The 133775-nt window shown below is 38.2% G+C and overlaps 3 protein-coding genes across 3 annotated transcripts; 1 reads left to right on the top strand and 2 right to left on the bottom strand.

Annotated features, from left to right (window-relative positions):
• Positions 1 to 36978: 36978 nt before the first annotated feature.
• efr3a (EFR3 homolog A (S. cerevisiae)) lies at positions 36979 to 100680 on the top strand. The gene is made up of 24 exons (XM_060872319.1): positions 36979 to 37032; positions 37386 to 37467; positions 57441 to 57517; positions 60027 to 60154; positions 60279 to 60429; positions 63163 to 63284; positions 66340 to 66489; positions 72092 to 72199; positions 80315 to 80393; positions 80721 to 80856; positions 84379 to 84546; positions 84794 to 84908; positions 85226 to 85277; positions 86232 to 86404; positions 86542 to 86617; positions 89066 to 89227; positions 89330 to 89461; positions 90221 to 90288; positions 90932 to 91059; positions 92590 to 92675; positions 94195 to 94243; positions 94360 to 94463; positions 94724 to 94773; positions 96188 to 100680. The coding sequence occupies exons 2-24, from the start codon at positions 37458 to 37460 to the stop codon at positions 96291 to 96293; spliced, it is 2430 nt and encodes an 809-aa protein (XP_060728302.1). The 5' UTR covers positions 36979 to 37032; positions 37386 to 37457; the 3' UTR covers positions 96294 to 100680.
• Positions 100681 to 101355: 675 nt separating this feature from the next.
• oc90 (otoconin 90) lies at positions 101356 to 112612 on the bottom strand. Its single transcript, XM_060866544.1, is given in 13 exon segments — positions 101356 to 101717; positions 104473 to 104579; positions 104734 to 104905; positions 106260 to 106356; positions 106824 to 106918; positions 107411 to 108046; positions 109844 to 109960; positions 110121 to 110171; positions 110955 to 111002; positions 111616 to 111732; positions 111807 to 111919; positions 112049 to 112241; positions 112510 to 112612. Coding segments are annotated over 13 exon segments (2211 nt in total).
• Positions 112613 to 120899: 8287 nt separating this feature from the next.
• LOC132864045 (HERV-H LTR-associating protein 1) lies at positions 120900 to 130884 on the bottom strand. Its single transcript, XM_060897299.1, is given in 12 exon segments — positions 120900 to 120937; positions 123089 to 123171; positions 123378 to 123575; positions 125745 to 126099; positions 126884 to 126958; positions 127153 to 127209; positions 128054 to 128137; positions 128285 to 128368; positions 128522 to 128605; positions 130067 to 130147; positions 130305 to 130349; positions 130803 to 130884. Coding segments are annotated over 12 exon segments (1266 nt in total).
• Positions 130885 to 133775: the final 2891 nt, after the last annotated feature.

Here is a 133775-nt window from a genome sequence, read left to right as displayed (position 1 = left end):
ATGTGTGTGTGTGTCCCGGCTAGAGGAGGCATGGGGCGAGCCGTGTGTCAGCTGAGTAAATATGACGTCACACAGCCCTAGTCCTAGCCCTTGTCCGCCCTCCCCGCCCTACACGCTCCTTTTGTCTCTCCGCTTTATGCACCGGCAGACAGCAAGCGCGTGCGCAAGTGTGTGCTCGCGCGCGCGTGTCAGTAATATTTATTGCCCTGCGAGTCCTGTAGCTATTCAACCACATCACATGAGTTATATCCCAGGATCACAACAAAACAAAAATTCTGGTCAAACCGTACATTTATTGGTCAACAGCAATTTATTATAATGACTAAAGAGCGATATGACCATGATTACGCTGCTGTGTGTGAAGACAGACCGGTGTGCGCTTGTGTTGGACAGCAGGAGTGGGTGTTTAAGTCAGTCGGAACTTTGAAGGTGCACTGACTCACCGACTTTTCGTCTTTTTTTAGATATTTTATACCGCGAGACTCAGACTGCGGCAGATCAGAGCTAATGGACGCCTCTCTGGTGACTCATCGCGTCCTCCGCACGCGTTGCGCTTCTTGCTTAGCCTATTTATTAATTTGTGTGTCTACCTGTCTCCTTGTCTTTCCCTGCTTGCTTTTTTTTTTTTTTTTTTTTTTTTTTACAGTGAACGAGTTTTGTCCAGTGTCGGTGTAGTACTTCATGCCATGGTGTGGAAAATAAAACGGAACTAAACCGACAGACATCTTGTGCCCTAATATGTGTATCACCTTGTCTCATTAATACTGCAGTAAACACACACACACACACACACACAGACAGACGCTTTGTTGGGCTAAATAATTTACAACTAGCCCATACTGACCATAACCTCAGTGATCAAATGGAGGGTGAACCTGTTAGACATATTCATAAAAATCGAATATATTTAGACATAAATAGATTATCATTAATATCTGCCGCAAATATTACATCATATTATATCTAATTGTACTGGATGCGTCATTTTATGGTTCTGCAATACCATGTATCTTCACAGTGAAAGTAAGTTTCTGTTCTGCTGGAGTTGCCTAAGGTTATATTTGTCCTTCCTGTACATCCCGGAGAAAAACCGAATCAGAACTGTTACACTTAATCAGGGTGTTTAGGCGCTTCACCAGATTCCTTTCATTGATTGGGCTTGATATTAAAGTATTCTTACTATCTGGAGATCTCAATATCTGGAGATGAAAATCCATTCTCTAGAGATTCACTTAACTAGTGGTTAGTTTATAGCCACATGAACTGACTGGCTTGTCTTTGAACACTGCCTAGACGTCATAGACTGTGTGAAGGGTTTTAATGTTGTGACTTGTGAGTTTTAAACAATACATGTCAGAAATAATAAAAAGTATATTTTTACTAATACACATATCTGGGATTCAATGTGTATACTAAGAATTCAGTATTTGAAAAATAACACATTGGCCAAACAAGCCATACACAAAGAAGACTATTGGAATGTTTTAGGAGGAAGACTTGTTTATTGTATTATAGCAACTTTTTTCACAGTCAGTAGCAACCACAACAATATGCATGATCTGAATCCAATAAATAAGTCAGGTTTACATGGGGGGCACGGTGGCTTAGTGGTTAGCACGTTCACCTCACACCTCCAGGGTTGGGGGTTCGATTCCCACCTCCACCTTGTGTGTGTGGAGTTTGCATGTTTTCCCCGTGCCTCGGGGGTTTCCTCCGGGTACTTCGGTTTCCTCCCCCAGTCCAAAGACATGCATGGTAGGTTGATTGGCATCTCTGGAAAAATTGTCCGTAGTGTGTGATTGCGTGAGTGAATGAGAGTGTGTGAGTCCTGTGATGGGTTGGCACTCCATCCAGGGTGTATCCTGCCTTGATGCCCGATGACACCTGAGATAGGCACAGGCTCCCCGTGACCCGAGGTAGTTCGGATAAGCGGTAGAAAATGAGTGAGTGAGTGAGAGTGATATCGTACAAAATTTGTATGTCCCTTGTGCAGAATTTAGAATTTTGTTTGTATGTATACTATACTATACTATACGATACTATACTATACTATACTATACTATACTATACTATACTATTCACATGAATTGTGTGTGTGTTTGTGTGTGTGTATGTCTGTGTGTGTGTTCATGTGCATCTTGGCTGTATTCCAAGGCACTGAGTGAAGTGTATTGGGAAGTGGGTTTAGAGGTAAGAGGATAATAGAGAAGGCTTGATGATCTGATCTCTCCAGGCTTAAAATGAAACACATACATGAAACCCTTGAGCAGCAAATAGAGGAGAGAGAGAGAGAGAGAGAGAGAGAGAGAGAGAGAGAGAGAGAGAGAGAGAGAGAGAGAACACAAAAGAATGGAGATTTGACACTTGTTCTTCTATGGTTCCATCTCAGATGTCAATTTAATTGGAAGCCCTGCCCATGCACACAATCAGTGCAGCTGGTTCAAGCCAGTTTATAAAAACAATCTGTATAGTGGAATCCACAATATAATGGAATACACAGAGATACAGACAGAGAGAGAGAGAGAGAGAGAGATATCAGCCATTGTACTAAAATAGCTCTTGAGACATTTGAAGTACGTGAAGACATTAGGTTAGATCACTACTTGCATATGTGCACACACGTGCGCACACACACACACACACACACACACACACACACACACACACACACACACACACACACACACACACACACACATGAATGGTTGTTGTACTTGTGAGAACCTTCTATTAGCATTATTAATACAGCCTTATGAAGTGTTTTGAAAGGCCCATCATGGTACACATCAAGACCCCGCTGCCCCCTCAATGGACCTCCTGCAGCTTCAGTATCATCCCAACAAATGACATCATAGCCACACACAGCCATTTTGTTCTCACCCAACTCGACCAGGTCTGTTCATAGACTTCAGTTCAACATTTAACTCACTCATTCTTCAGCACCCAGCTGGAAAGCTGGAACTGTCTTTGATCACATGACACTGCAGCGGATAGCAAGGACAGCTGAGAAGATCATCGGTGTCTCTCTTCCCTCATCACAGATACTTAAACCACACTGCTGCCTCCACAACACCAACAGGATTGTGGAAGACCCCCCTCACAACCCTGACACAAAAAGCCAACAGGTTCATGGCGGACCACTGGCAATAAAACCACTTATAATTAACTTCTAAATCTGCCCTTAAAATGTAATTTAATAACCAAAAGGAATCATTTTGGATTGCTTTAGTGTAAAGCATTTACAGGGGATGCCGTAGAATGGTGGTTAAGGTGTTGGACTACCAATTGGTTGTGAGTTTGAATCTCAGATCCACCAAGCTGCCACTGCTGGGACCCTGAGCATAGCCCTCAACCATCAGTTGGATTAAATGTGAATGAATAAATAAATAAATAAATAAATAAATAAATAAATAAATAATTGTGTGAGTGAATGAGAGTGTGTGTCTGCCCTGCGATGGGTTGGCACTCCATCCAGGATGTATCCTGCCTTGATGCCCGATGATGCCTGAGATAGGCACAGGTAGTTGTTCGGATAAGCGGTAGAAAATGAATGAATGGATGAATGAATGAATGAATAAATAAATAAATAAAAGAAAGCTATCATGGGTGTTGGCCGTGAACTCCACTTCCCAACAACTCAGCCTACATACATGGCTTCCCATACAATGTTCACAATCACCACACTGTTAAATGAGCACACCTATTCCATATCTCTCTCACACACTTTAAAACAGACATGCACATGCCACCAGTTTGAAAAGTACCTGTTCATTTTTGACTTTGTACACCAATCCTGCTTCATGTTTGCTGTCCTACTTTTGTCCTTGCTACATCTCTTTATTCACATTTGTTGTCTTTGCTCAGTTAACCCTGTTTGTCGATCGCCTGTCCTCTGCCTGTTATGTGACCTTGATTATGCCTCACACTTTGGTTTTCTTACACTGTTTCTCACTACAGCCAAATTACCTGCAATTGTATTCCTTTCAGCCTCTTTATATGACAGTGGGGACCAGCTGTTCAGGTCCACAAGGTCAAAACTGTCAGCTATTTCAAGGATGCTGGAAGTCTGGGTGCCTTCTAGATTCATTCATCTGTGAATGCAGCTGCTACATTACTAATACTATATAAATAAAGAAATAAACCAGCTTTTTGAGTATTTTAAACAAATTTGAGTTGTTAAAGATTGTGTGTATTTTCTATTTTAGTTTTTTTTTTTGTCGTTTTGGTGTAACAACATAGTGCATGTCACATGTATGCTACTTATAAGTTCCAGCAATCCCAGTGTAACACAAAGTGAGGAGAAAAAAATAAATCTTATCTTGAATATACAGTAGTCACGTTTATCTAGTATCTCCTATGATAATACTACAACAAGTGGCATGGTGAGTTAAAGGTTTGTCTCATGCCTTTGTGGCTGGAGGTTTGATTCCTGCTTCTGCTCTGGTGTTTGAATCTTCTCCCATTGCTTTTGGGCATTTCATCCCCCAGTGCAAATACATGCATTGTAGGCATCTCTAGTGTCATTAGCTTTGTGATATTTGAAATGATCTTGTTCTATTGGAAGGTCAAGATTTTACTCAATTTGTTTCTAGAAAGTTATACACCAGTACAATAAGAACTATTGAACTATTGAAAACTATTGTATTATGTAGTACATGGACTAGTTTAGGGGAACATGGTGGCTTAGTGGTTAGCACGTTTGCCTCACACCTCCAGGGTTGGGGGTTCGATTCCTGTCTCCGCCTTGTGTGTGTGGAGTTTGCATGTTCTCCCCATGCCTTGGGGGTTTCCTCCGGGTACTCCGGTTTCCTCCCCCGGTCCAAAGACATGCATGGTAGGTTGATTGGTATCTCTGGAAAATTGTCCGTAGTGTGTGAGTGCGTGATTGAATGAGAGTGTGTGTGTGTGCCCTGCGATGGGTTGGCACTCCGTCCAGGGTGTATCCTGCCTTGATGCCCGATGACGCCTGAGATAGGCACAGGGACCCCGTGACCCGAGGTAGTTCGGATAAGCGGTAGAAGATGAGTGAGTGAGTGAGTGGACTAGTTTACAACAATCATAGTGACAAATTCTTATCTGTGTATTATTAAAGATAAAAAATAGCCTTGTGAATCACTGCAGAGTGTAAAATGCTTCCCTCTGGAAAGGAGTGTTCTCTAGATGAATTATTTTTAAACAATATTATTAGCTTTTATCAACACTTGCATGACTTTAAATGTGTAAGCAAACTGATCAGATTTCTGTATCAACAGATTTTAAACTGGTATCCAAAGGAAGTTTTTCAGTAGTTTACAAAGCCCTAATACACAAGCTTGAGTCAAATAAGTGTAACTGCATCTATGGCATCAATTAACATGTCTTAGGAAATTCATCATGTTGTTCATCATGTTTTCAGTCTCCTTCATTTTACATCATTGTCTAGAATAAATGACTTGTGTTTAATGAAGAGTGTCATGGTGAGGGTTACTGGTTTTGTTCCTGAGCTGTGTTTGCTGTCTGTGTGGAGTGTCTGTGTACTGTCTTCTTCCTGTGCTTGTCTGGACTTCCTTTTACCTTCACAAAACACACATATACAGTGGTGTGTAAAAGTATTTGCTCCCTTCCTGATTTTTTTTTTTTTTTTGCATGTTTGTCACACTTTAATGTTTCAGATCATCAAACAAATTTAAATATTAGTGAAAGCTAACACAAGTAAACATGCAGTTTTTAAATGAAGGTTTTTACTATTAAAGGAAAACAAAATCCAAACCAACAAGGCCCTGTGTGAAAAAGTGTTTGCCCCCTAAACCTACTGTAATAACTGGTTGGGTCACCCTTAGCAGTAAGAACTACAATCAAGTGTTTTTGCGACAACTTGCAATGAGTCTGTTACAGACTGTGGAGGAATTTTGGCCAGTCATCTTTGCAGAATTGTTGTAATTCAGCCACATTGGAGGGTTTTCGAGCATGAATCACCTTTTTAAGGTCATGCCACAGCATCTCAATAGGATTCAGGTCAGGACTTTGGCTAGGCCACTCCAAAGTCTTCATTTTGTTTTTCTTCAGCCATTCAGAGGTGGACTTGCTGGTGTGTTTTGGATCATTGTCCTGCTGCAGAACCCAAGTTACCTTCAGCTTGAGGTCACGAACAGAACACATTGTCCTTCAGGATTTTTTGGTAGACAACAGAATTCATGGTTCCATTTATCACAGCAAGTCTTCCAGGTCCTGAAGAAGCAGAACAGCCACAGACCATCACACTACCACCACCATATTTTACTGTTGGTATAGTCCACAGAGTAGTTTCCCAAAAGTTTTGGGGATCATCAAGATGGTTTCTGGGCAAACACTTTTTCACACAGGACCATGTAGGTTTGGATTTTGTTTTCCCATAATAATAAAAAACTTCATTTAAAAACTGCATATTGTGTTTACTTCTGTTATCTTAGATAATATTTAAATTTGTTTGTTGATCTGAAACATTAAAGTGTGACAAATGTGTAAAAAAAAAATAAAAAATCAGGAAGGGGCAAACACTTTTTCACACCACTGTAGATGGATTGGCTACACTAAATTGCCTTTGTGTGTGCCTTGCAATGATGTTCAAAGGATATACTCTGGAACTATCACAAACATTATTAAAACAACACAGTTATTGAAGATAAAATATGAATGTATTCAAGGGCTCCATATTCTACTGCAGACATATAGTCTATTGATTTGATGGACCATCTGCCCAGAAACAACGGCTGCTCACTGCTTAAATTGGCAACACTGAATTATACCGAAGGGAAGTCATGACTATCGCAGATACGGTACTGCAGTAACCCATGTGGGTTATATGACTGGTTTATGTAATATGAGATATTCTTATAAAGGTCAACTCCTCTGGGAGAGCTTGAACACTGATAGCAAAACATTCTCAGCACTCTTCCTCTGAGAGTGTGTTCATTTTTGCTTTTGTGGTGAATGTTGAGCATCCTCCTGGTTCATGGGATGTATTTCAATAGACTCTTAAGACTTGTGTCTTTGATATTCTGGCTGTTTTATGACTGCAGAACATATTTTGCAGCTGCTTGTTACCAACTCACCGATCCAGGGATCCTGATTCAACTCCGAGCTCATTTTACTGTCTTCAGGTGATTCATACAGTATAGGTTCTCCAGGTTTGTTCCCACCTCCCAAAAACATATTGGCATGTAGATTGTTGACTCCATATTGAGTGTAATTATAAATAAGTGAACTTGTATGATGCTCTGAGATGGACTGGTGTCATTTATTTTATATTCCTTCTTAGACCTAGGTTTTCTTGAAAAGGCTTCTTAGTAGTTAATAATAATAAATGGAGAAGTAATGTTTTATTTATTTTTCTCAGCGCTTACTCAACCCTCTTATATTTTTTTTTGTAGAGCTATTTGTAGAGAATGTGCAACACACACATACATACACAAACACAATAAATAAAACAGCTGCAGGAATAGAAACGAAAGACTACTAGAAATATGTCCTATGTACATCTACATGTGCAAATATAGAATATGATTTATGTGCATAGTAGTACAGTAACATGTGCAAATTGAGTGCAACTGCATGCTGATAGTCATAGTATCATTAGCAGAGTGATTAGAAATAGGCAATGATAATGATAGCATCAGTAACATTAACAAGTTGAAGCTCTTAATCTCTTGAGCTTTTAAAATCTGCTCCAATTAATCTCTTTTCCTAAGAAAAAACTTCAAGAGGTTTCGATCAGACAGAAGAGACAAAGAGAGAAAATAAAGGACAGATGGAGAGAGACAGACAGGCAGATGGAAGAGATTGCTTGTTTTTTGGACAGATGCCTTTTAGGTTATTTCTCCAAATTTGTCCCACTCTCCTTCTGTTGTGTGTGTTTGTGTGTGTTGTGACATTCCTTCATTCTATAAGTTTTAAGCTCATTTTACTGTTGATGAGTTGAGAATCCACAAGGGTACACACACACACACACACACACACACACACACACACACACACACACACACACACACACACACACACACACACACACTGTTATCTACATGGCACTAAATAATCACTCCAAGGTCGTCAATGTCTTTTCAGTTACTCTACATCCAGTGTCCAATGAACTTTGCAACAATTTTATTAAGCTGGTTGCTGAAATTTGCTCATGTGTCTGCAGCTTGTGTATACTTTAGAAGGAAAAAAGCAGTAGAATTTTGCATAATGCCAAGTTTTAGGATTGTATGCATAGAGGAACACTAACATGTACAAAACAAATTGACAGGGGTCATTCAAATCACTACAGACTGACCACAAACATTCTTCTACCGCATATTTCTTTTACTTGTGCTGACATGTGTTTCAATTGCAATCTCATATGTGAAGTCCAAATGTCTGAAACTACTCATGAAAATGTATCAAATTTGATGACAATTTCTTTTATTGACAATTTGACAGCAAATCCTACCTGATGGCCATCCAAACATGACGGGAGCACGTGGCGAGGGAATGACAAGGAAGGAGATCCACTCCGTATGTTCATTGGCAATGGACACCAACAGGTGCTTAGTGTGGTGATGAGCCCGGTGGAGAACATGATCATTCAGGGCCCGTACCTGGAGAATGGTCGGTAGCGGTTTAGTCTCAGCCCCAGTTGACGCACTAATTGTTCATCGAGGAATTCCGGGTCGGCTCCAGAGTCTAGGAAGACAGCAAGTTTGTGGTCCTGGTCCTTAATATGAAATCGGGCCTTGAGAAGTGGCTTGGGGAAAGTGGCTTCCTCCTTCAATGGCGAGGTAGCCAGACAAATCAGGTCATCAAGCTCGTAGGGAAGTTCACGTGCGGCAAATTCATCCTTCATCTGGGGAGCTAGGCCTCAATAGAAGGCATCATAGAGGGCCATGGAGTTCCACACATTGTCCCTGGTGCCCATGCAGACGTCCACGGCATACTCAGTCACCAAGCAAAGCCCCTGGGAGGACTCAGACAAGGCTCGGGTGGCATCCATCTTTGGTAGAGTGGAGTTCTCATTCTGCTGTAGCCCAGATCTTGGCCTTTCTGGATAACAAGGAGATCACGTATGCTACCTTAGACCAATCCGAAGGGTTGGACCTCGAAAATCACTGAGCACTGCATAAGAAAAGCACAGCAAAGACCAGCCTCTCTGGAGAAATGCTCAGGGTGCGGTAGATGTGGCTCTGAATGGTGTTTTGGGTCTGCTCAACCATAGGTAGGGGAGGCTGAGCCAGTGGCATTGGTAATGGCAAGGAGTCCTGTGTCATGGTGAGCATGCCGAATTAGTTCGTTTGTGGCTGAGGCAATGTCCTTGAGTTGGCACTCATGCGCTGAAGAGGATTTGGGCAGAGAGTCAAGGCAGGACTGTAGCTCCTGTGGTCCTGCTGGGCTCATTGTTGGCCAGATGATACTGTAAGTGAGCAGTGTGGAGGTGCTAGGGAGGAACCCAAACGCAGGACCAAATGCAGTGAAGAGAGTTTAATAATAACAATAATAATAATAATAATAATAATAATAATAATAATAATAATAATAATAATCCGACCTAGGACACAGTTCAGGTGCGAATCCACATAGGATGCAAAAGAAACAAAGAGACAGAGGTATAAGCAGGGCAAAGACACAGCACAAACCTCATAACAGAAACACGTTAGCAACAGGTAGCCAAAGTACGATAATAGACCACAGGCTCAGGTCTTTAATACACGATGGTTACAATCCATAAACAGGAAAAATCCTCACACAGGCAATAATCCAAGCGAAAAAATGGGAGAGCAAAAATAGCGACAAGCCCAAAACCCCAAAAACATAATCCACACGGAAGAAAAAGCACCGGAGCAGTAAACCAAAAAAAGGCACAGGCCAAGGCAAAAAAAGAACTCAACCGAAGTACTCAAAAACAGGTGAAACAAACAGGGAAAAGTTAATCCAACCTGGCGAAAAGTCCACCTGGGCCAACAGCATCAAGTCTTGGAGTCTGGTTCCTCTAAAGACTTGTTCCTCATGATGTCTCAGGGAGTTTTTCCTTGATCTTGTCTTATTCTCCTGGCTTATTTATTAGAATCCTAAAACTACATTTGTATACAAATGTATACAATTTGTCTGGAGAAAGCTAACACATCACCATTGCATAATGTCAAACATAATTAAAAACCACATTCATTGCAATAAATCTTAAACAAATAAGTGGATTCCCTGTAGAGAGTTACGTATATACAAAGAATATCAAATGAGCAAAGTTCTCTAAACTTTTATAATTTACTTAAGTCCATGTCTCTTTAGTGTAAATGTTCATTCTGTAAATAATACATTGTTTGCATACTTTCTCCATCTGAAGCTTGTTATTAAATAATTCATAATCTGTATACATTTTTATGCATACTGTAGATGTCATGTTAATGTATTGCAGATGTAAACTCTGAAACTCAGAGATTACCTTGACCAGACTTGCTCTATTTTAAATAAACTAATTATGAAATCTCACATTGAATACTTTCATCTGGCTGAAGATGGTTACTGAAAAGATTAATTGTGTGACTTCTATATGTAATGGAAACACAAACACAAACAAAACCAGATAAATCATTGATGCTCAACACACACTCACACAATGTTTATGTGACAAGTGAAAGTTTTAAGTTTGAAAGGAGTGCGTGTTCATTCCACTTTTAATAAAAAAAATAAAGCATTAAATATCTACGATGTGAAAGTGGTATTAAATCTATTCTACTAAATCTTATATGTGTGTAGGGAGGTGACGCAATGACACTAATCGGCCATTTTTTTCCTCCGTGACAATAACCTAGCAGTTAGCAAGGATGAGTTAGCGGTACGGGGATAAAAACAGACCCAAATGCAAGATAGCGTAAAAATAAACTGGTTTATTAAATAAAAGACACAAAAAAGGAACGAGAGAGAGAGAGAGAGAGAGAGAGAGAGAGAGAGAGAGAGAGAGAGAGAGAGAGAGAGAGAGAGAGATTGCCAACATTTCTATAATCAGTTCTACAAATATAACTGTGACATCCCTGTCCTAGTTCATATCTTGACTCTATTATTTGGCAACTCTTGCTTATTTAACTGATTTGTTTTACACCACCTGATATTTTACACTTATCAGCTTTCCTATAACTCCGGTTTCCTCCCCCGGTCCAAAGACATGCATGGTAGGTTGATTGGCATCTCTGGAAAATTGTACGTAGTGTGTGATTGCGTGAGTGAATGAGAGTGTGTGTGTGCCCTGCGATGGGTTGGCACTCCGTCCAGGGTGTATCCTGCCTTGATGCCCGATGACGCCTGAGATAGGCACAGGCTCCCCGTGACCCGAGGTAGTTCAGATAAGCGGTAGAAAATAAGTGAGTGAGTGAGTGAGTTTTCCTATACTAAGTACTACGTTTGCTATGAGATTTCATGAGGTTCTCTGATTTGCTGAACATTCTTTAGTGATTTTTGCATCGTTTTCTATTTCAATTGTGACTTGTGGTCTGTTTTCAGCCAGAAAAATACAGATTGTATCCTGAAAATCTACATTTTGTAACAATTGGTTTGGGAACTTCTATGTGAGACCATGACCACAGAACCCAACACACAGTATTTCCAGCTTGATATGTGTGGTGCTCTGTAGTTGCAAACTAATCAAGGAGCATTGCAAAAGTGTGGCCTGGTCTGATAAATCACATTTTCCTTTATGTCAGTGGGGTGAATAAAACTTAATACAGAACAAGTACACACCTTCATGGCTATGGTATTCCTGAATAGTGGTGCGCACTTTCAGCAAGATAATGTGACCTGAAACACTGTTAACATTGTTCAGGAGTGCAAGCATTTGTGAGATTTGTTGGACAAACAAGTCCAATCAATGGCATAATCCATGGCTTCATACCTGTACATCTCAAAGCCAGTCCTGCATGTGTTTCAGACAATTGTGGTGTAAATAGTCACCATAATCTAAAGTCTTGAGAATTCCAAAGCAAATTGTGTGCATTCTTTTTTTTCCCTCTTATCTTGACAAGGATCTTAGAATCTCCTGCTGAAAATCATGACCACAGCTTGAAGCTACCGTCAAAAAGTTTCACAGCCGGCATGGAGCTGGCCAGGTGATGAGTGGTGCCTGGTTTCCTCTGGATTTCATACATTTCATTTAGTATAAAGAGTTTAATCTTGGCTTTGTCATCCCAAAGTTCACATGAGCCCTACAGTATGTCATGATGGTGAGTGGCTTCTCTCTGGCCACTTTACAGTAAAGGCCTTATTAGTGGAGTACAGTAAAGATTTTTTTTCTCCCCACATTGGACCTCTGGAATTCAATCAATGTGATGTTTGTGTTCTTGGATAGGTCTTAGATTGGCAGGTGGCCTGATTGCTTCTTCTGTTTAAGATTGATGGATGCCACCGTAATCATGTCCAATAATCTAAATTTACCACAAGTGAACTTTAATTAAAGAGTAGCAACATCTGACCACTGACATGATCCGCTGAACGGAATACAAATGAGCCCAATTATGAGTGTTAAATGTTATATTTCCCTGTTTTTTAAAAATAGATTAAAAACATTGTTTATACTATTAATAAGGCAATATTAAATACTATAATTGATTTTGAGTTTAGTATTTGGTATTGTTTGCTACTTGTAAAACTGCCATCCCTGCATTTGCATCTGTCTCATCATGTTACATTAATAAAATTACAACCTGTGAGATGTAGCGGAAATCATGACTGAAAACGTAACTACTGACAAATTATATAAAATTGCCATTCATTAAAAAAAAAAAAAAAAGTAAATCTGTGATTAAATATTAAATTAATACCATAATTTCAGCCTTCATTATCCCTGACAATAAAGAGGATTAAGAGTTCCTCAAGGCCTTCTTGATTAAGAGCTCTTGGGTGGTGTAGTGGTAATTCATTAGCTTTTAATCAATTGACCAGGGTTTGAATCCTGCCCAAACCATGAGGGGGGGGAACTACTTATCAGAATGTCAGAATGTCATTAGATCAAGTCTCAGCCCTGACACTGTTGGGCTCCTGGGCATGGCACTAAACCCTCTCTGCTCTACAGGTGCTGTACAGTATAATGGCTGACCCCACACTCTGACCTCAGCTTTCCTTTAAGCCTGAAAATCCAAAGAAAATAAATGAACTGTGCTTGTGTATTTATATATGTAGTTTTTTATTATTTTAAAAATTAAAAACAATTTTCTGTTTCAGTTTTAGAATTCTGAAATATTTAAAAGATATTTTATATATTGTTTAATACCTTAAATATTTTATATACCTCATGCCTAATCTCTTTTACTGAACTGTGTTTAGACAACACTATGAAGGATTTGGGGGGCACGGTGGCTTAGTGGTTAGCACGTTCGCCTCACACCTCCATGGTTGGGGGTTCGATTGGGGGTTGGTATGTCTCTTCTTGCTGTAATGGCAGTGCACAGTGTGTAGTAAAGATATACAATCAAGACAAGCGCATGAAAAATCAAATCTTACTTTATTAAAAGAAACAGCATTTATTTTGCATGCAGAAAATTATGGGAAAAGACAGATATCTACGATCATAAGGGATCATGTTCAAAAATATTACACAGATACACTGGCTACCAAACTGCTAGCACTCCGGTTTCCTCCCCCGGTCCAAAGACATGCATGGTAGGTTGATTGGCATCTCTGGAAAAATTGTCCCTAGTGTGTGATTGCGTGAGTGAATGAGTGTGTGTGTGTGTGTGTGTGCCCTGCGATGGGTTGGCACTCCGTCCAGGGTGTATCCTGCCTTGATGCCCGATGACGCCTGAGATAGGCACAGGCTCCCCGTGACCCGAGGTAGTTCGGATAAGCGATGAGAAGATGAATGAATGAATGAATCTTGTATTCATATAACTAAGCCACTTTGGTTTAACAATTGCATACCAGCAAACCACATGCCAGCAAAGCAGGTTTAACATTAGATAGATAGATAGATAGATAGATAGATAGATAGATAGATAGATAGATAGATAGATAGATAGATAGATAGATAGATAGATAGAATATTATTAACATTAACATATTAACATTAACAAACAAGTTGACTATAACATACATGGTTTCTTACTTTACCACTTAACAAAATGGAACAAATGGATACTACAGATAACATGTCTCACAGTGCATGTTAATGACTTTTTCTGCTGAATCAAGATGTGATGAATTTCTTTGCACCTGCACAGAAATGTGTCAGATTGTGTGACTTCCTGATTTTTTATTTTTTTGCATGTTTGTCACACTTTAATGTTTCAGATCATCAAACAAATTTAAATATTAGTGAAAGCTAACACAAGTAAACATGCAGTTTTTAAATGAAGGTTTTTACTATTAAGGGAAAACAAAATCCAAACCAACATGGCCCTGTGTGAAAGTGTTTCCCCCCTAAACCTAATAACTGGTTGTTCCACCCTTAGCAGTAAGAACTGCAATCAAGCGTTTGCGCTGTGGAGGAATTTTGGTCCACTCATCTTTGCAGAATTGTTGTAATTCAGCCACATTGGAGGGTTTTCGAGCATGAACCACCTTTTTAAGGTCATGCCACAGCATCTCAATAGGATTCAGGTCAGGACTTTGACTAGGCCACTCCAAAGTCTTCATTTTGTTTTTCTTCAGCCATTCAGAGGTGGATTTGTGGTGTGTTTTGGATCATTGTCCTGCTGCAGAACCCAAGTTACCTTCAGCTTGGAGTCATGAACAAATGGCTGCACATTGTCCTTCAGGATTTTTTGGTAGACAACAGAATTCATGGTTCCATTTATCACAGCAAGTCTTCCAGGTCCTGACGAAGCAGAACAGCTCCAGACCATCACACTACCACCACCACCATATGTTACTGTTGGTATGATGCTCTTTTTCTGAAATGCAGTGTTACTTTTACACCAGATGTAATGAGACACACACCTTCCAAAAATGTCTCTTCAGTCCACAGAGTAGTTTTCCAAAAGTCTTGGGCATCATGAGGATGTTTTTTGGCAAAACTGAGACGTGCTTTTACAGTACAGTATGTTCTTTTTGCTCAGCAGCGGTTTTCGCCTCGGAACTCTGAACTCAGGTGTGATAAACCACAGTTAAGTTTAAGTTAACGTTTTACACGGGTGGGCAAACACTTTTTCACACAGGGAAATGTGTGTATTTTGTTTTCCCTTAATAATAAAAACCTTCATTTAAATCTGCATGATGTGTTTACTTGTGTTATCTTTGACTAATATTTAAATTTGTTTGATGATCTGAAACCTTAAAGTGTGACAAACATGTACAAAAATAAAAAATCAGGAAGGGAGCAAACACTTTTTCACACCACTGTATATAATACATAATTGTGTATAATATTTAGTGAAATATAAAAGTTAAATATGTTTTATAACTGCTTCCTATAATGTCATTATAAAGCCATTCCTTCAATGGTTAGACTTGAGGCACCACTCTTCACCTGGCCAGCTCCATGCCAACAGTAACGCATGATGGTGGGAGCATCAAGCTGTGGTAATTCTTTTCAGCAGGAGGAATGGGAAGCTTGCCTAGATAAGAGAGAAAGATGAATACATAAAATTTGCTTATGATAAAGGTTAAGATGCCTTGAAGACTAATGAGCTCATGAGCTGATTTCTGGGTAATTGATGTAAAAAAAAAGTGACATACGCTCTGATTATTTCAACAATTGGTCCCTAGCAGCTATAACCATGGCTCTTTGCAACAAGGTATGTCTATGTGGGAAGTATTCCCAACATGGGGAGTATTTTTCTCATTTACAGTTGAAAGAACTGAAAAACAATCTGTGTGTGTTTAAAAAGACACAAAGCCAAAGCAGAAGCATGTATAAAAAGCAAGCAGTGCACAAAATACAAGCTTTTATGTAATAAATAAACTGCAGTATTTGGTTGTTAGGGTCAGGTTTTTTATGTTTTCAAGGATGACTAATGTCTTTTAAAAATGAATAGTTTGTAGTAGGTTTTTTTATGGACTATGAATTTGTTTTATGTTATGTTTACTTTAAATATTAACTTTAATTGGGAATAGAAAAGTGAATCACAACAGCTTCTCTTCACTACTCAACCCCCCGGCTCTACCTGCTTCATCCTCCCTGACTGCTGAAGACCTTCCTTATTTTTACACTGAGAAGATCTGCCAGACCTTCACTTCTGCCTCAAATGCACCTACATTTCACAGCCAGGATTCCCCATGTATGTATTTATGAATGCATTCATCAATAGAGACTTAAAAGCACTTTTGTCGTTGCACTGAATAAGGGCGTCTGCATATCCTGTAAATGTAAATGTAAGGAGTTTATTTTCTCACCTGTCAGTATTTTCTATATTTAGCCAAGAGGATGTATGCACTTTTTGTTGCCTCGTCGTCCTTTAAATTTGATATAATAGCAGTGACTTGATATCATCTGTCCTCCATAACAACACTTGAAATCACATTACTGTAGACCTGGCAAATTAAATGTATGGCTTAACATAGTCACAGGCCTTATAACACCAAGTAGCGTTTACCCTTTTACAAGGCATTGAGCTAGTCAGCTAATGTTATCCAGTTACCACAGTGCACTGATGGATCATAACAGAAAGATGTCTTTCCTTTCCAAAAACAGCCTTGTGTTTTAACTAGCTAGTTAGTGTTAATAAGTTAGCTCTGATATTTATTATGTGTTAGAATGAATAAATAAATACAGCACAAACAATTCGTAGCCAGTTAATTAGCTAACAATAATTTGCTAAATAAAAGACGTCTTTTAGAAGGAGAGAAAGTCTGTTTGTTCACCTAGTTTTGACACTCACTAATACACTAATGTGCTCAATATATTATTTTTGTTCTTATAAAAATTAATGTAATACAGAGGATGAGACTATTAAGGCAGAAGAAGGCAGAAGAAGGAAGAAGACAGTTAAAGCCTTTGACTTGGGCTGTGTCTCAAACACTACACTGCCATGTTAAATAGTATACCAATACATTAATTGTCATTTAAGTATCCTATTTACTGTTTAGATTGTGAATTGGGATACAACCCTGAATTCTGATATAATATGTATTACTTGCCAGTGGAGAACGATGCAACAATATAAAGTGTTCCCCTGCAAGATTGTGCAAAACACAATCATACATAGAAATACTGTCAGTCTTGCAATGGATCATTGTTTCTTCTGAATATCAAATGATCTGGGATTCATTCACAGTGAAATGCAAAGTAAGCATTCAGCTTCACTCTTCCTAACTACCAGGGTTATTAACATTCACCTGGGCAACATGACAAACTGAACAATCTGAGAAAGAGGAACAGCTTTGTAGAACCAGGAGAAGTTGCGCAGTGATGCCCAGACTGCAGTTGTGAATTTTTAAAGAGGCACACCTGTAATAAATGGAGAAGAGTGGTGTTCTACACTAAGCCATGTATAGACCATGTTTTTGACGGCATTCACCCAGTGTATGCTCGTCATACAGCTCCAAATATTCAGTTGGCCTTATTGAGACTAACTGTGGATAATCTGATCTGAGAGAGACGCATGTCATCCTGATGGCTGGGATAGTCCCCTCAAAGCTGTCTGAATCAACACACATTGATGTCACGGATAGACTCCCCTCAATTGAAATTGATTGATGCATGTTGATTTACAACAAGAGGCCACAGTCCCTGTGGCACTAAACCCTTGTTTGAACTTTGGGGTCTGCCTTTTCAAATGCATCTCTATCTAAGAGAAAACAAACTTCTTGTGTCAGAGCAAGAACCCTGTTAGAATACAGACGACAACCTGACATACTGTAGTCACTGCCTAATCACAGCCCCGAGCCACTTAGACATACAATAGCCCAGCTTATGTGAAAGGTAGAAGAACCTTTGTGGATATTTCACCATGGAAATTATTGTGATGGCATGAGGACACTTTATGTGAAATCTGCAATGTCCTCTCTTGGGCTTCCTTTGTTGCTGGCCAAAAGTGCAACTCTAGCACACAGAGCAGGTTTGATTTTCAAACATTCAGCAGTATGGATTGTGCTAAGCACACTTGTGCTGTGCAGGTTGGCACATAATTGCTTTATATTCTGCCCTAGATGCCCCACCAACTACCAACAAACGGATTAACTACCATAGCTTGGGTTGCCTTTTACAGTGCTAGCAATCACATGAAATGCAATTTTTTATGTTCTCAATAGAACATCATTAGTATGTTTGCATTTACTGATTGGACAGTTTGCATCTTAGGACTTTAATATTAAATAGAGATATTCTGTGCTCCTTTAATAAGCTAAAAAAAAGTGCTGTGTGAAAAAGTGCATACTGTACAGTGATATGAGCTGTGTAGCATTATCTATTTTAAGGGTACCTGCCCTGACTAATTTAGTAGGAAATGCTGAGACAGAGGCTCCTAGGTCATTAAATAATAATCTCTCAAATGTTGCGTAAACATATTTGTTGTGCTTCTCAGACATTGTTGTCCTACAAACAGCCTCTTTTGATGGACATGGGCATCCAAGATGCAGGGTCTCAGTGGTCCTTATTATTTTACCTAGAATATAACTTAGCCCTTGTCAAATATGAGTTTTTCTGTCTAGTGAGCTGCTTAGGCTGTGGTTTTTGGGTCAAATTCTATTCTGTATTAAGGACTAATTGTTCCAACCAGGCATGTCTTGTTAACATCAGACTCACTGTACAGTCACTGCAGGGAACATACAAAATCATACATTCCAGAAGAATGCTGGTGTGAGAAAGGTTTCTAAATTCTTTTGAATTAATTATTTTCAGGACTGTAAATCAACTCACACGGGGCACGGTGGCTTAGTGGTTAGCATGTTCACCTCACACCTCCAGGGTTGGGGGTTCGATTCCCGCCTCCACCTTGTGTGTGTGGAGTTTGCATGTTCTCCCCGTGCCTCGGGGGTTTCCTCCGGGTACTCCGGTTTCCTCCCCCGGTCCAAAGACATGCATGATAGGTTGATTGGCATCTCTAGAAAATTGTCCGTAGTGTGTGATTGCGTGAGTGAATGAGAGTGTGTGTGTGCCCTGCGATGGGTTGGCACTCCGTCCAGGGTGTATCCTGCCTTGATGCCCGATGACGCCTGAGATAGGCACAGGCTCCCCGTGACCCGAGGTAGTTCGGATAAGCGGTAGAAAATGAGTGAGTGAGTGAGTAAATCAACTCCTAATAACAGTAAATCTTACATCTCTTCACATGGACCTTTGGAATTAGGTTCAGTCAGAAGATCAGTCCTTTAGTCAATTGATTTAAACTGAGTTCACCAGAATAGAATGTCTTTGTCTTGAATTAATCATTAGAAAAAGGCAGTTTAAAAACACCTGTTTCATTTTGTCTCATGCCTGCCAATTTGATGCAACAAGTTTATGAAGCCCCTAGGACAGGGTTCGGCAACCTTAAAAACTCAAAGAGCCATTTGGACCCGTTTCCCTCAGAAAAAAAAAACACAGGGATCCACAAAACCCATTTGACATCTAAAATGAAGATAACACTGCATATATCATTTTTTTCCTTTATGGAAAGTATAGAAAAAACTGTAGTGTGTTGCATTTATGAAATCAATGAACTGCTACCGAGTAAACGAAACTTTATTTCTGCAGGCAAACAACAATATTTTGAACAGTTTGAACTAACCTTAAGAAAAAGACGCTGGGTTGAAGGTTACTTTCAAATAAAAGGTTCAATGTCTAATTGAGTCCTCTTCGTATTCATGACATCAAAATTTTCTGTGTATCGGATTTCGTAAGTGGGCAGTTATGACGCAGTTTTTGAGCGACAAAAAAAATTAAACACTGTTTATTTTAATGTTACAAGAGCATCATAATTTTAGAATTTAGAATTACATTTTTTTTTAAAAAAACTAACTAACTAAAAAATAAATTTAAATTAAATATTTATTTTCCAAATCTACAGGGAGCCGCAGCAGAGGGATGAAAGAGCCACTTGCGGCTCTGGAGCCGCGGGTTGCCGACCCCTGCCCTAGGAGATGGTGCTGTGATGTGGTGCGATCACACATATACACCTTTCTGCTCTCCACAAGTCCCTGAAGGAGAATTTATATTTAGGGGAGCAAGAAATGAACAAGATTTACAGTAGTAAAAGAGGTGCATACTATCCACTTCAAGAGCTTCCACCTATGAGTAGTTATATATAAAGAGTCTGCAGAGTGAAACCACAGGGAGTTTGTGTCTCAAATGCTCTGCCCCTCAGAGATTGTTCCAATTATTTATATTTGAATAATAATTATAATTGTAGGGGGCACGGTGGCTTAGTGGTTAGCACATTCGCCTCACACCTCCAGGGTCGGGGTTCGATTCCCGCCTCCACCTTGTGTGTGTGGAGTTTGCATGTTCTCCCCGTGCCTCGGGGGTTTCCTCCGGGTACTCCGGTTTCCTCCCCCGGTCCAAGGACATGCATGGTAGGTTGATTGGCATCTCTGGAAAAATTGTCCCTAGTGTGTGATTGCGTGAGTGAATGAGTGTGTGTGTGCCCTGCGATGGGTTGGCACTCCGTCCAGGGTGTATCCTGCCTTGATGCCCGATGACGCCTGAGATAGGCACAGGCTCCCCGTGACCCGAGGTAGTTCGGATAAGCGGTAGAAGATGAATGAATGAATGAATGAATTATAATTGTTATCATGCAATGTTATAGCAACAGTTCTCATTAGCGTATCATCACCAGCGGCCAACTCAGATCCATTTTCATATGCTTGATGGTTCCAATCATTGTCAACCTGGACAAGCCTCTTAGAGGTGGCTGCAGACACAACATTCTTGCACTGCTTGGATGAGGAATGGGAAAGAAGGTCTGTCAATCAGCTGTCTCCAGCTTCCAGAGTGACCCGACACTGGCTACACAAGTGTGAGGCTTGTGACTAAACCATTAAAGAAAGAACAGTGCATTTTATGGTGGAGAAAAGCCACTCAAACGCACTAGTAATTTGTAGCCACAGCCTGTGAAATGGTGGGGGATGTGAAAAAAATGTAAAGGAAGAAGCTGACTGGTAAAGAAAATTAGGGTTGAAGGGATCCAAACAAAAATGGAGTACACTAATCTATTTTAGAGGTACTGATTACAACTAATTTTGATGTAGCAGCTAAAATATAGTCACAGTGCCTCAATCAGAATCTCAGACCATTATCTCATTTCATTTAAATTGAGCTTCGGACACGATATTTGCAATTTGCCGCGTCACCGTGTTAAAAATACGTAAACAACAGTCGCCCAGAATTATTATCCATGATTGGATTGCCATCTGACCCCACAGAACTTGATCAGATGACTGACTATTTAGTCCTACACCCTAGATATTGTATCTCCACTGAAAAGGAAAGTAAGTACAGAGAAAAAACTTGCACCCTGGTACAATGACAACACACAAACTTTAAAACAATCAGCTAAGAAATTAAAACCTAAATGGCGTCAAACTAAATTATCAGTATTTCGATTAGCATAGAAGGAAAGCCATCATAGCTACAAAAAATCTCTTAGTGCTGCTAGATTGGTGTACTTCTCCAGCCTAATTGAAGATAACATAAATAATCCTACATTTTTATTTAATGTGGTAGCAAAATTAACTAGGAATAAAAAAAGTGCACACCCTCTATTTGTAGCAGTAATGACTTCATGAATTAGTTAAATGAAAAAAACTGATAAAATCAGGCAGAAAATCCAGACCATTAATTTAATACCAAATAAATTGATGGATAATGCCATAGATAATATTTGTGTTTTTGATCAGTGTTTAGACTGTTTTATTCCCCTCCAAGGGACTGACTTATTTCTACTGATTTTTTCTTCAAAATGATCAATCTACATTCTGGATCACCTATCAACGTGTTTCTTTAAACAGATACCACCAGTAGCTATCCAACCAATTCTAAAGATAATAAATTCTGTCCTTAGCACTGGCTATGTGCCAAAATCTTTTATGCTAGCGGTTATCAAATCTTTAACCCTAAAGGGACAGTTCGTAGATCTAAATGGTAACTACTCTAAAAAAGCTAAGGTAATGTTTAGTGTTCTGCAAGGTTCTGTTTTAGGCCCAATGCTTTTCTCCCTATATATACTACCCCTTGGTGCAATTATTTGTAAACATGGTATTAGCTTCCTTGTTATAATGATGACATGCAGCTACTGTATATGTTTCAGCTAAGTCAGATGTGAGTCACCAGCTTAATAAGATTGAAGAATGTGTGAAAGACATAAGATAGTGGATGCTTACTAACTTCCTCCTGCTTAACTCTGACAAGACAAAAGTGCTTTTACTAGGACCACAGGCAGCCAGAAACAAGCTTTCTAATTACAGAGTAACTCTGGATAGTCTTTATATTACATTAGGTGCAGCAGAAAAAGACCTACCGGTCTCTCATTTGAAGCTCAAATAAATACATTTACATTTACATTTACAGCATTTGGCAGACGCCCTTATCCAGAGCGACGTACATAAGTAAATAATATCGAGGCTAATAAGGGTAGCCCTCTTTCATCTATTGCTAAGATAATAAATATGATGTCATTTCAAGATGCAGAAACACTAGTTCCTGCATTTGTTACCTCTAGGTTGGATTATAGTAATGCTTTACTGTCTGCATGTTTCAGTAGGAGCATAAACAAGCGCCAGTTAGACCAGAACGCAGCAGCTAACTAGAACCAGAAGACATGAACATATCACCCCTATCACAGTACCTGAGTGATCTTTTTGTTTTTTTTATCATCCATCACATCTACTTTGATCAAAAGGTGCAGGCTATTTGGTAGTACCTCCAGTACAAATGGCTACAGCAGGGGGCAGAGCTTTTTCTTAGAGACCCCAGTTATGGAACAGACTTCCAGTGTGTTTGGGACTCAGATACAGTCTCGGTGTTTAAGTCCAGCCTAAAAACACCTTTGTTCACTCTAGATTTTTATGAATAGCTTTTCTTAGGTAAAGGAGCAGATCTGGAGGGTTCGTGGGCATAGAGTGTTTGGTGAACTGGGATGTCTGGATGCTGTCGGCTTACCACACTCGCAAGTCGCTCAGGTTTGCAGACACAGACGCTTTACATCCCAGGAAGCCCTCAGGGCTGTCTCTCCCTCTCTCTCTGTCGAGATATATATGTCACTCCTGAGCTCCCAGTGTTCAGAGTTCCTATTCTGATCATCTCTTCTTACAGAGATACTTCGTCAATCCTGATGTTCTACCCCTGGTTTGAGCCTTGTCGCCCGGTGGTCACCCTGCCAGGGATTGATCTGCATGGTCAGCCAGTGTCTCATGGGATTGTTGTGTATGAAGCCGCCCGGAGACTGTCATGCCTTCATTGAACCAATGTTGTGTCAGTCAGCTGAACTCAGAGTTTATGATGACCCATTAGTTCCTCAGGAGCTCTATTATAATCTGTTACATTTTTATAAACTGTTGTAGAAAGGACATTATTTACATTTACATTATTTAATGTCCAATGTCATCCAAATGAGGATGGGTTCCCTTCTGAGTCTGGTTCCTTTCAAGATTACTTCCTTATATGATATATGAGGGAGTTTTTCTTTGCTGCCGTCGCCTCTGGCTTGCTCAATAGGGATAAGTATTTTACATTTAAAATAAATATTTTTAAATTAATTTTAAACTTTAATTGTATGTATTTGTTTAATTATTTTTATTCTTATTTTTTCTTCTTCTTATTATATATATTTATTTCTTTTCTGTCTCTCTTTTGTTTCAATAGTTCTGTAAAGCTGCTTTGAGACATTGGGAATTGTTAGAAGCACTATACAAATAAATAGAATTTTGATTTTTATTGGAAAATATAATTACATAATGAAGAAAGAACTAATTATTAATGTTCTAATAAGTATTTTTGTAACTCTAGTGCATAGAATAATGAAAAACAACAAGCAGGATAGGACTACAAAGACCACTGGCTCTTGGACAGACTTCCAATTAGTGTTTACATTTATGCTTAAAGTCCAAGACATAATTTCCAATGAAACAGGTAGTCAGGGAAAGAAATACTGAGTACCCCCCCACACACACACACACACCCCACCCATAAATTAAAAGTGTTTTCCTTACCTCACAACCCAAGCTAAGACATACTATACAGTTAGTACACAAGTCAGAGCAATACCAATGGGTTGGATTTGTTGAGGAACTTACTCCAGAAAATATTGGGAAAATGTCTGTCTCAATCTGTGAGTTTTAAATACATTCTTCTACAAGAAATGTAATTTCAAGACATCTCCTTCTAAGACAACTTGCATTTTAAACAGCCAAAGAAACATTTATAACCCATGCTTGCTACTGTTATTTCTCTCTCTCAACAACAACAACTTCAGCAAGATGATTTTTGGTATGGTTAGCCTGCACTCTCAACCATTTATATATAGCATTTATATATGGCATTTGGTAGATTCCCTTATTCAAAACGACTTACAGAAGTTTGTTCAGCTTCGCAACAATAAGTAATATCACTATTACTGTGATGTATGTGACAAACAAAACCTTTCTTCTTTTTACAGTTGCTAATAATTAATTGAATTGATTTGAAGTCAGTCAGACAGCAGCAGACACTAGTGTTGCTAACTTACAGCTCCATTCAGCTCCCATTAACATGCCATTATGTAGATTGGCTATGCTAAATTGCCTCTAGGTGTGAAAGTGTGTGGATGTGTGTATTCATGAAGGTTCTAAGATAACCTAGTGTATCATCCAGGGTTTGTTTCTGCCTCATGCTAGAGTTATCGGGATTGGCTCCAGATCGCCTGTAAAATTGACCAGGATAAAGCAGTTGCTATCAATGAATGACTGACTGAATGGATGAATGTTAAAGCAATATCTGTGTTAGAGAAAAATGAGGACATGTAAATGTTTTGTGGAGGTACATATGTGTCCACCTTACATCACACCCACATGTGCTTGCTGAACATCCCATTCTAAAACAATGCACTTTGTTTTGAGTTGCCCCTTTTCCTTTGATATTACAGCATCATTTTGGAACACAGATGGTGGATTTGTGATTGTTCAGCTAGAAAAAGCATCAGAATGTTTGTACAGTAATGTCAGTTTAGAAGGTTTGGTAAGTATGTGTTTATTACAGAGGTGTTCAGTTGGGTGAAGTTCAGGGCTGTGTGCAGGCCACATGTATTCTTACTAATCAACTTTGGCAAACCATGTCTTTTTATGGACCTTGTGTTTGAAGGCATTGCCATGCAGGTACAGGGTTGGGATTCAGCCCCTTAGTTTCAGCGATAAGATTGGACAATGCTCTTGCATACAACTTGCTTCCAACTTTTTTACAGCAGTTTGGGGAAGGCAACATATGAGTTTAATGGCCAGGTGTTCACATAATCTAGCCCTTTTAGTGTAATTTGTGAACCGGCGCTGTGGCTACATGGATTTGTGGGCTTTGAGAATTAGTTCAATTGTATTATATTGTACAAGTATTGTTGTTTCTATCACTGCAATACTTTTATTTGTCAGTCCGTCAGGTGTGATCTGAGATATATTTTGATATACAGTACTTCTTCATGGTGTAGATCTGGGAGACTTAAAGGGTTACCAGAATCTGGGAGTTATCCAACCCACCCCTTATGAAAATCTGAAACACTCCTATCTAGGACACCTTTTGCAGGAGATCCAAGAATGCATACAATCAGATGGAGAGGATTACATCACCACACTCGACAAACCCAGTCACAGGCCAACCAAGTTTGGTCACTATCTAACCTGGGAATGTACAACCAGCAAGCTCTTAATACTGAGAGACATTAATGTGGATTTTGGGAGCAAATGTTAATTAAATGGACCTGCGTGTAGATAATTAAGAGCTTTGAATTACCATTCTATATATTGCGGAACTCATTACTCAAGCTGGATATGGACCAATACTATATTTATGTAGAATATACTATAATTTATACTATAATATTTTTGAGAGTACCTGAGTACATGTGAATGTATGTACATTTATTAATATAAACTGAATAATTGGCAAAGAGTACAATCACATATCTAAATTTATTAGATTTATTTATCAATAACAACCAGACAGTGAACAGTTTAGATTAGGACAATGACAGCAGCTGACAACAAACATTGTGAGAGCTGTGAAGAAAAACCTAAAAACAGTCAATTACCAACAACCTCAACATCCAAATAGACATTAAGAGCAGAAACCTAGATGTCATACCACTAGACCCAATCCATTTATCAGTAGTGAGAATCAGAATAGAAAGTTCTACGTATAAGATTAAACTCCGAAGAAAAAAGGTATCTGCTCATGATCGTAAACAAGTCATTGGTCATGTGAGATCGTGGCTTGGGCTTCACGGGGGTTCAACCATGCATCCGATCATGACGAACTTCCTCATGCAGTGAACAATGACCCAAAACACACTGCAGACACAACAAAAGACTTCATTAGGGGAAGTGTAAGGTTTCACTTTGGTGACTTCACTAAACCTTTTATGCCTGACCAATCACCAGACCAGAGCCTAACCCCTGATCCCTGACCCCACAACAAACAACAACAAAATATATTGTAATAAAATCCTGGAAAAGTATCATCAAAGGAGAAACAACAGTTTGGATATATCAGTAGGTCACTGGTATATACATATAATACATATAAAGTATTAAGTGTAAGAATATCTATTCCATTACTTCTGATCATGCATACAGTAGCTTTTACTGTTACGTTGATGACACACAGATTAATCTTTCAGCAAAACCAGATGCATGCTTAATAAAGTTGAGAACTTTATTAAAGACATAAGATGCTTAGTAACTTCTTTCTACTTAAACTTGACTTAAAACTAAACCTATGGCAGAGTTACTGTAGCTCCACAAAGAACACAGGCAGTTAGCCGGAAGTTCTGTATGGCCTTTTAGTTACAACTAATACATCAGTACAGTACTGTGTTTATTGATTCTACGCTCATGTGAAGTCAATAAATATGTCACTACATGATGCAGAAAAAAACAGTTCATGTCTTTTTTATCTCTAGGTTGGATTACAGTAATGCCTTGTTGTCTGGATATTCTAGTAAATGCATATTGAAGCACCTACTGTATAAGTCCAGAATGGACCAGACCACATCACCACTATCTTATAAACACTGCATTGGCTCCCAGCAAAATTTTACACTGATTATAAAATACTACTTATGGTGTATAAAGCATGAATGGTATCCTGCCTCGATACTGATTGAACATTTAGTCTTTTAAGATCCACAATGCTTGCTCAGGTCAAATAGTGCAGACATTATTTTGGTTACAGCAAGTGGCAGAACTTTCTCTTACATAGTCTCAGAGTTATAGAACATACTTCCAATTCATTTTTGGGACTCAGACTGAAGGGCTATGAAGTCCACTTTCTAGAACACACAGCAGCAGATCCATGTGCACCTGTTCACAATTACACCTGCACCTACATAAACATTTAACCAGTTGCGAGGTAACCCTGAATGTGTTTTCACTCTGAAGCCTTTTTGCAGGGGATTATGCCTAGTGTTTCCTGTTTGCTTATTGCATGATGCTTGCTCGTGTTTTGACTTCGCCTTTGCTTAGTGGTTTGGATACCTCTGCGTTGATCTTCATTAAAATTGTTGAACAGCATTTGCATCTGTCTCGACAGACACGGTCCTGAGTCTTCAAGTCTACAGAAGGTGGAATGTGCTGCACTGCAATATCAAGTCAATATAAACTTGTGTCAGAATAAATGCATCATAATTAAGATAATCAATTATAACAAATAAAACAATAGATAGTAAACAATAAATAAAACAGGAAAAAAGTCTAACAGATAAAAAAAAAAAAAAATGCTGTAATGTACAGTGGTGTGAAAAAGTGTTGGCCCCTTTCCTGATTTTTTATTTTTTTCATTTGTCACACTAATGTTTCAGATCATCAAACAAATTTAAATATCAATCAAAAATAACACAAGTAAACACAACATGCAGTTTTTAAATGCCTTTTTTATTAAGGGAAAACAAAATCCAAACCTACATGGCCCTGTGTAAAAAAATGTTTCCCCCTAAACCTAATAACTGGTTGTTCCACCCTTAGCAACAAGAACTACAATCAAGAGTTTGCGATAACTTGCAATGAGTCTGTTACAGACTGTGGAGGAATTTTGGCCAGTCATCTTTGCAGAATTGTTGTAATTCAGCCACATTGGAGGGTTTTCAAGCATGAACCGCCTTTTTAAGGTCATGCCACAGCATCTCAATAGGATTCAGGTCAGGACTTTGACTAGGCCACTCCAAAGTCTTCATTCTGTTTTTCTTCAGCCATTCAGAGGTGGATTTGTGGTGTGTTTTGGATCATTGTCCTGCTGCAGAACCCAAGTTACCTTCAGCTTGGAGTCATGAACAAATGGCTGCACATTGTCCTTCAGGATTTTTTGGTAGACAACAGAATTCATGGTTCCATTTATCACAGCAAGTCTTCCAGGTCCTGAAGAAGCAGAACAGCCACAGACCATCACACTACCACCACTACCATATGTTACTGTTGGTATGTTGATCTTTTTCTGAAATGCAGTGTTACTTTTACGCCAGATGTAATGACACACACACTTTCCAAAAAGTTCAACTTTTGTCTCGTCAGTCCACAGAGTAGTTTTCCAAAAGTTTTGGGGATCATCAAGATGGTTTCTGGGCAAACACTTTTTCACACAGGGCCATGTAGGTTTGGATTTTGTTTTCCTATAATAATAAAAAAAAAACCATTTAAAAACTGAATGTTGTGTTTTCTTCTGTTATCTTAGACTAATATTTAAATTTGTTTGTTGATCTGAAACTTTTTCACACCACTTTTTCACACCACTGTAGATGTTCTGAAAATAAAGGCTTCCATGCCCCTATTCATTATATTGGAGAAGAATTGGAAAAGATTGTGGAATAGATGATTAGAAGTTCTGGAAATGGAAATGTGTCAAAAGAGTTCAGACATGCTGCTTGGTGCTATACCATGTGTGGAAATGGAATAAACCTGAATAGAAATGTTCTTCCTGGTTACAAATTAAGAAAGCTGAGAGAAAATAATTTTCCTTACCTACATAAAACTAGTTTAAAAATAGTTTAGAGGATAGTCTAAATTTGTTAATAACTGAAGGAATCCAGAGCAGGCTTTTTTTTTTTGAGAGGTTGTGGATGTTTAAAACAGGACAGAACACTGCCACTGGCTAAGCAGCTGTTTGTAATGGAAAAATATTAGGTCTGACAGTACACAAGACATTTTAAGACATGTAACCATGTAGTAGACCTCATACGCAGGATTAAATCTGTCAAGTAGGACAGTGACACTGGTTTACACTGGGTTAAAAGGAAAGAACATGCTGCTAGTGTCCTCTGGAATAGATGTGAGAGCAGAAATCATTACTGCATGTGTGTTATTAAATGCATTTTTTGTCATTTATATTTAAATGTCTGAAATATTTTGTCCTGGCTAATGTGTCTTTCTTGCATTTTTGATCTGTTCTCTTTAGAATTTAAATTAGTATTAAAAAAGTATTAGAAGTTGAGTGTAGCTGTTTAGCCATGGCTAAGCTGTAATTGTGGACAACAGATTCAAGGATATCAGTGCAAGATGCATTAAATAACACAACAAGCCAATCAAACTGACGCACAGAGGTAAGCTCTTTATGAAGCTAGCAAAAAGATTGGCTGCAAAAATATCTGAGAATAAAAGAGTCGTGTAATAATAACACCAGGTCAAACATTCCAGGTCAGGGACATCGTAATTCAGTGGTTAAAGTGTTAGATTACTGATTGGCAGGTCATGAGTTTGAATCCCAGGAACATCAAGCTGCCATTCCTGGGCCCCTGTGCAAGGCCTTTAATCTTTAATTTTAAAAGTTTTTTAAAGTTATTTTTTATTTTATTTTATTGTAAAAGTGCATTTCCATGTTTATGTGTTGGGCTGATAACAGACTGGGAGATATTGACAGAATAATGGATCTGTTGAACGCAAAGTCTTCTGAAAATCTGCTGCAATTTTAAAAAAAATTGCAAGCTCCTTTGAATATCAGAGTTTCATTCATTTCTGTAATTACAAAATTGCAGGCTGATTGATCCTGACTGCTACGTTTATAGGCTACACAGCCAAATAACACCATATTAACCAAAAAACACTTAAAATCACAACTGCAAAAAACACCAGCATTGCTGGGACAACAAGGGCCTTGTGTTAGACTGGTGCTGAAGTACTACAGGTAAATGAACTGGTAAGTTAAATTATTCCAGAGAATTATCACAGTTTTGAGTCCAATTTTCTTTGTTCATCTAGAATTTGATACTTTAGTCAGAAATAAAAAAAAACCCACAAGCACTGGAGAGCAGCAGCAGACAAACATAACCGCTTTGGAGGACAGAATCACACCACTGCAGCATCTGAGAGGATGATTTATCACACGTCATGCTGAGAGGTTCTTCTACCAACAGGCATTCTTGGCCAAAATAATCATAAAACGTTTTCACAGAGCATGATTTAATCCTTCTATTATGCCCCTGCTGTGCCTCAAACTTGGTCTGGTTAAAGGAAATTGAGAAATGAAAGTCCTTTGTACCCCACACTTCTCTCTACATCCCAGTCCCTTCAGATCACATGTTTTGGGATGAAGTCGGCCTTCTTCACATATGATGATGGCACCTATGAGTTCAGTCTTTTTTACATCATTTCATCATATTCAACAAAGCCTGAGAAATATTTGCCATCTCAAATAATATAGACATTTACCAGTGGACATAAATACACAAACAGACCTTTGTAATAAAGTGTATTGTTTAATCTATTTTTAGTTCATGAGAAAAGTGTATCTCTCTCAAACTAGAGTCAACAGTTACATTCCCGCTGTTTGTATGATTGTTGCTGGAATCTTTTCAGGGTTTCTATAATTCCCTTAACATTACCTTAACACAAGAGACTTATAATATTATGATTCCTTTGACATATCTGCTCCTGGCCAGACAGTTGCTGGTCTTGTTAAAGTGAGTCACAGGGGGCCAGACTTGATGCTGACTGCTAGTTTTCCCGATAACACAAAGCAAAGCTGGATGTGTGACTGATTATTTGTGTTGCTGTATGTCTATACATTGATTCCGTCTCGACACTGTAAGTTGAGCGGTGACTCAAATACCACCAGGCTGTTAAAAATGTCAAACACCCCAAGACAGCAATCAAACAGCACACCTAATGTGTCGGCTACACATGGACCCCTCCCTGTGTTCCCACACACACACACACACACAGTGTGAAGGGACAAAATTGATCTGAAACTTAGCTGGAAGCTTGAAGAAAATATGAAAACAGTCAAAGTTAAATGAGAGGGATCTCAGTAGGCTCGGGATAGATTTGAAGATCCCTGTTTAGAACAGAAGCTTTCAAAACACCAGCTTTAACAAGAAACAGAGAATAGATTTGCCCCATTACTTAAAATAAGTATCTGTTTTGGTAAATCATAAATCACCAGAAGAAAAGTAAAGATCAATAAATACAGTTCTTTAAATGCTCTGTCTGTAAAATTCTGAAGTTTATCCAATATGGAGTTCAAGTTCATCTTCCATTCCGTGGGTGGCTCGCCATCTGTCCCTCTCATTCCATGACTCAGTGGTCTCCCATCAAAAGACTGACATCCAGACTGAAAACTTCAATAACAAATAACCTGGCGTGCACATAACAAGACAGTAAACTTAATTTTCTCACAATGAATTGTCACAAGCTCAAAATTACTTAGCTCTATTCAACATTGCTTAAATAAATCCTTATTCTAGCACAAGGGTACAGGGTCGAAAATACATCGCCTTTTGATTAAAAAAACGGCTCAAACACCAAACACAAATCATTACTCAATCTGAGCAGTGAACTCACTAATCCTCTTTGGAAACATACAGTATATGCTTCCAAAGAGAATATATATATTCTTCATATGTTGATTTGTGGGGGCACGGTGGCTTAGTGGTTAGCACGTTTGCTTCACACCTCCAGGGTTGGGGGTTCGATTCCCGCCTCCACCTTGTGTGTGTGGAGTTTGCATGTTCTACCCCGTTTCCTCCCCCGGTCCAAAGACATGCATGGTTGGTTGATTGGCATCTCTGGAAAATTGTCCGTAGTGTGTGATTGCGTGAGTGAATGAGAGTGTGTGTGCCCTGCGATGGGTTGGCACTCCGTCCAGGGTTTATCCTGCCTTGATGCCCGATGACGCCTGAGCCACAGGCTCCCCGTGGTAGAAAGCGGTAGAAAATGAATGAATGAATGTTGATTTGTTTCATGATGCAGTTGATGAAGTTAATCAGTCCGATTTCTCACCAGTTTCTAACTTAAGGTTAAAGGTTTGAAAGTCACTCAGAAACCTCATTATGTTATTAGTTTATAGTTTATATGTTTTCTGTCTATTTCTCTGTTACATTTTTCTCTTCCATGCTGCTCATGTGATTATTAAGCAAGCACTCTTCCCCACTCTGAGGACCTTGGGTTCAAAATATTTTTGGTGAATAAAATAAATATTGATTAAATTATACAACCTTGGCTCTTAATTGTATCTTAATTCAGGCATGGTCCACACCATTAAACGTCAAACACTTAAAATATAACAAAAAAAGAAAAATAAATATTAAAAGTACACCCCCCCAAACAAACAAACAAACAAACAAACAAACAAACAAACAAACAAACAAACAAACAAACAAATAAATAACAGGCAGGCAAAGAACAGTCAAGAATAAAATTAGCAAGGGGTATTAAAGTCACCTCAGGCTTACTCATTGAGGATAAATACAAACACATTTAAATATGTCTAATATTAATTTAGAATATTTCTATTATATTAATCTTTGAATAATATTACATTTTTTGCGTTATGTTCTGTAAAGCTGCTTTGAGACAGTGTCCATTGTTAAAAGTGCTATAAAATAAATTCGAATTTGAAGTTATTTGGCAAATAGAGGTGCTTCACATTATGGGCTGTTATCTTGTGGTTTCGAATGGGGGGTTGTTGCAGAATAAAAAGAACATACAGTACACCCATTTTAAATCATTTGTAAGATAATTTGTTCAATTTGGAATTAGGTGGGGTCTCCATGGACCATTCTTGCTTATCCACTACATCCAAAATAAGCTCAATCCTATAATGCGTTTAAATGTCATTTTTCTCAAATCATTCCTGAGCAATTTTTGTAGCGTGGCATGGCATATTATCCTGCTGTAAGAGGCCACTAGCTCTAGGGAATACTGTTTCCATGAACAATGTGTAGGTAAGTGGTTCTTTGCAATGTACCATTCACATGAATGCCAGGACCCAAGATTTCCCAGGATAACATTACCCAGAGCATCACACTGGCTTACCTTCTCTTCATAGTGTATCCAGGTGCCACCTCTTCCCAAGTTAAGCAACACACGGTGTCCGCATGACAGAAAAGACAATGTGATTCATTAGACCAGCACACTTCCTTCCACTTCTCCATGGTCCAGATCTGATCTTCACATGCCCATTGTGGTACTCCTGCCAGTCTACAGGAATCAATATGAGCACTCAGGCTTTGCAGCTATACTTTGCCCACACACAGCAAGCAGCAATGCAGTGACATATTTCTATAATAGAACTTTTTGAATATTTCTTTAACTGCAATTTTTGCTAAAATCGCTCTCATGTGGAAATGAGTATGGCCCTCTGGCCCTTGTCACTCAGATCCTTCAGTTTATACATTTTCTCTGCTTCCAACACATCAACTTAGAGAACTGATTGTTCACTCACTGTCCAATATATCCACCACTTGACAGGTCCCATTGTAACAAAATATCCATGTTATTCACTTCACCTTTAAGTTGTTTTAATGTTACAGCTGATAAATATATATTCGGTCTACTTTGCTAGTCTACAGTGAACTCTCCACAATGGTAAATCACAGTGAGCACATTAAACATGAAGTTGTGGCTGCGGTGCAATGACAAATTTCATGAACTGTAAACAAACCAAAAAAAAAATAGAGTATTTTGTTTAGATCAAAATGTTTATTAAACAAATTTAGAATGACTTGAAATTACCAACACATGTGTAAATGGGTCAATTTAGATTTCTCACATTTGATACAAAGATATGATTATTATTCACATTATTCACACTCATTATTCCTTCTCTCCCTCTCTCTCAGACACACACACACACAGAGAGAGAGAGAGAGAGAGAGAGAGAGAGAGAGAGAGAGAGAGAGAGAGAGCATTAGCTAAATCAGATGCCTCAAATGTCCACAGTGGATTATTCAGAAAGTGAGACATAATTCATGCAGCTTTGTAAAAGATTATTTAAGGGAATAGGATTACAGTTTAGTCGGACAGTTTAGTGCTCATTGTGTCAGGTCAGAGTGCATATTTTTTCTAGCGGGGGGTAAAAGCTTATACTTCTGCTTGAACTGCAAGCTGTTAAACAAGCTCACTTGATCACATACAGTATAATTCTACTGAGCTTCAATAGCCAAAGCTTAACACTGCACCTCCTTCTATCCCACCATAAATCTCCAGACGTTCTGCAGGAAACTTATTTTATTAAGAATCTTAAATATCTAAACTAAATTATTTATGATTATTATTAATAAGTCGATTAATGATGGTGAAGGTAAGAAAGTTAATCCAGGGTGAACTGTGCCCTGTCTCTTGTCTTGCGCCCAGTGTGATGGGGCTGTGACTGAATGGATGGATGAACAAACGAACATTCATTCATTCATTCATTCATCTTCTACCGCTTATCCGAACTACCTCGGGTCACGGGGAGCCTGTGCCTATCTCAGGCGTCATCGGGCATCAAGGCAGGATACACCCTGGACGGAGTGCCAACCCATCGCAGGGCACACACACACACTCATTCACTCACGCAATCACACACTAGGGACAATTTTTCCAGAGATGCCAATCAACCTACCATGCATGTCTTTGGACCGGGGGAGGAAACCGGAGTACCCGGAGGAAACCCCCAAGTCACGGGGAGAACATGCAAACTCCACACACACAAGGTGGAGGCGGGAATCGAACCCCGACCCTGGAGGTGTGAGGCGAACGTGCTAACCACTAAGTCACCGTGCCCCCCGAACAAACGAACAAATATTTTAAAATTAAAATAAAAATTTATTAATTATTTTATTATTAATAAAATAATAATTAAAAATTTCAATGGATGAAAATAAATAATAAGAGTATAATTTTAATTGGCTCTGCCTTACAAATATAAAGATACACTAATAACATTTTACATTTTAGTTTTGCAATGATCAGACATTAGAGCTTGGAGCAAGACTATTTCATTGATACTGGGAGTTATCGTCAAAGATTTGCTTAATAATGTTATATTGTATATATGTATCATAACCGAATTATATTATTAAATATAGTAACATTTACATATAGATTTCAATTCAATTTAATGTGATGTGATCGAGAGTTAAATTACTGGGAAATGTAATCTGATACTTAAAGCATGATGCAGCATGATATGGATTTCAGTACATAAATTACTATTATTATTATTATTATTATTATTATAAATTACTATTTTAATTTGCATGTTTGGGGCTTTGATTATTTATTAGATTTTATTGATAATCTATTTAATTATTAGTGTTTTTTTGAATTTCCTGAGGTTTTTTGTTTGTGACGATTATGTTTTATATGCTTTAAACTATGAACAGCATTTTAGACAAATCTCATGTTTCCCATCTTGTTTAAAATCTACTTATTTACTTACCTAATCCATACATTGGTATTATCTTTAGACTACTTCTGATTGAATTGTCTTCCTGATTGAATTCATATACTTTTGTGTATGATGCTAATTTTCTATTGTTAAAATAAACATTACAACTCAAAGAGAAATATATACTACATTGATTTGTTTTATTCTAAAAAACAGGTCAGCTGGTTAAACCACCAATTCAAGACTTTGCACAGCTGAAGGACTTCTGTCTTGTTTATATACCTGTAGCATACAACACCTTAGTATACAATTACTGACTGTAACCTATTTTTTTTGTTATGCCTTGTCAGTGTCCTCTACCAAAACCTTATATACCCTGTCAGTGTTATCAAGTCTTCTCTACTGGGACTTGTTCACTACCTGTTCATGCGGCAGGCCACTGATGGATGCTGAAGAGCAGCCTGGACAAATCCTTCCTAGCAACAGCTGGGCAAGCACAGGGGGAAAGGATGCTGCCTCATCACGCCAGGGTCTTTGGTTTGATTCTGAGTACAGGTTTATGCCAGTGTGGAGGTTTGCATGTTCTGTAAATATATTTGTATATATATGGATTTCCTTGGGGGCACGGTGGCTTAGTGGTTAGCACATTCGCCTCACACCTCCAGGGTTGGGGGTTCGATTCCCGCCTCCGCCTTGTGTGTGTGGAGTTTGCATGTTCTCCCCGTGCCTCAGGGTTTCCTCCGAGTACTCCGGTTTCCTCCCCCGGTCCAAAGACATGCATGGTAGGTTGATTGGCATCTCTGGAAAATTGTCCGTAGTGTGTGATTGCGTGAGTGAATGAGTGTGTGTGTGTGTGTGTGCCCTGCAATGGGTTGGCACTCCGTCCAGGGTGTATCCTGCCTTGATGCCCGATGACGCCTGAGATAGGCACAGGCTCCCCGTGACCCGAGGTAGTTCGGATAAGCGGTAGAAAATGAGTGAGTGAGTGGATTTCCTTCTCACTCAAAAGCATGTGAATGGATTGGTGTTTAATGGACTAGTGTTGTGTACTGTGTTCACAACTTACAGTACAAAGACCATGTTGTTGTGTACTTTTTAAACAAGAAACCTGGTGAATTAAAACGAGACGTCACTGAAGGATATTAAGTCCAGAATTGGGCCTTTTAAGAGGCGCCATATCGTCAATGTTTAATACTATAATCATAGCTAGTCGCGATTTCCTGTTCCCTTACTCTATTTCATATGAACCGCACACGTGTAGTAAACAACAGTTTGGGGGAAAAACTTCTGTTTTACTCACAGAGCCACACCCACATCCGCGTTGTTCAGTGACGTCACGCCAGTGTAAAACAGGAAGCGCTAATCTCAAGGGGCTCTGCGCTCGTCCACAGGTATTTATTTATTCTCAACTTCTCAGGCTGTACCGTATCTTTGTTATGTGTGTGGTCTGTCTATGAAACTCTGCAGCGATACACAGTTATGTTTAAAGCATGTATCACAAACCCTACTGTGCTGTTATTGTTATGCTAAGCTAGTTAGCTAGCAGCGGAGTGTCAGAATGCAGGTGATACGGATGATGACACGTCTATGATCTGTCGCAGTGTGTGTGTGTGTGTGTGTGTGTGTGTGTGTGTGTGTGTGTGTGTGTGTGTGTGTGTGTGTGTGTGTGTGTGTGTGTGTGTGTGTGTGTGTAATCAGTATGGATTATTGTTCTCTGTTCATTATTAAACGTTGTCCTTTGTAGTGTCCCAGGCGATAAAGACGTGGAGAAACGAATCGCAGCGACTCAGAAGATCCGCGCTGTTTTAGCACCAGAATGCCTGCAGGTAAGCAGTGTGCGATTTATTTTAGTTATTTACTTATTTATTACAGTCAGTCAGGAACAAAGCACGATCACACACTGATCTGAACAACTGTTAGTGACAGGTAACTAGTTTTACTTTTATAGTCTCTGATATGTTATAATAACAGCAGCCGCCTTGTGGTTTGAAACACACACATATACACATACAGTACACATATACACACATACACAGGCACACATACATACATACATACATACACACATACCTGTACACACACACACACATATATACACACATATACACACACACACATACACACACCCTAAGGAAGTGTGACCAATATGTGTAAAGTGTTCTCCAGAAATACAAGTCATTGGTAGATCCACAAGTTTTCAGAAAGATCCAGAACATCTATATTCACTTTGTAAGGTTTTCGATGCAACCAGGACGTTTTTGATAACACAAAGGGTGGAGGTGAAAATTGCAATAATAACAATTATAAATAAGATAACATTCAAAAATGTACACATTCTATTAAAAGAAGCACACACATACACTGGGGGGAAGTCATGGCCTAATGGTTAGAGAGTCTGACTCCTAACCCTAAGGTTGTGGGTTCGAGTCTCGGGCCGGCCACGACTGAGGTGCCCTTGAGCAAGGCAACTGCTCCCTGGGCGCCGCAGCATAAATGGCTTCCCACTGCTCCGGGTGTGTGTTCATGGTGTGTGTGTGCACTTTGGATGGGTTAAACGCAGAGAACGAATTCTGAGTATGGGTCACCATACTTAGCCGTATGTCACGTCACTTTCACTTTTCACTTTCACAGTAACTTGTTCTTGGTCATCCTCACTCTTTTTTACATAGCTGCTTTTTCTTTTTGTAGAAACGTGGGTCTTTGTGGTCCTATATAACACACTGATATTAGGTAACTAGTTAATTGAGCTCACACAAGTTATATGAGAAAAGGTGTGCACACTTTACACCCATATGTTTTTTTGGGGGTAATTGTTACCACACAGTTGTCTAGATTGTCTCTGTATGACATAGAATTAAGGTTTACTTTCATTGAAACTAAGAGGCACAAACATGTCACAGCATGACCGTGTTCCATGTGCACAAAGCCAGTTCGAGTGGAAGAACTCGATTGGCCTTCACAGATCCCTGTGAGTGAGTGGAGTGGAGATTTATTTTTATAGCTGTATAGCGAAGACTAAATCCTGATTTAAAAAGGACATATGGGTGTGTTGCTGAGGTGTCCACATGCTTTTAGCCATAGTGTTCATATACTCACCCACTTGTAAATTCTTGAATTGTCTGTCATTTTTTGTTAAAAGAATTGTGAATCAAAACAGTGGAGTAACAGTGTTCACCCAATATTTATTGATCCTGATAATAGGTTAAGTAATGTGAAACTAAATAAGGTTTGTAATAAGATATGAGGGTGAAGGATTGCATTCCCCATAATTTTAGAGTGGAAGAAAAAACTCTCTATTTTACAATTTACCAACATAAAAAATAAAATGACAAATTGTAAAAATGTAGGTATAGATTCAGTAGGCGCTGTGAAAACCATGAAAAGTCAGCATCATTGTTATTCCTCTCAGCACAGACAGCTGCAATGCTGAAAAGCGGGCGTGAAATTTAGATACTCCACAATTATTCCTACACTGCAATGATGTAAAGATAACCAGTGAACACCTGTAACACCTAGCACAGTAAACATGGTGTTGTTATGAAGCTTTAATTTGAATCTTTATCACTTGTAAGAGGAATGCAAATTTGGGCCCTTGAGTATAATGTCCGTGAGAAATAAAGTATTTGTAGAATTGAACCACACACAGTATTTTCAATTCTAGTTTCTGATCAAAACTATCGTTTGAAAGATTCCCTTATTTATCTTTGTGTTCTACCTCACCGGGGCTCAATATGCAGTGGTTTTAAATTCTGACAATTTGGATGCATCAGTTTAATACTGATCCGGGATGGGATTTGGATCAGGTTTTGTGATCTTTCGTATTTCAACGTGTGATGTCGACTGACCCAGCCCAGGTCTTGCACATGAATGTATATTAAAGCATGGTGCATTTAACCCTGTGGTCCTTTGCAACAGAAGCTTGCAGAGCGGTGGCTCAGTTACTAAGAGCATGCTTTCTGTAGTACTTTTCCATCATTTTTCCTGATGCTGAGTGCCATCCTCAGTAACAACTCCATTACTGAATGGCTCTGTTTATATATTCTGCTACTAGACAAAATTGTCAACTGAATGAGCTGCAGTGATTGTGAAAAGCAGGTCTACAGTGTGCTAGCGTAGCACTTCAACATGTGACATGTCAAGGTCAGAGCTTTTGATTTCACACATTAGCACCGCTGGTGCTTAACAGCATCTGCTGCTTTGTTGCAGCAACAGAATCATGTTTTTGTAGCTTGCAGTTAGGACTTGGGAGGTTGAAGCTCTGCACAACAAATACATGTAAGTCAAACATTTTTTATTTCTGTCAGTCATCCAGTAGTTTTTTTACTGGCACAAATCAAAGCTTGTTGGTCATCCAGTGGATATTTTAGTAGCAACTGACCTTTTAACTCAGATTGGACCTGGAATTTCTTGATGTCGCCATATAAGGGGGTTTTTACACCTGGTCACTTCATGCATTTTCTGTGATCGGATAGCTTTCCGATCGTAAAAAGACCAGGTCTAAATGCTCTCCGAAACGTTTTCGAGACGGATATAAATCCGATCGTTCAAACCACTTCAGGAGGTGGTCTGGGACACATTTCAGATGAAACTGGACAGGTGTAAATGAATGTGGTTTTTCAAGCCACATTCAAGAATGGTTGTTCAAGTACGTCACTCGCAGGTGACTCACGAGTCGTGCATCGTGCCAGAAATAAATGTTTTCCCACCAGTGCAGGCTCCGATCTTTCACCCAGGTGTCTTGTTGGGCCTTAAAATGCACTTCTGCTGCCGGCGAAAATGCAGCAAACAGTAAATGCTGTTTTTTGTAGCAACCGCATACACCAAAGCGCGTTCCATTTTAATTACCTCGGAAATGAGGTAAAATATATTTGCATTTTGGGCGGGAATAGAAAGATCGGATTGATATCCGATTCGCCAAGACGCATTTATGTGGCCTAATGTCAATGGAACAGTTTTAACAAATCAGATAGCTATCGGATCAGTGAAAACACATGAAGTGACCAGGTGTAAAAAGGCCCTAATTTGGGGTGCAATGGGGTGATGTGGTGCAGCCGTATTTGAAGTAGAGGGTTTTTATTCCTCTTGTACTGCTGTGTTTTACCCAGTAATATAGATTTTACTTTATTAAAGATCAACATGTCATGTTTTGAAAACATTTCTCTACAGTTAATGTTATGGAACATTTGCAAGGCCTTTCATTTTTTTGCTGTTTGCTTTCACTTGAAGTTAAACAGACAACAAAATCACATCATGCCATGTTACCTGAGAAATTTGGAAGTTTAAAGTCCTCATGGCAGAAATCTTCCTTATATCTCTAAAGAGAAAAACTCACCATATCAATGATCAAACCATCTAGTTATTTATCCCGTCTGTTTCTGCTAATTGTTTTTATGGTGTAATGTATGTTTTTATAGTGTAATTATGTGGATATATGAATAAGCTGTCATATACTTATCCTCACCTTACAGATTTGATGCTTTAGCTTAGAAGATTTCAATTCCAGTTCAAACTCACTCTGTCCTGAGAAGCGTGTAATGCCTGGGTTTGGTGTATTTGCAGGCATGAGGAATGGCCTACATATTACCATGAACACTAGTGAGCAGTGGACCAAAGTCTAATTTACAGAAAAGGAAAAGAAGAACAATCTGTGTTACTGTTTTTATCGTAGGAAGAATAAAGGGAAGACAGCATGGTATAACTTTTGTTTTGTCGGGTAATACATGATAAAATCATTTCTTATGATGACGGTAATTTACCGGCAGTTTGGAAGTGAATGTGAAAAAGGGCCTCATTTCAACAGTTATTTCATTGTGTTCTTCTGATATTACTGCTATTAATGAAAACAGTCACCTTGTTAATTAGTGAGTATTTGAATCTCTTCTATCCACTGTGTAGTAATCTGCTTGATTCTAACATGAGGTGAGGATGTGAACAAGATGGAGGGAAGAAAGTACCTAACAGACACAAGAGGGAACCTACACATCATTGCTGTGTTACTCGTATTGTGCACAGTGCTCTCTCTCTCTCTCTCTCTCTCTCTCTCTCTGTCTCTATCTCTCTCTATCTATTTACACACCGAGAGCACTTTGACATGGTAATATCTCTGGTTAGAAAGCGGGTTTTGAGCCTTCTTGCTTTTGGAACTTTGTGTGTGTGTGGGGGTCTGAGCAAGGGAGTTTGATCTCCAGGGTCTGTTCAGTGTGTGTTTGATCTACCCTCTGATTTGTGTTCGTGTCCGGTCTTCATTTGCCCCTTTGGCATCACCTCATTCATATGCGTTATGGAAAACTCACTCTAAAGATGGATTGTGGGCAAAAGAAAATAACATGAAAGCTTTGTTTTTATAAATACATCACACACATTTGCCTCCTGATTGCACAATATGCTTGTGCTGGTGTTCTTCCTGAGATGAGCTAGTCAGTGTGTGGTTATTAAATGTTTCTTGCATGCGTATTAGTGTGTACGTATTCATTTAAAAAAAAAAAAATAATAAATAAAAAAAAAAATAAATGTGTGTATATATATGTATTTGGGGAAGTGGCATCTCAGTGGTTAAGCCATTGGACTGCTGTTTGAAAGGTGGTGAGCTGTCACTCCTGGGCCCCGAAGCAAAGCCCTCGGTTGTATAACTGAGATACATGTCCATGGCTCTGCATTTGGTCATCTGCCAAGAGCAGTAAATGTATGTTTAGTTTTTTTTTTTGTGGAACTTTAGTGTTGCTTTGACTTTGTATGTGAGATCATTGCCCAGCTAGAAGGTTAACTCCAGGCCCTCTAGCTTCAGGTTCCTGGCAGACTGAAGCAGTGATTTGAGTGAATGACAGCAATGTCATTCTCCGGCGCAGGTTTTGTTGGGTTTATGCCACACATGCTGCTTTGAGTTGTGGCCAAAAGGCCATAAGGCCTCAAAGGTTCTCAAAAAAACATTTCGCACGTCTTGGTTGACTCATGCTTTCCGCCAATTCCAGATGGTTCTTCTTGGGTAATGGCTTCTTTCAGTTTTATTACAGGACTGATATGTTGATATTGTGCATATTTAGTACCACTGAACCACAGAAATCCTTTATTCTAATGAAGATCTTGTGGCTTTTCAAGTCTGTCTTTTGGCCAGAGCTCTTTGTATAGACAGTGTGAGGTTTTCACTGGATGAGCTGAATTAAAAGAGCATTCTGTATTATTTATTTATTTATTTATTATTCTTTATTATTTATCGGTGACTTGTGTATTATGAAATTAAGTCTTTATTCTCATACTGTGGTAAGTAGTAATGGTGGTGTTGTCTTCTCATCACTCCTGGGTCCTGAGCTAGATCCTGAGGTCAGGTTTTACTTACCGGTTTCCTATTTTTCTGGGATTTCCTCCATATTCTATGGTTTTTCTTTAGTTTCCAGGCAGCTCCCAAAAACAGGGATAGGTGAATTGGCTCAGTGTTCCTGGGATATGCCCAAAGAATGTGGTTAATGAAGAGTTTTTCTGGGATTTTGTATGTATTCCTTGTGTGTTTACAACAAGCAGGACAATTTTTATCAGTTGAAACACTTGCATTTATATTTGTCTTCTCTCAGCGAGATGCACACACACCAAACAAAGTGAGTAAACTCAGCTCTACATCACCATTCAAATGTTTGGGATCAGTTGGAAATTTCCCTGTTTTCCAAAGAAAAACCCATTTTTATTCATTTCAGAAACATTAAATTAATCAGATTGTTTTTTCAGAAAGATCTACATTGTCACACAGAGGCCCATTAGCAACAACCACCAGTCCTCTGTTTCATCTTCTACTATGTTTGCTAATCCAAGTTAACCATTTTATAAGGCTAATTACTTATCAGAAAACCATTTTGTAAGTGTGCTAGTACAACTGATTAAAGGAGCAATAAAAGTGGGTACTTTAAGTTAGTTTAGTACCTGGAGCATCAGGAGTTGTGAGTTTTTTTACTGGCTCAAATTTGACAAAGAAAAAAACTTTCTCTTCATGGTAAGATCTTATCATGCTGTGACTTGTGCACTAGAACTAGAAAACTGGGAGATTTCCAATTGATCCCAAACTTTTGAACTGTAGTGTACACAGAGCTGAAGTTCTCTTTGTATTCAAGTGTCCCTTGCTTTTAAATGCACTTCGCTCACTTGTGGCCTCAGTCCGATTCCCATTCACACTTGTTCTCTCCTGGACAATAATTGTTTAGATTTATACATATTTGTGCATTCTTTATTTTTTTTCAGATAAATGTTTAAACACTCTTTTTTTATTTGTAACTAACAGGCTGATAATAGAATTATCACTCCAGGACAGGACAGAAAGTGTCTGTTCATACCGTGATGTTTGAAAAAAAATGTAGAGAAAAACATTAGAAACTGTGCTATTATAGTAAAAGCTAGGTTTGTAAAGAGTGTGAGTTTAGTTTGCTTATTCACATAGTCTTCTCCAAAAGTATTGGAAAGGCAACACTAATTCCTTTGTTTTTTTTTTGTTTTTTCTTTCGTGACGAATATGAGTCGACAAAGCAGAAGTACAGCAGTTCCTGCTCTTTACATCCTATGTAAACCCACCTATTTTTCAAGTGATTAAGACTATTTAAACTTATATCTGACAGTGTTTTCTGTAGCCCATGTGCGTCATGTTAGATTGATTGTGTAAACAATTAATGGCTCTAAATATCTACTGTTGGACTGACCTCTGGGTTTCACATATGAACACTACATTTGTTGTTAACAATGATAAAACAACATAAAGCCCAGAGAGCTGTATCTGGGAGAAAATTAAGGCATTTAGAAGCTGAGAAAATAGAAAATCAGTCAGTCACTGCATAAGCATTGGGCAGAGCCAATACAACAACTTGTAAAGTACTGGAAACAGAAGAAACAGCTGGTGTGCTAATATCCAGATGCCACACAGGACAGCCAAGGAAAACAACAGCAGTTGTTGACAGAAACATTGAGAGTTGTGAAGAAAAATGCTAAAATAACAGTCAGTGAGATTACCAACAACCACCTTCCAGGTGTGGTGAAGGTGTCACAATCCACTGTTTGAAGAAGAGGTTGAGAGCAGATGCAAGATGCAAACCACTCCTCAGCAGTAAGAATCAGAAGACCAGAGTCACAGAAAGGTTCAGAGACCGAGACGAACCTCTAGCAAAGTGATAAAAGGCCAGCGTGTGGAGAAGGAAAGGATCTACTTATGATGCACAATGTACAAGCTCATCGCTCTACACTTAGGTAGAGTCATGGCTCAAGCTTGCAGGCCTCTTTTCTTACAGGATCACTAATGTTTATTGGTGAATGAATTCTGAAGTCCACACAAGCGCGTGTCTGCCAGTTTATAGTGAACTTCATCAACTCTTATTGGGAGGGGTTTCATCAGGTCACGACATGGACCCAAAACACAGCCAGCACAACAAAGCATTTCATCAGGGAGAAAAGTGGAAGGTTTCTGACCAAGTCAATAAGCAGACTTTAAACAAATTGAGCAGCATTTCACATCCTGGAGAGGAGACTAAAGGGAGAAACCTCATCATCTGGAAGTAGGTAACCTGGTTAAAGAAAGAGTATATGCAACTAGCTCTGTCTCTCTCTCTCTCTCTCTCTCTCTCACTCACACTCACACACACACACACACAAAGATTTGGGGTTATTATTACTATTAGCTGTGAGATAAGAGAACTACACTAGAGACTGTAATGGAATTTATAATAACATTAGTGTTACTAATATTTTCCGGCTTGTCTGTGTGTGCTTAAGATCTCTGTTTATAACCTCTGTTTAGAGTGGGAGATGGGGAAAAGAGGAGTAGAGAGAGGGAGGGAGGGAGAGAGGGAAGGAGGGAGGGACAGCATGTACAGAAGACCTGCAAGGTCAGAGAGACAGCAGGGTAGAGCGAGTTGTGAAGGAAGTACACTGAGAGATAAAGAGACACTGAACAGCTATGGATGCCGAGAGCCATTTTCCAGGTAAGTGTATGTGCTGTGTGTGTGTGAGAGAGAGCGAGAGCAAAAGACCCACGAGTGAGCACGAGAAGAGGAGGAGGAAAAGGAAGAAAGCAGAAGACGGACTTGGGTTATTATTGTAGTTCTTTAGTAGTTATTTGAGGGATGAGAGAATTCTAGATAAGATAATCTGCACATGGCAAGAAAAAAGGGAATTAATCTCCCCCTCCTATTGTGGAAGGCTAACTGTAGAGATAAGTGCAGGGGAAGAAAGGCATAGTGGTATAAAATGTATACAACAGTATAATGCACAAAGCTTTAAAGCTGATTATTTAGTTGAGTAACGGAGTTGAACACTGCTGGTGTGATTGGCCAGGTCACATATCCCTCTCAGAGTGGGACCATGTGACATGTTAGCTGTGCATTTGAGCTTGTTGTGCCTCATAAGCAGTAAGCTGCTGATACATAAGTTGTACCTCTAGACATACACATATAGGCACACATGCTAGAAACAAGCACAAATACCTTACAACCATTTTACTAAGAAAGCTTGCCAGATCAGGGTCAGTTTAAAGGTCTGTGCAGGTTTTAATAACACCTCAAACCTCATAGAAAGACTTGAAACTAGTCCAGAATATTCAGACATGGCTTGCTCACTGCTACTAGGGATTTCTCCACCTGGACTACTGAAAATATGTGTGACTGCAGTGGATAGAACCATATGAAGACCATGGCACCAGCTTTTGTGGCGTTTTGCTCTTGGGTCTCCATCGGCAAACATTTGACGGCTTCTGCAAAGAGGAATTAGTGTTAAATCTATAATCAACCAGATAAGGAGGTTCTCTTTTGATTCTGGTTCCTCTCAAGGGTTCTTCCTCATATCGTCTCATATAAATACAAATTTTATTCAAACTTAGTCATAGGTTCATTGAAATTATATGAATCTGAGATGCACTAGTGATTTCCTCAGTGGTTTTCTCAGGTAGCCTGACCCTAAATTCTGCCTTACTGAACTCCACAATAAAAAACACATTTCTAACGTATTTATATACAAACATTATAAATTCCTTTATTTATAGTGTTGCTGCTGAGCTTAAAGTTATAGCTCATGTGGATTGTGTTTCCTATCATGGTGCATTATGTCTCTTCAAAATATAATCATTTTATTTTATTTTAAATATTAATTTCAATGTTTATTGCATGTTTTTCCAACATTATTGAAAGAAGAAACAGTTGCTTGATTTGGGAAAGACAGAGTTGTTTTGAAGCATGTTAAGCTTGCTTACTCACTAATAAATTCTACTCAGACAGAGGATGCAAACTGGCAAGAAACTTACCAGTTGAATAAACCTATTAGGGGGTTAAACACTGAAGGTGCATGTTATTGTTATTCAAGCTCCTTTTCTTCTTTTTCTTCTTGCTACGGTGTCTATAGCAGCCCATAGAACCATCTGATCAAATGTTGTGAACTTTAGCACACTTATTGTGGAGGGTCTATGGAACATACTCACCAAACACTGATCAAGTGCTCCCAATGCTGCAGCACAATCGGGTCAAAATCGGGCCTGCGTATGATCATACATTTTGAACCCCAAGAACCCTTGAATGCACCCTAAGAAATCAGTTTCTACTCTCCTGGATTTTGTTAAAACATGTTTTTCTCTAGTCCTTTTCTGTTCATTTTTATCAGTCATCATAGAATTTGGCATGTTATCTCCAGTGTTATCAGAAGTTATGAAAAGAATTTTGAATAGTATAAATGGTTTGCCCCTAATGAGGAATGACTCAGCAGGCTTAACATTTAGTAGGTAACTTCAGGACTATGACCTAAGGCTATGCAACAAAGTGCCACCCAAGTAACTTTACCAGATTTATCTCACATCATCCTCATACAGGTCTAAACATTAGCATTGCAGCCAGCACCACCGGTCCTAGCAGTAGACACAGCTGTGTAGAGCCCCATTTGGTTCTCTACACTGTAAACCTGAATAAGCTGAGAGAACTCAATTTTTTGACTTATGAACTGTTACGTTTTGAGTTTGTTGTACTCATGTATGTTAGTACTTCAAGTTAGGAGCAATTAAGTAAGCTAACACATATTTTGAAGTTCTTGCAAAACCATTTTCAGTTATTATATTATCAATTATCAGCTATTTACTATATCAAGTTAAAGCTGAACTTATACATTCTGTATCAAAACGTATCAGCAATTTCAAACAAACGTAACACGTGATACAATTTTGGCTTTTTCTTTTTGAACAAGGATTGCTCAACGTCATATATTAAAACCAATATGAGACAATTGACTAAACATTATCATTTAAAATTACAAATGTGATGCATCCTTTAGTCAAAGGATAAAGTCTGTTTAGCACCCTACATTAGTAGAGTAACCCTTTTAAAGGGCTCAAGGGAACAGGAAACTGTTTACCAGTATTTTACTATATTCTGGAATGAACAAGGAATGCTCAGAAGCCAAGTGACATCAAATGACAATTTCTAAAATGTGATTTTAGGTTTAATATTCTATTACAGGTTTGTTAAAAGAATAACATGTTTCTACTGAGTTCTTATTGATATAAGTAACAAATCAAAGTAACATCAGTGGAGTAACCTTTTTAAAGAGTGCAAAGTTGAAAGATCTACAATAAAGAATGCATTGTGGAATGAAAAGAAATGCCTAAAAGCCAACATTGTTTACAGCAAAACAAAAAGATTTTTGGAGAGAATTACAGTGTCTCAGAAACACATTATTGCACGTTAGAGAGAGTCAACTCATTCTTTAAGGTATGCAGGATATGAGACAGTTTCCCATCCTCCATGCCAAGCCAAATATTTTGCATAAATTCAAATGAAGTTCTAAATTCAAAAGACTAAACAGGGAGGTCTTGAAGAACCCCAAGTATTTGCCATGCAGCAAGAAAGGAAGAGTCCTGAGAATAATAGTATGCTGTGTGTTCAAATCATGCTGTTCCTATGAACATAAAAAATTGAGAAAAATCACAAAAAAAAAAAAAAAAAAAAAATCGAATGCATATGTGGACCTAATGACACACTACATATCTGTCCGTCATGCAATTTTAAAAGATTAGTCAGGGCATCTGCTGTCTTGCTGTCTTGCAGTCTTGGATGCTTTTGGCCAAAAAAATTGTCATCAAATGAGGAAGGTGGAGGTCCAGATGTGCGTAGAATTTGTGGAGCAAGGTCTCATTTGTAACACGTTGGAACTCTGCAAACAGCTTAATAAGACAAAAGGGGTAAAAATTTTGTATTACAAACCCACATCACATGAAATATTAAGCAAGAGATACAGTATAAATGATGATTATTTATTTATTTATTTATTACCTCAGATGTTTAAATGCAGTGCAGACCAGAGATGCAGAAACTCTTTCACTGATGTTCTGGGGTTTACAATGACTTGCATCTTGGAGCAAATGTTTTCTCCATTTCCTTGTGGATGAGTCTACTGTTTTTATTTCTCTACTACTAGGGCAATTTCTTGTCATATTGTTTCAAGCAATACTTCATCCTCCTCTTCAGGAAAGATGGAATGTGACCGGTTCTTTCTCGGGATGACCTTGGATTCTTTTCCAGCATTTACAGCTAATTTCAGTCGTCCAATTTCTCTTATTTTGTTTCGCATATTGCCCATCTTAAACTTAATGCAATTCCAACCAGACCCTGGATATTTTAAACAGGGATGTTTTTTAACAAGGGCTTCTGCTACCTTTCCAATTTCCATCATCTGAGTATGCCTTGAAATCATAGATAGCTACATTGACCAAGCTTCTGAAGTTGACCAAAGTCAGCATTTCCCTGTCTGAGCCTCAACTCGACATGGCAATGAAACTGTGGAATTGGAAAATCACGTGGCCATTTGACACATCTGATAGATTGGCAGTAGTAGCTACCTGATTCCTGCATTGAGCCTCCTGCATACCCTGCACTTCCAGTCCATCATCTTATTTGAAATCTGAGTAATAACAAGCAGAATCAAGTTCAAGTTGAATCAAGGAGAATCTAAAAATAAAGTATGCACTGACAGGTATACACCATGCAAAATGATGCTTAAATTAAACGATTAAAAATTTTATACTAAGCACACAATAAGTGCCCTGAGATGTGTGTCTGAGTTGTGTTTATGATTTAAACTGTAATATAAAATTGGATGTAATGTCTCAACATATTATGCAGAAAGTGCCTTGAAATTGTCATTTCATTATTAAATATAAATATGATTCCAAAAACACAATTCCTGTTGGTCTTAACACAGTCAATTAAAAAACTGAAAATACATACCGAATAAAAAATGAAGTTCTATATCCATTTATTGTAAATTTACAAACTATGTGCTCTTCTGTAGCAGCTCCAGGAACCGAACTAAAAGCTTATCTTATTGGCCAACAAGTTACAGCGTAGGGCAATGCAACTAATAGGAATTCAGAATGTATATTAACTTTTCCTCACACACAAAATCAGAATTGTACGTCTACGTCTGGACTGTAATTGTACGTACGGTTCCAACAAATCAATAATTATGCTATTTGATAAGTTGGTTCAAATTAAAGGTTGATATTTTACAATTTCACTAAATCTGGCAATCTATCTGTACAGTAGCTAGCAACAAGAGGAGCTCATGTTTTCACCCCTGCAACACATCTAAACATCACTCTTAACTATCAACAATAAAACTGCACACATAAAAAAGTAAACATGCTAAACTGAATTGAAAGATGATACTTACAGCATCGCGTGAAACGAGACTGATTCGACATCTTGTGAAGAACAGTTCAACGCGGGTTGATGTACACGGATGATGTCAGACGCAAAATCTCTATTCCAAAAGATTTTAAGTTGGAGTAAATTTAAAGAGACCAAATTTATTCATCTAACTTGAAGAGTTTCATTTTTACAAACTCATAAATATCAGAAAATTCTAAATACCCCCCCAAGGTTTGTTAATTTGAAGGAATTGTAATGAATTAAGTTAACACTGGAAAATATGCATTTACTTTGAATATTGTTATGATCATTATTATTGAACTAATGAAAACAGAAGAGTTCTTTAATAAGTATAGATGTCTTTAAAAAAAAAAAAATATATATATATATATATATATATATATATATATATATATATATATATATATATATATATATATATATATAACTGTTTATTTGCTTTGGGATTTATTTATTTATTTATTTATTTATTTTTTGAGTTTTCCCTATGGTAACAGTTTTTGAATACAAACAAATACAGAAATGCACACACATGCATAACATACTCAGGGAAACATTTCTGCATGACTGCTTTGACCTCACAGGGGCAGACAGATGAAGCAGAGGTGGGATTGGTCAGTGAGACTGTCAATCACAGTGGAAGGTGGGAATAAGGAGGTGTGGCATGTGTACAAATGTGTTCCGATTTTCCCAGGTGCACAGGTGTGTGTTAGTCTTGTCCGAGCAGAGTTTGTGCTTGTAGGATAAGCGTTCAAAGTCGTTTAAGGTTGCTGAGTAACCGCTGCCATTTACGGGAGAGGTCAGAGGTCATCATGAGGAGGTACAGACAGGTGCCACGCTCGGATGCAGATGGAACCTTCAGATACAGACATACTAGGAACAGGACCACCTTCTTTTCCATGCTGGGTACTGTGTGTGGTGTTTGTGTGTGTTCTTGTGTGTGTGTGTGTGTGTTTGCTGCTTAAAAGTGTCTGATACTTTGTTTATACAAATTCTTAAATTTCTCATAGAATGTTACAAAACTGTCTATACAGTCAGTAAGGATACACACATGTAGACTTGGTCTAGGGGTGTGTGTGTGTGTGTGTTGAGGTATTTTTTTATATATTTATGCAGAAATAGGATAAAAAAATCTTTATATAAATAGAATTATAAATAATGTATTACCCATTCTCTCTCTCTCTCTCTTTTTATTTCTCGTTCTCTCTCTTTTTCTCTCTCATTCTCTCACACACACACAATCTCCTCTCTTTCAACCTCTCAGTAAGAGTATCATATGCTTGATAATGATCAACCTTATTTCCACTTCTCAACTTACAATACCACACACACACAAACACACACACAAACACACACACACAAATACTAAATGCTGAAATGGGATTTTGTCCAGATATTACAGTGACATTGGCATACGTCTCAACTGTCCTGTGCTATTGGCATGAGTTCATCTTTTCACGTGTATCACATAAAAAAATACTTCACATTCCAACATCGTAATAGTCTCAGAGATGGAAACGAAATTGTTCCTGTCCTCAGTCTAGAAGTCAGGCTCTTCCCAGTCACCTTTCTCTACACTTGACCTAGAGCCTGCACCACAGACCAGCTTATGTATATGTCATTCAAATGGTCTCTCCCTGGTGGTTCCTGGCCAGACTGACTAATGGAAAAATATAAGACTCTGGAAGCCTGGCCTGTGAGCTTAAAACTGTAATACTGAATTTTGTGTGTGTATGTGTGTGTCTTTAGTGAGGGAGAGAGATGTGTTTAATACAAGAGGAGCTTGGTGGCTGGTTGGATACTCTCAAATTTCTTCTTTTCTCTTAATTATTAATTAACCAGTCACCACACACACACGCACACACACACACACCCCTTGTCATTCGTACTAGTTATTTTTCCAAATAATCAGTGATCATTTTTTGATGATTTATGTAATTAAGATTTACTTTTTATATCAGTCTTCGACCTACTCATTTAAAAGCTTGTTACTGATGAAACTTTGAACCCCAGATAGCCACCAGGTGCAGTGAGAGTCACCTGGATCTCATCTACTACATGTACACACACACACACACACACACACACACACACACCAAGATTGTGCAAAAAGTTACAAAGTGTCATGTGACACAGTATTCTCAAAACTACCACAGTCATATAGCCATCTTTCCTTGTTGCCATGTGCAGAAGGGGCAGTCTGAAGGGGCAGTCTGAAAACTAGCACAGGGCACATACTCAGCACAACAGTGAATACTTTATGGCTCACGTTCATGGTACACTGCAAGGTAAATAGATTTTTTTTTTTTACAAAACTCAGTTGATCTACTTTGTCCAGGTTCAGCCATGTGGTCTGACCACACAAACACACACACACTCCAGTTTTCACAGGTTCTCCAAATCTCTTTTTTTCTATTTCAGTTTATTTTGTGGCAAAAGGTTGTGATGATGGCACTCAAGGTGAAGTTTCAACACCAGCATTAGTGAAGTCATGGTTGAAGTTTATAAGCCCCCCACACTAATGCCACCCTTAGTGCTGTAACATGCTCGTTATAGTGTTTTGGGAATTGGACAATGCACGGTTCCAGTAAAGACCTGCACTACTACTTTATTTAATTTAATGCATTTATTTTGTGGGTAAAGCCCAAGCTTTCCCTGTGGCTGCCATCAACATCTCTAAGAACTGAAACAGAAGCTGGTACAACACATTGCGATCGGACTGAATATGTTTTGCAAGTAAACATTGCCAGCTATGGTTTTTGTGACATGATAGTTAGAATCTAGCTAAATCAAGCTCCTCAGTGATTAACCGTGTGGTTGGGTTCAGCATAAAGGATCTCTCAGTGAGAGCAAGAACCTCACTGTGTACCAAAAGGATGGAGTTGTCCCAAATGGCCTGTTTTTTTGTGATAGCCCATAGGAGCCAGCAGAGAGGTTTCCTAATGGTTCTGGACACCAGGGTGGAGGAAAAAGCCACTTGCTTAAATCTTACAAATACCATAGCACTAAAGAGAGTGTAACAAAGACAGATGACAGCTTGAGAGACCACAGGGTTAGTCTTAAGAGAACAGACGTCATGCATCAGAGTTACAGATTTGTTGAGGTTGTATATTGACGAGGCACTAAACCCCCAGATAGTTAGGGTCAGTGTTATTGTGTTCAGGGCTCACTGATCTGTTGACCACAGTTATAAAGCATCTTACATTTACAAAGTCACTTACATTTGAGTCTGTGAAACTGAACGTGTAGTCAGGGTAGAATACAGAGACATACAGGACCAGACTATGAACGAGAAGACTATTCCACATGTCCACTTTTCACTGTGAAGCTCTCAGAGCAACATTTCCAACTCTACCCTAAGTGCCCTGCAGTTGTTGTTGTGAATAAGTCATTTCTGTGTTTAAAGTGACCCACATGGTTTCTGGGTGTTGTTTGCATATTCCTGTGAGAGCAGACTTATTTGTACGGTTCCCTGCGTTTCTGAGCGCATTGCCTATAACTCATCATGCCGCAATTTATTGTGCAAGCCCTAAGGTCAAAGGTTATAGACAATAAAGCTTGTACACATTAATTGTTTTTCAATTAATCTCTGGCCCCCAACACACACACACACACACTTGGAGAAACAGAAAACAGTATGCTTGCCATTTATGGAAATAATTATGTCTAATTCTTTGGCTGAAAGTTGACATTCAAGGTCACTATTGATCTTTCTTTCTTTGTTTCTTTCTTTCTTTCTTTCTTTCTTTCTTTCTTTCTTTCTGACCATTTGTTAAAGACAAAAAATATATAATAAATCAACATTTACTTCTTAAAACATTTACTTAGTTCTTAAAATATTTCTATACATATGAGCTTTAGTTTTTTGTAGAAACCTAAAGGCAGCTCAATGTGTATTCATTCAGTACAGTAGTGATGTTGTGTATTAGTACAGTACAGTAGTGATGTTGTGTATTAGTACAGTACAGTATTGGTGATGTGTATTAGTACAGTACAGTGGTGATGTTGTGTATTAGTACAGTACAGTAGTGGTGATGTTGTGTATTAGTACAGTACAGTGGTGATGTTGTGTATTAGTACAGTACAATAGTGATGTTGTGTATTAGTACAGTACAATAGTGATGTTGTGTATTAGTACAGTACAGTGGTGATGTTGTGTATTAGTACAGTACAATAGTGATGTTGTGTATTAGTACAGTACAGTAGTGGTGATGTTGTGTATTAGTACAGTACAGTATTGGTGATGTGTATTAGTGCAGTACAGTGGTGGTGATGTGTATTAGTACAGTACAGTAGTGATGTTGTGTATTAGTACAGTACAGTAGTGGTGATGTTGTGTATTAGTACAGTACAGTAGTGATGTTGTGTATTAGTACAGTAAGTAGTGGTGATGTTGTGTATTAGTACAGTACAGTGGTGATGTTGTGTATTAGTACAGTACAGTAGTGATGTTGTGTATTAGTACAGTACAGTAGTGGTGATGTTGTGTATTAGTACAGTACAGTGGTGATGTTGTGTATTAGTACAGTACAGTAGTGATGTTGTGTATTAGTACAGTACAGTAGTGATGTTGTGTATTAGTACAGTACAGTAGTGGTGATGTTGTGTATTAGTACAGTACAGTAGTGATGTTGTGTATTAGTACAGTAAGTAGTGGTGATGTTGTGTATTAGTACAGTACAGTAGTGGTGATGTTGTGTATTAGTACAGTACAGTAGTGGTGATGTTGTGTATTAGTACAGTACAGTAGTGATGTTGTGTATTAGTACAGTACAGTAGTGGTGATGTTGTGTATTAGTACAGTACAGTAGTGGTGATGTTGTGTATTAGTACAGTACAGTAGTGATGTTGTGTATTAGTACAGTAAGTAGTGGTGATGTTGTGTATTAGTACAGTACAGTAGTGGTGATGTTGTGTATTAGTACAGTACAGTGGTGATGTGTATTAGTACAGTACAGTACTGATGTTGTGTATTAGTACAGTACAGTATTGGTGATGTTGTGTATTAGTACAGTACAGTAGTGATGTTGTGTATTAGTACAGTAAGTAGTGGTGATGTTGTGTATTAGTACAGTACAGTAGTGGTGATGTTGTGTATTAGTACAGTACAGTGGTGATTGTATTAGTACAGTACAGTACTGATGTTGTGTATTAGTACAGTACAGTAGTGGTGATGTGTATTAGTACAGTACAGTAGTGGTGATGTGTATTAGTACAGTACAGTAGTGGTGATGTGTTAGTACAGTACAGTGGTGATGTTGTGTATTAGTACAGTACAGTAGTGGTGATGTATTAGTACAGTACAGTGGTGATGTTGTGTATTAGTACAGTACAGTAGTGGTGATGTATTAGTACAGTACAGTGGTGATGTTGTGTATTAGTATAGTACAGTAGTGGTGATGTATTAGTACAGTAGTGTTGATGTATTAGTACAGTACAGTAGTGGTGATGTTGTGTATTAGTACAGTAGTGGTGATGTGTATTAGTACAGTACAGTAGTGGTGATGTTGTGTATTAGTACAGTACAGTAGTGGTGATGTTGTGTATTAGTACAGTACAGTGGTGATGTGTATTAGTACAGTACTGATGTTGTGTATTAGTACAGTACAGTATTGGTGATGTTGTGTATTAGTACAGTACAGTGGTGATGTGTATTAGTACAGTACAGTACCGATGTTGTGTATTAGTACAGTACAGTAGTGGTGTGTATTAGTACAGTACAGTATTGGTGATGTGTATTAGTACAGTACAGTAGTGGTGATGTGTTAGTACAGTACAGTGGTGATGTTGTGTATTAGTACAGTACAGTAGTGGTGATGTATTAGTACAGTACAGTAGTGGTGATGTGTATTAGTACAGTACAGTAGTGATGTTGTGTATTAGTACAGTACAGTAGTGATGATGTGTATTAGTTCAGTACAGTAGTGATGGTGATGTGTTAGTACATTACAGTAGTGATGGTGATGTGTTAGTACAGTACAGTAGTGGTGATGTTGTGTATTAGTACAGTACAGTAGTGGTGATGTTGTGTATTAGTACAGTAGTGGTGATGTGGATTAGTACAGTACAGTAGTGGTGATGTGGATTAGTACAGTACAGTAGTGGTGATGTGTATTAGTACAGTACAGTAGTGGTGATGTGTATTAGTACAGTACAGTAGTGGTGATGTGTATTAGTACAGTACAGTAGTGGTGATGTGTTAGTACAGTACAGTAGTGGTGATGTTGTGTGTTAGTACAGTACAGTAGTAGTGATGTTGTGTTAGTACAGTACAGTAGTGGTGATGTGTTAGTACAGTACAGTAGTGGTGATGTTGTGTGTTAGTACAGTACAGTAGTAGTGATGTTGTGTTAGTACAGTACAGTAGTGGTGATGTGTTAGTACAGTACAGTAGTGGTGATGTGTTAGTACAGTACAGTAGTGGTGATGTTGTGTATTAGTACAGTAGTGATGGTGATGTGTTATTACAGTACAGTAGTGGTGATGTTGTGTATTAGTACAGTACAGTAGTGATGGTGATGTGTTAGTACAGTACAGTAGTGGTGATGTGTATTAGTACAGTACAGTAGTGGTGATGTTGTGTATTAGTACAGTACAGTAGTGATGGTGATGTGTTAGTACAGTACAGTAGTGGTGATGTTGTGTATTAGTACAGTACCGTAGTGATGGTGATGTGTTAGTACAGTACAGTAGTGATGTTGTGTAGTAGTACAGCACAGTAGTGATGGTGATGTGTTAGTACAGTACAGTAGTGATGTTGTGTAGTAGTACAGTACAGTAGTGATGGTGATGTTGTGTAGTAGTACAGTACAGTATTGATGGTGATGTGTTAGTACAGTACAGTAGTGATGTTGTGTAGTAGTACAGTACAGTAGTGATGGTGATGTGTTAGTACAGTACAGTAGTGATGTTGTGTAGTAGTACAGTACAGTAGTGATGGTGATGTGTTAGTACAGTACAGTAGTGATGTTGTGTAGTAGTACAGTACAGTAGTGATGGTGATGTGTTAGTACAGTACAGTAGTGGTGATGTACAGTTCTGAGCTTGCGTTTAGCTGCATGTAATCCCATAGTTAAGCAGTCACATGGTGTTATGTATGAACTTACACTGAAATCTGTCTCTCGCTACAGGTGTGTGTGGATGTTGTGGGCGATGTCGTCCCCGATACAAGCGCCTGGTGGATAACATTTTCCCAGAGGACCCAAAGGTAGTACTACCTCAGCCACACACACCCACTCACACACACGTGGTCCAAAAAATAATATCTAATAATAATTTATGCCTCCACAAGATTCGAGGACATAAGTAATGTATGTAGGTTTATGAGATTTCTTGACCTTTTTAAAATTCAATGTGTTTTCTAAGGTGAAGAATTTCCCAACAGTTAATACCAAGTCTGAAAGATGTCCATTCCTTTACTGCCTAAATATTGATCAGGACTTGTAACTCATGTCCTGTAAATTTGATAGGACTGTTAGATTATATGATGGAAAAATCGCCAGTAAATACAAGGGCTAATGTTTGGACGAGAAACTTTGTACAAAGTTATGGCTATAAAAGTTGTAAACATTCTAGTACTAAACGTTTGAGTAATAAATATAGTGACAGTTCTGTTGTGGATTGAAGGTTATTTAGTTATATTAGTGAAACAGTTGTTTAAGTCCTGGGATCATTTTACTTTGCATGCCTTTACGTTTTAGAGAAACAAATAACCCAAAATAAGACACCACTCCAAAGCCATCTGTTTTAGTAGGGGTTTATAATGGATGCTGTAAAGCAGATGGGAGAGATTGAACAGCCAGTTGCTATGACTTTCTCAATCCGATGTTTAGGAATAATTAGAATAATTCTGTAAGAAATGAAGAAATTTTATATCCTTTATGCTGTTTCAGCAGCTGCTCCAAAGACGGTCCTGTAGTGAAACTTACAGTAGCCTCTGGCTGTAGTTCCTATTGCTTTTATTTACAGTTCACCTAATCCAGATAGATAAGCAAACAAAAAGTAGAAAAATCAACAAAAGTCAGTGGCATTAGATTTCTTTAGTTAAATTAAATGAATGAATATATTATCCAAAATTCATAAGACAAACACAGATGTTTTTTTGCCCTAAAAAACATGTTTTTAAATAAGTGTTATCAAACACTCATTATAAATTAGATGATCATTAAATTTTTTATTTATTTATTTATTTAATTATTTATTTTTTGTGCATGTAGTAAATGAAAACACATTTCAGTCTGTGATGACATCATTATTCAAATAAGAACTGATATACATGTAATGTTGGGGCTAATATTATATTTACTTTAGCTTTATAAGCTTTATAACCCTGCCACTGAGGGGTTAAAAATCAGTCCCAAGCCAGGATAGAAATGGGAGGGTTGCGTCAGGAAGGACATCCAGCATCAAACCTGTGGTAAATCAAAATACATGGGGCAGATGATCCTCCGTGTCGACCCCGAGCAGGGAGCAGTCGACGGACGACATCAACAAGATTAAAAAAGTGTTAAGTGTATTTTAGCAAAATCTAAAGGGAATTTTCCCTTACTTTCAGCTGGCCAAGCTCATGTTTGGTAAGGAGACAGTTTATTAAATATGGAGCTGAAAGCAGCCTCTCTGTGTAAAAGCTTGCTAGCTCACTGAGCTTTGGTTAAACAATGAGTGTCATAATCTGACAAATCTTTTTGGATAGCTGAATGCTGCACTGAACCGAACATGAGTCTAATCAATTCAGTTTGTTAACCGATACCAATGTCCGATGCACACGAAGAGAGAGCACTACAGATTCTATGACATCAGATGTTTTAAGAACTTTGCTCTAAATATCAAAATCAACTCAAACCACTGTGATTAGGAGATTATGTAATAATTGTAATAGCATGTATTGGAGAACTGAGATTTTCTTGTTGATCTTCACTTCTTTAAAAGGGATTATTCCCCATATTTACCGTCTAAGTTCTCATTAGCACAGTGCATCTGCTACACACACACACACAACCGCTTCCTTTCACTTAAGCACAGCTTTAAGTATGAATGATCTGCTCAGGGACATGCTGCTTACACCACACTACTGCACACGTTCACACCTTCACTCGGTTTCTCAGGGGAGTGACATGTAGAGTTGTTCAGAGGTTCATTAATTAAATTAGCAGCTGCAGAGCTGTGGGACAGAAGTGCTCTGGGGTGATGTGGGTAAACGCTGCTTTACAATGTGCCTGGAAGTTACTGCTACAGTGAGAATGATTCATCTCCTTAGTGGACACCCCACAACGTAAAGGCATGATGCAGCCCAAAAAAATAAATAAACAGATGCATCTTTTTTAAACCTGGGAAGTAACGTTTACCAAAATAAAAACTTGCTGTGGAAATGGAAAAGTGGAAATCCTCTATCTTCCTGTGATTTAAGGCAGACACCTGTGCAACAGAGCTGTTTGTTATATTTATTATCCTACACACTTAACTAGGTAGCAGTCCGGATTGTCACCACAGAAGGGATTGTCAGTTTTGAAGTGACACGGTGTTGCGGCATATTTCAGTTCTTGAGTCTTTATCTGCAAAAAACCTGTAACACCTCCAAGCAAAACATCCTCACAGCATAGCATCACCAACAGCATCAAATGCTGTGTTTGTGCCTGAATTTCTCATTATACTTCTTTGTCATTGCTTCAACTCTTTTGCTTTTTCTCCTCCTTGCTTTTTTTCCTTTTTCTCTCAAGGATGGATTGGTGAAGTCAGACATGGAGAAGTTGACATTCTTTGCTGTGTCTGCTCCAGAGAAGCTCGACCGAATAGGAGAGTATCTTGCCGAGCGCCTCAGCAGGGATGTGGTCAGACACCGTTATGGGTATGATACACACCCACAAAATCACTCACACACACACACACACACACAGAAAAAATCAATACATATTTTTCTGTTATATACTGTTTACTAGTCTGTATGACCGTGTGTGTGTGTGTGTGTGTAGGTACGTGGTGATTGCAATGGAAGCACTGGATCAGTTGCTGATGGCGTGTCACTCACAGAGCATTAAACCCTTCGTGGAGAGCTTTTTGCACATGGTGGCAAAGTTGCTGGAATCCAAGGAACCAGACTTGCAAGTGCTTGGGACCAACTCTGTAAGTGTCAGATGTGGTGAACAGAGAAATGTCTCAATATCTCAAGTGAAGGGAAGGTATCTAAACCGAGTAGAATGCCAGTGTGTTGTGAAAATACATTTGTGCAAATTAGAAAATACATTTGTACAAGTTTGTACAGATACCTAAAGTTTTCAATTACATTCACGGCATTTGGCAGATGCTCTTATCCAGATTATACATTCATCTCATTTTATACAATTGATGGTTAAAGACCTTGCTCAGGGGCCCAGCAGCTTGGTGGTCCTTGGGATTCGAGCTCAGTATACCAACAACTTAACCACTGAGCTACCACTTCAATATATAAATATACAAATATATCAATTTATATTCAAATGTATTTAATATCCTGTACATCTTTGGCCAGCCATCAGGAGCAGTCGATCACAGTAGGGATTCACAGCGGTTGATTAATGCACACTGGGTATTTTAGGGCCAGGATGTGTTAATCAGCTAAAAATACTGTCAACACTGGATTTAAACGCCTTCATTTGACTCACTGATTATTGTCAAGCTAAGGAAAGTAACACTAATTAAATACATATTGATAAGAGCAGGACAAGATCTTTGCTTCCGGTTTTACAGAGACCGCACAACTGCCCCATGGTTTGTAAGAGAGATGTCTGTGTGGAGAAAGAAATAATAGCAAGCCTAAAATGTATCCTGCTTAAAAGTTCAAGTATCGGATCCATTGAAACCCCCATCCAAAGACTTAGACTTGCATATCTAGTTAATTAGTTAGTTGATGAGTAATACTGACAGAACAAGTCGATCTTGAGACTTCACATCGATATTTTAGGAAAGCTATTGAAGATAAAAGACTTAAAAGACTATTTGTGTTTGAGCATTGACTCTATTGGGATACAAATGTTGTGCTGGTTAATCCTAGACTAGTTAAGCAGTAGTTCTGAAGTTATTGAGGTAATGAGAATCTCCAGTCATGAACAGACTCACAGATGGATGGATTGCAAATACCGCAGCTGGTTAAAATGTGCTTTGAGTTCCTGAAAATCTTTGTATGACTAACAGAAATTAAGCTATTAAAGAAAAAAAAAAAAACATTTCAGGCCCTTGACCTTGCTTGACCCTGTTTGGATCAATTCCAAAAATCGAATCAGGTCATCTGCTGGTTCCAATGATAATTCCACATAAATCTTACAAACATTCGATGACTTTTTCCTGAGATACTGCACTAACAATAATCTCCAATGGATGGACATAAAAGGCACTCTGAGTAGAGACGGGAAAGATGGGGAGAGGTGTGATGAGACAAAAAGAGGAAGATCATTCTACATTAATGCCCTTCACCTTCACCAAGGGTTTTACTGGTCAGACTTAGTTTAGGTGGATCTAAAATAGTGCTCCTAGATGGGGAAACAAGCTGCATAATTTAACGGTGAATGAAAGGTTGTGCTTGTGTGTGTGTGTGTGTGTGTGTGTGTGTGTGTGTGTGTGTGTGTGTGTGAGAGAGAGAGAGAGAGAGGGGCCTTTTGACAAGTGCTACAATTTAAATAGCAGGAAGGAAAGGAACAGAGGAAAGAACGCATGGACTAAAGGGATTAGGTGGGTGGATGGTGTGAAATGCACCACTGAGAGAATTCTGAAGAATACTTTCTTTCTTTCTTTCTTTTTTCATTCATTCATTCATTCATTCATTCATTTTAGAGCTTTTCGTTTTTTCTCTAGTAATCACAGAAAGGAACCTGAGACATTTTCTCTCAGGTTCATTTGGAAAATTAAAGGAAATCTAAAGGCTGCAATCTGAGTCAAGGAAAATATATCAATTATACATAAACAAAATCAATTATAAATGGCATTCTAAACAGAGCTGGGTGGAAAAAATCCCAAGCTCTGGAGGTCCAATCCTCAAAGCAGGGTTTCTCACTTATCTCGAGATTTTTCCTCACCAAATACAGATTAGACAGAGTCCTGGTAAATGACTGGTCGATTGGAGCAAAGCAAATATTCACCTGCAGTTTTAAGCTTTAGAGAAACTGAACATATGTTTAATCAGCGAGACAGATGAACCGAAAATGTCATCGATTTTTGTAGATGCTGAACATCTCAGTAAATATAACATGCTGGTCTGCTGGATGTGTCTGGTGGAATAACACTTAGTGTATATTAGTGAATATTTCTTAGTAGAGGGTTGATGACATTTCATGACTCTAATCAGTGACCATTTTGCAGCAGAATTTCAGGTTTAAAAATTCTCATAAACATATTCAAAGTGTTATCGGTATCATCGCAGCACATACAGTATGTCCTATCTAATCATTTGTGTGATATACAGTATTATTTAAAGTAAACAGACAGCAGTAGAGTGACAGAAAAATGTAACATGTAGAACCGTAACAAAGTTACGCATAAAGTTTGTAGCATATATATATTATAGTAGAATATTCCAGATGTGTTTAGAGGTTTGATTTAGTGTATTTAAATGAATGCTGGGATGTAATACAGAAACACACACATACACACAGCAAAGTCTTTTAGGGAGTGATTCTCAGACTGGGTGGTGGAACAAAGGGATCCGCACGTACCCACACAACCTCACACATAGTTGTGAATCACATGTGCTCTACTGTGAGATCTCACCTCTTCTGTCTGTTAAAGAGAATTTCCTCTCACTAATCAGTTCTTTTCCTCATTTTTCTGTGTGTATGTGTGAGCTTGGATGTGTCGTGTTTTAATTTTTTTTTTTTCTTGTGACAGTTTGTGAAGTTTGCGAACATTGAGGAAGACACGCCTTCATATCATCGGCGCTATGATTTCTTCGTCTCTCAGTTCAGTGCCATGTGCCACTCCACACATGAAGACGCAGAGACACGCACCAGGTGTGTTTGTGTATGGTGTACAAACCCGATTTCAAAAAAGTTGGGACACTGTACAAATTGTGAATAAAAACAGAATGCAATGATGTGGAAGTTTCAAATTTCAATATTTTATTCAGAATACAACATAGATGACACATCAAACACATTCGACAAAAGTTGGGACAAGGCCATGTTTACCACTGTGTGGCATCCCCTCTTCTTTTTATAACAGTCTGCAAACGTCTGGGGACTGAGGAGACAAGTTGCTCAAGTATGTTGTCCCATTCTTGTCTAATACAGGCTTCTAGTTGCTCAACTGCCTTAGGTCTTCTTTGTCGCATCTTCCTCTTTATCATGCACCAGATGTTTTCTATGGGTGAAAGATCTGGACTGCAGGCTGACCATTTCAGTACCCGGATCCTCCTTCTACGCAGCCATGATGCTGTAATTGATGCAGTATGTGGTCTGGCATTGACATGTTGGAAAATGCAAGGTCTTCCTTGAAAGAGATGACGTCTGGATGGGAGCATATGTTGTTCTAGAACTTGGATATACCTTTCAGCATTGATGGTGCCTTTTCAGATGTGTACGCTGCCCGTGCCACACGCACTCGTGCAATCCCATACCATCAGTGATGCAGGCTTCTGAACTGAGCGCTGATAACAACTCGGGTTGTCCTTGTCCTCTTTAGTCCGGATGACATGGCGTCCCAGTTTTCCAAAAAGAACTTTCACAGTCCATTTTAAATGAGCCTTGGCCCAGAGAAAACGGCTGCGCTTCTGGATCATGTTTAGATATGGCTTCTTTTTTGACCTATAGAGTTTTAGCCGAATGGCACGGTGGATTGTGTTCACCGACAATGTTTTCTGGAAGTATTCCTGAGCCCATGTTGTGATTTCCATTACAGTAGCATTTCTGTATGTGATGCAGTGCCGTCTAAGGGCCCGAAGATCACGGGCATCCAGTATGGTTTTCCGGCCTTGACCCTTACGCACAGAGATTGTTCCAGATTCTCTGAATCTTTGGATGATATTATGCACTGTAGATGATGATAACTTCAAACTCTTTGCAATTTTTCTCTTAGAAACTCCTTTCTGATATTGCTCCACTATTTTTTGCCGCAGCATTTGGGGAATTGGTGATCCTCTGCCCATTTTGACTTCTGAGAGACACTGCCACTCTCAGAGGCTCTTTTTATACCCAATCATGTTGCCAATTGACCTAATAATTATGTTGGATTTGTAGAAGCCAACATTCTGTTTTCCTATTTAAGCTTATCCAAAAATTTATAAAGAGTAACTCCTCCTAGGGCTTTCGAACCACATGCACCAAATTCGGATATGTTGTAGACCCTGGTCTGAAGTTTGTTGCTATTACTTTTCTAAGCGATCCGAGTACCGGTACGTCCGGTACCTGGTTTCAAAATGGCCTTTTTCCTCATAGACTCCCATTATAAACTTTGGAGGTTTAGAACTCAGCAAGCTTTCGAACTATCTACACCAAACTCGGCCAGCTCCTTTAGGGTGATACTCTGAACAAAGTTTTAAATTGGTGTACCGACTGGCCTTTCGGTTGTCCCTCAGCCCCGCCCACAAAATATGCAAAATCAAAAAACTTTTTACAACATTGACATGTCATATATATAAACACTCAGAACAATAAGGGAACGTCCTTACGGGTATTCTGATGACGTCATTTGACGTCACGTGAAAAACGAAAATTAGCACAACATGGACATGTCGTATATCAAAACACTCAGCCCAATGAGGGGAATTACCTCACGTGTATTCTGGTGATGTCACAACATCGTCAAAGCCAACATCAAAATTTGTCGCTCGAACTTTACAAATCTAGTTTGCAAATTGGTCCTCAAACTGTTCCTTATATGTAAATTTAACTTTTCAGGCCTCTTATTGCTACCTGTCCCAACTTTTTTGGAATGTGTAGCTCTCATGAAATCCAAAATGATCCAATATTTGGCATGACATTTCAAAATGTCTCACTTTCAACATTTGATATGTTATCTATATTCTATTGTGAATAAAATATAAGTTTATGAGATTTGTAAATTATTGCATTCCATTTTTATTCACAATTTGTACAGTGTCCCAACTTTTTTGGAGTCGGGTTTGTATATGTATGTATGGGTTGTATGTATATATGGTGTGCGTATGTATGTATGTACAGTATGATGTAAGTATGGTATGTGTATGTGTATAGTGTGTGTATATGTATCTATGTATGGTCTGTGTATGATATGTCTGTATATATGATATATGTATGTATGTATGATGTATGTATGGTGTGTGTGTATGTGTATAGTGTGTATGTATGTGTGTATGTATGTATGGTCTGTGTATGGTATGTATGGTGTGTGTGTATATATGATGTATGTATGGTGTGTGTGTATGTGTATAGTGTGTATGTATGTATGTATGTATGTATGTATGTATGGTGTGTGTGTGTATATATGATGTATGTATGGTGTGTGTGTATGTGTATAGTGTGTATGTATGTATGTATGTATGTATGTATGGTGTGTGTGTATATACTGTATGATGTATGTATGGTGTATGTGTATAGTATGTATGTATGGTCTGTGTATGATGTATGTATGGTGTGTGTGTATATATATATGATGTATGTATGGTGTGTGTGTGTATTGTGTGCGTGTATGTTATGTTTATGGTGTGTGTAGTGTATGTGTATAGTGTGTATTAGTGATGCGCGGGTCGGGTTTTTTCCAACCCGCGGCTCCCGCTTTTATGAAATTATTGGCCCGCCCCGCAGTAAAGTGACAATTTCTTTACCCGCCCCAAACAGCACCCACGCACGACCCGCGCATCACTAGTGTGTATGTATGTATGGTCTATGTATGGTATGTATGGTGTGTGTATGGTGTGATATACATGCACTTATTTAGCATCATTTTGAGGTGTGCTGTTTCAGTTTGTTATCAGTGATCAGGGTGTTTGGAAGCACATGGGGAAATGTGACTTTGAAGTCACCCTGTATTTGTCTAAAATGTCTTTATTTGTGTGTGTGTGTGTGTGTGTGTGTGTGTGTGTGTGTATAGGATTCGTGTAGCAGGTATCAGAGGGCTACAGGGAGTCGTAAGGAAGACAGTGAATGATGAATTGCAGGCAATCATCTGGGAACCTCAGCACATGGACAAACTTATTCCCTCCATGCTCTTCAACATGCAGGACATTGACGACTTAGAGAGGTACACACACACAAACACACACACACTAGAGATATGCAATGGGTCTCTGATTTTGCAAGACCCAATGAATGTCAGAAATGGCTGGACTTGTTAGTTTAAATGACATGACAGAAACCTGACAACTTTATTAAATATTAAAAATAAAAATAAAAAAATAAATTATAAAATTAAAAAATAAATGCTATATACAATTTGTCATACTTTGAACCTTATATTTTAACATGTTTCTCAAGACCAAAAATAAAGATTCAAATTTCAAGAGCTTGTTGTCGTATGTACAGGAAACAGCCTGTTACACCACAAAATGACAGAGAAAGGCTCTACCAAAGGCAAGCTGCATACAAAATGTGGTTCCTGAACTACATCAAGTGGTACTGGTTATTGCAAGATTGATGACATAATTAATTTTGATTGATATAAGTATATTTTAGCCCCAAACAAGGCTTTACTCGGTTAAAGCTTGATTTATGCATCTACCTGAGCAGGTACTTTTAGTGCATCAGAAAGGCACTACAGTTGGGGCTGAGCATTGCAGTTTGCTAAAAGCACTGTGTGACACCAGAGAGTCCAAACTGCTTATAACTATCTATAGAGAAGTGAAGCTCTGGATGTATGTCTGACACCCTCTCCTCCTAAAATCCATACACCAATCAGCCATAGCATTAAACCCACTGACAGGTGAAGTGAATAACATGAATCTCAGTCCAGTGGCACCTGTCAAGTGATGGAGTATATTAGTCAGCAAGTGAACAGTCAGTTCTCCAAGTTGATGTGTTGGACTTTGGGTTGTTCCCAGTATGCATTGGATAGTACCTACCAAATGTGGTCCAACGAGGGCCAACCAGTGAAGCACCCAGGGCTCATACTTGAGGCTCAAGTAGGAAGCAAAGGCAAGGCCGTCTGGTCGCATCCCAGATGTGATTTGGTTTGGAAATCGATTGCTAACTCACTAAAAATTTTCAAAATACACTTACAGAGCATTTTATTAGGAACATCTGTACGTTCACTTATTCATGCGATTATCTAACCAACTTATCAGGTGGCAGCAATTGTAATACATAAAATCTTGCAGATATTGTAATCAACCATCAGAGTGGGGGAATTCTTAAGAACATATCAGTAATGATTGCTGTTTCCACATAGATTTAATTTCTGCTGAGGAACACAGATGGCAATACAACATTCACATGTTCACTGCAAATTTTATTTTTGCTGCCTGCAAAAGACTTGAGTCACACTTCATTCACATGTTGAGTGACCCGTGACTTGACTCAGACTCCAGACTGAAGACTCGTGAAATGACTTGTCTGTATGCAAACAAAAACCGATTAAATTAGGACCACCAACATGCTGCAGTAAATTAACAAATCCACTTGTTTTGGACCAGCCACATGCAGCCGGGGGTGTCAGTTCCATGACTGCCGTGCACAACAATCAATGCAGCACTAATGCGTACGGTTCACAGCAGTAAATCACAACACAGGAAGAAATGAAAGTGTGAAGCAGTTTTGGGAGGTGAAGATCCCAAAAGTGGAAACGTTTGTTACCGAAGCTTGCCTAAATGCTGTGCTTTGGTTTGGTCTAATGAAGAAACCTTAATGTGCATTCAACTAGGTTTTAACTGGTGATCTGAAATGGTGGAAAATGGTTGTTTTGGGTGTTTTACAAGCACGTGTTAGCATTCACACGTTCATTCACATTTATTATTCAGGCCCGAGTAACAGTGGATCTAAGACCCAGGCAAACTGTCCCAGGCAAACTTGAGGCAAGAGTATAGTGCGATGTCGGCTAAATACTTGGATAAAAGAAATTAAACGAAAGCACATTGCCATTTTTTTTATAATACAGCAGTTTGTTACAGTTCACTAAATTGATTAGACAAGAAGAATTCTGATATTTAGTATATCAACACTGGTACCTTGTTTGCCGCACAAAAATCCAGTTTGAGCAACAGTTTGTTACATTCACATGGTTCCTACACTTGCTACGCGTTGTCATCGAGTCTGCACAGTGCTCAAGCAAGCTGCGGCATGTTTGCGACAATATTTTAGTTTTATAAAGCGGATTTTACCCATTAGGCCAAGAGGGCTAGTACCCAATATTAATTTTCTGTGTATTGACCCAATGTGTTCTATAGAATAAAACACACCAAGAAAAGATTGTTAGCTTGGTATCAGATCTGTTGTCTCTCTAGCCTTGTAGCTAGCAGCACATGAGCTTACGGTACACATTTCAATAAGTGGACACAGGCTTGTGAACTTTGCTGCCTCTCTAGTTTGATGGACAGCTTAAAAAGTCTTAGATGGTTTCCAAATTTGTGATGTTTGCTGTACTTGACTCGCAATATTTCTTTTTTGTTTGTATGCTTTACTTGACCCACCAGAATGTTTTTTTGTTTGTTTGTTTGCTAAACTTTCTCACCATAATTATAGAATTTTTGGTCCTCTTATGCAGTAAGGCTACCAGTGTCCCAGTCCACATATCAGCTTTTATATTCCCATCATTTCATGCACAACATGCACTATTTCAGACTAAATGGCAATGTGAAAGTCTCCTTACTGTTCTAAATGACTTTAAAAAGTTGTACAATCTGTGCACAGTTTAGTGTGTTTCCTCTTCTTTTCTCCAGCTTCTTTCCATAAAGTTTGTGGTGTCTTTTGAAATAACTGAGTGCTTTTTATTTATTTATTTTTATATATCTGTATTTGGATTAGTGTGTTGACTGTATAAACTTCCTCTTCTTCAACTTGCAAGACATGAATGAGTCACAGGAACACTCACGCAGTCGTTCTTGCTGGGTTGCGCTCACACCCACATACATATTCCCTTTTTTTAACATCTTGTTTTTCTGAGATGTGACTGAAGCTTCGGGAGATCAACGAAAGTCCCTGAAGGTTTAGAATTTATTGATAATTGTCTTGATTTCAGTTGATTCAGTAGGATAAACATAAATTATAATTGAATATTTTCTCAAAAAAAAACAACAAAAAAAAACAGTTTGAAGTTTGAAGATCATTTTCTTCAAACTTCCTCTTTGTTATACAGAGATGTTATTTACACTTTCATTTATCAGTTCAGTTTGTTGCCATCTGTCCTTCTGTTCATAATCCAAGATAAAGATAACGATCTGATTGGATCTCTAAAAGAATCAATTTTCAGTCACTTTCTTTGTTTCCTGTTCCTGTTGAAGACGTTGACAGGAAAGAAATAATGTTAAGTCTGTAATGAACTGAGAAATGACCAATTAGTTCCTTAGAAGCTATTGGTTGCTTAATTTCACTTGAATACAAGCTGTTGTAGAAAGGACAGTATTTAAATTCACATTATGTACTGTCTAGGGTCATCAAAATGAGGATGGGTTCTCTTCTGAGTCTGGTTCCTATAAAGGTTTTTTCCTCATATCATCTTGTCACCGTTGCCTCTGGCTTGCTCAGTAGGGATAAGTGTTGGTAACTTAATATTACAATTTTTATGCTGTTTCTATACTTCTGTAAGCTGCTTTGAGACAACGTTAATTGTTAAAAGTGCTATAAAAAATTCTATTTAAATTGAACTGTTTGATGTATGAGGGGGACACGGTGGCTTAGTGGTTAGCACGTTTGCTTCACACCTCCAGGGTTGGGGGTTCGATTCCCGCCTCCGCCTTGTGTGTGTGGAGTTTGCATGTTCTCCCCGTGCCTCGGGGGTTTCCTCCGGGTACTTCGGTTTCCTCCCCCGGTCCAAAGACATGCATGGTAGGTTGATTGGTATCTCTGTTAAAATTGTCCGTAGTGTGTGAGTGCGTGAGTGAATGGGAATGTGTGTGCCCTGCGATGGGTTGGCACTCCGTCCAGGGTGTATCCTGCCTTGATGCCCAATGATGCCTGAGACAGGCACAGGCTTCCCGTGACCCGAGGTAGTTCGGATAAGCGGTAGAAGATGAATGAATGAATGAATGAATGTTTGACGTATGTTTTAAGCGTAGCACAAACATTTACATTTACAGCATTTGGCAGACGCCCTTATCCAGAGCGACGTACATAAGTGCTTAAATCTCTATCATTGGATACATTAATGCTGGTTCACTAGGTTACATACTTAAGATACCATGAGTTTAAAACATTGTTCAAAGTTACAATGAAAAACACAAACAGATCATTAACATGAAGGACTCGACTTCTTGGCTGTTTCTGTATTGATGAAATTAACGTTTTACTCAGATTGAGATCACGTTCTTTTTCTCACTGTCACTTTGTCATAGTTCCTGTTTTTTTTTCTGATGAAGCGAGTGTCAGGAAGTTTGGTCAGTTTTATACTCCATGTTGTTTGGAAACAGTTATAAGTGAGTTCAATTCAGCTGCTGTCTGGTTGAGCATATTTTGGCAACACAGTTAGAATTGAGTTGTGACTGTGAAAATCTCTTTTGTGGATAAACAGGAAAAGCACATTTTCAGATGGAATATACTTCTAGAAATATTGAAATAGACAGGACCTAGAGATACCATGATGTGCAGTGATGGAAACTGAAGGTGTGTTTGTGTTTTTGCACTTGTATCTGCGGCGAATAATGATTCCGATGTTAATAATCGCTTTTTCAGGAGCTAAATGGGAGCTGAAAGCCTTTGACTGTGAAAGAGAGATACGGAGTAAAGGACAAAAATAACAATGCTCTCTAGCAAAATATTGAAGTCCCACAACCACACGTTTTGTCCGTGTCTGGTTTTCAGGTGGCTTTTTGTAATTTGAGAGCTGTTAGATGGCTTTTCTGTATTTAGTGCTTTTCTGATGTTACCTGAAGCTCTTCTGAATGACCTCCTGTTAAATATAGACTACCGGCTCATGCATTTTGTATTTCATAGCCGGTCCTTCATTGATCCATGAAGGGATGAGTGTATTTGCGTCTGTTCTTTTTCGACCATTATTGGGAAGGTCTGTGTGTTGCTCATGTGTTTAGATCATGTGTGGGGACCAAATGATTATAGGAACACAGGAAGATTTATCACTTTGCCCTTGTAGGAACATTTGCCTGGTTCTTAACTCTTCACTCTTAACTATGTGGGCATAAATCATTCAATCACATCTTACAGTAGGTTGTGCTAAGTATGCTTTATTTTTATATTTGTTAGGTATGCTTTATAAAATAAATTTGATCTTAACTTGAATAATATGGTTTCATATTTTGTAACTTATTTGTTTAAAACTATCCTGAGCTCATCCCAGGACTTTCATTCCTCTAGCTCATGTGGTCTCAGGTGCTTTTCCATGCCATTGTTGTTTCTGCTCATTAGGGATTTAAATCCAAATCTACATTCCAATTTGTCTGACACTGCTTCGATACGGTTCATGTGATTTTAGAGTCAGAAGTTGTGTGCATTAATATTTTGTCATTATTTGAAAAATATATTAAAAAAAAAAGTTCCTGGTCCGTAGAGATCCTTCTTTGTTTAGCTCAGATGCCCAGTTTCTGTCCTGGAAGACTGAATTCCAGCATACTGTGGTCTATCCTGCATTTCTCAGACATAAATGCTGTGACTCGTTTCTTACGTCAGAGCTTTTTCTTAGTTCTAGTACTATAATAAGATGATAATTCAGCATCTTTACATTTCTGCTTTCTCTTCCTCAGGGGCGGAGGAGAGGAGAACCCTGCATCCCTGGCTGAGAGCTGCTTTCGGGAGTTGCTCGGTCGTGCTGCATATGGAAACATGAACAACGCCGTTCAGCCCGTGCTTGTGTAAGTACAGTTTCCATAGCAGCGTGTCAATTCGATTGAAACACCAACGTACAGAACATACCATTGTGTGATCTTTTCAACTGCTTCATTCAGATGCTTGCAAGTCCTCAAAAATACTTACACTTTCGTCAAGTGGAAAAAAAACCCCAAAAGCATTACATAGCGATTGGCATGTTGGAGTGCCGTCTACGCCTGCGGTGACTAAGAAATTCTCTTAATGGAGTAGACTGTAATGTCGGCACTTAGCCTCTTTAAACTGAGCTTGACACTCGATTTAAAGCTAAATGGCAGGTAGAAAGAGGAAGGGCTAAAAAGTTACAGGCAACAACTTAACCTTCTGTAAGCACATATAGAAAGTGAATTTGGCCCAAGGAGCTCACAAAAGCCTCCTAACACTTAGTTAGCAAAATAGTCTCCAGTTCCTTCCAGCTGAAGAGGTTTTGCTAGGGTCTCCATAATACTCACCTTCTCCTAAACTAGCGAATTTTGGTATTGTTTCTGTTTTGTTTATATAGGATTAGATTTGCAGTTTAAAGAAACATAGAGAAGAAACATGGTATGTATATGTGTGTATATATATATATACACATATATACACTGCTCAAAAAAATAAAGGGAACACTTAAACAACACAATGTAACTCCAAGTCAATCACACTTCTGTGAAATCAAACTGCCCACTTAGGAATCAACACTGATTGACAATCAATTTCACATGCTGTTGTGCAAATGGAATAGACAACAGGTGGAAATTATAGGTAATTAGTAAGACACCCCCAATAAAGGAGTGGTTCTGCAGTTTTGGTCACTTTTGAATGCTGGCAGTGCTTTTAGTCTAGTGGTAGCATGAGACGGAGACTATAACCCACACAAGTGGCTCAGGTAGTGCAGCTCGTCCAGGATGGCACATCAATGCGTGCTGTGGCAAGAGGTTTTGCTGTGTCTGTCAGCGTAGTGTCCAGAGCATGAAGGCGCTACCAGGAGACAGGCCAGTAAATCAGGAGACGTGGAGGAGGCCATAGGAGGGCAACAACCCAGCAGCAGGACCGCTACCTCTGCCTTTGTGCAAGGAGGAACAGGAGGAGCACTGCAAGAGCCCTGCAAAATTACCTCCAGCATGTATCTGCTCAAAACGGTCAGAAACAGACTCCATGAGGGTGGTATAAGGGCCCGACGTCCACAGGTGGGGGTTACGCTTACAGCACAACACCAGGCAGGATGTTTGGCATTTGCCAGAGAACACCAAGATTGCCAAATTCGCCACTGGTGCCCTGTGCTCTTCACAGACGAAAGCAGGTTCACACTGAGCACATGTGACAGATGTGACAGAGTCTGGAGACGTTCTGCTGCCTGCGACATCCTCCAGCATGACCGGTTTGGCAGTGGGTCAGTAATGGTGTGGGGTGGCATTTCTTTGTAGGGCCGCACAGCCCTCCATGTGCTTACCTGACTGCCATTAGGTACCGAGATGAGATCCTCAGACCCATTGTGAGACCATATGCCGTTGCGGTTGGCCCTGGGTTCCTCCTGATGCAAGACAATGCTAGACCTCATGTGGCTGGAGTGTGTCAGCAGTTCCTGCAAGACGAAGGCATTGATGCTATGGACTGGCCCGCCCGTTCCCCAGACCCGAATCCAATTGAGCACATCTGGGACATCATGTCTCGCTCCGTCCACCAATGCCACGGTGCACCACAGACTGTCCAGGAATTGGCGGATGCTTTAATCCAGGTCTGGGAGGAGATCCCTCAGGACACCATCCGCCACCTCATCAGGAGCATGCCCTGGCGTTGAAGGGAGATCATACAGGCACGTGGAGGCCACACACACTACTGAGCCTCGTTTTGACTTGTTTTAAGAACATTACATCAGTTGGATCAGCCTGTAGTGTGTTTTTCCATTTCAATTTTGAGTGTGACTCCAAATCCAGACCTTCATGGGTTAATAAATTTGATTTTTTTTCATTTGTGTGTGATGTGATTTTGTTGTCAACACATTCAACTATATAAAGAACAAAGTATTTAATAAGACTATTTCATTCATTCAGATCTAGGATGTGTTGCTTAAGTGTTCCCTTTATTTTTTGAGCTGTGTGTGTGTGTGTGTGTGTATATATATATATTAGTGCTGGGCAACGGTTAAATATTTTAATCACGATTAATCACATGAGTTTTCTGTGATTAATCGTGATTAATCGCAGCATGCGCAAAATTCAATAATGAAATCAAAAGTAGTGTATTGCATAATTTTATTCTTTCAAAGTACTGCTGTATGAACAAAAGTGCAATAACATTTGGTTTGTCAAAACTTTAAACAAATAAATAGCAGTTAACACTTCTTGTAAATCTTAACTTAAACATTAATGTAATCAAATTAAATATAACATTAACGTATAAATAAAACATTAAAACGTTAATGTTTTATTAAATAAAACATTAACGTTTTGTTTAGTTTGTAAAAAATAAATAAATAAATAAATAAATAATTATGTCCAGAACCTCGATCATAACATTATAACTGGCCCCTTCCGAGCAACAACATCAGTCTCCTTTAAGAGACTGAGAATCTCAGTCCACAAAAAAAAAAACTTTCAGTGATGCAGGTTGAGTGGACAAAATTAACTGCATGTATCCATTCTTCCAACTTTACATTTAAGTGATACTTCAGACTCGAGGTACTCCGATGATGAGACAATTCAGCTTTGCAGTGGTTACAAATAGCTTTAGTTCTATCAACTCCACCGTGTGGAAGAGGTTTAAAATATTTTTTTTTCTGAAACATTAGAAACATTCTTTCACAAGTCTCTTGTGTTTTTAAAAAAAAATGCAACTTCTGATGTTCCAGAAATTGCTAAGACATCACCTGAAGAATCTCCAGTGGCCGCAAACTTACTAACTGGAAAATAATTACGTCCTTACAGAAATCGATTTTCTTCCACTCTATCACACTTGTTATATACCAAAACTATTTCTTCTTTCTCTGTTTATGCCCTATAAATGAGTAAAAGACTTTTTCTACTGTTACTATAGAAACAACCTGTTAGAATGAACAGGTGAATATGAAGCCCTCATATTGTGCTGTGGTATAAGGTAACATTTCCTTATCATATCCTGAAAGAGGTAGTTGAGTTAGTGATGACACAATCACTTTCCCACAATTCTCTGTTGTCTAATGGAAAGAGACTTGTCCTACTTTGGATTTTGTACTTTTGATGCTAAGCTTTTAGCTCATTAAGTAAATCAAATAGAAATGGTCTTCTTTTTATTATCATTATCATTGTTATTGGTCGTAGTAGAAGTAAAATTAGTATTAGTGTTGTTGTTTTTGTTGTTGTTGTTACAACAACAAGAAATTTGTTGTAACAAGAAATACCTCACTTACTCTTTTAAATTCTTAAAGCACTTTCCCAAATATTGAGTTATATTGAGAATATATCTGAATATTTACAGATATAAACTCTTCCCTTTAACTTCCAACAGCAGACACATTAGCAGCTCTGTGACCCAGAAGACGCTTCTTCCATCAGGGATTTGAACACCCGGATCTGACCGATAATGCAGAAGCTAATGTGCTCTGTTTGTGCTGTCAAGGCTCGCTAATGAGATTCTTTTGTCTCTGCTTAGTTATCAGCCAATTAGAAGTGAGCTGGATGACTGTGGGAAGCGAATATCAAAGCATTGCATTCAACCTTTTTGGCACGTTACACACATGTCCTTTTCAGCAAATTGTGTAATGTCACACACACACACCCTTTCTTCTGAATTCATTTAACTCTGAGTTCTGTTTCTTCCTTTCTGTTTATTTGCTGATTTGTGTGTTTTGTGTGTGTGTGTGTGTGTGTGTTTTGTGTGTGTGTGTGTAGGAAGATTTTGAAGTGCACTAAAAGGAGAGAGGTTTAATCTTTAGGGGACAGATCTGTATCTTTGATAAGGAATAAAGGTGGGGGGGGGGTTGGAAGGAAGGATTGGGGAGGCTTTCTTCCAGGCGTTCTAAAAATAGCTCAGATTGGGGGCAGATTGACGTCACCATGGCGACTACAGGCAGACAAGAGAGAAAAAAGATGAGGATGATGGAAGGAAAAAGAGAAAAGTGGGAAAAGCAAGGGGAAGGATATTTGTACTGGATTTGAAATAAAGCAGATAGTGTCCATATGAGACAAGAAAACAGATAATAAATCCTGTCAGATTAGCAGACTGATTCAAAACGCGTTATAAGAAATCCCAAGTGTCCGTGTGCAGCTCTAGCTTATTTTATGTGTCCAGGTGTGGGTGAATTATCATTATTATTAATTATTCATCGGCCCATTAAATGTGCAGCGGGTATTGTTTTATTATTTCTTCTAATTGGTACAAAAACCTTGGGGGAAATAGTACACCATAAAGACTAATTGTTAAAAGCATGGCTTCAGCACAGCTGTATTACTGTATGTATCTGAGGAAACCACATTCCTGGTTGTGCTGCTTCTCTGTGTGTGTGTGTTTACTCCAGCCTTCTGCCATGCTTTCAAAATGACTTAATGACAAGAAATGTAATAAAAAAAATTAAAAATAAAAAAGTGTTTTAACGGCCAACTTTACATAAATCATGTCGATGGGTTTTTCCCACTTAAGCCTTGCTCAGGTTGGACTAGATTTACATGAGGAAAGTAAAGTAAAGCCATTCTTCATTACATAAATGTTATCCATCTGAATCAGATGTCATAAAAACAATAACCCCAGATAAAATATCTTATAATTCTTCAGTATAAAGACATTCAAATGAAACCATATGGACAGAGATTTAAAAATCAGAGCAATAAAATATAGACAAATTGACTTAATGATTCTGGGACTTTTAGATCATTTATGGAGTTCCCAGTGCAGGTTGAGATATGTGCTTGAGTCTTACTGACAATAAGCCAGAGACCTACACCACAGTTGCAACACTCAGCACAAGCAGTTTGTATTCATATGATGTTTAATGTGACAGCATTGTGAAGATCTCTATCTGGAACGATCACTGCGATTTACAAAGAACTTTCTTGTCCCATGTGAATCAATTGTAATTACTACAGACATTCTACGACAACATTCAGACATTTGTCTGAAACTCTTAACCTGTCTGAATGGCAATTTGAGAGCCGGGTTAGATAATACGTCACAAAACCCACCTTCACAGGAATCGCTAACTCATGGAAACTAGCTAGAACTGGTAGTGTGGGTCAGCAGAACAACTCATGAGAGTTCATTACAAAGATAAACAGCAAAGGCACTCTAGGCCATTCCTGTAGCAGCAAATCAAAATGAGACAATTTCACATATGGCTATCAAACAAATGGCTATAAATAGGTGAGAATGAGAGACATTGGTTTAAAGAGGAATGAAACGTCACCAAGCTGGAATAATCTTCAGTAATGTACCTTTAATTTGGCCTGATAGCTTTAGATTTCCTATTCATTTAGATAAAGACAGTACAGCTCATTCAAATTGAAATTATTAAACGGTTTTATCTTGATTAGTGTGCTAGATGAAAAATGCTGTGCTTTGTAAATCATACATGCCTGCTTTACTGCTGATGTGCAAATGCCATGTTCATAGTCATGTTCTTGGTGATAAATATTAATCTGACTTAAAGGTCATGCTAAAAACGGAATGTTCTCCAAATAGCTGCAGATGATTTAGAATGAAGAATTAAAGGAAGAGTTTTAGTCTTTCTTACAGTCACCATGTTGTAATTATAAATCTGGTCATTAAAGACATCGGTATTAAAAATACATAAAGATTTCACTGAAAAAAACTTAAATAATACAAACAGTTTGAATTTATAATGAAAGATGAAAAAACCAAAATGGTCAAAATGTAGCAACATACAAACAAATTATATAATTTAAAGTATTTCTCATCTTGTTCTGTTTACTCAGTTTAATCCCTGATTGTAGCTGTGTCTGTGTGTATGTCTGTGTGCAGAGCCGATCGGCCCTATACGCTCACTACGCAAGTTGCATAGGGCCCCACAAATTACGCAAGGCCCCGCCTCCCCCGCCTCATTTTACAGCGCGTGTTAATGTTTACTGTGTAGATGACAATATGAAACGGAGCTATCCATCTGGCCATGAAAAGAGAAAAAGAAACAAAATGAGAGTGAAATGCGAGAACAGCAATCAGGTAAACTTGTGTTCTCTTCAAGTTTGATGTCAGCAAGAGCAAATAACAGTAAAGTTAAGTTGATTCTGTCTCTAGTCTCTATCTGACTAGTTAAAATAGCTGTGCAGTGCTGCTGGTGCATCTCTTGGCCTGTCTGTCACACAACAATTTATTGCGTGAACATTCGCGTGAATAAACGCCGAAGGGCAAAGGTGTTTATAAACGGCAGCTCGATAACCGCGCCGCGCGTGAACATGCGTTCATATGCGCGTGCAATCGTGCACGAAATGACACGCGTGCTTTCCAGCAGCAACATCTGTGTGGGGACCAGTACAAAAAGTAGCGTGATAGCGCTCCTAAATGACAATGTTTATAGTCTCTCAATTAAGGTTACAACAACGTTAATGCAATATGGAAACCATTCGATTTACATTGGAATGGACATAATGCCAGGTCAATATGAATGCACATCCCTCAGTAGATAATAACCATCAGGGATCAAGTATTGCTCTCATGCATACTATAAAACACAGTGATACGGTATGGCAAGCCATTTCATCTTTTATTCATTAACATGATATGGATTTTTGATATCAAGAATTCAGTTTTCAATACTTAAAATGTAAATATTAAGAGTGTGATTTCTAGTAGTAACCATATTTTTGATATCAGGAATTACATTTAACACTAGTAAAAACGTAATTTCTGATATCTGCTAGTGCATATTCACTAGTTGAATATTGCAAGAGCCAAGTCATATTATAAATAGTATTTTATATTTGAAAATGGATAAAGAGGAATCTGAGGGAGGCAGTTTAAGTGGGGTTATTGCTAATATTCAACTCAAAATTCTATTTAAAATATTCCATTCAATAAAGATTTGTTTATACCTCATTCAATTCCGTATTGTTTTACTCTTTGACCGAGAGATGGAGCAAACTTTTTTAAAATGAGGGAGGTAGGAGGGCCCCTTAGCAGAATTTTGCTTAGGGCCCCAGGGAGGTCAGGATCGGCTGTGTCTGTGTGTGTGTGTCTGTGTGTGTGTCTGTGTGTGTGTCTGTGTGTGTGTCTGTGTGTGTGTCTGTGTGTGTGTCTGTGTGTGTGTCTGCATGGGTGTCTGCATGGGTGTTTGTGTCTAGGTGTGTGTGTGTGTCTGTGTGTGTGTCTGTGTGTGTGTCTGTGTGTGTGTCTGTGTGTGTGTCTGTGTGTGTGTCTGTGTGTGTCTGTGTGTGTCTGTGTGAGAGTCTGTGTGTGTGTGTGTCTGTGTGAGAGTCTGTGTGAGAGTCTGTGTGTGTGCCTGTGTGTGTGCCTGTGTGTGTGTCTGTGTGTGTGTCTGTGTGTGTGTCTGTGTGTGTGTCTGTGTGAGAGTCTGTGTGAGAGTCTGTGTGAGAGTCTGTGTGAGAGTCTGTGTGTGTGTCTGTGTGTGTGTCTGTGTGAGAGTCTGTGTGAGAGTCTGTGTGTGTGCCTGTGTGTGTGCCTGTGTGTGTGTCTGTGTGTGTGTCTGTGTGTGTGTCTGTGTGTGTGTCTGTGTGAGTGTCTGTGTGAGTGTCTGTGTGAGTGTCTGTGTGAGTGTCTGTGTGAGTGTCTGTGTGAGAGTCTGTGTGTGTCTGTGTGAGAGTCTGTGTGTATGTCTGTGTGTGTATGTCTGTGTGTGTATGTCTGTGTGAGTGTCTGTGTGAGAGTCTGTGTGAGTGTCTGTGTGTGTCTGTGTGTGTCTGTGTGAGTGTCTGTGTGAGTGTCTGTGTGAGTGTCTGTGTGAGTGTCTGTGTGAGTGTCTGTGTGAGAGTCTGTGTGAGAGTCTGTGTGAGAGTCTGTGTGAGAGTCTGTGTGAGAGTCTGTGTGAGAGTCTGTGTGAGAGTCTGTGTGAGAGTCTGTGTGAGAGTCTGTGTGAGTGTCTGTGTGAGTGTCTGTGTGAGAGTCTGTGTGAGAGTCTGTGTGAGAGTCTGTGTGAGAGTCTGTGTGTGTCTGACGCTCTCTCTCTTTCTCTATTCCAGGCATTTGGATAATCATCATTTGTGGGATCCAAATGAGTTTGCTGTATCCTGCTTCAAAATCATCATGTACTCCATACAGGCAAGACACACACACACACACACACACACACACACACACAGTGCAGTTCCCCCATCTCTCTTTCTGTTCTACACCATCCTGTCTTTGATTTCCTTGCCTGGTGATCACAGGTGTTCAACATCTACTATTAAAGATAAGAGGCAATCAGTTCACATCTAAAAGTGATGTTTGAAGGTCTTTGTTCAAGTGTTTGTGGGTGACGGTAATGTGCACATCAATTTATATCAGCTGTTCATGTGTGTGGAGACTTATGAAAAAATGTTCAGTATCAGTGAATAATAATGGTGTGTTTGTGTGTGTGTGTGTGCGTGTGTGTGTGTTTTCTAGGCTCAGCACTCACATCATGTGATCCAGCAAGTTCTGAATCACCTGGACACACACAATAAGAACACGCCTCGGGTACGAGCAGGTATCGTCCAGGTGCTGCTAGAGACTGTCGCCATAGCAGCTAAAGGTTCTGTTGGTAAGATGTGTGTGTGTGTGTGTCTGTGTCTGTCTGTGTGTGTGTGTGTGTGTGTTTGTGTGTACAGACTGATGTAACATGCCAATCTGAGTCTTCCATTCTTCATTGCAGATTCAGTATTGGACCTGAACTTTTGATTGAAACATTACATGCTTTCTTGTCAGTTTCTCTTTGTTCTTCCTGTCACCCTTTCATTGTTCTCTTGTCTTCTGCCTTCTCGATTTGTCAGTGCTGCTGTCTAAACTGATGATGAATATGATTTGCGTGCCTCGACTAACTAATTCAAGACCATTTGATTCTTTGTGTTCTGTCTCACCCTTGTGTTTCTGTTTGTTCTCTTTCAATCTCACTCTTTCCACTTTTCACCTCCTGTCTTCCCTTTTCCCCTCCTCTCACAGGTCTTACTGCTCCTAAAACTCTAAACGTGTACACGTTTCTCAGTCCTCCCTGCTCGCCACCTAATCTCTGGTTGGGTAGGTTAAACAACAGCCAGTAGAGAGTCTCAGCCAGAAAATAGACTTATCCGGTTGTAACTGCTGTGTTTGTAGTAAGATAGCCATCAGCTTATTTCCTAATAATAAAGTATTGATATACAGTTTAATTAGTTCCCCTTCCTATATGCCTATTTGGAATTCTCAATCTATATTCATTTGATGCACAGACAGACAGACAGACAGACAGACAGATGTCCAAATAATGGAAAACGCTGAATTAAAGATTGGAGAAGGATAAGAAGTGTAGATGCTATCAGGTTTCATTCAAACATTTTACACACTAACATCTCTCCACGCTGTGTGTGTAAATATGCGGAGCAGTCCCGTTGACCTTGATTTTAAAGAGGATAAGTGAAAATTTCGTTGATGATTGTTGGTGAATGGAAGGCAGGAGCTTCAGTTGCACAGATTTCTCAGCTGTATGGTGTATGAACAGGACAAGAGATCTCCCATACAAGATTAGATGTATGGGAAAGACATCTGAGGATGTTCATTAAAGAACACAGTTCATTCAGTGTAAGCATAAATATGGGATTGCTTTTGACAGTTTCCTTGAAAGCCATCAGGAATTATCATAACAGTCATAAACCTTCCACATGACACACACCAGCAGTGTTCTTCCCCAAAGCCTGAGTAGCACATCAGTATGCACCTTACTGTATATACACCAACCTCTAGAAGATCTTACGCAATAGTGCATCTTTATTATAGGTTGTTATTTCTGAGATTGAACCTTTACTGTCCAACCTTTATTTCTTGTGTTCTCTATAAATCAACAAAGTAAAGGTTGCTGACATTTAACACCTTTTGCTTTACGTAGCCCTTATTAAAAAGTCACACACAGTCATACTTGTGTGCATTTTCTGTTAATGTGTACAGTCTGGTCTAGACAAAACCTGGGCTGGTATCTGCTTATGTTTGAATAGCAAGACAGCATGGAAAGACCTTGCTAAGTTTGTGGAGCGACACATGACAATACTTTGTCATGTGACGAGTAGTAGCATTTGTGGCTATTAAAGACTGTGAATAATATTCTAATATTAAATGTAATATATCTAAAAGATCTAATATAAATATATTACAATATTAGATGATAATATTAAATATTCCCGTGAAATATTGTGGAAAAATGTATAATATTTAAGTTGTCGATCACTGGGCTGAGTGCTGAACACCAAGCTGCTGACATTTTAGTTGTCACGGTTTGCACCCATTTGTCTCCTTAAATGCGAAGCATCACTGTAGCCATGAATTAAACAGCACTTTACACAACCATCATTAAAACGCCAACTGAGGGAACATGTTTTGGGAAAATACAGAGGTGCCAATGTTATGGTTAAAAATAATAATAACCTACAGTAAAAAAAAAGTTCACTGAAGGGGAAAAGACACGACATGAATAACATTTGTGTCTGCTATCACAATGCGGCACACACAGAACTTTGTCTAGGAGTTGTGTTTGTTTGTTATTTTTATTGTTTGTTTATAAACCTGTCAATTAGCACCAAGAGCTCTTAAAATATTTTCTTCTTTTTCCAGTACCAGTTTTTGCCCAGACATTGCAGACTGGATGAACTCTGCTTATACACTCAGCTGCTTGTTTGTGAATCCAGTCTCTTAAAATATCAGTTCAGCCATTACACGCATCATCGTTTATGCTGTTAGTCAGCTCGACATGCACTAGGACTTTTGTGTTTTATTTCAGGTCTAGTCTCTTTTCTTGCTAGCAATGTTGTGTGAAAAATCTTGTGTTTCTCCAGTAATGATTCAAAGACAGTACAGAACACATTAGATGTTGTACACAAGGCTCTCTGAAGCTGTTCTGGTGGCTCTTGATCACAGAAAACCACAAAGACTTTTTTTTTAATTTGTCACCCATCTGTATATATTTACAACCATCTTAAATGTGCCTGTGCTATTAAGCAGAGCGCAGGCCTAATTATCAACATCAAAAGCTTTATTGAAAAATAATAACGGGTCACTCTGTGGCACAGCCGATAGAAATACAATGAGAAATTTTCTCCTGAAGTCTTGTTTTTTCCTCAGCTCTAAAGAGGAAAATGAATCAATGCGTGTCCCCAAGTAATTTGGTCTTGTTTCATAGCTTAGGCATAACGGGGACTCCTTCACCCAATTGTGCTCTTTAAATACAAGAAAGATGTAAATACAAAAATGTTACAAAACTAAAAAATGACACACATGCTTTCAGAAGCAGTGGGAAGAATATTCAAAGTTAATATTACTTATGCCAAGGAATGGCCTTCATCATTAATCCTCATGGTTACTGTATTTATCTGGTGTAATTCTGTGTAATTTTACAGCCTTTATAATATAATGAATAATGTGGCTATCAGTCAGATGTCAGTGTCTCAGTGTCATTGTCTCCACTGATCTACTGCACATGTCACATGTCACATGCACTAAGATAGACACAAGGCAGACAACACAAGCTGTGTTACGCCGTTAACAAGCTGAACAAAGGAACGGACGAGTAGACAAACAAATAGATGAATAAATAACTAACTTAAAGGAAATTGAAGAGATTCCTGATCACAAATCACACTAAACTTTGCTTCATGTATTTAATACTGGTTTTAAGGTAGTCAGATTTATCATTATGTTTGATGTTAAGAAATGGTGGTCAGGGCTGGAGGTCACGGATGTAACAGGACATTTTGCTCTTGGCTGAAGATGAAATGTTTGCTGTGTAGCTGCCACTTGTCTCCCCCTAGCTGTACTGCATAGCAACTACATGCAGCGCTGCAGCCGATTCATTCATGTGTGTATTTCCTGTATAGTTGTTGTGTGTCCAGTCATTTACTTTGTGATGATAAGAATAATTGAAATGTTACACATGCTTTTATGGAATAATAAATATGGATTTTGGTATGAATTATATTGGTGGAAAAGCATGTGGTAGGAGCTTCTTAGTAGAAGAGGGGAAGCAGCAGTGTGTGTGTGTTAAGCTTTAATGTTTTGGTGTAGCATTTGCCTAATTTTGTCTGTGTGTGTGTGTGTGCTGGTCCAGGTCCAACAGTGTTAGAGGTTTTTAACACCTTGCTCAAGCACCTCCGTATGAGTGTTGATTTCGAGCTGGGTGAAGGCTCTCGCAGAAACTCTGGAACGAGTGTCTCTTCTGGTCGTGGCAAAGAGAATGAGGAGCGAATAGTCCAGAATGCCATCATTCAAACTATTGGTGAGTTGAGCTTTATTTCTCCAGTCTAACGCCTAACATCATCATCATCATCATCATCATCAGGTCAAGCCAGTGAGCTAACGATCAGAAGATTAATTTACATTCACATGCAGAACATTGTTAGCTTTTTTATTCATAATTGTTCAGGTGACCTTCTAATGAAGCGAGAAAGTATGCATTGTATTTTATCATTAGCATACATTTCTGAATGCTTTTTTGTGTGCCTGCTTTGTGGTTGTGTGCACAGGGTTCTTTGGAGGCAATCTGCCAGATTATCAGCGAGCTGAAGTCATGATGTTCATTATGGGGAAAGTTCCAGTATATGGGACACCTTGCCATTCTCTGGACACCGTCAAAATTGGGTAAGTGATCTAGTGACTCTGTCTGTGTGTGCGTGTGTGTATGCATGTGCGTGTATGAATGAGCGCGTGCATGTGTGTGTGTATGCACGTATTTTGCAGGTTTATGGTACATGTATAGACACTGAGGTCTTGCTTGTTTTGGTTTTAGTTTATGTGGCACATCAGACTCTTTACACCGAAAATGTAATTGATTCTGGTGCTAGCTGAGCTCCACTGTGAAACATGTGCGATTCAGACTTGTGTGAAATTTGTTACAAATTCCAGCATTATTCATTTTTTTCCCCCTTTCTCTGTGTCTCACACTCTGTCCCTCTCAGACCCCAGGGTACTAGGAGGATTCAAACGATGCTCCTCAGTTCTCTCATTATGGTAAGTTACTTTACTTGTATCCACAGTTTTATTAAAACTCGAGGAGTTCACTACACAGCCTGTCCTGCCGATTGTTGGTTTGAGACATTGTGTCCGCAAAGTGCTTTTATGTGTGCTTTCTGTGTGTGTGAGTGTGCGTCAGTGATTGTGATTGGTTGTGTGTGCCTAAGTGATTGTGAGTGAGTGAGTGTGTGTATGGGTGTGTGTGTGCATGCATGCATACTGTATGTTTGAGTTGGAAGCAGGGACAGGACAAGCAGATGAGACGCAGGTGTGAATGGTTGTTATTGACTATGACATTACAGCCACCCCCTGTGTGTGTGTGTGTTTGCGCGTGCGTGTGATTGAGTGTGCATGCGAGTGAGTATGTGTGTGTGAGTGAGAGAAAGTGATCAGACGAGCAAACACAGCTGCAGCTGGGTCTCATAATGAATGGCAAAAAGCTGTCAGTCAACTAATTAGGACTACAGCATGGCCGGTGGTGTTTGTGTGTCTGAGAGTGAGAAGGAAAGTAAACAGGCCTATACAGGCCATGTGTGTGAACTCACCTAGATCTTGTTTTCCACTAGTTCCAGTTCCACTTTTGTGCCCATTTGCTATGACCTTTCCACTAAGGCCCTAATTTAGAATTCCGTTACCACAGACACGAAATTGTCTTAATTGTTCTCTGGCAGAAATGCCTCATTTGCATATTTCACCATGGTGATTAGTATGAAATGATTTACCTTTTTATTTCTGCATCGATACATGATTATCTATGTTTATGCCATCACTGGGGCATTACTGAATGGCTCACACTGAACAGGACAAAATTTAGTATGAGCTTGTAGAGAAGGAATAAGGTGAACTTCACTTATCATAAAAACAGCACTACAGATGTGCTACAGGTCTGCTTTTTCCTTCATACGTGATTACATGATTACACGATTTAATGTTTTGTGTATGTGTGTGAAGGTGACGTCTGGTTTTAAGTGTAAGACAATGAGTGCGGGTTTGCCAGCTGCATTTCTGGAGCCTCTATGCTCCATCTCTCTAATGGAAGACAGCGAGCTGCGCCAACTGGTCCTTGAAATCCTACACAACATCATTGATCGCCACGACAACAGGGCCAAACTCAGAGGCATTCGGTGCGTATCTTCTAAATACTTTCACTCCGGTGTCTGTGGTGTGCGTACAGTATCTGTGTGTCTGTCGATGCATACGTGTCATTTTGCTTAAGATTGTGTAGAAGGTGTGTTATGGGAAACATTTCTTCTCTTCTCAGAATAATTCCTAACGTTGCAGCTCTTAAAATAAAACGAGAGAAGATCTCCAAACAAGATGTCATTTTCATGAAAAAGGTAAGCCCACAAACACACACACACACACACACACGAAAATACATGATTGCTGAATAAACAGCAACCATGATAAAGTGGTCAGATTATACATTCCTCCAGAAAAATATAGTACGCCCTTTTCAATCTATGGTTTTATATAAAATATAACACTATATATATAATAACATCATGCAGTCCTCATCAGCATCTATACACAAATAACCTCACATGATGACGACAACAACAATATAAATAACAGTAAACCAACATTTAGATACTAAGTGTGAAAACCTCAGTGCACCCACTGATTCAGTTCATACATACAACCAGCTTTAGTGAACATTTTGTCACAGAATTTAGCAGTCTCTCCTCATTTTGGAGAAAATTTCTTTTACAATGTTGTTTCTGTTTATTAATGTTTGTGGGCATTTGCCCATTGCATCTCAAAGGGGCTGGGGTCTGGACTTTGTCTTGGAGGATATTTGTTTATTTAAACATTGAGGAATTGATTTGAAGGTGTGTGTGTGTGTGTGTGTGTGTGTGTGTCTGTGTGTGTGTGCACGCATATGTGTGTATGTACACAGAGAATAACACAACATTGCTCATATTTTATTGGTTCAATAAAAACGGTACGTTTTATTATTAAATACGTTTTATTTAAATACGCAGTGTGCGTGTGTATGTGTGTATATATATATATATATATATATATATATATATATATATATATATATATATATATATATATATATATAATATTTATATAAATGAATATTTAAAAAGGTGGTAAAAATGTTCTTAAATAAAGACTCTATATAAAAATGCACATGTTCATCATTTTTCAGACCAGTGTTGTCCTTGTGTTACTGACTGTTCTTGATGTTAATGTGTGTTGTGACTGGGTAAGATGAGGACAGGCACTGCTGGAGGAGACATTTTACAGTCTGATGGACACTGACAAAAGAAATTTCATAAATAACACTTCCTTGCACAGCATGGTGGAACAGATCAGTAACTCCAGGATAATGGATGAGAGATGATGGCTTGCACTGAGCCTGATAACTGAAATCCTTTTTTTAGCCACTATTCTGTGCTGTTTGTGATAGCGCTGGCCTACTTGTCTAGCTTGTTCAGGCACCTGGGTTTTTCTGAGCTGTTGCTGTCTCCCTAGACTGCAGCATTAAAGAAAACATTTTCGACAAAAAAAAAATAAAATAGCCCAGTCAACTGCCTTACACAGACTGAACTGCCTGAGACTTTTTAGCTCGCATTTCCAGTCCAGTCCGGACCACCTCCACTTTCTGCCCCTGTAATGGTGAACAGTTGCCTTTTGTTTTGGAGGTTTCAAGTGCATTTCCAGTGCAACTGGTTCCACATGTTACAGGGAAGTACGTCTCCATCACCAGAATAACTAGGTGCCTTTCACACTGGTCTCATTTGCTGTGGTCCAAATCCGAGTACTCCCAGTGCCTTTGCAGCATTGGTTTGGTTTCACATTCACTTGATTCTGTCGAAACCTGATGCGTTTGTGTTTATCTAACATCGTCACATACACATAACACTCTGTTTTGTTTCTTAAATTATGTCTTAAATTAAACATTTGTACTACATATGTTGTGGAAACTAATGATGTCATCATCTTAAAAAAGTTTGGACCCAAGTCCTAACTGTGTTCACATTCACAGGAAACATGGCACATGGCTTAGAACTGCTAGCACAGTTTTTACACATTCAGCTCATTAGCCCTGTCCCAGTTTTGTTATAATATAAGATTACTAGTTTCACCCTCCACTACATACTGTTCCTAACAAAGTGGAAGGCAAAGTACTTGCATTGTTGCCTATGAGCTGAATACAAGTGATTCTGACCATAGATTTTTCATGCCAATATCACTTTATAACCACAAGATATCAAACCTAACAAACAAAACCTTTAAAATATCATTCTAGAGTTATATTAAATTCAAAACAAAGCTGATATTAATAATTATTTCATCACTGCTGGGGGACTGTTGTTTAAGAAGTGCTATTAAAAAGGCTCAATAAAATAATTTGACCACAAATCTTTATATGAATGAAATCATTACTAAACAGTCAGTAAGCCAAGCTCAGGATTAAACCCAGGAGCCTGCAGCTGTGCCATTACACCATTAACTGTGACCTTTCTTTTGCCTGGACTATCAAGATGTGTTTTTCCTCTGTCATCTTCCTTAGATAAGGTCAAACTGAAAATGACTATTTGCTATTTACTGTAAATTCTCAGACATTCTTATTTGATGCAAATGGCTAAGACCTGACTATTCTGAAAGACTGAATGTTCTAAGCCTTCAGAATCTTGTTCTTAGAAATGCTTCTAGCCAAATATTAAAAGGGCATAAAGGTCCAAATAATTTATTCAGTCAACAAATAGGAAAACAGTGTTGATTTTCTCTGCCTGTCTTCTGTTTTCCTACTGTCTCTGTCTCTGTAGCATGGGCAGCAGTTATACAGGCATATCTATCTGGGCTGTAAGGAGGAGGACAATGTGCAGAAGAATTTTGAGCTTCTCTTCACTGCTCTTGCTCTGCTCACAATAGAGCTAGCTAATGAGGATGTTGTCATAGACCTTATACGCCTTTCCCTCGCTCTGCAGGTACACGCACATAGTAATCAGTTCAGTACCATGATGTACTTAAATAATTTCCTGTCTTTATTGGGTTATCTGTTTTGTAACTGCTTTTGTGACCTGATACAGGATATGGCTTTAGATAACGAGGAGAACATGCCAATGTTTATTCGCTGTGGTATAATGGCACTGATTGCGGCTTACCTGAACTTCCTCAGCCAGATGATTGCCAACTCTACCTTCTGCCAGCATGTCAGCAAGGTACATGCACCCACACATACACACAGATGTCCACATTCTTATTTCATTATACTAATTACAACTTCCAGTTACACACTAACAAAGATATCTCTAAACTAGAAAAAAGTTGCGTTTCACGAACCGGACTCTTTTACTATAAAGTCTATGACTTATAAGTAGATACTGAACCCCTAAAACCAATACTGCTTAAAAAAAAAAAAAATGCCATCAGCATGAACCCAAAAATGAGGCACACGAATGCAGTGCTATCTGTGTGTATCCAAGTCTTTTCAGCTGTATGATGTTTGGCTACGGGCACATTTCAGAGCATCTTGTGGATATAGTTATTTCCTGTCTGTCGTTGAGCAGGATTGTGACTGCAGTGTTTGATCGTTTCTCTTGTCATGACCTTTAGCCGGTTCCACAACACTGATACACAACAGGCTCCTAAGAAACAGGACCACTGGCTTTCCTGACTGTTTCCTGAATATTCATTAAAATTGAAATATCTCAGCAAAAAGCTTCTTCTCATTTCTCTGTGTTTCTCTCTGGCACTGGCAAATTGCCTGAACGACTTTTGTAGCAAATCTGGTTACAAACAAATGTCAATGTAAGCTTCATTATTTATATTTGTTTGTATGGTGAGTTCACATGCTTAAATCCCAATTTGACCTTGAGTAAAAAAACAAAACATTTTTTCAAAACGATTAATCCCAATTCTGTCCGTTCTCCAGTCATTTTGAAGTTGACTTTTCCAGCTGATGTCTCTTCTCCTTGTAGGTTATTGAGCTGAGGAATATGGATGCTCCCTACTTGTTGCCTGAGCATGTGTTTCGAGAGAAATGTGTGTAAGTATGAATTAGGGATGTATTCGTAAAGGATTTCTATACCAAAAACCTTGTCGGAAAGCATTTCAGGGCATCTGGTTGAGACAACAGCAGGACAAAAAAGTCATAAGCTGGAGGTTTTTTTGCTTTCATTTGTATGAGCAAAGATATATTTGTGGCTTGCGGTCATGAGTGAGCTGACAGATATAAAGCTCTGGAGAGAAAGAACACTAATTAAAGTGAACTTGAGATGATACACAGGTCTTTTATGGCCATGCTGGTTTAAATGGTTTAAAATGCTTTGTGTGTGTAAGAAGAAAAGTAACTGCATTATCAAGACTGATTTGCAGACATTTCTCACTGAGGATGAAGGACTATTATGGCCACATTTCACAATTCATGCTGACAGTCTAAAAGCTTTCTAACTAATTTTCTATGCATTTTTCTGTTTTTCTGTGTATATTTCTGTCTTTGTTTTCCAGTGTCTTAAACATGCCAGTTTCCAAATGTTCCTACTAATATAAATAGTGGATGTGGACTAGAATATTATTTAACACCCATTCAGTCGTATATTGCATCTTATATATTGTATCTATCTTTCATTTTTGTTGATATCTTGTATGTGCGTTTCATGTCAATTTACACACATTTCTCTGTGTTTCAGGTTGCCAGCTGCTCTGGACCGTGAGGCCAGTGGCATGTATTTTCAGACTGCTGAGCTTGCTGATGCTCTTTCTGGATCAGGATACAATGCAGAAAGGCTTGCAGTCCCATATATACCACAGGTTACAGGTATGCATGCATGCGCACACACACACACACACACATCGCTTTTATCGCTTGTCTCTGATTGGCTGTGTTCTTTCATAGTGCACAGTTTGAAACTTTACAAGTGTGTTTTTATTTTTTCGAAAAACAGCTCAGAGACTTATTCTGACTGTATAAGATGAATTCAGTGTTTTACTAGAACAGCTGCCCTCCTCCAAAGGTTAAATAGATAACACAGGCATCCCATGTGCACCAGCTACAAATAAAATCTGTTTTTGCCTGTTCATGTATTCATTGTGTAACTAGGGTTCCATACTGACTGCAGTTCTCTACTAATGTTATTTATGGAAAGTATGATTTGTGGAAATAATTTTGATTTGTTTTTATTGCTCAGCTACCTAAATGTACCAGGATGTAAATGTTTGTTTTTAGAAGGTCATATATATGTGTAGAATTGCAGGCGATGACAAATTTCTTTCTCTTGTGTGTCTTTGTGTTTGTCTGTGTCTGTGTCTGCCTGTGTGTCTGTCTGTGTTCGTGTGTCTGTATATTTGTCTGTGTTTGTGTGTGTCTGTGTTTGTGTGTGTCTGTGTGTGTGTCTGTGTGTGTCTGTGTCTGTCTGTGTGTGTGTCTGTCTGTGTGTGTGTCTGTCTGTGTGTGTGTCTGTGTGTGTGTGTGTCTGTGTGTTTGTGTGTGTGTGTGTGTCTCTGTATGTGTGTCTCTGTATGTGCGTCTCTGTATGTGCGTCTCTGTATGTGCGTCTCTGTACGTGCGTCTCTGTATGTGTCTCTCTGTATGTGTGTCTGTGTGTCTGTGCACACCTAATAGTGCTATATACAGTAGGGAAGATTCTGAACAGGTGCAAACAAGCATCCAGAGGTACATGTAGCATTGTTGTAAGATTTACCTATTCTATATTGCAGTAGCTGGCATAGCCTTAGTAATCTAATCCTGCAGTCTCCCTTGTGACCATGCACCCCTGATCTCAGACTTCCTGTTCTACCCCACCATAGCTGGTGCTCTGTAGTAAAACCACACAGTTTCCATTATTAATGCTTTAAACGCAATAATAGAGAAATATTTTCTTATGGCAATGCATGTACATCATTATAAAAACTTTCAATCTGGTGTTCTGCAATTACGTTGCTCTCAACTGGATGACTGACTTGGTGAGTTTCCTCCTAGACTTCAGGTTTATATGCTAGTCTTCTTTTTACTTTACGTTGTCTTGTAGTGTTGATGATGTCAGTGGTCTGTAGAATTATGTTTTTACTTTCTTATTGTCAGTCTTGACGTTTTGTTTCTGATGTTCTCTGGACCCTACAGATCGGTTTGTTGTTTCCAGATTTTGTTGCTATAAATGTAATGTCATCTTCTAGATTATAATACACATAAAATATGACTTAAAGGTCAATAATGCTGAATGAGTGAGCTGAATGTTGTTCTCTGTAATAGTTAAAACCATTAAGAGCCGTATCAACCACTTATAGAATTCTGGAGAATGTATAAAAATGAACATTAGGTTTGAGGAATAAACATCATGATCTTCCACAGATGAAGACCGCTTGACTCGGAGGAAGAGTTTTGTGGACACTATCTCACTCCAGGTGGACATCCTGTCCAACAGCCTTCCTGATCAGGTCATTTAATAAACATCATATTCATTAAATGTTCAGAACATCATTAAATATTCTAATATCATAAGTAGTAAATTCCTGTTGTGTTGCATGTTTTAGAATTATTATATTGTTAGAATAGGATAAATACACTAAACTGAGTAGAGAGACTCTAGGGCAGGTGTGTCAAACTCATTTTGGTCTGGGGGCCGCATACAGCTTAATCTGATCTCAAGTCCACTTTTTTCTTTGTATTATTGCAAAGAAGAAGTAAATTATAAAAATCTTTATATTAAATGAATTGTCCTTTTACAAAAATATATTAACAACCTAAGTAGTATGTGTAATTTAAACAACACTTTTACCCAGTTTAACATTTATTTAAGTGTATTATGCATAAAAACTGAACACAGTTATTGTACAATGGCACAAAACATTTAGTCACAGGTTTGTGGAACTTAAAAACACTGTCCTGCATTTTAACATAAATCAAACATCAAAATATAGAAATTGTTTAAAATCCAATTTTCAATTCCGTGAAGCAATTCTGAATACATGAATATCTTAAAATCTTAAGTGGCAGATACTGATAAAATGTGTCCAAGCCCACAGAGGCAAATTTATCCTTCAATTTTACATCACACTGCAAACCAATTATTTCAAGTCGCATGTCAACGGGCACATCAGAAGCTCTGAATGTGAATGGTGAGCGAAAAAACGTGAATTCTGTCTCGAGTTCACTAAAGACCTGAAATTGTTTCTCAAACTCCCTCAGCAACCCTGAAAGGTTTTGATGCTAATGCGATTTCACTAGCAATTAGGTAGCTGGCTTTCACTGCAGCATCACTGGCCTCTCGGCTCCGGGTGAAAACAGATTGCTGTTTCCTCAGACCCACCAGCATTTCCTTTACCTTCTGTCTTCTTAGTTCTCCGTGCAAGCTGTTGTATTTTTCGCCATGCTGAGTTTCATAGTGGCGCTGAATATTATATTCCTTAAGCACCGAAACTTCCTGCGTGCACACCAGGCACACGGGTTTCCCATTCACCTCCGTGAACATATAGGAATAGGTCCATTTTTCTTGAAAAATCTGACACACTGTGTCCGCTTTTCTCTTTCTTTTTTTTTTTTTTGATAAAGGCATTATGTTGATGAGGGTTCCAGGGCCAACAGAAAAGCGGGTAAACTGATAGAACCAAACGCCACTCAGACAACCATCTGCTGGTAGTTCCGCCGAAAATGAAAATAATTTTTTTTTTTTTGAAAATATTGCAGATTTATCCCACTGGTTCTGGCCCGCAGGCCATATGTTTGACACCCCTGCTCTAGGGATTGGGTCTCTGTGATTTGGGGAGAATATTTAAACAAGCATATTTACATTACACTTAACACATTCAATATTCACAAAGCCAGCAGCAGGAGCCTAGAACTGGAGTTGTGTGACCTGTTAACTATACATTCACCGTTTCTGTTTGTCATGTGTACGACCACTGAAACTTCTCAAGCTAACATACTAAAGTGTGTGTGTTTGTGGGTTTGCTCCAGTCACAGTTAGCAGAAGAGATTACGTACGAGACTCTGAAGAAGGCCATTGGTAAGAAGTTCATCGGTCACATTTTTGCCTCTCTTTGTGCACCTTTATTTACACTTTGATGTATATATTCGTGTACGTGTCTGTTGTTTACTTATTTTTTTATCACTGTGTTCCAGACACCACTGGTTTGGAAGAGCAAGAGAGAGAAAAGAGGCGGCAGGTGATGGAGAAGTTCCAGAAAGCTCCGTTTGAGGAAATTGCAGCCCATTGTGAATCAAAGGTACAAAAGAGTGTCAATAAATATTTGTAAATAAAATACAAGCAACATTCATCTGATTTGTAAGAAGTCTTTATGAATTGTGTAACTGGTCAGTGTTGAAGAGCAAACCTGCTGTATTAGTCCTGGTCAGAAAGCACACAGCAGAATCCTGAAGGCTTAAAAAAATGAAGTGTGTGAAAAATGAAGTGTGCAAACTGCTGGCTTTAAAAACACTGTTGATGCTATAAACAAGCTCTGTGTCTCTTTCTCTCTGTGTTTAGGCGAACATGCTGCATGATCGTCTGGCTCAGATCTTTGAGCTGACTATCCGGTGAGTCCCAGTTTCATCTTGCCATTTTCTCACTATTTTCAAATATTTGTATGTTTCTGAGAGAGATGTAAGGAATAAACCATGATAGGCCATACTATTTGAAAATAATCCTTTCTCAGGTGGTGTGATCATTTTTCTTTAATATTTATTTACAAAAAAGAAGCAATTATCTGCCATTAGAATGAGAACATATAAGGATTAAAATAAGGAAGCGGTTAAATTTACCAAGAGGTTAAATAAAGCTATTACAAAGAAATCAAATACGAAGAAATATTAGTCCTATTTTCCATATTCAAGATATTTTCAGTTGCTGTGACATTGCAGTGTTGCAGTAGAACATCCACAAAAAGTTAGATCCTCTGATCTCTTCCAGGTATTTTTCTCCCTCTTAAACATCCGTTATGCTACTATCTTTTTTCCCCTCTCTCTTGACGTTTATCATACAAAAAAAAACACAGCTTGTCATATTATTGAGAACCTGGAATTCATGAATTCCCACTTTGTGAAGACTCTCATGTAGTGGAAAACGTCAGTTCATTACAAAGCATTAACACTCAAGACACTCAATCACTGCTGGCAGGTCTACCTCTCAAAACAGTTCATCCTCTGCAAATGATCCAAAATGCAGCTGAGTGACTTGTTTTCAACCAAAGTTCTCACATCCCACCCCACTGCCGCTCTCCCTTCACTGGCTTCCAGTAGCTGCACACATCAGATTCAAAACACTGATGCTTACCTACAAAGCCAAAACTGGAGCAGCTCCCTCTTACCTCATAGCTCTTATCACTCCTCACACTGCACATCACACTCTCAGAGCTACCAGCACTGCTCGACTGGTCCCACCATCTCTCAGGATAAGAGGTAGGTATACAGCAAGCCATGTAGAATGAACTTCCCCTAGATGTCTGAACAGCTGAGTCATCTTCGAACGATGGGTGAAGACCTAACTCTTCCTGATACACATAAACTAGTTCTTATTCCCTTGTTTATGTGTATGTTAAAAAACAAAACAAAACAAAAAAAAACACTGAACAGTTTTAGGTTGATGGAATCCTGTCTGTAACCTAGTGAACCAGTGTTGATGTATACATTGATAGAGACTTCATAGCACTTTTGTACAGTACATAATTCATAAATGTTAACATCAACAGATCAACAGTAATAATAATAATTTGATCTGTTTATTATTATATTATTATTAAATTACTCTTATTTAGTTTATGTTGATTATCCCTGTGAACGAGCTGTTATAAAATATAATGTATTAGAATTACAGCCTGCACCACTGTGCAGTGCTGGTGTAGAAAATGAATCTTATGACTTATGACTACGAGCGCTGTGATAAATGTTCCATACTTCACTATAGTACAAATCTGTATGTGATTGTTTTTTATTCCTATGTGTCTCTTCACAGCCCACCACCGAGCCCATCCGGCACAGTGACTGTGACATCAGGCCATGCCCAGTACCAGTCTGTGCCTGTCTACGAGATGAAGTTTCCTGACCTCTGTGTCTACTGAGCCTCAAGCTTAACTGTATCACTGTTCACTCTCCCCTTTAACCTTTCCCTTTACCAGATCACCACCCACTTTGACCTTCATCACCTAATTGCATCCATGCACCTTTTCACACTAAGCATTCACCTTTAAGCAGACCAGCACTGTAAACTTTATCCCCCCAATAATTCACTTAATCTAAAGCACTAAACTGTCCCTTGCTTTTAAACCGTTATTTAAATTCCAATCTAGAAATAATGCAATAATTAATGATCCCAATAACTGTAAGCAGCAAAGAAATTGTACTAGTCATGTAGTGTGTGTGTGTGTGTGTGTGTGTGTGTGTGTGTGTGTGTGTGTGTGTGTGTGTGTGTGTGTGTGTGTTTAGCTGTACTGGTTCAGAGGCCTTTGTCTCTTTGGGTATCATAGATAAAATGTTTACATGACTTTTAATGACTCTGAAACATGTCCTTGAGACACAGTGCTTCTCATGACATGGCATTAGCATGCAGGAATCTCCTCTATCTGAATGTATGATTGTCTGAGCCTCAGTAGAACATGACTCTCGCTTCACTTGTCACAAATTGCTTTGTGGGAGCTGATGGCACAAAGTTTCCTACAGATCATCAATTTCTGGGCCACATGAACATCAGCCTTTTTTAATGGCCCAATTCCTAAAACATTTGAGCCAGCCCTCAATTGCCACATGATTGCTGAGCCCTGGAATGTGGATTGGGTAAATGTGTCTATTTGAAATGTTCTTAAACATATCCATCCATTTTATCAGGTATAATGTTATACAAAGTTTCTGAATTTGGCTGGATGTGCAATTTAGACACAAATAAGAGCACAAACTGTGATCGTGGCAGTCACGTCACCAAAGAGCCCCAAACACACACACACACACTCTCACTCAAAATAGCTATGTGCAGCTTGTAATCCAATTCAGAGCTGGTATTGAAACATTCTCAATCATTTGGACCATTGTTTTTTTTTTTTGCATATTTTTTCAGAACGCATTGTAACAATGGAAAATTTTGAAAGTTAGCAGCTTTCGACTGTAAGAAGATGGCATTTATCAATATTCTTATAGAGATAGTTATATGACTCGTATAACATTAGGATTAAAGGTTCTAAATAGAAAGCAAACTTCTTATGACTTTATTCTTCAAGTAGAATGTTGAAGCTTAAAAAGTGACTGTTAAAAGCTTAAATACTATGCTGTAAATCTCTGAAATCTTATGCTGTAAATGTAGGCCTCAGTGAGCTTTTTTTATCAACTGCTTGAGATCCACTGCAATTTTTTTCCTCTATGTGATTGTGTAATAGGGTTTAGGAGAATTCAGGAAAATTTGTAGAATCAGAGCTTGATGCTCTCAGTGGTGTTGGAGACGTCTAATTCAGTAAATCTTCACTGCTCTGTTCCATGGATTCACAAAAGATCCATCTGTGTAAATGAGCAGTGTCGTGTATAAGCTGCTCTTATACAAACTAGACTGAAAATTCATCAGAAAAGCTGTTTGCATTGGATGGATTTGTAGCGCAAAAGAATTCAAGATGGTTTTGTCAAGATAACATCAAAGAGTGTTCAGGAAGTCATTACATTATTTTACCTGATTGCTCTTAATTATGTTTGACCCTATTGAAAAAGAAAAAGAACTGACTAGTATCAAATGGTGTGAAGAAATAAATTAGTGTTGAGAAGGAACATTTACAAGTCCAGCAGTTTTATGGTTTGGTAGCGTTTGTTCATGTGAAAATTTTCTCGTGTTAGATTTTGGAAAGGATTTTTGAAAGTGACTTGATGGGAGCTGTAATCACTATCCTTGTTTATGTCTTTGAGATAAATGTTCTGTGAATTCCAGATTCATAAACTCTATGAAATATAGAATATGTAAAATAGTGTATGCCAAAGCATTGCTGAATTCTCCAGACTTGTCATAAGGTGTTGGTTTATTTTGACTTAACAGCCGCTCTTGACAGTAGTGTCTGCCTCAGTACTAATCTATTCATGTGTATACAGTAGGTATTTATTCATAGTCACAGCTCATGACTTTTAGTATAAATGTATAGCGGACTCTTCACATCATCTAACCATCAGCCTGCCCAGAGAAGGGATCATTCAGTTCTTTTAAAACGGTCTATAATCACTGATCTGGTGAATCTTTCTGTATTTAACATGTACAGAATGAGCCTCTTGTGTAACTAATAAATGATTGTTTTTGAGGTTCTTTGGTTATTTATTTGATTGGTTCAAGTTTTTATTTTTTATTTTTTTCCTCCAAGTTATTTAGTAACTCAAGCACATTTTAGGTTTGATGATTATATTCACATCTATTTTCCTGTTTAGACTCATGCCTACAAAATCATCGATATACCTGTTTAAGTTATTAAAGTATTTCCTGCAGCTGTGCTATAAAAATTTGATTTAAAAACTTTAGCTTAGAAAGAATTATTACTGAGGAGCTGCATGTGTAGTGATTATAAGGAATGATGAGTGAATATGGGCTTCACAGAACGTGCTGTTAATGGTTTATGATGTGATGTGATGTGTCTCTCTGGACTTCTGTGTGTTCTGGTTCTCAGGCCACTGGATGCACAGCGTTTTGTGTTTTCACTCAGTTATACACACAAAGGGATTATAATTAATAGGGCCACACACACACACACACACACACACACACACACACACACACACACACACAGTTTACGCCTATGTATCCATTCATCCATCAACAAATTCTTCTTCTGGATGATCTTTTACTTGAGTCACTTTAGATCGTAAGGCCTACACAGTTGATTACTTGCTAAATGTCAGTGTGCAAATTTTACCATAAATTATAAACACAGGCAAATTTTTTGTAACACTGAAAAATAGGTCAGTAATTAAATACTTGATTATTTTATTTATTTATTTATTTTTGTTCATAATGGGAGAATGACAGAAATCTTTCAAGTTGTGCAAGAGGATATAAATTCTTCTTTGTCTGTATATATAAAACTACAGTATAAGACTATTCCAAATAACATTTTTATATCCTTTGATATGTGGAATTCACACAAGGGTTCAGTACAATTTTAACATAGAATTTCTTATTTTTTGAAATCAAGTAACATCAAATGCAAGAATGGACATAAGCGAAAAAATAGATCATCATAAAAGATGTTCATGTTCAGCACAAATAAATCGGATGATGTATTGCCTGTGCGCTTCCTCATCTACCTTCATATTTGTGTTAAAGGAGTGAAAACACAAACTAATGGTGCAATGAAATGAGAACCATTCTACACATGGAGTGGAACGCAGTGGAAACTGTAGCTGAGACCTCATGCATGCAGGGAAAAGTCATGAGGTGAAAAGTGCAGGAGACCCTGAGGCTGTTATTGATCCGATTCTCCGCTGGAGTGAATGAAGTGATTAGGTGTCCAGGTCAGTCTTTGATAGAAAGTCAGCAGTTTAACTTTGCAGGAAAATGTGAGCAGACAGGAAATGAGCTCATGGCTATTAGACAATGTTGACCTTTTTGGGGTAAGATGCTGCATTACAGCGTGTTGCTTAGCTTTCTTTCTGCTTAATGAGCTATTAGAAAGAGACATTTAATTATAGACAGATTTCAGTGTTTATACCTTGTAGTCTGCGTTAATGATCTATTTTGTAATATTACTGCAATATATTTTTGTCTTAATAGGAAATGTGTATTTTTCATGTGAAGTAATAACAATGCTGTGTCGGTGGGTCTGTAGAGCTTGACAGGGACTCTTGCATGCTGGGCTTTTATATTATTGTAATCATTAGGCAGTGGTAAAAAGGGTAAAGAAATCTTGTTCTTATAATTGTAGTGTTAAGAATGTTACTGTTATCTTGAACAGAACATCTCTTGAGCCAGCAGTATACTTGGTACTTGAATCTTCGCTTAGCAGTAATGTGTTTTAATGTGTCTCTTTAAGGCTGTGCTTCTACACACACTTTTATATAGTTTCCTATATAACTGAGTAGACAGCTTTGAACAGTCAGCGGGACCACTGAACAATCACTCAGTGTTTCCCCTGATAGGCCACCTTGTGTTTTCTGTGTGTGTGTGTGTGTGTGTGTGTGTGTGTGTGTGTGTGTGTGTGTGTGTGTGTGTGTGTGTGTGTGTGTGTGTGTGTGTGTGTGTGTGTGTGTGTGTGTGTGTGTGTGTGTGTATACACATGTGATCAAGCAATTCAGCCTTTAATATGTACAATCATGATCACCAGCTATGGCATTCACATTTCAGTGTAAATTGTTAAATGTAAAAAAAAACCACTAAGATGCTATAAAGTTTGCTGCCAAATTTCTGTCTAACAGGGCGTTTGATGCTCAACCACTTTCGTTTGCACAGCAACATCAAACAATATCAATAAAGATTTTATATTTAAAGCAATAAAAGCTGTTGTGTGATTCATTATTTTTTATTTTAAAATTTGTCTGTGTGAGAACTTATTCAGTTCAGTTATTTTGGTATAACATAAGGAAGATATTTTATATTAATACACAATGATTTGTTACAAACAAGGTCTCAGGTTAATCAAGCTTTCACTTTCCATGCAAAATATTTTTGTTTACATAAGAGAAAAGAAATGGTAATAGAAGAAATGGTAATAGAATATTGATGCTTCAATAGAAGAAGCATCTATAATGGAGTAAACAGGGATCTTTACTTAATGCTGTAATTTCTTAATTTCCCTGAAATAACTCGTCCTCAGTAGGCATTAAGTTGACTTTCAAGAAACAAATATCTTTTCAGAATTGATTGTTGTTTTTAGAAGTGATTTTACATTTTAAACACATAAAACACTAAATAATACAGATTAACTTGCATGTAGTTCATGTAGCAATGTTCAATTAACGTTAGCTACCTGCTGTTCAGCTACAATACACAGACTTGATATAGGAAATATAACATGCTGGAAAACAGCAGGAAAAAAAACGCTCTCTCTGCCAATTAGTGACCATGTTTTAGTGCACCTTCATGGTGTGGGTGGTTTAGTCTTGTTTTTTACTTGCTGTTAGGATGTGTGAACATCCATCAATATTGTTCATGTAGTGCAATGTTTCATATTTCTAGCTTTCTTCATCTTCTTCTTCTTTTTCTTCTTTGTTATTCTCCTTTTCTGGTTTTCCTGCATACTTCCCCTCTTGCTCCTTGGCCCCCTCTGGCTTCTTGGTGTGTCCAGGTTTACCAAGTGTTTGTGGACGTTGCTGTGGACCTGTATGTGTTTGTAGATCTAATTTAGTTTCTGAACTCTCCTGGCTGGAGTCAGCATTTGTGGGTTGTGGATCTGGGCGTGGTCTGCGCATGCAGGAAGGTCGAGGACCAGAACATTGCGAGGTTACCAAGTGGTTAAAATGAGATGCTGCCATGCACTCGGCTGCAGTGTGATCACATGCGCACTGCAGCCGATCGCACACACTTACTCCAAGGCCTGAATCAGAAACACAACAGACAATGGTGAGTTGTTTAACTTGTCTCACTATCATAACTTTGTCCCAGATGTTATTCAGTATTCATACTTCTGACTTGCAAGTCACTGTTTTCACAAAGATGCACTCCAAGTGGGTTGGCATGTCTCCGTTATTCCCAGACCAAAAGCCCAGGTTTGTGTACTGGTTTTATTCTTTTTCTCTAGATACCCTCATACAAATAGAGTTGGTGTTGTCATTGGTTGAAAAAAAGTGTTACAGTACAATTTGGTGCACCCAATCAAACACTTTAGGATTCTAAGAGTGCAGATCTTGTCAGAACCTTGGCATTTTGCAGACTCACTTATCCAGAGTGACTTCCATTTATCTAATTTATACACAAGAGCAATTGATGGATAAGGGCTTTGCTCAAGGGCTCAGCAGTGGCAGCTTAGCAGTGGTGGGATTTAAATTCCTGACCCTTCAATCAGTAGTCCAATGTCTTTACAGACGTTTTCCTGCAGGAATAAAGGGTCTATATCGTACTGGCCATAATGGAGCAGTGGTATCTCAAGTTTTTAAGGGCACTGATAGGAAGGTCAGGGTTCATGCCCCAGTATTGCCAAGCTACCACTGCTGGGCATTGAACAAGGCCCTTAATTCTTTCAGCTCCAGGCGTGCTGCATTCTGCCTTCCGACCCTGCACTCTTTCCACAACCTCCAAAGCTGCCATATGCAAAGAAAGAATTTCATTGTGCTGTAAAGGCTTGTACTGTTGCAGGTGCCAAGTAGCATGAGCATAACAGGCACTATAGATTAAATAGAATTGAATGTGACACCCAGGATGCTGGCTAGTCTATGGTACCACCAAAGTTCAATTTTTTTATTGCAATAATAAGGTTTATTTAGAACAAGGTATGTTTATGTCCTATTCCCTCTGACAACCACCAGGGCCAAGGACCAAGGTTCTAAACCTGCCTTGTTCATCTGTCATTCTCTTTGCCAAGAAAAGATCACAGGTCCAAATAGAGAAGAATCCTGTGAGGACATGACTACATGGCAAATTTCCTGCTGCTGATTGCTTGTATTTTTTCCACATATATGCCATATTTGAAAGATCTTACATGAAAGTGGGTCAGTTTTGAAGATGATTTCAGGTTGCAGTCCTCCTTGAGGCATGGCTCTAAATCCCATTTCTGATCTGCTTACCCCTCAGTGCGACATTACCCGACTTTTGAAATTACGGTTTACTCATTTTTAATTCGTTTCGAATTGTATACAGTATATGTCAAAGATTACAAGCCTTTTAAGGCACCTGCAGAACATCTGTGCTGATCATTTTTGCCTTTTTCTTTCCACAGAGATATATAGTACACATTTATCTTGTTCAATCTTGACAAACTGTCCCTTTATACTGTACCTGGCTCAGGGTTCCCTGTAGTGGAGCAGGGTTGTGATCCAATGTTCTGCATTAGTAAATGGTGGTTTATAATGGACACTCAATGAGCACTTTATAAGGAACACCTGTATCATTCATACAATTATCTGATCAGCCAATCGTGTGACTGCGTATGCATAGAATCATACGGATCCGGACAGCAGCTTCGGTTAACGTTCACATCAACCATCAAAATGTGGAAAAATGTGATCTCTGTGATTTTTGACTATAGCATAATTTTTGGGATTATCTGGTTTTGGGATAATTTTTAAGTATTTTCTGGTATCTTTTCTGTGAGTATTTTTTACACACAAATGTTTAGTCAGAATTGTGCAATAAATAAAAGAGCAGTTCTCTGACAGTAACACCTTGTTGATGAGGTTATCAGAGAATGGCCAGATTGGTTTCAGCTGACAGAAAGGCAACAGTAATTTAGATAAACACTTTGTACAATTGTGGTGAGCACAAAAGCATCTCAGAACACAACTTGGTTGGCTGGGTTACAACACCAGAAGGCCAAATTGGAATTCCCTTCTGTCATCCTAGAACATAAAGCTGAGTCTGCAGTAGGCACATGCTCACCAAAACTAATCAAAGACAGGAAAAACGAAGCCTGGTATGATGAATAACAATTTCTTCTAGTTCACCCAAGAGCCTTGAGTCAAGAGTTCTGTGGGTCTGCTAATACCAAACAATCGTTGTTTGAACGCAACAGCTTATTGAAGTATTGTTGTTGATCATGTGCATCCTTTCATAGCCACAGAATACCCATCTTCTATGTCACAAAGCAAAAGTCATCCTAAACTGCTTTCATGAACATGACAATCTGTTCTTTAGTGGTCTTCCTAGTCACAGGATCTGAATCTAGTAGAACAACTTTGGTTTGTGGTACAACAGCAGATTCACTATTCATTATGAAATTACACCTGAAAAATCTGCAACAATTGAGTGATGCAAGCATGTCACAATGGACCAGAATCCCAAAGCAGTGTTTTCAACATATTGTGCAATCCTGCCCTGAAGGATAGCTGGCTCAAGTAGTTAAGGGTCTGGGTTGTTGATTGGAAGATTGGTGCTCAAGCTGCCACTGTTGGGCCCTTGAGCAAGGTCCGTAACCCTCTCTGCTCCAGGGACACTGTATCATAGCTGACCCTGTGCTCTGTCCTCAGTGTCCAAAGTTGCGATATGCGAAGAAAGAATTTCTCTGTGCTATAATGTATATGTGACAAAAATAAAGGCTTCTATTGTATTCTAGATGTTGTTTCAAAAGTGAAAGACTTCTTAATAAATCACTCAGTGAGTATAGATCATTTATATACCTACAAGATTTGTAAACTCACATTGAGGCTTGCTGTTGTGGCAGGTGGTGTGAATATTGAGTTTCCTGTCTCTCCTGCAGCCCAACAGTGTGAGCTGCTCCAAACAGCACTGATGCAGGAAACAGCACCTAAAGAAAAGCATAAGGAATAAGCATAAAAAGAGTCAAAGGTGGGTCTCACACATATAGGGGTAATTTGGGTAATTGTTTACTTCAGGTGGTCTTCAGTCATGTTTGAAGTTACACACTTCATGTGTTTTTTTTTCTTTTTCTTTCTTATTACCGATCCAAGTTGTCTTGGGGGATTCCGCTACCGTGCTGTCCACAATAGCAGCCGTAGTGCTCGTACTCTTGAGGACAGTGGCCGGTTAGGCAGTACAGCATTTCCCCCAAAGCTGCAAACTCCTTAATTACCTCTCCGGTGGAGCTGTACTGCATAAATGTCATGCTGCACTCTACATGTACACCAAACATACAGTTTACTCAGTATTATAGCTCTACATTCAACACATAACTACAAAACAACAATAATAATAATAAATTAATTATAATTAAATTATTCCTGAAATAATAATAATAATAATCATCATCATCATCATCATCATCATCATCATCATCATCATCATTTGTGTTACTTGATTTACAAATTCAGCCAGGGACATGTTATGGATTTAAACACATCAGCACTAAACCACCAAAGAGCTGTTGCTAATGTGTTTAGTTAACAATAGCTTAGTTTCAACTAATGTATCTACTCCATGAAATACATAAATGTAAACATATATCATTCAACCAATAATCATCCATGGATGGATGCAGAACTAGCAGGATTGGCTGTGCTTTCTGGGTGGGAGGAATGACATATTCTCTCTCTCCTGTCAATCACAGAGACACTAGCCAGTCATATGTGTCTGTGAGCACTTTTTTTCCCCTCAAACTGTGTTTTTCTCAACTGTATAAAGTTTTACTGGTTGGCATCACCTGTCTTGGTGGAAGCATGTGTTAGCCTTCATGCCTTGATTAGTAGCTTTTGTAGGGTTTCGAATTGGCATGTGATATGAACTTATAGCCCTGCGATGGGTTGGCACTCCATCCAGGGTCTATCCTGCCTTGATGCCCAATGACGCACAGGCTCCCCGTGACCCGAGGTAGTTCGGATAAGCGGTAGAAGATGAATGAATGAATGAATGAATGAATATGAACTTATAAACATATGAACCTAATAAAGTGTGTTTTATTCGGATAATGCTGTTTCTATATACAGATTATTCATTTTAGATTAAGCTTCTTTAACTCACCACCATAATATAGTTTTAGAATTAATTTAATTTCAATTTTCTATACTTTATTTATTTATTTATTTATTTATTTACTTTTTTTTAATAGAATGAACAATGCAATATCTATAAACCAACATTAGGTTTATATCTATATTACAAAAAAAAAAGAAGTGGAAATACATTAAATGGAAGCAAATTATAATATTATTATTATTAGACACAATAAAACAAATATAAGATTTAACATTTAACTTATATTGTTGTACCATTTAACATTTTTAGCATTTTAAAATGATTTGCCAACAGAATAAGACAACTTAAAGCTTGAAATGAGTAACAATGTCTACTTGGTTTATTTTAATCTTCTAAAAGAACATACTTTTAAGATATTTTCACTTGTCAATATGCCCTTTTTTGCACACTATATGCGAATGATAATTAATATAACGTAGCTAAAGCCACTATTAGCAACAACCTGTATATTTGCTCAGTAGCTCTACAGTAAGCTGCACCAGTAAGCTGCTCTCACCATCTGATTGAGAGTCTAGCAGAATCTCGGACAGTCCCGCTGCCTCCAGCAGGGGCCAGGAGATGAGTGGCATCATTCGCTTTCTTCTCTGAAGAAGCTCTGAAACACACATGTATGCACACAAGACATCATTATAAGACTTTATGTAATATATATTCGTTTTGTAGAAGTTAGTTATCTTACAACTAGTTAGTTAGTTAGTTAATTTGTTAGTTATCATGCTTCTTAAAGAAAACAGAAAGAATGTCATTTTTATTAGGAGCATTGACACGCTCTGAGTTGATATAGTTAGATATAATCGTTCTTGTCATATCATCTGTCTTCTATAATAAAACTAGAACAAAAAAAAATGATGTAAGCTGTCATAACATTACACATGATGGCAGTGATAGTGTTAATTACACGCAACCGCAATATTGCACTCATTTCATTGGACATTAAACTGATGCGGCAACTGCAGACAATGTGTGATGACATGTTTATAACATGCCTGTGTGTCTCTGTTTTAGTCTTACTTTTTGCTTCTGCCTCCTGGGAACTGTCCACCAGCTCTCTCTTTATCGCTTCATATTTCTTCTCTCTCACTTCTTCTTCTTCTTCTTTTTCTTCTTCTTCTTCTTCTTCTTCTTCTTCTTCTTCATAGCCATGTGTAGTGGTAGCTGATGAAGAAGGGGTGTTGTTGGGTTTGGGTGTGTGAGGAAACCTGGGGGATGGTGTGTGTAGTGGATGTGGCTCAGTTTTTTGGTTGTGAGTAACTGGGGCTCTCCATATGCCACCAGGTCTTTGGTGAACTGTCACCAAGGTTTTTTGGGTGATTGTGGGCTGTGTAAGTCCTGTGCGTGTGGTGTGTGGTGTGTGTAGTGATTTTGTAAAAGTTGTTTTTGTTTGTAATGGTGTAAATGGTCCGGAATGTGTAGTGTGTCTGGAGAGCCTGTGTGATGTGTGGTGTGTTACAAGCATATTTGTCAGTGTTTTTGGGGATAATGTTGAGGTGGCTTGTGATGAAGCATCAGCTCTGACCTCTGTATGTTGTGTAGGATTTGTAGGCAAGCGCTGAGAGGTTGTGGGTGTGAGAGTGATGGAATTAAGTGTAGTTGTGTGACCAGAAGTGCTATCCTGTATTTCTGCACTTGTATGTAGATTGTCATTACCACTGTGTTCTTCATCCTGACTCTCTGTGTCCGTCACCTCCTCATCTTCTGAGAGACGATGTGTGGAGATGAGAGTGTGTGTGTTAGCTGGTGCGTGTATCTCAAGCAATTTGGCCTGATCTTCAGTGATCTTGGTTAGGGTGGTGGTCTGCAACCTTTCTGTTATCTGTTCATCCTTGCTGCTTATCTCTTCCCTGCTTTCATGTCTATAATCCTCAGGAGACAGCTGAGTAGGAGTGGGCGTGACCTCAGTGTTTTGTTCGGCTGGCAGGGTCACGTTTACTGTGTGAAACAGGATTTGATTGGTTTCTGACTCAGATGGAGTGGATACCAGAAAGATATCAATGCCTTGAGACATTTTAGCTTCTTCCTGTTCTTTCTCCTCAGTATGCGATCTCTCCACACTCTTCGCACTATCCCCACCTTCATCCATCTCCCTCATCTCTATTGAATCTTCTTTGCTCTCCATCTCTTTGTTCTTTGCCACTGAAGAGTTCGGGTCCAGTTTTGCTGTGGTGTTGTCATCATTGTAGCCCAACGGCTGTGGCAATGTAGTATCAAAGGTCACTGCCGTAGTTTGGAGGAACATCTTGTCCTTTAGGAGTGCTTCAACTTTACCTCCATCTTTTTTCAGCTCTTTTGATAAATAGCTTGTCCAGGTGTGTGACACTTCAGGTTGAATTGTAGTGATGGAGTCCATTCGATGTGTGTGTGCACTTTCTGTCTCTGAGTCAGGTGTGTATGTTTGTGTTTCACGATACACACCACGGTATGGTTGAGACACGGATGTTAAATCTAAATTGTCCTTTTCTGTCAATAACGGAAATAGAAAACCATGTACAGTAAATGCATTAAGCATAAGGCATAGTGCACCAAACACGATGAAACAAAATTCTGAACCAAAATCTCCTACAGAATAAAACTGTAATTGTAATGAATTTGCTGCAGTCACATGATTGCAGTCCTCCAATGAAATTAGCTCGTTGACCTCCAAATATTTGCAAAACCTAGTGAAGAAAAAGCCTTTTGTGACCTCTGCTTAAAAATGAGGAATTCCTCTTCTTTACTTTTAACACAAAGGTCACAGCATCATTCTTTTTCTTGTGAACTGGCTAACACTTCTAATGTTTGTGAATCTTCAGGTCATAGTTCAGCTTGAGGAACCTGACATTACTTATCTCCTCTCAATTTCCCATATATGTGAATTGTTTTTCTCTATTTTTTCAGTTTGACCTAAAGACTTCTGATGCAATTATTTTTGGAAATCACACATTTGCATAATGCTGCCGATGAACGTTGACACACACATCTGCATTTTTTCCAGCAGCAAAACTGCACATCATTTTTTTGTATTTTCTGTCATTATTTTTGACAAGAATATATACAAATGCATGCTAACTCAATTAGAAGGCTGCACTAAAAAAAGGGAGTAAGATTTAAGTGTTGAGGAAATGTTATTTTAACAGGTTTACGCTGTGTGTAAAAGTGCATAAAATGTGTGTGTGAACTGCTTGTGTAGCTCTAGCTCTTAATGTGCTGCCTTGTTGAGTGCCCAGTTGGGTTTCAATCCCCAGCACTGCCAAGCTGTTGTTGGGCCACTGAGCAAGGCTCTTAACCTTGTCTGCTCCAGGGGACTGCATCATGGCTGACCTTGTGCTCTGGCCCCAGTCTCCAAAACTGGGATATTTAAAGAAAGAATTTAAATATGAAGCCAATATTTTTGTCAAATATACATTATAGCACAGTGAAATTCTTTCTGCACATGTCCCAACTTTTAAGTTCCAGCCATTATACAGTGTTCCTGGAGCAGAGAGGGTTAAGGGCCTTGCTCAAGGGCCCAACAGCTGTAGCTTGGCAGTTCTGGGGTTTGAAACATGAGCCTTTGATTGAAAACCCAGAGCCTTATCCAACTGTGCTGTAATGTATACATCTCAAAAATAAAGGCTTCTAAAAATCTTGTAAGGATGAAATCCTTATAATATTAAATAGTCTTATTACAGTGTTTTAAATGGTACACTATTGTGATAAGACAGTGTTGGCTCAGGTGGTTAAGCCTCTAGGCTGATGATCAGAAGGTTGGAGTTTAAACCCCAGTACTGCCAAGCTGACTCTTAACCCTCTCGGCTTCAGGGACGCTGCATTATGGCTGACCCTACGCTCTGACCCCAACTTCTAAGAAAGAGAGTTCCACAGTGCTGTAATGTAACATGTGGCAACAATAAAGGCTTCTTTTCTTCTTCACGGTGAAAACGCATCACGCATTTGTTAATTCACATGGAACTGATAAACGCATTTCAGTTAAGTAAATTAAACAAACTAATTCCTAGTGTATGTCCAAAATCACTGCACTTAATGCTCCACATCTACTTCACCTTTCTCTTTCTTCAATTAAATGCATTTTTTTCTTTTTTAATTATAAAGGTTCTTCTATACCTGATATTGGTATCCTAGAATACCCTGCACCGTGGCTCTGGTTCTTCAGAGTGTTGTTTTTCAGGAAAAATTCCTCAGTGAAGTTACCCATAGTTCCATTCAATATAATATCCAGTTCTGACAGCAGATACAGAACAATAACAGAGAATTAGAGAGAACCAGTATTAAACAATGACAGACCAAAGATATAATGGAGCAATCTTGTAGAATTGTTTCATGATGTAATTAAAACTCTTAAAACACTTTTTTTCAATCTTGAACATCCTAGTTTTCCTACCATCAAGCATTATATCCACATCTGATATCTGTGGCGATGCTCCCACCCATTCTGAAAGGAGAAGAACAATCATAAAGGTTTATCAAGGTTGGAGACCAAGGAAAAGGGATCTTCAGGCACTTCCCCAGGCAGAACAAATAAATTTCAGGTGCTACCTGTGGGAAAGTCTGAACCTCCTGAAAAAGACTACAAGGTTTTGGGCTAGAGAATCCTTGTACATAGCAGACTTTTGGCCCCCCTGTAGCATCAGCCACAGAAGAGTCCCAAAACATCGCTGCATCCACTGTCTATCAGCTGCCGTTTCCCATATTCAGTCACACACGTTTGGACTAATCTGACCTCAATACAATGTTGGTAGGAAGGTAGTGCTGAACAGCTGATCATTAAATTTGACAACCACAAGAATAAAGTAAATAATGCAATTCTTAATGGGCTACATTTTCCATCCTTTATCCTCTTCCTCACTGTGTGTGTGAGGTTCAGTTTCTGGCAAATTCTTCTGAAAAATAAAAACTTTTTCGGAAACCTTTTTCTCTGGCTCTAATCCTCTTTAATGGTATCTTTAACTGCTCATGTATTTTAATATCTTTACATGATTTAAGTGTCTATTGTATTTAAATTTCTTTGGGTTCTCACAATCTTACTTACTGTATGACAAAAGGACCTATTTTATTATATCCCAGAAAAAAAGTCTTATGAATATGTATTTCAAATATTTCTTAAAGGCTTCAATGTGAATGTGTGTGTCCACATGCACTTGTGCTTGAGAATCTGTGTGTGTGTTTGTGTGTGTGTTTGTATGTGTGTATACATGTGGATGTGTGTGTTTGCAACCTGTTCTGTTGACCATCTCACTGATGATGGTGTTGTTATAAAGAAGATCTGTCAGAGAACAAAAGAGGACATGAATGTAATTAAGAAAACAGAGATAGAATGAAGTTAATTGTGCGAAACATCCCTGTACCCTTCCCTGTCCCTGTTAAAAAGTTATTTTTTGTTGTTTTAAATAAACTAAAGGACATTTTGATAGTGATTTTGCCTTCAATTAAAGTCTATTTGCAGAAAGCATTACACATATAGCACAGTGTAACAGTAAATTTCACAGATGAATATCAGTGATACCGTGCAACAGAGATAACTAATGTGAAATATCATTCGATCAGATTCCTCACAGTTTGGTTGGGTTAAAGGATGTGTGATTGTTCCATTACACAATACAGCAAAAAGTGTCCTCTGGCCCACAAACCCACACTGGCTAATCCTATTTCTGACTCCACTCATCCCTCCACCCTTAAACACTTGAATTTCTTCAATTCTAATTGAACTGTTTGAGATTTGCCCATATTCTGTACATTTGTGTTTTCTTTCCTGTAAATCTCATGACATCATGACATAATGATAATACGATTTGATGAGATTAGATGTACTTGAGCAAGGAAAATGTTCAGTTGGCATCTGCGGTACATCATGACCCACTAGGAACTGAAGAATTTACCTGTGAGTTCTGGGCTCTGGTGCTGAGTTGAAAGGACTAAGTGGGAATTGTTTCCAATACAAGCTATAGCTTCTTGGTCACAAAGACAGAATCCTTGTTCACACAAATCAAGTGAATCTAGAGCAGTTAGAAAATAAATCAGTCTACAAAATAAATCAAAAATAAATGTGTGTGTGTATGTGTGTGTGTACCACAGCTGTTGTTGCTAAGATGGGAGCAGGTGTAATTGGTGTGTGCTGGTGGAGTCTTTCTGCATTGTAATTCTTCTATTTCTCGATAGCATCGTTGATGGTCAAAGCAGCACCTACACAAACATTTGTGTGAGTTTAACTGATTTATTACCCACAACATTAACATGGTTCTCTTGTGTTTATTCATCTATGAAATATTGTTCTGCTTCATGAGTTTAATTCCACCACTCCGTTATTCTCACCAGTCGAGTGTATCGCTGGCAGCTGGAGTGTGTGTTGTGTTCTGGATGTTTATGTAGCTGCAGTAATGTCTCCTGCCTTGAAGATCAGTTGGACAGACACCAGTTTCACAGCGCATCCACACAGCAAACTCCACCAAAGATGGCAAATTATTAAACACTGAATAAAGCCAGTTGAACTGCTCTCCTAGACAATCTATTCACACACACACACACACACACACACACACACACACACACACACACACACACACACAGCAGGTCAATGCAGTAATTGTCATTCTTTATCTATTTGGTTGGAGCAGAGTTTACAGAGGAAATCACTGTTAAATGTATACACTAACACAAGGGTCTATACATTCTATTTTGTGTAAAAGAAAAACCTGTATGTGAGAGAAATGACACTAACAATAAATACACAAACCCAAATAATATTCCTCCATGGTGGATAGAAATGAACCTACCTAAAAGGAGATAATCTGTGTTGAGGTCATTTGTATCTGGGCAGAACACATATGTGCTTTTCACTGTAAACAACAGGATCAATAATATAACATATTAGCACATTATTTATCATATACACAGTGTAGATCCATGATCCATCTTCATCCATGTTTATTGAATTAAAAAAAAACATTTTAATAATCTCACCATTTATGAATGTGAATAGCAGGAAAATTGAAAACAGCGGCATGATTATCCTAAAATATACAACAGATAAAATGTTCATGTAAAATTCAAAAGACTTCAGGTACATTTTCACTAGTTCTCATGCACCTAACTACTGTAGCATGACAATGTTCCTGTGCACAAAGCAAACTCCATGAAGACATGGTTTGCCAAAGCTGGAGTAGAAGAAGAGGAGTGACTTGCAAAAAAGACCTGACCACAATCCCACCAAACACTTTTAGAGATCAACAGTGACTTCCCACCAGTCCTTCTCACCTGACATCAGTGCCTGACCTCACTAATGCTTGTGTGGCTGAATCCTTTACAGAGCAGATAGGTTAAATTAACAAAAAAAACAATGAACACAGGATGGTAAATCTGGGAAAGGAACTTCACCAAGCACACAGGGGTATTATAATCAGGTGTCTACAAACCTTTGGCCTTATAAATTTAAGCAAAAAGGCTCCTTTTTATAAAGCATTGCTATAATGCTAGTCTTAAATATACACAATACAATTTATTCCCCAAAGCATCTAATGCCCGAAATATTCAACATTTATTAAACATCCAACAGCAGTCCAAGACTTCAATATCATTCACTCCAACCCATTGTGGGTGTCCATAGCAGTAACTATAGTAGTAAAAATTAGCTGAGATGTAAAATTGAGAATTACACTTCATACTATGGAAAAGATTGTTGGACAACCTTTTGTGGATATTCATTCATTCATTCATCTTCTACCGCTTATCCGAACTACCTCGGGTCACGGGGAGCCTGTGCCTATCTCAGGCGTCATCGGGCATCAAGGCAGGATACACCCTGGACGGAGTGCCAACCCATCACAGGGCACACACACACTCTCATTCACTCACGCAATCACACACTAGGGACAATTTTCCAGAGATGCCAGTCAACCTACCATGCATGTCTTTGGACCGGGGGAGGAAACCGGAGTACCCGGAGGAAACCCCCGAGGCACGGGGAGAACATGCAAACTCCACACACACAAGGTGGAGGCGGGAATCGAACCCCGACCCTGGAGGTGTGAGGCGAACGTGTTAACCACTAAGCCCCTTTTGTGGATATGTATAATTAAAATCAAGAATGCATAAAAAGCAAGGATTTTTTTCTTTTTTCATGCTGAATTAAATGCATTGCTTCAATTACATCGAAATCTAAGTATCCCATTCATAAAGGTCCTTACAAGCTAGGGGAAATGATACCTGATTTTTGTAGCAAGAACCTTGTTAGCTGTTTGTGAACTTTCCTAATAGCAATTTTGTGTGTCTATTAAGTAAATTTAATTTTTTTAGTCCTTTAATAATCAATAACATCAATAATATTATTAGAATCTCAAATATTATTCTTTCACATGTACATCATCAGGAATGGAGATACACGCTTCTGATTGGTGGCATAAGGCATGTCACAGACTATACTGTATATACATATTTGCTGATTATCCTGAATTTTTATACTGAATCATTAATGTTATTGTTATCAGAGTTTTAGCAGATCTTTCACAGTGGAGTCACACTTGATTGATTGTTGATTGTTTGTCCCTGGGTCTGGAATCCAAGGTGTTCCAGAAAAACAGGTATTGAATCAATGGCCCAGTTGTTTTACTGAAATAAAAGAGTTTCTGTATGCAAAAGACCAAGAGTCTTTAGTCCTGAAGACTAAAAGTCCAGCCAAAATACTGTAGACTGTAGGCTTGTTTATGAGCACTCAAGCATAAAAAAGCACATTCTGCAAACAAGTCCTCTTATCTGCAAAAAGGGCTCTTATATCATTCTTTATCTAAATTCATTTGGGGAGATAAAGAGCACTATGGGTAATACCACCATTACCCAAGGAACAAACAAAGACTCAGCCTGGTACAGGCTTGAAAATCTATAGCGCAGCTCTATAATATAATAATAATAAAGGATCTTCATTATCAATGATACAGAAAAGTGATTTGCTATTAATATTTCTCAAAAGCATGGAGAATAAAAAACGTTCCCACTGGATTTCTGTAGGAAATTACAAGGGTAGAAAAAGGACAGCTGCATGTTTCCATGATTGTATCATAGCCAGTGGCTATCTGAGATTGACAAAACTAGCAAGTATAGCCTGAAGCCTGAGGAGCAACAACAGCTGCTATCCTGCAAAAAATCTGCAGTGGTTCTAAACTTGTCTAAACTCATCTTGCCAAAAACCAAACAAGATACATTACTGTATTCCCTGTCCCACATATACAATTATTAATAAATGCATTGCCTCATGAATTGTTTTTAGGTTTGTGTAGTTGAGCAAAAAGGGCTGATCTACTAATTCACCAGCTCACACCTGACTTCCAAACATTTACACACCAGTGATTACTAATATGATATAAAGCATGGGTACGACAACATGGAGTAACCTTCACATCTCATGAGTTGAGCTGTTGATTTGGAAATAGTTCATTTACTCAATACTGACTCTATACTGACTCACAGTTGAATCCAAACTATACAAAGATTAAAATAAGGAATTGAAACAATATTTGAGTCATTTATTTGGAGTCCTAGCTGTAAGGTGAAATGCTTTAAATGACCAGAATGACCTGGATATATTAATACCCAGTAAAGTGCTTCAACAAAGGCTGCAGCCATGATACAGTAGTATGCCAGTCTATAACAGGGAACTATGCCCACATACATTTATAACCCGGGGCAATTCAGCATTAACAATCCACATGCCTTGGAAGATGGGACAGACAGACATGAGCAGAACATGAGAGGCTCCACCAGACATTAACTGGATCTCAGGATTGAACCTAAGCCTGGAACTGCAAGACATCAACATTAATTGTGGTAGCACCATACTGCAAAGATACAGCATGATGTTCTCAAAATATATTCGTATTTCTAAGCATATACTCAAGCATATATATGTGTGTGTGTGTGTATATATATATATATATATATATATATATATATATATATAAATATATATAATATATATATATATATTTGCTATATATTTCTTTTCTTTTTTGACCTGATCTCCGATGGTATTGGTTGAAATGCAGCCCAGATCATAACAGAAATATTTATTTCACTGAATATTCTAACAATTTTTACATATAATTATGTGTAAGTATTTTGTTAACTTATTATTTTACCATCAGTGGCTGTACCATCATGTATGTCCTAATATAATATTACACTAAACAGTATATGACTACATTTGGATGAAAATAGTAACAGTAATATTATGAATTTTCCTTATCTATTTTATCAGATCACAGGATATGTTGCTAGAACAAAGAAATAAAAAAATTGCCCATGTAGGGCACACATTATTCAGAGAATTAACATACTAATCTAAACGTACTAAACCTAGCAAGGTTTATGCTAAAATACAGAAGACTATTCCAGTCATATTCTTTTTTTTTCTCATTCAAAACTAGACAAATTACACACCTACTTTACCCATTGGATAATTGCAATACCCTCTGTGTGTCAAGTGTTTTATATTAGAACAAAATAAATGTGTTGTAGCTGTGAATAATGAAACCCATGAAACTACTGATTTCAGATGATGTAAAGAGAAATGTTTTCTTACCTGAGATGTTCGCACCTGCAGCAAACAAAAAGGAAATCAAGAAAGACCCAACCTTATAGCACAAGTATGTATGTGTGTATTTGAAGGTGGGCCAAAGTAACAAAGGGGCATTTAGGGCACCAGCAGAGGTCAAAGGGCAGAGCAATTTCCATGGTAACACGGCTAGTGCAGATACCTGCTCACATATATCAAGTCACACTCTGTCTTATGAGGTAGATTTGTGTGATTGTATACAAAAATTCAGTCATACCTTAATTCATAATTTCTTTACACTGTCTCTGACACACTGACAACATGAGCAATAATTTGATATATCAGAACTGTGTGTTTGTGTGCATGTGTGTTTGGTTTTGTGTGTGTGCATGCACGGGAAGTAGGGTCAGTGGGGTGTGTAGGCTGATAATGGCCCTTTGTGTTCACCAGGCAGCACACTGAATGCAATGAACAAGAACACACAGACACATTTTCACATTCTTCAGAAGCTCATATGTCTCTGATCTCTGTTACACCTGGGTTTATTTATTGAAATGCTCTTCCACTGAGAGATAATAACACTTTAGCATAGTTAGGAATGTAACTATGTAATTTAAACAATACTAGTATTGAAAAATCCCAGTATCACCATTTTCATTTGATATTCATTTTGATAAGTTAGAAGATCCTCTGAGAACAGCAGTTGTCTCCATCTTAGATTCGGTAGGGGTTAACCAAAATGTTATAGGACCCACTCATGGAGGTCACACTCTTGATCTCGTTTTAACCCTCGGATTAAATATAGAAAATATAGTCACAGTGCCTCAATCAGAAGCTATCTCTGACCTCTATCTCATTTCATTTAAATTGTGCTTTGGACATGATATTTGCAATTTATCAACAGTCTCCCAGAATTATTATCCATGATTGGATATGATCGCCATCTGACCCCACAGAACTTGATCAGGTGACTGACTATTTACAGTAGAGTCAGTGTTTCACTACACCCTAGATATTGTAGCTCCACTTAAAAGGAAAGTAATTATAGAGAAAAAACTTGCACCCTGGTACAATGACAACACACAAACTTTAAAACAATCAGCTAGGAAATTAGAACGTAAATGGCGTCAAAATAAATTATCAGTATTTCTTTTAGCATGGAAGAAATGCCTTCATAGCTACAAAAAATCTCTTAGTGCTGCTAGATTGGTGTATTTCTCCAGCCTAATTGAAGATAACAAAAATAATCCTGCATTTTTATTTAATACTGTAGCAAAATTAACTAGGAATAAAAACACTGGCAAAAAGTGCACGCCATCTATTTGTAGCAGCAAAGACTTTATGGATTATTTCAATGAAAAATATCAGGCAGAAAATTCAGACCAAACAAATTGATAAATAATTCCATAGATAATATTTTTGTTTTTGATCAGTATTTAGACCGTTTTTAGTCCCCTTCAATAGACAAACTTATTTTCACTGATTTATTGTTGTGAAATTAAGTTTTCAATGATTTATTTTCACTCATACGTACATAGGAATAATATTCATGAAATGTATCAGTCAGGATTTAGGCCTCATCATAGCACAGAGGCAGTGCTGGTTGAAGTTGTAAATGACCTGTTACTAGCCTCTGATCGGGGTTATGTCTCTGTGCTGGTATTGCTTGATCTTAGTGCAGCTTTTGATACAACTGACCATGCTTTTCTACTTGATAGGCTAGAACATGTTGTTAATGTTAAAGGGACAGCCCACTCCTGACTCAGGTCTTATTTTTACGGATCGCTATCAGTTTGCAGATCTAAAGAATGACTACTCTAAACAAACTAAGGTAATGTTCGGTGTTCCACAAGGTTCTGTTTAATGCCCATTGCTTTTCTCCCTATATATGCTACCCCTTGGTGCAATTATTCGTAAACATGGTGTTGATTTACTATCACTGTTATGATGATGATACGCAGCTATATGTTTCAGCTAAGTCAGACGTGAGTCACCAGCTCAACAAGATTAAAGAATGTGTGAAAGACATTAGACAGTGGATGCTTACTAACTTCCTCCTGCTTATCTCTGACAAGACAGAAGTGCTTTTACTAGGACAACATGCAGACAGAAGTAAGCTTTCTGATTACAGAGTAACTCTGTATAGTCTTTCTATTACAACATGTGCAGCAGTAAAATACTTTAGTGTGATTATTGATACTCTCATTTGAAGCTCACATATACCACAAGGGTAGCCTTCTACCATCTCAGAAATATTGCTAATACAAGAAATATGATGTCATTACATGATGCAGAAACACAAGTTCATGCATTTATTACCTCTAGGTTGGATTATTGTAATGCTTTACTGTTTGGATGTTCCAGTAGAATCATAAACAAGTTCCGGTTAGTCCAGAATTCAGCATCTACATTCTTAACTAGAACCAAAAGATATGAACATATCACCCCTATCTTATCCTATTTGCATTGGCTCCCAGTCAAGTTTCGACATTGATTATAAAATACTATTACTAACCTCTAAAGAACTTTGTTTTTTTATGATCCATCACACATATTTCGATCAAAGGGTGCTGGCTATTTGGTAGTACCTCAAGTACAAAAGGCTACAGCAGGGGGCAGAGCTTTTTCTCACAGAGCCCCACAGTTATGGAACAGTCTTCCTGTGTGTTTGGGACTCAGATACAGTCTCAGTGTTTAAGTCCAGGCTAAAAAGACATTTGTTTAGTCTAGCTTTTTATGAATAGATTTTCTTTGGTAAAGGAGCAGATCTGGAGGGTTCATGGGCATAGAGAGTTTGGTGAACTGGGATGCCTGGATGTTGTCAGCTTACCACCCTTGCAAGTCGCTCAGGTTTGCAGACTGTGGAGTGGTGAGATGCTTTACATCCCAGGAAGCCCTCATGTCTGTGTCTCCTTCTAGCTTTTTAGTTATGCTGTCATAGCTAGTCTTGCCGGAGTCCCTGTCTGCACTTTGCACATAATTTACATTGTCCATAACCTGATTACAATCATACCTAACAATTCTCTCTCTCTCTCTCTCTCTCTCTCGCGCTCTCTCTCTCTCTCTCTCTGTCAAGCTATATATGCCACTCCTGTGCGCCCAGTGTTCTGAGTTCCTAATCTGATCATCTCTTCTTATAGAGCTACTTTGTCAATCCTGACAAAGTCTTTGTTCCTGTCACTGCAATACAGCTGAAGAGCTCATATTTTTCTTCCTCATGGGCTCCAGAGGACATGCAAGACCAGAGCAAAGTGATGAATAGACTAAGTTAGTGCAGCTAATTTAGTTTATTCCATAATGAGAAAGTCCAATTTGTTACACTGAATAGTGTTATTTTAAGTCATTTTAATCTAACATAGCTAACATACTAATATTGGACTATTGGAGCATAAGTCACTCTAAGATGTTCCCCTTATTCATCCCTATATGCCTATCCTGACCTTTCTACTGCTCTCATGGCTAAATGGACAAATATTCTAACAGTAAAGGTGGGAATTAATAGACATATGGGTGTGATTGGCCAGGTGGGTCACTACATTTTGGCCATGTAGTGTATTCTTACATATAATGATTAGTCACTTGAACCACCGTATACTACTATTGTCTCAGAAATTTTCAATAATGGGTTTGGACTGATTGCAGGTAATAAACTACCAGGTTACTGTTGCTTTTTACTCATTCTTTGCACAGTTGGCTTTCTAGTATGCAATTGTGGAAGGTACAGATTTATAATCCCACTATCAAGTGACACTCAGAAGATGATGAGCTCCCGTTTTAGTCTGGTTCTACTCTGTATTTCTTCATCATATCATTTCAGGCATCCTCAGTGGCCAGATCCTACCATTACATTCCACTCTATAAGGGGATTATGAATATCAAGGGCTCCTGTTCATGTTTTCTGTTCTATGGTAGTTAGAATGCAGAGCAATGTATCTTGTGAACTACAATTAACAGGGCTTCAGAATGATGACAATTTGCATCTTTATTGGCAAGTTTTGGTCTATGCGCATGACGTGATCCAGGTGAGTCTCTCTTATCCTGATGATGTGATTTATAGACCTGAACACATTCAATAATATTCACAAACCAAGGTAAGTGCAATAAGCTTGAATTAAAGTGAAGTTATACATCAGACCTGTCAAGAGACAGGTCTAACTAGCTAATGTTTTGCAACAAGTTACCTAAGAGCCTTCTAGTTAAAATATGTTATTCCATATTGTGAACTTTCTCTAAATTGTAATTACAAATCAAAATCAAGAGGATTTTAGTCTTGGAAAAACCAAAATATTATAATAATTAGTTGCCTAGCAAGCTAATCAGAAAAACTGAAAATAAATTTCTGCTTCAATGAACATATTCAAATTTATTTAACAAGTAATTCAGATAATAAATGACATAAAAGGAGTATAAATGTGTGCCACAGTGGTAATTTTAATGGTAATATATTGCAACCAATACCAAATTCTCTCTCTCTCTCTCTCTCTCTCTCTCTCTCTCTCTCTCTCTCTCTCTCTCTCTCTCTCTCTCTCTCTCGCTCTCTTCTTTTAGAGGTGAAAGGGTTCAGGGATTTGGACTGTTGCTCGGTAACAGTCTTGCAGGGACATCATGCTCTTCTCACATTTAAACACACATCTTCTCCAGGCACCTCTGCTTCAGACCTGTGCAAGTGCATGTGTGTGAGAAAGACAGAGATTAATTAGATGAAATTCCTTACTTGAAATGGTTTCTAAAAGCTGTGGAAGCTGTGGCTTCCTGTACTTTACATTGTATTATCTCAACCCCAAAATCACATTCACATAATCATATTTTATCTTATTAACACACACACACAGCATCTAAGCTGACTTTAGACATCATTAGTCATGGCTTGGGTTGTTTAATGAGACATTCTCTGTGCCACGCTCTCAGACACACACTTCTAAGTGCTCAGATTTCTACTTGTCATAGAAAACTAAAATGCACCCATATATGCCTAATTTTCTTAAATAAGTAATATAATAATTGTCCCATAATCTATCAAACTGCTGCAGTAATTTGCAAACCTGTAATGTCAAAATTAATGCTGACTTCTCTCAACTATGATTACCCTTCGTGACCGTGTGACTAGGATTCTAGTATCAAGGCTAATACATTTTATTCAAACAGTAAATCTTATAAAAATATAAATATTAAAAATATAACATACATGAATTAGCATCACTTCATTCACAGAAGCTGTGTGTTTGTAGATATAGCTTACAGTGCCTTGCAAATGTTTTCACACCCCTTTGCCTTTTTCTTATTTTGTTGCATTACAACCTGGAATTTAATGGATTGATTTTAAAATGATTTATGTTTGATTTACACAACTTACAATTTCTAAGATGCTAAATATTTTGTTATTGTTAAGCAAGCAACAGAAAGCTTGGGTGTGCATAATTATTTACCCCCTCAAAGTTAATACTTTCTAGAGCCACCATTTTCAGCAGTTACAGCTGCAAGTCTCTTTGGGTATGTCTGTGTGAGCTTAGCACATCTAGCCACTGGGGTTTTTGCCAATTCTTCAAGGCAGAACCACTTAGACTCCTTTAAGTTGGATGGGTTCTTTTGGTGTACAGCAGTCTTTAAGTCAGACCACAGATTCTCTATCGGATTAAGATCTGGGTTTTGACTGGGCATCCCAACACATTCAAATGCTTCTCCATAAAACAGCTGAGTGTTGCTTTATCAATGTGTTTAGGGTCATTGTCCTGCTGGAAGGTGAACCTCTTTCCCATTCTCATCTCTTAAACAGACTAAAACAGGTTTTCCAGGGAAAAGTTAAATTTTAGTCTTATCTGACCACAGTACCTTCTTCCAAAGTCTCCCACATGTCTTTTGGCAATCACAAGACATCCTTTTTTGTGTTTTTCTTTAAGCAAGGGCTTTTTTTCTGGCGACTCTTCCATAAAGCCCAGCTCTGTAGAGTGTACAGCTAATAGTAGTCCTTTGGACAGAAATTCCAGTCTTTGCTGTGAAGCTTTCCAGCTTCTTCAGGTTTATTTTTGGTCTTTTGAATGCTTCTCAAATTAATGCCCTCCTTGGTCGGTCTGTGAGTTTTGGTGGGTGGCCCTGTGGTGCTATATTCCTTCCACTTTGCTTTGGTGGATTTAATGGTGCTTTGTGGGATATTCAAAGTTTTGGATTTTTTTTTGTAATCCAACCCTGATTTATACTTCTCCAAAATTCTGGCCCTGAGCTTTTTGGAGAGCTCCTCGGTCTTCTTGGACTTCTTGGTCTGCTTGCTCTATGCTGCCTTTTGCTCAGTTGTGTTGAGCTGAGATGATGTGACACTTAGACTGCAGACACATAGACTTAATTTAACTAATTATGTGACTTCTTGAAGTAATTGGTAATACCAGAACTTATTTAGGAGCTTCATAGCAAAAGGGGTGAATACAAATGCACACACCAATTTTCAGTTTTTTATTTTTAAAATTTATTAATGAGTTTTTTATTTACTTGTTCTTCATCAGCTTGGAGTATTTTGCGTGGATTCACTACATCCATGTATTCCAGGCTATCATGAGCACAGGCTTACCCAAACTCGACAGATATGAAGATTACAAGTTTAAATCTTCCCTGATCTTTTTCTGGTCCAGTTGAACCTGTGAACCTGTACAGGTTTGACTTACTAATAATGTAGGTCACTAAAAATGTCTTTATGTTCTTTTGTGGGACAGCAGTGAGATTTAAATTTTCTTAGCATCCAACCTTCCTGAATCATCACGTTTTCAAGTCTTCAGTCTGTTGTTTTTTTAGTTTGAATCTTCTATTTTCCCAGCACTTACTCTTGGAGAAGGCGATTCTTTTGACACGATTGCAGACCTCCACTGTGTGTTTTTCATACCAAAAATGACTGTCTGTGCAGTATCTAGAGAGAAAGAAAGACGTACAGTGTGATTGTGATGTGTGATTATGTCTGTACCCTTGAGGCTACATGAGTGTATGACACTTCTGTGGAGATGTTTTGCAGTAGATGCTTTTTGTGTGTGTGTGTGTGTGTGTGTGTGTGTGTGTGTGTGTGTGTGTGTGTTTGTGTGTGTGTGTGTGCGTGTGTGAGATGTATATTCATGTTACCTCTGCAGACTAATTTTCTGGCTGAATCCTCTGCAGAGGCACTGGGAGAAAAACTTGCACAGCTCAAGTACACATGGCTGCAGCTTTATTGTGCTGATGGTTGGACTTAGGTTCTCACTCGGGTCTACATCCAGATATTCTTTCTGGTCTGCTCTCTGACTTCCTCTGTAGATAAGCTCAGATCGCCAAGGGCAACCTGTCAGAACAACACAGAATCTTTCATAGCAACAGAAATGTTAACCTAAATGTCCATATATTTAATCTCTTGTATCTTGCTGTGGGGGAGTTTTTCCAAGAGGACCCTGTCATTGACTTCCTGCTTCAAAGTCTAATCATCTAGACATTGTAATGCTCTGCATTTCCATGAGATGCAACTGTAAATTCAATTTCATTGAACTGAATTAAACTAAACATAATAGCTACAGCTGCTTATTTCATAATGGTTACTGCATGTTGACCAAATATCCATGGAAAGCCCACATTGTGATGACTACTGCCTTTAGCTCAGTGCTTTAAGAGTTTCTAATTTCAGGACTGTAAGAGAGAGGTTTTTATATTTAAGCAAGGGCCTTAAAATTGGGATTGAAAGGTTAGCGCCTGCATGTGTGTAATATACCCTATAACCTTCTAAATTTAAGTCGTACTAGTGGAAATAGATTCTCTGAACTTTAAGAAGTGATTTTCAGTGGGGGGTTTTAAAAGTATGATTTGAAAAGCTATGAAGTGCTTGTGCCCCCTTGTGGGCTTGTACAGAAATATTTATCTAGGGCTTTTCTCTCTTTATTTATCTCAGTATTTCTTAATCCTTACCATCACACAGATATACACATGCAATCAATCAATTGGTTATGACAGAAAAATAAAAGAATGAACGTGATAGACTAGTATGCGTGTATACTTGTATGCGTGTACAATTTTCCAACCCTGTCACTTATAGTTCTCCTGGAGTAAATGTTGTTATGAGCACTATCACTACCACCATCCTGTCTCCAGAATCAGAGCAGTACTATGGAAACAACCCCACCTGGGCACTAATGAACTGCCACAGCTGTTGCTTTGAATTAGAGACCAGTTACATACATACTATGCAGGTGAGATGCTACAAAAAACATCTAAAATTTATTTTTGTCTACCAGTGATTAACTAGGTGTAACAATCTGGAGATGGCGGAAGCCGGATCTCTGCGTTAGTCTCGATCACCTGCGTACCGAAAATTAGAGCCTCATGCAGGTTGAAAAAGCATTGCTTTATTAACAAAACTAGACCATAAAGCTCCTACATTTATTAACAAGGACCAGTCACAAGGTGGATTTGTTAAAATCCCTATGAAGTAATTTAATTCCTTTATAGACATATTTTCTGTAACAGGAAATCAAAGTGATAGTGTGCTGAAATGCTTTACTGATTTACACAACATAATAGCCATCAAGACACATATAACACATAAACTATAAATGAGAATAGATTAGCAAAGAAGCAATATATGCAATCAGTTAAAGGTCTTTTTTTAGACTATGGAGAATTTCTAAACACTATCTCCTGGCAACATAAATGAGTACTATATCCTAGATGAGAACATAGCAAGTGTGTTTTTGAGTTACATGCTTTAGTCAAGGATAAGTCATTATTACTTAGTCTTATGCTATTCAGATAGCATATAAAGACAGATTCACATTCACAATCAGTCTGATTAATACATTATGGTATTGAACAGCTTCAAGTTTATAAAACTAACCTTAACTTGTTCAAAATGAAAGGGACAGATCAAAAAGTTAATAGTAGGCCAGAAGACGTACTGTATGGCTAATGCACCATGTTTGATAGCAACAAGCTGCTACAGTGGAAGAAGGACAACTCCTGCTGCAGGACAGAAATCTAAACAAGACTATTACACATGGCTAGCACAGGTTCGACTTATCAGAAAGACTTAGGACCTATAAAATGAAAACGAAAATATGTAGAAAACTATTTTTGTTGTATTTTCTAGGTATTGCATAGGTGTACTTAACACTTATATATATAATTCCATCATTTTTATATATTCGCTATTGCATATAAATACCTTATCTTGACATGCATCATAACCATTTATGAGATTTCTATTTTGTTGAACTGATAAAGTGACTATAATTCGCATTCATTCAACAGAAAAACCTTAAATTTTAATTGTCCAATATATCCACTAAAGGAACTGTCTGACAATGATATATTGCTGAAATTGATGCTTTACTGTATATACAACAGACAACATCTTGAAAGGTTCTAAGGTCTGTCTATACTTGCACAAATCAGTGAATTTATCCAAGGTGTGTACATGGAGTATGAACACATGCTAAAACCTTAGGACACCATTTTGTCTATAAGAATCAAATATGCTTGCCTGGTCTGTCAAGAGGGGTTCTGCTGGTAGCTGGACTGTTTTTTGTTGTAGCAGTTTTCACAGGAATTGATGCTGATATTTCTGTTGATGTGTCTGGCGGCATTGGACCCATAGTAGATGTGGTTGTCATGGAAGGTCCAGGAATGGCTGAAGGTCCTGGCGGTGTTTGAGTTGCTGTTGGAACGGTGTCTGATGTTGGGATGAGAACACTAACAGGCACTGTTATTGTGGGAACTGTTGTAAGTGTAGTACTAGTAGTATTCAACTCAGCTGCTACTGCAGTCATGTGAACTGTGGTTGGCACAGTTAAAGTAGCATGAGGTGTAGCGGCAGTAGTGGTAGTTGCAGTTGGAGAAGTCACAGACACAGCAGGGTGTATGGGAGAGGATAATAGGAAACCTGCTGTAAAATTTAGAGAACACCCAAACATTAAAATTAGTCCATTTTGTCTTACTTGGCCTAGCATGGCTACACTAACCTAGAATCTGATATAAATTATAGGATCTATCAAATGAGTAAAAGCAATTTGATTCCATTTCATATTTATACAAATTCATGATGGGGCAATAGGCTGCATTTCTGAGAGCACAAGATAAGTAGGCATATAGAGGAAGGGGCGGAGACAGAAAAAAATTGCCTGTAGAAAAAAAATAAATAGTCAGACCAACAAATGTGTTTAAGGTGGGTTTAATTAGTTAAAGATAGAAAGAGCTGTGATTTAGACTTTCAGTTTTAAAATAGAGCGACAGTCTTACAGAGGTAGTTTGACATTTTTTGCATTTATTGCTACAGTATTTGCAAAAAACACAAATATGAAGGTGTTATTACTTATAATGTGCACTTGTATATAATAATATCTAATTAAATTTAGCTCAAATAATGAAAAAGTGGACACTTTGCTATGTATATCTTCTTTGTGTTTATACTCATTAGCTGATTGATTAGATAAACCTAAAATATTGGTGCATTGTGAATGTGTACAAGAACTCACAGTAGGCAGTTTGTTGTTCATTTTTCGAGCTCCCTCTACCTCACCCATCAGTGGCACCATACTGAGTACAATTGTGTGTGTGTGTGTGTGTGTGTGTGTGTGTGTGTGTGTGTGTGTGTGTTTATACCTCTGTACCTGTGTGTGTTTGCTCTATAATAGTCTGGTTATACAGTGGAGGAACAGAATCCCACAGCTCGGTCTGGTTTATGTCTAAACACACAGGGAGGGAGAGAGAGAGAGAGAGAGAGAGAGAGAGAGAGAGAGAGAGAGAGAGAGAGAGAGAGAGAGAGAGAGAGAGAGAGAGAGAGAGAGAGCTAGACTGTGGGCAGTCTGCAAAGTACACACCTGAGCTCTGATCTGTGCGTTTTAAATGTGTGGGTATTTGTGTGGGTTGTATAGCTGACCTGTTTTTCCAGCCATTACACAGATGTAGATACAGTCTGAGCTCCTCATCTGGCTAACTGCATCAACAACAGGAAGGACTCAATGCAAGTACAGTAAATACAATAAAGCCACAAGCAGCGAACTGCTGGGTCCAAGCAAATATCGCCTCCAGTGACCAGTTCTTGAAAAATTATATAGAAAAATAAAGAGAGATGAAAATACTTATAACACCTCATGATGATAGCTCAATTCTAATCATGTGAAGTTTCTGCTTAAAGTATTTATTAAAAATTTAATATAGATCAGAATAGCAATGTAGTATAGCTATTCTGATTTACGGTTCCCGAGAAATAGCTATACCCTGCTCGAAACCATGTACTAAACACACTTTTCAAGTTTTGTGTGAATGCATGCAACCAGCCCTGGCTAACAGCTGAAAAAATATGCTATTTGAAAAAATATATTGTTGCAAAATCACATTATAAATTACATTACATCATATTACAAATATTAGTTTAAACTCTAAGTGGGCAGAACTTAATAATAATATCAAATTGTAGATTGGTTTAGAATTATCCAAGTAATTAGATAAAAGAAAAAAATGTCTCTAACCCTAAAATATATTTTAACGTTCTAAATATTAAAACTGGATTCATAAAACAAATGAATATGAACTCTGAAGTAAAATGAAATGAATATGATTTCTGTGTTTTACAGACAAAACCCATACAGTCAGGGGATTGTGATCAGTGTTTAGGCATGGAAAAAAACAATTATATTACAAGTATAAATGAAGTTGTTTTGTTAATTTGATTCACAATTTTGCTGATTCACTATAAACTTTGCTCTACATCACACATAGGTGCTAGAAACGGATGTATATGTATGTGTTTGCGTGTGTGTTTCATGTTTCTTCTTTACCTGAGAGAATAGAGCTAGATTTAAACAGCTCCTGCAGGTAGCTAGTTGAGTTCCCCATCACATCCAGCAGTATGGCTGTAAAATCTAATTACACACACACACACACACACACACACACACACACACACACACACACACACACACACACACATATAAAAGCAACCCGGATATATCAAGGAAATTGGATAATGGATCTTAATGTGATATAGTGTGTTTCATAACAATATTAACCTGTGAGGTCATTGGTTTTGTTTGTCACACAGTAGCAGTATTTCAGAGGAAGCATACTGGTCTCAAAGTCCTGAAAACTAGAGACTAAACACACACACACACACACACACACACACACACACACACACACACACACACACACACACACACACACACAGAATAAAACATATCATACAATAACCACTCAAAAGCCTGTTCCTGAGGATGAATAAGCGCTTAGCCAGAGATTGCATTTACTGTTGTAGACCAGCAGGGTGATTTTGTGCAGTGCAAGAGAGCTGTGTGATGTCACACTCAGAACAGAGAACAAATGCTCAGAACCTGTGAGAAAACACACACACACACACACACACACACACACACACACACACACACACACACATGCAGTAATGCAGAAATTTATTAAATCCTGAATGTCGGCCTTTACTGTAAATAACCTGCAAATCTGTTGTCAATTAACAGAATGAATTATAATTATTAGTAAAATTTTTAAACATATAAAATAGTGAAGAGTCAAGATTTTATGGATTAAATGTCATATAACTGGCTAATAGCTTTGCCTAACCTTAACCCTCACTAAGTGTGAATAAGAGATTATTAAATTTACTCATATCCTCAAACTTGTTTTGGACTGCATTGGATTGTTAGCATTTTTACTCACAATATTCTTCACTAACTAAAATTTCCCACTTTACCCTGATCTATAATATGTTTTGGTATTTGCCTAGCACTTTAATGCTGTATGAGTTCAGATTTGCATGAGTTGCATGAGCAATAATGTTGAACTATTTTGGGCCTAAGCACTAAATGGCCCAAAGTATGTGCATACCCTACAAAGTATGTAGGCATACCAATACGTGGTTCTTCCCCAAAATGTTGACACAAAATAGGATGTCTTTGTATGCTGTAGTTTACAGTACAAGTGCTGTTTCACTGGAACTAAGGGAACCAAACCTGTTCCTACATGACAATGCCTCTGTGAACAAAGCCAGCTCCAAAGTAACATACAGTACTGTAGTTTGACAAAGTTGGTGCGTCAGAATATGATTGGCCACACAGAGTCCTGATCTCAACCCCAATTTACACTTTTGAGAACTTTACACTACTCTACATGACCACACCTCAAAGTATGCACACATTCTCAGAACCTTGTATTAAACACACTTTTCAAGTTTTGTGTGAATGTATGCAACCAGTCCTGGTTTACAGCTATTTGCAGTATTTGTATTTCACTGTACACCTTATTTTACAAAAGATATGCAGGTTTTTATATGACAGAAAAACATTATTTTTAACATAATTGAGGTTCACAGTTTATAGTTTACTATACAAATTATAGTATTAGTTTGCAAAGGCATGTTTTGGGTTTTACACATATATTCCAAAATCTAAGTTAAGGCAAAACTAATAGTCAAATTGTAAATTGATTTGGAATTAACCAAGGAGTTAAATGAATGAAAAGAGTTCACAAGATATGGCCTACTACATATAATGTTGTCCTATTACTGAACACCTTTAAGATGAATTGGAATGCTAGCCTTACATTACTTACATTAGAATGAATGAGTACAAATCCCTGAAGCCATGCTACAAAATCAAATGGAAAGCTTTTGCAGAACAGTAGAGGTTATGATAACAAAAAGGGATGACAAAATCTGAATTGGGATATGCAAAACACACATATGGTTGTGATGGTCAGGGTCATATGAATTGTTATTCTGAAATTAATCTGAATGTGTATGTGTGGATGAATAGTTTGGTAGTTGGTTATGGTTTAATTACCTGCATGTGAAGCATTAAGGAGTGTGTTTATTAACGGAGTCAAGTCAATGGAACCAGGGTCAATATGTTCAGCAGGAATTTCTGTGCAAAACAATATAATTAAATTATTACATATTCTATTAATTCAAATAATTAATGTAATTTCACACAATTATGTAATCGATAAATTACATTAAATATTTTTGGTAAATAGGTAAACACTATAGTGCATGTGTAAGTTCTTTTTGTAATCACATACCTGTTGAAGCTAGAATTTGTCTTTGCCACTGACTGTTGTTTGGTACTGGATAGAATATTTCAATTAAAATTAGGTCTTCTCTTGATTTATTCATACAGGCGAAGCAGTATATCCTCTTTTTTAAGATTTTGGATGTTAAACAAAACACTCTCAAGATAAGATAATTCTGATCTTGAGTATAATAATATTCTATAGTGATGTATCAATGATAAAAACATACACTTTTTTGTGTGTAAAAAAAAAAAAAAAAAATTAAACATACACATATACCAGCTGAGAATATTGCAATGCAGTATTTTAATCCTTTATCAAACTTAATAACAAACCATATGGTTTGTTATTAAGTTTTTTAAAGGATTAAAATGATAAATTTCTGAAATTCTTTATTTAATTCTAATTCAATAATTGTGATGTAATATATTAATTGAATAAATAACAATATAATAATTAAGATATTAACAGGTCATTGTTAAATGTTCACTGCCTTCAGTTACTTACTTGTTGTGCAAATAGGCAGCAGAGTTACTATGGCAACACTGATTCTCATGGTGACCCAATGATTTAGTTTGAATTTAGTCATCACTGCAGAACAAAAAAAAAAATGGATTCATGTAACACCTGAAAGTGCTCTTTGATTCAGCCCTCAGGGAGAAAGCTTAAAGGTTGTGGCACTGAACCCTACAACAGAGGCATTTTTCTTCTTTTATAAGAGATTCCAAGTAAAAAAAAACATTTCCAAAACCTAGAATCCTTAACTATACAAAAAACACCACCACCAAACACTAAAAATCTGAAATATTATTAATATGATTTTTTTTTTAAGAAATATAATTCACTGTTTCTGCAAAACACAACTTAGTCCCGGCCTGCCCACAAAGAGAGAAGTGTATTTAGTTTAAGACTTTTAACAGAAGTGAAAGTTGGCTAATGAAAAATCAAACAATAAAACCTGCATATCTTTCAAGACAACCAATTATGTCTGCTATATCTACCAACCAATTTGATGACCTCTAGACTGTTTACACAAGCTTCACAGTGAAAAGGCCATGCTGATAAACCTGTATTGTTTATTTCAGAGATGCAAATCTATAATGCACAGTTATGACTCCTGTATTTAATTTCACAAAAGAAAAACGAGACATATTTAAAATGTCAACCCACTTATTTAGTATCAAGAAATCTTATTACAAAATAACAAAGCGTTTTGTGTTTGATTATGCAATTACAATTTGACTATTAACAATTGCAAATAGGTATTAATAAATCTTATTCATATCCAAGTAAAATTATTAATACTAATAAGACAGGTAGGATATGTTCTAATGAGGTTACTGCATCTTTACTGCACCCAATCACTATATGTTCTGCTATACATTATTAACAGAATTTCTTTAATACTCACTGTACTGCTTCATATACGTACAACTTCTTTATTCTGCTGTAGTCAAAATCATAGTAAATAAAAATAATCCACTTTTGTTATTAACCATCTTTTAGAATTTGCATTCTTGAGAACATTTTATTTTAATTAATTTTTATTTAACCCTAACCCTAACCCTGTTGTCAGTGTAGAAGTATATTTAATACTTTTTAAAGATGTTTAAAAATCAGATACTGTATTATAATGACAGTTAACAGTGTATTTTAATAAGAATTTAGTCTTGTCTTTTGGGAAACATACCAATGGTTATAGCACAATTATACTTCAGATTCTACTACTTGTTTACTTGTATATTATTGTTGCTTTTTATTCATCACTAGACTTCACTTTAAGTAGTTTAATTAGGAAACTAAATTCAAAATTCTAAATTCAAGTTTGCCTCTAAATTGGAGATGAGTTTTTTTTTTCATGAAATATTTGTTTTAGCTCGTTTATAGCATTTCTTTTGCTTGACTTCACCAACAAATAAATAAGTAAATAAAGCAATTGGACATGGTAGATAACAAATCTTAAAAAAATAAAAGAGAATAATTTTCAAAGCATTAAAGTGACCTCTATTAAGCAGAATAAGGACAACTCACCTACAGCAAAAAGATGTAGACACTAAAAAAGACAGTACTATGCACACTGCCCACAGTCTCTCTCTCTCTCTGTCACACACACACACACACACACACACACACACACACACACACACACACACACACACACACACACACACACACTACAGTCTCCTGAGAGTGTAACAACCCATAATAACCCTCTAGTGTGTCACCTGAGATCAACTGACACAGAAAGTAAACCAGCTCTCACACTGAACACACATGCTGATAGTCATAGGTTTAATCACTCACACACAACACAATCATAGCACACAGCACCAAGTACAATGTTGATTAACAATTGCCATATTGTACAGAAATAATAAGGTAACATTTGTAGTTGCGAATGTTACCACAAAACATATATGTAAACCTCATTATCATATTCTTGCAACCTTTGAGGATATTTGTCAACATCACACACACAAACACACATGCACACACACGCACATGCATGCATGCGCGCACACACACACACACACACACACACACACACACACACACACGCACACCTACATGCATTCATGCATTTAGAAATTTGATTTCAATGAAACATGACCTGCAGATGTACATTTTCTGTCTTCTTTTTCTCATTTGCCTTATCTATCTGTAATCAAGCTACCAGTGTTCATTTTTGCCAAGACCTGAAACAGCTCAAAGGTCCTGGGAAAACTCATTACCGTGGAGACCAGAGACCCGAGAAACTGACCATTCTTACAGCAACCCTGGTACACATCTTTTCTTACAATACTTACAACAGTGCTCCTTCATATTTTCCTTAGTGTTCAAAATTCTTTATTTTAATTGTATTTTTATTTTAATTGTAGTAAAAAGCGTTCCGAATACCTGTAGCACATACCTAGTACCTGGAAAGGAAAGCACAGCTATCTTTGTATATAATTAACTGTAAAAAAAACAAACAAAAAAAACCCCACTGTTACTCTTAAACTCAACTATACATGCATAATGTTATTGGTAGCCACTTTACAAGTGTCATTAGGTCATTTAGGGCATCTTTGAACAATAAAAAAGATATGTGACTGAATGACAGGAAAACTTTATCTTTCATAGTCTAACTTCCCCAATTTAAACATCTAGCTCCATCTAAACTGGCTCTTGCCCTCAGAATACAAGGATTTTTATTTCCTTCTTTATTCAATGAGGTTATCACATTCCCAGAAACATGGACCAATATCCTCACTACTTTTGATATGTTCCTTCATTTCACATTCACCTTCTTTAAAACAAATCAAAAGCTGGACAAGACCAAAGACAGACGTAACAGCTTTCACAATAAGACTATTAGATTAAACTGAACCTACACGGGATGTAGATAGAGGTGTAAGGCATATATCTGCATCCTTTAATATGACAATTTCTTTTTATATTCCCATTCCCAGAATTTTGTGTAAATTTTGATTAATGCTT

Source organism: Tachysurus vachellii, chromosome 1 (assembly GCF_030014155.1).
Source record: "Tachysurus vachellii isolate PV-2020 chromosome 1, HZAU_Pvac_v1, whole genome shotgun sequence".
Taxonomy (NCBI): Eukaryota; Metazoa; Chordata; class Actinopteri; order Siluriformes; family Bagridae; genus Tachysurus; species Tachysurus vachellii.
This window is presented reverse-complemented; position numbering and strand designations above follow the sequence as displayed.

Bases quoted from the DNA above. Each gene is read 5' to 3' on its own strand.
- efr3a (XM_060872319.1), top strand. The intron at 89,462-90,220 runs GTACATGCACCC...TTCTCCTTGTAG, and splicing joins TCTGCCAGCATGTCAGCAAG to GTTATTGAGCTGAGGAATAT. The intron at 92,676-94,194 runs GTCATTTAATAA...GGTTTGCTCCAG, and splicing joins CCAACAGCCTTCCTGATCAG to TCACAGTTAGCAGAAGAGAT.